Here is a 144,179-nt window from a genome sequence, read left to right on the forward strand (position 1 = left end):
ACTGTGCTGGTTTATTGCAACTCCATGGCTACCTGAGACCTTTTTTTTTTCCCTCTAACTGTTGTAACAAAACATTGTATTGAAGTGTTGAGTTTGAGGGAAACTAAGAATGGAGCTGAACCAAACTGAACCCAACTGAACAGTATAATGACCTGAGCAGCTGGATCCCTGTATTTAAAGCAGTTTAAACTGGGCTCTTTGTTCTCATGAAGAATTCTGTCTGGCAAAACGGATGGGAGGAGTCCTTTTAGTGTTCTTCCAGACACAAATTTAAATGGTTAACTCCCTCAAATACATGGACACTCACTCATATATGCACACACCTGCACATATGGAAATCTGCTGGAGGCTGGTAACAGAACTGCAGGCTGGTAGTTCTCAATCTTCTACGAAAACTCAAATCATATGAAATTGAGATATGTGCATGTTCATGGGGGCAGATTTTAATTATGAGCTTGAAAATCAAAGTAGGCTTTCCAAGGTTTGTAGTAGTTCTGGTCTGGAACAAAGTCTATACTGAATGTGTTTGAGTAGGTTTTATTCTAGAGAGTTTGAACAGAATGATTGTTGCAGTCACAATGGCTGAAACACAAAGAAAATAATTGCCTCAAGCTCTAGCAAAACCAGATAATTTTTCACAGCTCTAATTATTTCACCCTTAGAGTCCCTTTTCCAACCCCTGGTACAATAGTTTTTCACTCTTTTATTCCAGTAGAGCACTAAGGACAGAATGACTAATTTACCACAATACTGTTACACCTTCCCTACACTAAAAGGCTGCAAATATATATGTGTCTGGAGACCTCGGGGGGGGAACAGCTGTGACCCAAAAAAAAAAAAAAAGGCAGGTTACCCACTTATTGGAGGATAACAGTCAGCCAAGCTGAAAAAGGCAGAATAGTATTTAAAGCTTACAGCCATTAACTGTGATATTTTGCAATGAGATTTCATGACCTGTGCTAGTGCAGTTTTTCATGTTCTCTGAAAGCAAAGCGTTAAGAGCACTCACATTAGTCAGAAAAAAGGTCCAGCAAGGCTGGTGTTTCTGACTATGAAAGAACAGAAGGAATGGGGTAAATAGCAAATAATAGCTTCATTTTCCTCCCCACAATTATCCATAACTCCATAACTAAATGGAACCAGTGCTCCTATGCTTCCTCAGTTAAGTTTATATCTGGGCTATTGCAATTAATAGACCTGATAGCAACCTAAAAATCAAAGCAAGCTTTCTAAATTTTGTGAAACCTCCTGAATGGACTTGTTTCTATATTGATAACCCAGGGTATTAGTCTTAGCTTTCAGTGTCTTGCTCTCCCAATAAACCCATTTAATTAACTTTTAAACCATTTATAGCATTAACTTAGATGAGAAAGTCATCAAATGATTTATTTGTTTTGGTGTGTAGTGTTCCTTCTTTTTGCTAAGCAAATAGTTTCAGCTGTTCCAGAAACTTGAATTTCATTGCTTAAGGGATGACAGAGATGTTTACGGAAAGGTCTTAAAAGACCCTCCCTTCTGGTAAGGGTGAGAACAGATGGAATTAGTTGATTTGGATGTGTTATAAGTGGTATAACCAGCTATTCTTATAGATCAGGTTGCCCAGTGTGTCTTACACATAAGGTGTTTTTAATTTTATTTTATTTTGTGGTTTGGTGGATTTTTTCCTTCCCATTCCCCCAAAATCAGCCCAAATTTGACCCTTGGTAAATTTCTGTCTTCATGTATTTGGTAGCTCTAGTAAGTCTTTATCAGACTTGTATGAGCTATGCCTTCCTCCACAAGCTTAAAATGTGGTTTTAACCAGATTAATGCAAAAAAGTATTCCCTGATAACAAATAGAATAGGGAGCATTTTCTAAGTGTGAAGTCCCTGTCCTACAACTTGTATATGAATTTGTGAAAATGAAAGTTGTTACACCTGTGACAAAGTGAGAACAATGTGGTGGGTTTTTTTCCCTTGCTCTTTTCAGAAACTTTAGTTAAAACATGTCCAAAAACATCAGTGTGAGTACCATGGAAAACTTAATCTCTGATAGGTAACTTGGCAAAGTTGTCAGGAAAATGACCTTTTATAATGGAAAAAACTATTGGTTAGTTTTTAATGGAGAGGCTTCCTGGCCCACCTAATGTTATATGCAAACTGAGAAAGAAGGGACCCTACTTGCCACAGAAAACAAATGGAGGACTTTAGCAATTTGACGTAGTGTGTGCATTTTAGTGAAATGTCTGGTATACCCATAATATCAGTGAGCCTCGTGATCTTTGATGTATTTTTCCTTGAGATAACCTCCTGAGGCAAGAGAAGGGGTTCTCCCTGTGTAGGCTGGGAGCTGAAGTGTAGAGAAGCTAAGAGAGTTGCTGCGGCTTGCATGTGGTGGAAACAGTTTCTTCTTAGTAGCAGTCTGCTGTTCCTCTCCTAGGATTATCGCTTTTCCTATTTTTACATGGTGATAAAGATTCTCCTGAGCAGTGGTGAACTGATGATTTCTATGACAATGTATCACGGAACAAAAGTGTTTAAGAAACTTCCTAAGAATTCGGGGATTTTATAATCATTTACATGGAAATTACTTGTACAGATGGAACTTTTATTTTGGAAGTTTCTATAATAAATCACTGAGGCGACACAATCTGATTGAAGAGTTAGAGAGAGCCGAATAATATTAAACCTGTCTTATCTTTAAATGCCTTTAAGTGGATTGTAGTAAGCTTTGCCTGATACTACAAGAGAAGAGAGTATTTGAAAAGCTGATGAAAATTTTGGACAGCTCAATACAAGCAAGATGTCAGAGCAGTTAAACTGATGGATGGATTTTGAGAATAGTTTCATGTGATATTATATACGTAAATGCATGTAGGATGAGTATTACGTATTCCCCAGCATTCTGGTGAACTTGACAGTCTGAGTCCTACTTACCCAATTCTGCAGCAACTGAACTCATCTGTGTCTAGCAATTAAGTGGTCGCTTAATCCTTATTTCTCATCTAATTCTCCAGGCTGGAGGGTATGTTCCAGTGTCTGAAAGCATTCAGATATTTCTGTTCCCTTTGTCTCTGCAATAGTTTGTGAGTAATCTTCTTGTCAGGTGGTTTGTAAAAGCAGTAAGGCCTGCATTCAACGCACCTAGGATCAGTGGTTTCATTATTAAACCAGTTTTAGTCCACACCTAGAGACCTGGAAATCTAACTGTGCCTCTCCCAATTTACCTTCATGGGTAGGACTTCCCTGTTTGCAAACATTTGGATTGTATATAAACAGTTAAACTTTTTTTGTGTGTATTTACACACAATATTTTTCAGAATCCTGGCTTACTCCCTTCACAAACAATGAGAAGAACATCCCATGGGTGAGATCATCTCCCATCCAGCTCCTGAGTGATTAGCCAGAGACAGCTTCTCCTTAGTCTGACTACAGTCTCAGGGAGATGCTTATCTTGCAGTCCAGCCTGGTGGAACAAAACAGATTTTGCAGTCCAGCCTGGTGGAACAAACCAGATTTTGATCACATGTGGGCAAGGTGTTCTTGGCCCCGGCCATCTCCAAACCTCTGCTTTCCCTTCTGATGTGCAGGCTTGTGTCTGTTGTCGTGTCACAGGAACATGTACCTCTATGCCAAGCCCTGGGATGAATTCTTCCTGTGCACATCAGGTCATTTGAAAGGATTGGATCTGCGCAAGGGAACTCAGTTGGGGATTGGGCTTCCTAGAGGGTTCCAGGAGGGATGCTAAGTTGCGGTGCAGCACAATAGATTTTATCCTTCCTATCATCTCATCTGCCAGGTGTGTGATGAGCTGACCAGCCGCGGTTGTTCATGTGAGTTTACAAATGAGCGGGAAAGCACTTGCATTGCTGTGAAGGAGACACAACAATAAGGAAGCCGAAGATGGGAGTTGAATGAATCTAACAGATGAGATTTGACAGGTCTGCGTCTCTGATGGTAAAATTCCCCTCAAAAAAGGTTGCTGCTGTTGAGAAATGTCATCACTATAAAGAAGTAACTTAATTCCTTTTTGTGGGAAATCATGTTTCACCTGCATTCAAGCTGCGTACAGAAAATGTGATTTTTCAGGTGACGCTGGAAGAATTGTGCATGAGTAAACCTTGCATAGGAGGCTTAACTGTGGTTTGGCTTTTCATGAACATAATGGAGTGCATGTTGGGATAACCTTTTGTACCGATGCATGTGAAACTAAAAAATGTGTTCCCTAAGGTTTTCTGTAGTGCCCATAGCCCATTGCAGTGGTGGCACACTCGAATCCTATTGTAGCATGAAAAAAGTAAAAATATATCACCACCACTCTACGTGCACACCAGTCCTGCAAGTTTTTTTCTATTTATTTTTGCAGCTGGTTGAATTTCAGTATCTTCGTGCTCTCTGTCTTTTGGTGTCCTGCTAGCGTCATTGAACTGTATAGTGGAGAGAGAACATCCACTCTTTTGCCACAGATTAGTGGTCGTTATTGTAGTATAATTAAACTTTATCTGTTTACTAGTTTACCATATCTACTGGGTAACGTAGCCAAAATGTATCAAAGTTAGCTTATCATGTCTTGGTCATAAAATTCAATGATCTAAAGGTTGATCCTTTTAATAGGAAAGTACATTTCAACCTGCACCCCTTTTCTCTTCCCCCTGCTATGCACCCAAGAGAGTGCCCAAGCTCTAAATTAATTCAAGGAAAGCTTAAACTTTTGTTGTTGTTTTTTAATGGAGTGGTGTTCCCCGCTTGAACACCACATGTTTCCTCATGGCAGGAAACTTTACTGAGGGTGTTATATGCAAACAGCTCTGCATCCTGTGGTCTCTCTGTGACTGTTTGAATTCATACTGTGTTTGACCTATGGACTGGCACAACTGCACTGCCGAGCTGCACGATCAAACGGGCTGCTAAACAATACTGAATTCAATTAGAAAGTCCCTCCATCTGCCATTCTGTATTGGTTTGGAATGTACAATGCTTCCATTTTTAAGGGACTATTCGGTATTGCTACAGGCAGTTTATTTATAGATTTAAAAGGTGAAGGAGTGGAGGGAGAAAGGCTGTGAATCTAAATATATTTGCTAAAAAGTAATTTAGAGCTTCTAGGGCTCACCATTTAAAAGGGGAAGGAACTGCCCTTTCACTATTTCAGTAAAATCTTGCAGTTTTCTTAGTAATGGATTAAAGTACTAAAGACAATGTTGTCTTCAGGTATTATTTTTAGTAAGTATTTGATGCTGAATTACCCCTACAGAGAGAGTACAGGTTGATGAAAGGGATCAGACTAGCCTCTGTTGTTGTTGGGGTTGGTCTGTAGCTTTTTGGGTTAAGTTTGAAGCAGTTGAGAAGTAAAACGTTCAATAATCTGTTACCAAGTACAATCCCCTCAGAATGGAGGAGAGTATTTTATCCTTTTGATATGCTTTTAATAGCCTGAGGTGTGTTCTTTACGAGGCTATGCTTTTCAGAAGATCATGTGTGGCAAAGACAAAGCTATGTTATTTATGTTGTTAGCGTCTGGTTATATTTTCTGCTTTCAAACAGCAGTTTGAAACTGTAATGTAGGTTATTAGCTGCATTTTACTGCTTTGTCTTGTGAATGTTATTAGGGCTGTATGATGCACTCTAACTTTACTAACTTTATTTTTTTTTGGTTTTGTTTTTACATCTTTTTTTAAAAGCTTATATAAAAAAAGGTTATAGAAATATGTATTCCTTAATATCTTCCAAGAAGATGTCCTCTCCCAGCTGGGAAGGCCATTTTGCTTCTGGGACTGACTTTCATAGCGTCTCTTGCTATCCTTTTGTTGGAAATGATTAGTTTTACAATAGTGCTGCTGCTTTTAAACAAATGTTGCAGAGAACAGTTTCAGATTTCCAGTTGATTTTAGATGTTCTGTTGAATTTGAATATAGAAACGTAATCACGCTGCTTATAACTGGTTTTCCAGTTTATCAGTTTACCTGTGTCACTATCACTTTATAGTAAATAGAATCATTGCTCTACAGTTCTGCAATGGTGTGTGTATGTGTGCATATGTGTGTATATATAGATATGTAATGGATAAATGTGAGGGTTTTCCCACAAAAAAAAGAGGGTTTGTGGCTTTTTGGAGGGCATAGGGAAGCCTTTGCAAGGAAGGAAGAGGATGAGTGACGGATTCTTGTTCTCTATAACAAGGTGAAGTATTTTATACCGCGGGGCCTGACACCCAAAGGTATTGGGAGTCCCTAAGTTTCTTTAAAGTCATATGGGATTATGGATGCTCAATATACTTGAAAAATCAGGCTGTCTGTAACTGGAGTGTCCAGCCATCAAGACACAATAGATTACCAAACTGTTTCCCTTCCTGTCCTGTCATTAATTTAAAGGATTTTACTTTTCTATCTAAAACTTAAGATAATACATCAAAAATGCTATATAGATCGGTGTTTGTAAGGTACTTGGATACATGTGTACAAGTACGATAGAAAAACACGAGTCTTCTGTTAATTCTGTATTCAGGAGTGAGAAAATGTGCCACAAATGAGGCATGGGCTATATACTGAATAGTGTAACTAGGAAGAAATTTTGGGCAGCTGCCATGCCGTTATCTTTCCTACGGCTTGAATGGAACAGGAGTCCTATGGAAAATAATATTTGTGGTTGTGTATTTTTAAAACTTGCTCATATTGCGAAGTGAGCAGAATAAAACTTTTACATGTTTTTAAGGTGTTGAACAGTTGAAAGTCTGATGTAGTACCAAAGGCTGTGCCTAAAGCTTCATGGCTTAGGATTTTTTGTTTTGTTTTTTAAAGAACTCCAGGAATAGCATTCACAATATAGCAACAATTGCCTAGGGGTTTTGTGCACGCACACAAGCTTAACTGCTGAGGGTTGGAATAGATGGATATTCACAAGTGGAGTTATTATAGAATATTAACTCGGGATGATCAGAAAGTATTTTTGTCAAGACCTCTTTTTTTGTTTGCATTTATTTACTCTGGTTTCTGGAAACATCACTTTAGGGGCTTTAAATAAAAGGAAAAGATGTGTATTTAAGCATGCTGATTTGCAATAATGGTAAAGGAAAGAATAAAGATGTAGATAGAGTCAAAATCATGTATATTTTTAAAATTGGGGAGGCTTGTTCTTCTGTCATAAAATGACAAACTTCCAGTCCTGACAGGTTCTTTCTCTGCAGTCTCTGATGGGACCCAAATGGTTATTGGTACCCAATAGTCTACACGTGGTGTTGCGGATGGGAGTGATGGAGGGTGCACTTCACTTGTAAGAGAGAAGCAACAGTACACTTTATTGATATAAAACAGTGAGGTAAAGTTTGATAGTAAATGCGACAGTGATTTAACATGATTCAATGGCAAGGTACCCTTGGATTATTTACTGCATAGACGACAGGGTCAGACAAAACTGTCAGGGAGACCCTCCCGTTGAGTCATGAGATTCAGAAAGGACCCCTTTGCATTCTAAACTCCTTCTCAGAGAGGAGTCTAGGTGCAGCTAGATCCAGACTTAGTCCCAGACTTGGTCAACAGTTTACGTCTAAAGGATTATATATGTGCAATTCAATCCTTTATATCACTTAACTAAGGTTTCAAAGTTTCAACATACTATTAGTCACTTACTGAGAATCTGTTGAGGCAAGGAATCTCTCAACCTTGAGGAGTAACCTTGGGAGGCATCCCTACTCAAGGGAAGATCCTGGTGTGCAGCCCGCTGCCATGCAGGAGAGCTCAAAGGGCTCTTGGGCTACTCGTTGTTTATGGGGGTAAGATGATTGACTCATAGTCATATTTACATACTGACCACAGGTTTTAGTTTCTTTCAAGTTTGGCTTGAGTTGGACATCAACCAGCACTGTGGTGAGATGGCTATTGTGTTGTTATCTGTCTCTCCCTTACGCACTCTGAGCCAGAGACAGCCATCACAACCAGGCGCATCCATTATGACCACCACTGGTGGTTATTGCTTTAGCCGGGTTACAGGAGATAAAGGTCACGTTGGGGGCGAAGGGAGCACACCATCACACATGGAAACGTGGGGCAGTATTTGCTGGTGAGTGGTGTTTCAATACCAATGGATTGGGAAGATCACTTGATATAATATTGGAATAAGTCACAGAAAAATTTCTGTCCTTTTCCTCAGCCATCTGTGTTTATCATGTAGGGAGGCATTTTTTCCAGATTTTCTTGGAAGATAAGCTAGTCTGCCCCAGACAAGGTGCATGCATTAATCCTTTTGACAGTGCCTTCTAGGCTGAAGAGCATGAACTGCATGCAACAAGCTCATATATTAATAAATGTGGGGAAAATAACAAAACCTACCCCATATCTCTGTACTCTGAGTGAGTCAGTGATTGAATAGATAAATCTTATTAACCTTTCAATAGTCCCAAGCTAAAACTGTCCTTATCACTCCTATATACTCCCTGAGGGCATCTATTAAACTATAGTTGCTGCACATGACATGTAAGGAGAAGTGCTCAGCTGTGGAACATGGGCATCCAGCATTTTATCACTGGAAAAAATGTAACTCTATTCACACTAATAAATTATTAACCAGGCTTCCATAAATGTATCCTTAGCTTCTAAAACCTGTATTGGTAAATGAGAAACTTGGCTTTACAGGTCAGATTGTGATGGGCTGATTGCTGGAGGTCAGCAAAAGGCAGCAGCAGTGGCAAAAGATACTACTATTAGCATCTCCTGACTATGTCCCCATCATCTTGGAGAGATGTGCTCTCCAGGTGAGGACATGGAGCCACCATCCCTTTCATGCTGGTAAACTTTGGCTGCCTACTCTGTGTACACTGGAACATCTCAGAGATGACTTGTCCCTCTCTGAAAGATCTTTCATAGATTTCCTACTGGAAGTGTGCATCAACTATGCTTTCCATCTCAAACCCACACCAGTGAGTAGTTTGACCCTCACATAGTGATACATTTTGGTATTGTTTCAAGTGGCATAAGCTGTCTGTATTGCAAATGCAATCAAAAGGCCAAAACACTTACTATGCAGATTGCTGGAGTAAATCTTGGCCAAAAGGAGGCAGAAAGCTGCTACAGAAAGGTCAAATTATAATTAATATCCTGTGAGTGCAGCTCTATACAGTCTTTTTCCTGAATAATTTCTCTTTTGCCATTTCACCTAAAAGCTAGTGTCCCAGTAATGTGTTGCCTGTGCCCACTACCTGTTCTTACCAAAGCTTGGAAGAGTAGCTCTAAGACAGGTAGAAAGTCTGGAAGCCCACCTCCAGGTTCTTGATTTCTTGCTTCTAGTGCCACTGGAATTACACATCTAGCTGGAAAGAGTGAGAGAGTTATCAAGTATGGTAACAAAGGGAATCTGAAGTGAAGAGAAATGATTAAGGGTTTGGCTGTGTCAGAGTAGGAGCTGCTGCTTGAGGGCTTCTGTGTCTTCCTGCTGTTTGTACAGCACCCACTAGTATTATATTATGGAATTGCCTTGACAGCTCATGGACAGAAGGATAGACGAGAAAGCTTGTGATCCTTTTCTTATAGTTAGCATAAAGTATCATAATATAGTGTACATTAGGTAGCCTTTACATCTCAAAAATTCAGATTGCTAACAAAGACTGGTCAAGGCCTCAGGTATCAAGGTATTTCTTCAGTGGAAATCTATACCTTCTTTCGTGTCCTATAAAGTCATCTTCAGCAGTTAGATCTGCTTCCTTCTAGTTTGGAGCACTTCCCACACAGTGATCCACTGCGCAGCTTTGAACTTCATTCCTCCAGCACTGTGCCTGGCTGCTGCTTGCTAGCCACTGTTGAAGACTGTGCTGCCAAATCTCTGCTGTTGCTTTTTGCACAGACGAGACTGAAGCCAGACCAGTCTGTTCAGCACTGGCAACTTCAGCTGCATGCCCTTTTCTCAGGAGAGGTACAACTGAGGAACTGGATGGGCTGTGCTGAGAGGGCAAAGCTTTTTAAAATGGCAAAGAAAACCATCCCAGACATTCCCTTCATTTGATGAACAGTATTTTTGGAGGAATCTGTCACTTGTTATACAGTGTATGACAAAAGATGCTGATCCTGTGTATGCTGCTGTTGGGCAGTCTATATAGGCTTTTGCTAAAGTTGCTCATTGGATTCACTGGGGTCCTAGAAGATCAGATAGCAGCGTGTAGTTTTTCTCACTGATCTAAGCTCTGGTCCTCAGTCATAGATGGTATGTGTGGCTGCTCCCCGCAGACCTAGTGCTATTACTTTGAGCTGTCTTGGATAGGCATTTATGTTACAAATCCCACCTTGGGAAGCAAAAGAAAACCTCCACATATTCAACCACCTTTCCTGCCTCGCCAAAAGTGATCTTCAGGACTCCAACAGTTGATGCACAACCCAGTCTTCAGGCTGACAGCAGTGTAACCTGTGAAAGTGAGATTACATTTTCTAGCTAGATTTTTGCAGGGTTTTTTTTCTGCCTGTCACAAGAATTTTGGAAACTGATATGCTTATAAATGTGGACTTCCCAGCCATACTCATTTTGAGGTAGACACACTGGGACAATGTACTGATGCATTTCATGGCAAGATTTAAGTGACCTGTTAGCTTTATTTGCTGTTTGTAGAGAAAAACATTGTAGCATTGTGTTTAATGAAAAACAAAACAAGGCAACACTCCAAGCTCATCCCACTTTCTGATTAAGCTGTTTATATCCTCTGGTAGGTTTCTGGACAAGTGTCCTTGTGAACAGCTCATTTTATACTGCAAATGAGAAGCAGGATGCATTTTCTCACATGTTTTGTATGCCTGCATTTGAGGTAGTCATGCTACATCCCCTTCCCAGTCAGTGAAGAGAAATGCATGTTACTAGACAAGGATTTCTCTGACCTTTTTAAAATCTTCTTCTGAAGATGAGGTGAGTCATGGCCTAGAAATGCCTATTTCTCTCTGTTGCTTATAGAGTGGGGCTAGGATGGCTAGATCGGAATAAATGAGAGAGATCATAGACTACAATCATAGGATGGTTTGAGTTGGAAAGGACCTTTAAAGATCATCTAGTCCAACATCCACCACCCCCCCACACACACACCTTGTGCAGATGAATCCCCTAAAGATTTTTCACACCTCTATAGAGGTAAGTCATATAATGTATGATTATATACCTTTGGTGTGCATGAAAACAAATTTATTTCTTTTCATTAAAACCTGAATCCAGTTGCTTTGCTAAATCAAATAGAAAGTTATTATCATTCATAGTGGATAACAAGTGTTACTACACCATACCGTTGTTGCAGAAAGCACTTAGCATCTAACAGGCTGAAATAATGGAGGACTGAATTTCTCATCTCCTACACGCACACACACACATGCCACACGCACATTTCCTCGTTCAAAGCACTCGCATGCAAGGTCTGGGCTCCCTTCTCCCCAAACCCAGAGAGAGTTTCCCTGTCTTGCTGGATGCTTTTCCAAATGGCTGCTCTTCTAAATGTGAGTTCCCTCTTCTCTGACTCTGCATTCTGGCTGAAGGTCCTCAACAACCTTCCTGCAGCCCTCTTGCAAAGCTCAGAGATCATTTAATTTTTCTTCATTCGTGAAGAAAGCAAAGTCAGGGACAGAATTTTATCAAGTGGACTAAACCTCAGATTGATAGTCATGAGTTTTTCTGAAAACTGAAATGTTTGATAAAGTCAAGGCTCCTTCTTTGGAGTACTCTGAATTCAACAAATTGGTGAAAACATTTGAATTTGAAGACTTACAGACAAATTTCTATTGACATTTTTGAAGAATCCTCATCCATTTCTGTGGAACATACCTGCTGGTGTTTTCTGATGAGAAACTTCTATTGGGGGAAAAAAATCAAGTGAACCTACTGATATTTCAGTCAATCATTTGCTGCAGCTAAAAGAAACAGGTATTTTTTTTCGTGAGAACATCTTGTTAAGTAATGAAAATAATCCTCTTGTTTTACCATGCATTTTCTACTTCATGTCGGATGAAGTCTTCCTGTAATAGTGCTGCGGTACAGACCACTGCCCCAGGGATCTTGCACACAGTTACACACGATAGTTGCTGCCCAGAGCAGCCTGAAGTCCCATTGAGCAAGAGAGAGAGCATTTAAAGAGGATGGGGATAGGTCATGACTAGATCACAGAGCAGCAGCTGCTGACCAGTAACAGAGATGATAGTGGCTTTCAGGTGTCCTGGGTATGCTAGTTCATTCCTGTGCATCCTGGTGTCAAATGCAATCATGTCATAACATAATACGTATTAATTTAACTTCTCCTAAACTCACTGTGTTGATAGTTTTAAGAAATGCTTGTGGTTAGAAAGAAGGGTTAGGAAACTTACTGGCATTGTACTTGCTTTCTATTTCTAAGAGAACTCAATATCAAGAAGTGATTTCCTGCCCCCAAATGCCATGCCTATTTTAATGTGGAGAAAGTGTGCTACAAATTTTTAAAAGTAAACAGTTGATAAACTTGCTTCAACTTGTCTTAGTTAAATTTCATAATTGCGAGTCTTTGTTAAATTAATGATTTATCCAGCTATCAAACAAAACATATGTAAGGTGCATACTAGAACTTGGTTTACAACTGTGTGTAAATCTGTTGTATTCTAGACCTCAGTTCACTGCTTTTCTTTCCATTTCATTACAGAAAGTATAGAGACACAGGGAATAATGTAAACATATTAAGGTAAAGTTCAGTACTGAATGAACACTGCCTTTATACATGCTGTGACTAAGCAATAAGATTGAGATGACTCAAGCCCTAAGTCATATTTTCATGGATGATTTAACATTGCGCAGATGTTTTTGCTTAACAACAGCAAAAATATTTTTCCTTCCTTCATTCTTTGGTTCGGATCTGTTTGGTTTGTTTAATTTTGCAAGCTGATGCATTGAATTTTATTTCCATTCTTACCCTGGGAGGTATCATCTTTTTTGGTTAAATGCTCAGCCAGGAAAGTGAACCACGTTTACTCAATGATGAGCAAAACAAAAGAAAAAGGTTGCCACCCTGTTGCGTCATTCTTCCCGCTCCTTTACTCCTGCTTGTAAGTGTATTAGCTAAAGCAGTGTAATATAGATAAGATTATTAGATATTTGTTTATTCCAAAGCATCACCTAAAGGGTTAAATTCTCTCATTTCATTGTTTTGTAGGATCTGTGGGGAGTGTGGGCTTCTGTTCACAAGCAAATGCCGTCTGGTGTATTCTCTACCTCTGGTCTGTTCTGCACTTGCTCCTCTGCTTGCATGCACGCTGCCTTTCTCCCAGCATAATGCACTTGAAAAATAACACAAGGTTGTTGGGGCAGCAACCAAGCATTGCACTCTGTAGGGAGCTTTTACTCGGCAGTGGTGTTCCCTGTTGCATGCCCTATGTAACCTGGGCAGCTGTGTGAGCCTAAAATTCTACAGCAAGGAAACAGAAAACAATTTTTTTAAAAATGCTTTTTCGTGTTACTTGAAGATTTTTTATAAGAGCTGAAAAACAAGCAGAGAGAGACCTGTATGAGCATGGTTTGATGAATGCTCAGACTGCAGTGCTGAGCTTAGTCTTAGCTCTCTTACTATACAAGTCAGGCATGTTAATTTACTGCTTTCTTACACGGTAAGGTGGTGTACCTCGTAGACTTAATGAGCTTTAACATTATTGCTTTGGTCTTTAAATACTTATGATTTTGGTTTTGAAATGTTATCACACCGGTGCGAAAAACTAGATACAGCGCGAAGGCATTGACTGTGGTTGGAAAGAGATCTGCAGTCCTGTATGCATATGACAGCTTTAGCAGAAAGGTTGGAATTGTGCCTGGCCTAAAAAATGAACTGCTTCTGAATCCATTGGTTTTGTTTAATGAATCTGAGTTTCTTACTACTATGAAGTCAAACACACCTACACTACATAACTTACAGAGGGTTAGACTTAAAAAATTACTTTCAGCCTTTCTCTCAGCTAATATTAATTCCAGTGCACTGATACAAATTTGTATGATTGTGTTCTGTGCTTTTAATGTCTTTTCAAACTCTCTCTGCCGCTCGTATGTGACCCTTTCTTTAACGCAAGATATGACTTGTCAGTTCATAGATCTTCCAGCTCTTGTATCTAAAGATCTTTGAAGTTTGTTTTTAGGCAAAGAATCTGTTTGCTTACTACTTGCGTTGTAGTACTGGCTAGAGCTCTCAGTCAGTCTAATCCAAGTGTCGTTAACTGAAATCACATTCAACAAATTTGGTTTGGTTTTCTTTTCTTGCCACTTGACTTCAATGTCTTGAGTCACTCTTCCTTGCCTTGCAAATGTATTGATTTTGTGCAGTAAGCATTTCCTGGTGCTTCAGTACCTGCTGGCGCTTAGTTTGCTTACTTGGGCGTGTGCACTCTGCAAACACATCATTGAGAAGTGAAGCTGGTTTTTCTTGCTCCTGTATATGGCATTCTGCAAGTGGTGTGCTTTAGTTAAAATAGGAAGAGACGAGTTGGCCGTTACACTCTCAACATGGTAAGCTTTGTATTTGTTAAAGGTTCTTGGTACGACAAGAACCGTTTTATGTGTCTACCATTTTATGAGACTTAATGGTGGCAGTCCTTCCCTCCCTTCCCCCATCATAGGGCTGTATACAGCTGTGGGCCTTGGAAAGATAAAAGACAACACGGAGCATGTTTTGGTGGCTACCTAGTGATGCTATCTTGGTTTTGAATTTTATTTTCGACTGCCACATGAGTGAACTCAGGACACATAGTACTGGTGTGTTTTAAGCATTGCATATGTGAAATGTGTCTCTCTTCATTTGAGCGTCAAAGCAGGGTGCATTGGATCCAGATTCGGCATGCTGTGATACATAGTGCCAGCACTGAGCTGGAAGGTGGGACCTGTGGCCTCCTGAAGCATGGGTCAGAGGCAGCAGTGCCATTGGTCCTGCTCCTGCTGAGTTTCAAACATTGCCATGTGCTTCATGCAACTGTGGTTTGGGCAGTGGTTGGTGCCTTTTTGAGAGATGACATATCTCAGCTTCTCACGTGGCAAAAGTCAACTGCAGTCCGCAATACCATGCTGCGTTCGGCTACTGTTGGTAGGAATACCTTTGCCAGTATAGAAATACTATTTGTGCCTGTCCCAGATGCACCCGTGCCAGTAAATATGTGTAGTGCAGACCACATTTCTCTTCTGGCAAAGAATTTCCCACCAGCAGTAGGTGAAGGCTCTGCCACTCACGCAACGTGAGGTGATGCCATGGTTCCCGTACCACTGCAGTCAATGCACGTGGAAAATGCTGCCTCTGTCGCTGAGTCACTAAATCATTCCATATACCGGCTTTTGGCTAAGTAAACATAATGGCTTGGTGGTGGGAGTAGTTTCTTGCATCAAGCAATTTGATAATAGAGCCGCTGGAGAAAAGAGGGTAATTCCTCTCACTCCTTTTCAGCTCTGCCTCTGTCTCTTGGGGTCAGGATGCCTCTCCTCCTTCCTGAGGAGATGGGGGAGAGATGAGGGGAAAGCATTTTGGAGTGCAGATGAAGCTGTGATTTGCTGGGTTCGGGAGGATACGCACAGCAGTGACAGTAGTGGTCACGGCACCTGTGGTAACTACAAATGTAGCTGATGGCAGTGGATTCACTGTGCTTCCTGTAGCTCTTAAGTAACATCCCTCATGAAGAATCAGTTTTGGGGGTGCTGTATGTCTGACTGTCACAAGCAGCTGTGCTAGCAGTTAGCAAAAAAAAAAAAAAGGAATGTTCTTCCCCACTGTAATGCTTTTTCTCCTTTTTTTTTTTCTTTTTTTTTTAATGAGTCTTAAGTAATTCTTTTGTCTTGGAAGGGTGAGCAAATGCTCTCTGGATAGACGTGGTACCTACATACAGCGGATGAAGGTATACTGCAGGATAAACTGCACCTTATTCAGTTCTGATTTTGCGAGAGCTGTCATGTGCTAACGAGTCTGTTATTTCTAATGTGTCTTCCCTCAACAGTAGCTTCAGAGAGGAAGACCCCCTTCTAGAAATCCCTTTCCACGGGGATAAGAGAAGTGGGAAAAGCATGCAGATAGTCCTGATCAGCAGTTCTTCCTACCCCCTTTCATGAGGCAAGGGAAAACAACCACATACTTGAGAGGCTCACATACTGTCTTGCCATTGTGTTACTTCATTCCTCCTCCTTCGCTAGTTCCTCTGCAGGTCCGATGTTAGATCACTGTATTGCTCTGACTTAAGAATGCTCTATCTACAAATGGAGTGTAGCTTAGAGCCAACCCCATCCTATTAGGGGGCTTTGTATTTTTCCATGTGTCCTAATCTGCATTTTAGTGTTCCCGAAATGCTCTGTTGTGTGAAATCTTCACTCAGTTTAAGATAAAAACAACTAAATTTCCTAACCAGCCACAGGGCTGCTTAATAAAACATCAAAAGTCTGTTAAAAGGATCACTGTCACTTTCTAAAAGCTGGCTGGCTTCTTTTGTTTTTAATCCCTAAATTGGTTCATAGTTCAGCTTTTGTCAGCTCATTTACTCTGGACTATTTAGAAAGAGAGCAAAAAGTAGTGCAGGAAGGGAGAAGTGCAAATTTCCCTATTAAATCTTAATGTGAAATACAGGCCTGGTCTCTAATTATGTGTTGCCTAAAGCAGGGAAGTCTTAAGTGGTAGTTTGTTAAAAACAGTATCTCGTTACTTAGTAGTCTCCTTTTCCATAGAGCAAGTGTTCCTGCTGGTTTTGCTGTCACCGTTGTTTTTGTTTAACAACTACGTGTATAACAGAAATGCCCACCACTTACCACAAAAGGTATGGGCGCTAAACCAGATGGTCTCCTGCTGTGAGGCAGGGGATGTTTTGGTACCTTTTGTACTAGCACACGGCAGAATGAAGGCAGTGTTTATCAGAGTTTCAACACCGAATTTGTCTAATCGGGCAGGAGCTAAGTAGGATGCAGGGACAAGGGATTTTTGACTAGATCTGCTTCATGTAGGGTAAAGATACCCACACTATCTTCAGTCCTAAAAGATAGCCTTGCAAGAGTAACATTATCTAAGAACTGGGAAAACTTGGCTTATGCAAAGTTAACTGCTGCTAGTACTTCCTGGGGTAGAGAACATCACCTAGGCAGAGGTCCTGAGTGTAATGTATTTAGATAGAATCCTGTCTGAAGAAATACGAGCGTCTCTTGAAATATTTGCTGAAGTTTCAGCAGCTAGGCAGTGTCTGGTTAGGAAGTCTATTATTTTTGAGTAGCAATTTCATAATGCACAAGGAAGTCTGGAAGGTGAGGTGGGTCTGAATCTTAATGTCAATTAGCTGGTTGGTACATGTATGTTGTATAGCTGACAGACAGAAAAACTGGGCTATTTCAGCATCAGATATGTTACTGCAGCTCTGAGCACAAAGGCTGTATTGCTGACGTGCTCGGTGTTGTGCTGGAGACTGTGTTCCCCCACCACAGCAATAAGGGAAATTTGAGGATGCTGGCTTTTAAGACTGTCATTGGTGGGTTTTATGTCTTGCTAATACTGAGATCATTAAACAGGCTGCCATCCTGGCTCTTTAGGAGAATATTTTTGCTAATTCACAAGATATTTTAACCTACATAGAGTTGGTGGAACACATAAGCAGGTACAATTGTATTTTCTGACAGTTGCTAAATCCCCATTACATGATAAAGACAGTTAAAACCCACAAGATTTTTCTCATAAATGGGACTGAAGGATCTATTCCCAGGTATGTTCAGTAAAAAATAGAAAGAAAGCAACAAAACCCTTTGTGAATAGAATAAAACTTTAGTTGATTATAGTCTTTCTATAAGAATAGATTTTACTACAAACATCCTTCTGTTAATGTGGGTAACATGAATGTAATTTGGGTCTACCTGTCTATTTGGTAAATATTGTAATACTCTGCATTATTCTCTACATTGCAAACTCTAACATGGTTTCTGTTGTCTTTACAAACAAGACTATAATAATTTCTATTCAAGATTCACATAGTTCACCTAAAAGGTCAGCTGTCAGCACGAGATACCAGAATTTTGTTGACTAGACCACTGTCCAGTGAGTCTGCTCTGGTGTTTCTAAGTCAGCTTCATCTGGCACGGAAGGCAGTGGTAACTCAGAGATCAGTTGCAATGTCAGGTTGTGCCTGTGGGCAGTAAGAATCATAGAATAATTTAGGTTGGAAAAGACCTTTAAGATCATCAAGTGCAACCATTAACCTAGCACTCCCAAGTCCACCACTAAACCATGTCCCTAAGCGCCTCATCCATGTGTCTTTTAAATACCTCCAGTGATGGTGACTCCACCACTTCCCTGGGCAGCCTGTTCCAGTGTTTCACCACTCTCTCAGTAAAGAAATTTTTCCTAATATCCAGCCTAAATCTCCCCTGGCGCAACTTGAGGCCATTTCCTCTTGTTCTGTCACTTGTCACTTGGGAGAAGAGACCAACACCCACCTCTCTGCAACCCCCTTTCAGGTAGTTGTAGAGAGCGATAAGGTCTCCCCTCAGCCTCCTCTTCTCCAGGCTGAACAACCCCAGTTCCCTCAGCCGCTCCTCATAAGACTTGTGCTCCAGACCCCTCACCAGCTCCGTTGCCCTTCTCTGGACACGCTCCAGCACCTCAATGTCCTTCTTGTAGTGAGGGGCCCAACACTGAACACAGTATTCGAGGTGCGGCCTCACCAGCGCCGAGTACAGGGGCACGATCACCTCCCTACTCCTGCTGGCCACACTATTTCTGATACAGGCCAGGATGCTGTTGGCCTTCTTGGCCACCTGGGCACACTGCTGGCTCATCTTCAGCCGGCTGTCGATCAACACCCCCAGGTCCATTTCTGCAGAGCAGCTTTCCAGCCACTCGTCCCCAAGCCTGTGGCGTTGCATGGGGTTGTTGTGACCCAAGTGCAGGACCCGGCACTTGGCCTTGTTGAACCTCATACGATTGGCCTCGGCCCATCGATCCAGCCTGTCCAGATCCCTCTGAAGAACCTTCCTACCCTGAAGCAGAACAACACTCCTGCTCAACTTGGTGTCATCTGCAAGAATAATTCTTCCATTCTCTCCTTCATTAACCTCTTCTTGCATGCTTCAAACCTCTTACACCACCTCTGGTGCTGGCCCCTAAATCCAACCTCTTCCCCACCTATTCCTGAGCATAGCCACAGGTTGCTGTGACTGCCTGTTGATCTGTGGCTCAGAAGGACCTCCATTCATGTGGGATTTAGATCCTACCTGCTTTCTACCTGCAAGTGCTGCCTCTGCTGCCAATGGTGCACGTTTCCTCACTGGTGAAAGCTGTAAGAAACTTAATGGAATGATCTTTCAGCTGATTTACATCTGGCACAGGAGAGTGTAGCACTCTCTTAAAATTTAAGTCCATCTAACCTGACAGTTTGTGATCTCATCACCCTTACCAGTGCTTAGTTCTGCTCTGGAGTCTGCATATTTGATGTTATGCCCTAAGTGGCAAACAAAATAACTGTATTCCCAATTATGGCATGTCATCTTAGTAATTTTGGATTTTATATGTGCCTCCCTGTATTGGAGAAATATCTTCCAGGACATTCAAGGATAGGCAATATGCTTAGCCAAAGGGATTTTTTGTGGCTTTCAGATACCCTGATAGGAGTACTAACCTCTTTAGAGTTAAAAGAAAAAAAACTCAGAAAATACAGCCAGATGTCAAGTTAATCTTTTGAAGTGTTTTTTTCTCTTCCCTGAATTCCCAATACCAGAATACATCTTACAAGGTAGAGTGTTCTTGTCATCCTGCTTGTCGTACCACTGCACTGTTTTTCTGCAAGAACCCTGGTTACCTGTAGTGCATCATCAAGACAATGGTGCTGTCAGAGACCATTTTTAATAGTTGTTGTCCTAAATTTCTAATTGTATTGCTCATTCTTTCTCCTTAACCTCTTGGTTTTCCATTTTTCAGTAAAACTTGGGGGTTTTTTCTCAGTTAAAAAAAATAAATGCCTGTCAGAATAATGCTGTGTGTCACCTACGCTACCCCTGCAAGGAAAACTTGCCAACAGAAATTCAGACCACCTTGACCAGCCAAGCAACTTAGCTTATTCTCTGACTGCTGAACTTGGCTCTGTGAGTTTTATGCCAGTGCCCCATGCTCGCTAGCCCACTGATGTTAAGATCCGGTTGGGATGAAAGTATTGTTTTCACCAGGGATTTTGCTAGGCAGTTCAAGAAAGAAGCTAGCCTTCTTGATAGTAGCAAAGTATAATTCACATGTTGGATTTCTTCCTTTTGCTTTCAAGTAACTTGGCCTCATGGTATAAATAGAAACACCGTTTTCAAGATTTTAAGAATAAACGTAATGGTTCAGTGTTTTATTTTTTGTATTAAAATAAATGCAGAGAATTGAAGTACATTTTTTCCATGTGTGCGTTTATTACTTGGCTTTTGTATGTTTAAGATAGCAATCTAGCCAGAAGTAGTAGTCTGTGGTTTGTTTTTTTCCCCAATTTTCAGCAATAGTAAGCTCATAATTGGCAATCCTGACTTGTATTTCTGCCTGGCATTGACCTGTGTGCTTGTGTATGACCTTTCTGTCCCATTTTCTTACCTAATGAAAGTGACACTGATAGTTGGATCCATATTGCAGAAACAGTAAGAGCTACATTACTGTTTTCTTAAGGAAAAAAAAAAAGAAAAAATAGGTTAAAATACTTATATGCCAGTTGTGTATATGTTATGATTTTTTTATTAATTTGAAAATTTTAAAGATTAATTGAAACAGCTTACAAAATATCAGAAGAAATTTCCATGCTCATGTAAGACTAATATGAGGAAAAATCTCCTTTGAACTTTAAATTGTGATATTTGTATCCTTTACTAATAAATAGTCAGATAACTGGGGGAATGGGGTATTTCAAAACTCATATTCTGAAGTAGCTGGTGAAAAGCAACACAAGAATGTAATTTGCTGCCATTGGCAACTGGTTGCTTCTTCAGTGGTGGTTAGGAAGGGAAACAGAAGGATATCTTGTCTTATACCCATAGTGTCTTAGACTGTGAACACTACTCCTTCAATTCTCTGTGCTATCTATCTTTGTCAAAACCGTTCCAAACTGTTGAAAGCTAGGGAAGCAAGGGCTGCTTTAAAAAAAAGTAAATTTCTTAAAAGCTGGTTTAGTTCTTCCAGAATGCATAATATAAAATAAATCTGCCTTATCTTATAGCATATGTGCACCTATGTATGCACACATATCTATTTGCACTTATGTATGATGATGTGGATGCATTTTTTGTGTATAAATGGGTTTATAACTGTATACTGTATATAATGTGTGTATGCTTCAAAGTACAATGTGCACCTGTTAACACAGTTTAATTTTTTTTGAAGGAAAAGTGTCTTGGAGGTCATGCCTTGTTTCGATGTGAAACTCGCTATGTTTATTTATGAGACCGTGAGTCTCATGTTCCAACCAGTTAACTAGATGTTTTAGATATTTTCTAAGTAGTTTTCTGGTGACTCTTTCCAAATAGGGCCAAGTTCAGAGCTCCAGTATGGACTAGGGTGTCTCTTCTGGTTCTGTTTGAAAGTTGTTTTCTGCTTAGAAATGACAAAAAAAAAAAAAAAAAAGTGTGAAATTTGTCTTACTTCTGGGTGGCTACATGTTACTAAGTCACTCTAAGTTCTTGCTATATTTACTGGAAGGGAATGGGCATTTCTAGAACATGTCATCTTAAATCAAATGTCTGCAGTAAGTGGATAAATCACTCCTTCAAAGTTCTTGTTTCTCTGAATTGGCTGTGAAGTGAGTGTAATGGATGACTTGCCAAGATGCAGGTGTATACTTGTTTTGAGGCGAGTCTTGCCTTTAGTGCTGTCCTCTGAAGCCCTTCCACTTTTTAGTTTTTACTTTTCCCTTAAAATAATATCAGGGAAATTAGTAGAATCATTCGACCCTCCCCCTGCCCCCATGCTTATGACTGTTAGCATGGAAGTATTACAAGGTGAGTATAGTCGTTTAAATGTATTGCAGTAGGAGGATAATTGCAGAGCCCTCATGGGAGCGTAGTAATCAAACATTAGTGAGTAAATAAACAACAACATAGAAAATATGATGTATAAGTAGCCCTGAGATAACCTGATAGTCTGCAAGCTGTTCTTTGGTGGCTTTCAAACCATTGCTAGACGAAACCTTTCTCAAATCAGACTGTGATGGTAATGTCAAAATCATGTATGCTTGTTTGTTTTGACTTTCAGGTAGTTTGAAATAAATATACCCGGCTATTTTGTGTCTCCAAACTACAATTATGCCAGGAATTTGATTCTGCAGCGGCTTGTGAATGCAGACTGAAGGCCTGCAGTGTGCCAGTGAGCGTCGGCCAGGACACGAGGGCATTCAGTAACCAGGAAAATGACTGGCTTTCTTGAGGAAGAAACAAAGAAGAAACCTTTATTTCTTGCATAGTTGGAAGGCAAAGCAATACTTGACACATGGTTAACGTAAAGAAGCATTTTTTGAAATACCTCTTGACTGTGTGGATCTTGTAACTCTGACACAAACGTGCCTTTGGACTTGTGCAAATAAATCTTTGGAAGAGTTGACTGGGCAAAGTAGTCATTGAAAGAGTGGCTGTTGAAGAATCATGACGAAGCACTTGGAGATTATCAATTTGTCGTTTTTGTTGGAACATGAAAGGGAAACAATATTGGGAGTATTGAAGAGAGATGAGTATCTGAAAAAAGTTGAAGATAAAAGGATAAGGTAACCCTTTTTATTATTGTTCTTAAAAATATGGTCCATAGTATGGATATTTTTGTGGCACCCAGTGAAGATTTTCTAGGTGCCTCAGGAGAAGGATGAGTGTTGGGAGGTGGCACAGTTAATTATAAGTCAAAGTAAAGTGTGTTAAAAAGAAAATTTCTTGCTAGTGTGGCCCTCTGTAAACAAAAGATTATGTCCCTTGCTTCAAGGCAAAAGAGTGAGAAAGATAACAAGTGCAAAAATACACTGCAGTGGTTTTTTAAATTTCAGATTCTGTAGATTTTGCCCAGTTTGCGTAAATTTCCCCCCTGTGACTGGAAGGCTTTAGTAAGGCTCTTGAACTTTCTTCCTCTGAGAGGAGCTGTATGCTTTGTGCCTTCAGAGCTGACTGCGGGAGGGGAAGTTTGGAAGGTGTCACAGGGAGAGAAAGTAGGTGTCTGCCTCTGTACAGGAGTCCATACAACGTGGGGCAAATGTGCAATAGTGACCTTTTTCTTTCTGTTGCAGTACTTACAGAATAGGGAGGAGGAGGGACGCTTCATTTTTCAAATGACTTAGATCTACTAATAAATAAAACTGAAAATCTCAGGTATGGATCTCAGAAGTCACTGATGGGAGAAGTAGATACTCAGGGTATTGATAGAGTTCATGTGTTCTTTTCTGACAAAAAGATAAGAATCAAAGTTCAGAGAACAATGTGTGGAGGCAGGCTGAGAGTCAGCTATTTTAGATGACTCAAATTCAGTTAGTTCAGCTAAGTATCAGTTCTGCAAAGGTTCATATGCTTTTCCATATGTTGTTGCTGCTTCCTCTTGCTTCTCTCTGCTGCCCTTTTGAACTTCTATACAGTGCTGGTTCTGAGAAACAGGCTTAGAGTGGATGTATGCAGCGCTTGGTGTTGGTGAGGCTGCTGAATGTAGTGGATGACGAAGGGAAGATTTCCAGCCTTTGCTGGTTTCTGTCCGTGTATTCCAAGGCCAGGCTGCATTGTTCTTCCCTTTGACTTGCTAAAAAGCCTTTTAGACATTGTGCATTGCAGACATGTACTTCAGCACCTGCTGAGGCTTCTTTTGTATAAAACTATTACTTGGAAATCCATGCAGAGTTAGCCACCAGTTATGGAAGTCTTTCTACCTTGAGAGAACCAAGTCTAAGTGCAATGCCCCTATTGGTGTGCAGCCCATTTAACTGGGGAAACATAGGGGCTCACCTAAATGTAGTGGGCTAAAACTGGTTGCTGCTTCTGCTGCAAGACTGGAAGGAAAGGTGTTTATGGTGGTGTGGGCAAATTAATCATTTCAACTCCTTCGTGATTTGTCAGATGAGGAAGAAAACAGAACACAAGAAAACAGATGGAGCACTGCTTGTTCCAGACATTGTGCTCTATTTTGTAATAGAACAAGTATTTCAAAGTAAGTATTTCAGTTTTCTGAGGTGGTGGCCTTGGAAATGTCTGACGTGCCAGCAGTCATCAATAAAAGGCATCAGTATGAAGTGCAGCAGTGTATCAGATCACTAGCTTCCCAAACCCCCAGAAAGCTTTCTTTTCTACTACTGTCGTTTCCCAGCCTCAGGTGGAAAGTGGAAACTTCTGAGGTTTTGTAGGATTTTTTTTGTTGGTTTGGTTTGGTTTTTTTTTTTGTTTTGTAGGGGGGGTTTTTTTGGTTGTTTTTTTTTTATTACAATGTCTTAAAACCCCTAATTTTCGGCTTTTTTTTGGCACTACTGGAAGTCACTCTGCCAAACCTACTGAGTTTGAGAACCCAAGGCACCTCTGGAGGATGCGGTTCAGTAAAGCGACAGGTGGTATTGGCTTATCTGTACAAGTGGAAAGAGCACCCTAAGAAAAGGCTGAAAATGAGGTTAATCTGAAATATAATGCAATTAGGGTAACTAACGATGCAATGTGATGCTTATGCATACTTCTAGCACCTGTGTATGAACCAATTGGTTTCAGATTCAGAGTATATTTGGAGAATTGTCGCTAGACTGTGCCTGATAATGGTGGAATGTAGTCTATAAAAGACTTCCAAGATATACAAACTATAAAGAACTGGGTGGCTGACTGCTTCCTAAGAGATTTCATATTTTTTCTTTCTGAATACAACTTGGCAAGGATATCTTTTAATTATGGCTTATAAGTATACTTCAGAGGAACATTTGTTGTCTTTGGAATTCCATTTGGTGCAATCTGTTACATATTTTATTGAAGTACTTTGCAGAAGAACAAGTCCCCTTGTATTTATTGTCAAGGCATTTTTCATTCTGGCAAGATGCTTACTTGTACATTGTACTGAATAATTTTTATTAGTTTGTTCCATTCTTTCTGAATCTATCTTGATAATTGAAGACTAATAGGAACAGAAAAAACAAAAGACATCGTAACTTGAAAGGGTCTTTCTATTCAACATGAAAGCAATAGTAAGTGTATGAGGATGTCCTAATAATGAAAATGTTAAGAGTTATTTTCACTATCACTGCTCATACTTGTGTTCTGGAGTGCAGGTGGCTGTTCTTCTATATTTATTTGATGTACAAACATTTCACCTACATGCAAGATAAATGCAGAAGGCAGCAAGTACTCTTTCTGTGGTCTAGTTTTAATAATACAAATAAGCAACCTGCTTAATAATAGGGTTTATGTTCTTAAGTATGCATCTTCTGTGACTGGAAATTTTCTTTGAATATTGATTTAATTCTGTGAGTAGATTACTTGTGCAAGTAACCTACAGTGTTCTAAACATTGCTCTACGATGCTTTTGACATCAGTTGAATGAATGACTATCATGATTGTTGTCAAATGCTAAGATTATTCAGGTGAAATCATTAAATTACATAGAACTAAAATAGCTAAAAAGAGTGAACTTGACCATACTGAGGGTTAAAAAGTAGGGTGTTTTTAAACATGTGAGTTGCTGGGAGAAACTTGTGTCCAGATAATGTCAGTCAAGACATCCTGAATTGAATGTTTTGGACTGAATCATGTACCTTTTTCCTTATTTCCCCATCCTTTTACTATTTTTAAATAGTTTTGGTTTTTTAAGACCCTTTTTGTGACACTACGCATTAAATGTGATATGGGTTTTCATAAGTCAAGAAATCAATACTAAATTGAAAGTATGTATTTGCTGAAAGGGGGCAGGGTGTACCATGTGCTAGGTGTGTTTCATCTAACTGTTGTTGGTTTATGTTCCAACAGCAGCCCTTCTGCATCCTCCCCAGCTGTGGTGTTCCACAGGGAACTGGGTCTGATGGTCACACACAGCATTTTGCATTTGGAGCTAGCTTTTCATCTCAATACTATTATGCGACCACAGAGCAAACACGCATGACACACTTACTGCTAATGTACATTACTGTCTTACCTTGACTATTTTCCTAGACAGTGTTTGAAATACAACAGTTCTTTTCATTCTTTACGAAGCAAAGCTGTGAATACCATACTTTTAGAAGAGGAGATACCAGCGTAATAATTGATGAACTGAGAAAAGAAATTTCTCATGCCAATTTCTTCCAAGGATAAGGCTTTATTGGGTTACTACTTGAATCATTCCCTCAGCATTTAGGTTGCGAGAAGTTGTGTAAGAATTGCACCAGCCCCGAGTCTGTATTGACAAGGAAAGTTGGCATTCCTGCCTTTTAAGTTAACTAAAATGGCATCTCCTTATCAGTTGGAAGAGATCCAAAGAAGCAAGTTAGGGTATTAACTTCATTAGTTAGAAGAAACTGTTAGCATGGATACCACCATGTGGTAACTACAGGCAAGTACTTTAGGGGGAAAAAAAAAGTTTGTACAGGCAAATACTTTAGGGGGGGAAAAAAAGTTTGAGTAACAGGAACGGGAATTGACTTATCTGCTGAGTATACATTTGGACTTGTTCATAAGCACAAAATGATTGCAAGATAGTACGTAGTATGGTATATCGCCTGTGTTTTTGCAAAACTGCCTATAAATATTTGAAGAAAGGAGTCCTTATGTTAAAGGATATTGCTCACCCATACATGTATAGGAAGTTAGGAGGGTGCTTGTCTGGCAGCTGCCTCATTTGTCAAGTGAATTTAACACATCGTTATTCTTTGAACCAGAGATTTTTCCATGAAAAGTAGTTACTGTTGCCAGTACTCAAAGGGTAGAGATGCCTGTTTTGCTCTCCAATGTTCTTTGAGAATGAAGATCCTCCACTGGTGAAAGAATTTCTGATGGTGATTAATTCTCATACTCTGGGTACAGTTTATTTTATCAAAGACTACTGAGAAACCAACAAGCAATTTGCATTTTAATTTATTTTTTTAAAATCTTTGTAACAGTTTTTAGTTGAAAGGAGGAGGGAGTTACTCAGAAAAATGTTCACCTGTGGAAGTTTGTCCCCATTACAGTATCCAATATCATTTCAGTTCCCATGCTTCCTTTCCTTCTGTTCACTGGGCTCCGTTCTGCCATTCATGCTCTGGTTCTCTTTTCCTTTGCAAATTAATTCTTTGCCTTTCCCTGTTTCCTTTTGTTGTCACCAATATACCTCCGTAGATATTCTTAAGACAGTTTTTATCATACAGATCTGTTACATGAGCACAGATTTTCACATTTTGCTTATAAAATAAGAACCTAAAAAATACTTCAGGTACTCAAATGCCTAGATTTGACAATGCAAGGAGATCTCAGTGGAAATTGGTAATAGCCCAGCCTTTTGTGAATTGTCAATAGTATTTACTGTTACTTTCTACATATTGTGTCAGACAGTGGAGGGAATGTAGTTGAATTTGGAGGACGTACTGGGAATCAGTATGGGAAGGAAATTTCATTTCTCCCTCAGTCTCCAGAAGTATGTTGATACCAGTTCCTGCACAGAAAAAAATCTCTAGTATCTAAGTTAACAGCTGCACAGCTTCAGAAGGAGGATGTGTCAACTCATCTGTGGAGGAAACAGAACTTTCTTAAGAACAAGTGCAAGACTGGAGCAATTTCATATATTTAAACTTTTTTCTTGCTGAAGTCTTTAATTATAGTTGGTTGAGGACAGGTTTTTTTTACTGTAACATTTTGACTCTTTGAGCTCTGGAAAGTTAGAATGGCAAAATAAGAACACTTGGATTCTGCTGCTCTACATCTTAAGATGAAAAAGGTTTTTCAAATGGGGAGAAGGAAGATGAGGGAGAAATTCAAAAATCAAACTGAAGAATCATATATACCATTGCATTCGGCAGTGGTTTTTCAAAAAAGGGAGAGGAGATGAGGTAGAAATTTTTTTCAAAATAAAAAGTTTTCCAAAACCCTACTGAATTTAAAAAAAACATCAGTTTGGTATTTAAAAAAAAAAAAGTTACCTGACTCAAAGCAAGTGGATCATGCTTACAGAGTTAGAGGAAATGGTGGCATTCATTTAAGCGAATGGCTTGAGCAGTGAGTGTCTTGCCTCTTGCAGCAGTATAGCTATTCTGCTTTCCTGTATTTGGGGAATAAATGTTCTCTAGGATAAAGCATACTATTAAGAGAAAATGGATCTGTTAAGGCTTCTCACTGCTTCTTCCTCTTTGCAGGATTATAAGAGTTTGGGAATATTCCATCTCTGGAGGCTGCATTTGTGAGGGAACAAGCACTGTTGACTGCCTCGTGACTTTTATCATCAGTAGGGAAGAGTCAGACTCTTCTGAGGGTCTCTTTTGTGCCTCTTGCAGGCGGTGGGCAACTGTGCCAAGAGCTACAGCTGCTTGCTGCTCCTTGGTTTGGGTTTTCTAGATTTGCAGTCCTTGCTGCCTGCATTTTTTTCCTCATCTTTTCAAGGCATCACATTTACATGTTAGATGGACTTAATCTAGGGTCTGAACTTAATCTAGGGTCTGAACTTAATCTAGGGTCTGAACAATTTCTCAAATTTGGTGTTGGCTAAGTATTTTTGTTTTGTTGTTTCCTGCTTTGATATTTTATATGGGCCTTTTAGGCCCCATTTGGAAAGGCTTATATTAAATCATTCAGTGTTACCTGGAATACTAGTTACAACAGAACTCTTCTCCAATGCACTTAACATATTTTCTCAGACAGTAGAGGGACCTTAATATAAATTCACAGTTAGAGGAATGGCTAAACAGTCTGCTAACCTTGGCAGTTACAAATTTCTTTTTAATAGCTGTCTTCTGTCAAACAGCTGTTGTAATAGATGGTTTAGAAACTTCAGTGTATGATAGGATTCTTTTTCTCCAGCAGCTTATTAAATTGGTTTCTTCTGAGTTTATTTTCTCTTTCCTATTACTAGCAGAGGATTGATAAAGATTAATTCTTGTTTAATATTTGAGATTTAAAATATCTAACTGCATGGTTAATTAGATTCCTTTAAAATTAAGGAGAGCTCAAATGCTAGAATGGCAAAAGGAAATTGGGTGTTCATAATACAGCTGGTTCCTGTCTTGGGGGATAAAGAATAGCAATAAGTCAGTCCAGCTACATGCTGCACTTGTTATCCCTTTTCAATATTGTGTAACTAGTGCAGCTAGGCTGTGGTTGTTTAGAGGCTGTTATGATGATAGATTTTTTCAGATGACTCACCCACCTCCTACTAATCTTCCTGGCCCTTGAGATGTTTCATTCTTTATTTTCTTAAGATTTGAACATATTTGTTACAGTCAATCAGTAGTTCAATTCAACAAATAGTATAGGGAATCCCAAAAGAAAGTTCATATCCAGTATATCTGTCCATACATCGCTTGCTTGCTTTTTAAATTTTTCTATTTTATTTGTTTGATTAAGTGAGTGGAGAAGCTGTGGGTTGATTTATTTTATCTCAGTTCCCTGAAAGTCCCTAAAGGCAGCTCTGTATTAAAAAACAAGAAAACAAACACTTTTCAGAATTCATGCTGTTGGCAGATCAACTATCATCTGATAAGAATTCAAAATTTCTCGAAAAACTGTTGCAATCACCACTACTGGATAGTAGGAATAATGTGTTTTTAATGTCAAAGCAATATTGGTCAGTTTTTCAACATGTTGATCTCTAAACAAGCTTTTGTTTAAAAATGCACAGTTTATTGGTTTGGCCTGATAGACATTTCCTTATTTTAAATTCGAACTATTTAAAACACAGACTTTGTGCTCAATGACTTTTCTAATTAAGCACAAAAGGGCCTGAAAGTTGCAGGGGGGAGGGAAAAGGCTGGAATGGAAGGAGTTCAGGGAAGGTTTTGTTTCAACATTAGGCACCTGGATGCAGTCTATACAACACACTGATAATTACCAAAAAGATGGCATCATACTGCCTATGGAGTTCCTGAAATACAATGGGTCACTGTTGATTTTATTTTTTTTAACTCAAGGTGAGAAATGAGCCACTGGAAGTAAATCTGGTATGAAAAATGAGCCTTTGCTAGTGCTTAATGTTTTAACGTTTTCGAGATTTGAGGATTAACAATATTCATCTTCTGAGTTACCCTGACACTTGGGCAAGGTTCAGGTTGTTCTTTTGCATGCAGATGTTTAAGTCCCAAAAGAAACCGGAACTGAATTTTATGTCCCCCTTTAGATCTTTGGTATTTGATTGACCAAATCTTTGCAAAACTGAATAAAAGTGAAAATACAATTGCCTCTCAAAGACTACCTCAATTGAACATTGGCTGCCAGTTCTACTGTCTAAAAACTCACAATGTCAACAGGAGACCATGAAAAGGATGAGGTAGAGAGAGAATGACCAATGATCAAGTAAAGAAGTGGTGGTTCAGGTTGACAAGAAAATGGGGTGGAAGGGGGCCCGTGCCAAGCATATCCACATAAATTTGCCAACAAGGAGGAATAGGTTAGAGATGTGAAGGTTGGTACAGACTTGCTGCAGTCACCACGGAGTGGAGCTCAAGATTCTGAGTGGATGGAAGAAAGCAAAAATGATCACAACTCTGGACTTTAGGAGAGCAGATTTTGGGTTTTTCAGGGACTTGCTGGGAAGACTCTTGTAAGAGACTGTACTGGGGAGAAAAGAGGTCCAAGAGGTTGGGATGGGTTTTTTTGGTTTCAGATTTTTTTCTTGGGGAGGGTGGGTGTTGTTCGTTTTGAAGGATCATCTCTTCCAAGCTCAGGAATGGTCCATCATGACAAGCAGGAAAGCAAGTAAAGGTGGCAGGAGACCTGCATGGATGAACAAGGAGCTCCTGACAAAACATAGACACAAGAAGGAGACATACAGGAGGTGAAAGTAGGAACAAGTGACCTGGGAGTCTAAGCATCCAAGTGTAGGATTAGGGAAGCCGAAATCCACCTGAAGTTAAATCTGTCAAGCTAAGTGAAGAGCAACAAGAAACATTTTACAAGTACATCAGCAGCAAAAGGAAGGCTAGGAAAAGTGTGGGCCTGCTGCTGAATGGAACAGAGGACCTAATGACAAACATGTGGAAAAGGCCAAGGTGCACAATGCTTTCTTTGCTTCAGTCTTTACTGGTAAGACAGGTCTTCAGGAATCCCAGCCCCCTGAGATCATTGAGAAAGTCCAGGGCAAGGTAAATTTGCCCTCAGTGGCAAAGAATCAGGTTAGGGAACATTTAAACAGGACGGACTGGACTGGTCCATGAGCCATGATGGGATGTACCTATGAGTGCTAAGGGAATTGGCCGATGTCATTGCAAGGCTACTGTCAATAATCTTTGAATGATCCTGGTGATTGGGGGAGGTGTCTGAGGACTGGAGGAAAGCAAATGTCATTCCTATTTTCAAAAAGGGCAAGAAGGAGAACCCAGGGAACTACAGGCTGGTCAGCCTCACCTCAGTCCCTGGGAAAGTGATGCAGCAAGTAACCCTGGAAACGACTTCCAGGCACATGAAGGACAAGGAGGTCTGCAGGAATGCTCAGCATGGATTCACCAAGGGGAAGTCATGCTTGACCAGCCTGATAAACTGCGATGAAATGACTGGCTTGATAGATGAGGGGAGGGCAGTGGATGTTGTTTATTTTGACTTTAACAAGGCTTTTGACACCACCAGTTTGTCAGTGAGGATGTTATCGGAGATGAAGTACAGACTATGTAAATAGACAGTGAGGCAGACTGAACTGGTTGAACTTCTGGGCTGAGAGGGTTATGACCAGTGACAAAGTCTAGCTGGAGGACAGACAGAAGCAGTGTACCCTGGGGGTCAATACTGGGGCCAATACTGTTTATGATCTTCATTAATGACTTGGATGATGGGACAGAGTGCATCCTCAGCAAGTTCATAGATGATACAAAGCTGGGAAGAGTGGTTGGTACACCATGTGACTGTGCTGACATTTGGAGAGACCTTGACAGGCTGGAGAAAAGGACTTGCAGGAATCTTATGGAGTTCAACAAAGGGAAACATCAAGTCCTGCACCTGGGGAGGAATAACCCCATGCACCAGTACAGGTTTGGTGCTGACTGCCTGGAAAGCAGCTTGGCAGAAGAGGCCCTGGGAGTCCTGGTAGACAACAAGTTGTCTAAGAGACAGCAATGTGCCCTTGTAGCAAAGATGACCAACAGCATCCTGGGCTGCATTAGATAGAGTGTTGCCAGCAGGTCAAGGGAGGTGATCCTTTCCCTCTGCTCAGCCCTGGTGAGACACATCTGGAGTCCTGGGTCCAGTTCTGGGCTCCCCAGTGCAAGAGAGATATGGACAGTCTCACCTTGATCCCTGGGAAAGTGATGGAGCAGCTAATCCTGGACACCATTTCTAGGCACGTTAAAGACAAGAAAATCATTGGGAGTAGTCAGCATGGCTTCACCAAGGGGAAGTCATGCTTGACAAACTTGATAAACTTCTATGGTGAAATGACTGGCCTGGTAGATGAGGGGAGGGCATTGTATTGTCTGCTTAGACTGCAGGGAAGTCGTCCATAAGATCCTCACAGATAAGCTGTTGCTGGGCTCCTTCGTATAAGAGACACATGGGTATACTGGAGAGAGTCCAATGAAGGGCCATGAAGATGACTAAGGGACTCGAGCATCTCTCATATGAGAAAAGGCTGGGAGAGCTAGATCTGTTTAGCCTAGAGAAGAGAAGGCTTAGGGGGATCTTGTCAATATATAAAAATACCTGAAAAGAGGGTGCAAAGAGAATAGAGCCAGGCTCTCTTCAGTGGTTCCCAGTGACAGGACCAGAGACAATGTGCACAAACTGGAACACAGGATATTCCATCTGAACATCAGGAAACACTTTTTCACTGTGAAAGTAACTGAGCGCTGGCATAGGTTGCCCTGGGATTTTGTGGAGTGTCCATCATTGGAGACAATCAAAAGCTGCCTGGACATGGCCCTGTGCAATTGGCTCTTGGTGGCCCTGCTTGAGCAGGGGGCTTGGACCAGAGGACCTCCAGAGGTCTTTTCCAACCTCAACCATTCTGTGATTCTGTGACATACTGGAGCAAGTCCAGTGAAGGGAGACAAAGATGATTAAGGGATTGGAGCACCTTATTGGGAGAGACTGAGACATCTGGGACTGTTCAGCCTAGAGAAGAGAAGGCTGAGGGGGATCTTAGCAATGTGTATAAATGCCTAACGGGTGTTAAAGGAGATGGAGCCCAACTCTCCTGAGCAGTATCCAGTGAATGGACAAGAGTCAGTGGGCACAAACTGAAGTACAGGAAATTGCATCTGAAGAGAAGAAAAAATGTTTTTATTGTGAGGGTGGTTGAACACCGGATGAGCCTGGCCAGAGAAGTTGTGGAATCTCCATCTTTGGAAATAGTTGAAACAATCCAGGGCAACCTGATATAGCTTACTGTGCTTTGAGCAGGAGGGTTGGACTAGAGTGGTCTCAAGAGATCCCTTCCAACCCTTCCTCAGCTCTTCTGTGATTTTCTGTTGTGGACTTCAGGATTGGGAAGATGAAGCTTGTGTAGGGAAGGAGCTTGTGCTTCAAGCAGTTTGGCAAGTTATAGCAGTTCTTTTCCTCTGTGTATTTTAAAATAAGACTTTACTTGAGTAGGGCTTTGTTGAATGCTGGTTTTAGGATGAACAGTGTAACAGTGCGTGCATTTAATTGTAGTAAAACTTCCAAAGACCTTAGCAACATTTGGGACAGTACATTGTAAAAGTTGTTCTTCTGGATGCTCTTCATCCCCTAATGCTGTGACTTATCCTAAGAATTTTCTGTATTAATAACTTAAACACATTCTTATTTAGAACCAGCTATTTTATTGAAACAATACAGATTTATGATGAGAAATAATATTTATCTGAGAAATTAAGTGAGCCCAGGTGTATTTATTTGGCTGCACTTCTCTGATTTTTGTGCCGCAGAAATGTTTCCGCTCTCCTTGTGTTTCAGGGTAGATTCCCTGAAACAGAAGGACCTATAGCATTCAGTTCAAGCTTATCTTGAACTCTTCTGCTTGCAATTTCTCCCTTATGACTGGATAACCAATACTCTGCGTTCATAGAAATGTCTCAGTGAGACATGTCAGTAGCCCTCAGACTTTGTTGTGTTTTTCTTAGCCCACAGCATCTGAGTTCTCTTTCATTGTGAATGAGTGGAGGGAAGAGGAAAACCTGTCCCTTGTGGTTTCAAAGAGAACCTTGAACATACCCAAGGAACCAAATACGATTTTTTTAATTTTAAGTATCATTTTAGTGTTGAATCAGTCATATGACTCTGAGGGGAGAGAATTTTGAAGGGATTCAAAAATTCCAAGATTTTCAAATGCCTAAGTTGCCATTATTGTGGATTGGTGACCAGAAGAAACTCTGCTAAGAGGTGGGTAAACAATGCAAGAACATTTTGTGCACAGAATGTTTAAGGCTGATTTGCCCTCTTCTTCTCCAGAGACTCGGTTGTCTCCCCAGTACTCGTAAGCTGGTTTTGCTGCTGAAGGAGACTCAGAACAAACAAGCAGACAGGAAGGGGGAGAGCAAGCTGTGGTGGGTTGACCTTGGCTCGCTGCCAGACACCCGCTAAGCTGCTCTCTTGCTCTCTCCCTGTTGGGGGGGGGATAAGGTGAAACACTCACGGATTGAGATAACAACAGGGATATTGCTTACCACAGGCAAAACAGACTTGACTGGGGGAAAATTAATTTCATTTATTGCCAATTAAAAAAAAAAGTAGGATACAGAGAAACAAGGACAAAACTGAAAACATCTTCCCCTCAACCCCCCACCCCTTCTTCCCAAGCTCAACTTCATTCCTTTGTTCCCGACTCTTCTATCTCCTCCCCTGCCCCAAGTCATGCAGCAGGATGGGGAATGAGGGTTGCGGTCAGTTCATTACACTTTTTCTCTGCCACTCCTTCCTCCTCACACTCTTCCCCTGTTCCAGCATAGGTCCTTTCCACAGGGGCATAGTCCTTCAGGAACAGACTCTTCCTGTGTGGGTCCCCCATGGGATGCAGTTCTTGCCAGGAGCCTGCTCCATCCTCCATCAGGAGTTCTCCATGGGCTGGACTGCAGCTTTCTTAAGGGCATGCTCACCTACTCCAGCATGGGGTCCTCCGTAGGCTGCAAGGTGGATATCTGCTCCAGCACGGTCCTCCATGGGCTGCAGGGAGACAACCTTCTTCACCATGGTCTTCTCCAAAGGCTGCAGGGGAATCTCTGCTCTGGCAGCTGGAGCACCTCCTCTTCCTCCTTCTTCACTGACTTGGTGTCTGCAGGGCTGTTTCACATTTTCCTCACTCGTCTCTCTCACAGCTTCAGTGCAGCATTTTCACCCTTTCTTAAATATGTTATCACAGAAGTGCCACCAGTATTACTGATGGGCTCAGCTTGGCCAGTGGTGGATCTCTTTTGGAGCCAGCTGGAACTGTATCTGCCTGCAAAGGCACAGCCCTTGATTTCATCTCACAGAGGCCACCCTTGAAGATCCCCAGCTGCCAAAACCTTGCCATGTAAACCCAGTACAGATACAGAGAGCATTTTGTGTGGGGAAGCTGAGTAAAGCTGAATCTGTTAGTGTTTTCTTGTTGTACTTAGACAAAACCATAGCTGTCACCTCTGTACCAGTAAGTTAGACCAACTGTTTGAGCTGACCTGTGAGAAGTGAGTAGGAAGAGTGGAGTGACTGAGATGCCGAAGAAGCCACATGGAAGCAAGGAGCAGTTCCAGGGCTCCAGTTGGACAGTGTGTCCTTGTCTGCTGTCAGCTCACAGGGGAAAGGTAGAACAGAAATTGGTGGGTACAGCTGAAGGTGGTGATCCAGGTGGCAGGTGCAAACTGGATCTGCCCTTCCTCTTCTTTTTCTTGGGTCTGCATTTTCCATGCTTGAAAGTCTCCTGACAGAGTGATCCCCATTGCAGCTCTGAGCCCTGTTCACTGGGTGGACCCAGCGCAGAGGCAAGTGGATGACTTCAGCAAGCTCCAGGAGGACAAAAAGTAGATGAGAGGGACAGAAGTACCAAGTATTGGCCAGATTAAAAATTCCTGGTGAAAAGGACGCTCAGCTGTGACAGGGAGGGCTTTGGAGGTGAACGTGGAAAGTGCTGAAATACCTTTTAATGTGTAAAAGCACAATCCAATCTTAACAAATTTCCCTGAGATCAGTTGGTACTAAAAGTGGCTGTACTAAAATAAAAAGGCCGTGTAGCACAGTACTTTTTCTCTGACAAATTCACACTGCTGAGAGGGGAGACAGTAACTCATCAAGCATTTTGTGAATGGTGAATGTTGTTTGATATTTAGTGAAACATAAATGATCATAACCTCAGTGGTAATTAGATGTCTTCACAAGCACTGAAAGGTGTATTTGTTATTCAGGTGGATAGATGTGGTATCTCTTTTAAAAAGGTGTGGTCGAGAGCATTCTAGTAGTGGTGGGGAGGTGCCTTTAGTTCTCAGTCCAGAATTGATTTTTACTGTTTGAAGGCAGGCTTGTTTAGGAGGTAGATCCGGAGCAGATGTCAAAAGTGGTGATCATTTGCCTTCCCTGTGCACCGTGGCAGTGTTGCAGTGCAGTTGGCAGTTGCTGTAGTGTAGGTCGCCCGTCTGCATTTGGAACCGTCTGATTGACAGAAGAAGAAAATGGACATGGACCTGTTACTAAGTGTATCTCTGCAGGAGGTAGGTAGATATAAGATAAAATCGATAAACTGCAAGAACAGTTAGCCAAGTACCAAGAAAGCTCGTGAAGCCTGGACAGACTTTTGAAGGCTATGGCATGAGAGAAGGGCTGTTTGGATTGAATGTGGGAGAAGAAGGGTCCAAAACAGAATGAAGAAATCACTTTTGGATAGAGGCCAGCAGAGAAAGATGCTTGACAGGATTTGTAGTCACTGCCTGGAGGGGTTGGACATGCCCTTTGTAAAAGCTGTCAGATGTTGAGCATCCTCAGGCCAGGTGGCTGCAGAGCAGCTGTTGTTCATGGGATCCCAGTGGGAAGCAAAATGCTAGCCAACCTTTTAGCAAGGCAGTTTATCTACAAATAACCTAATTCTGTCATAGCTTAGTCCCTGGTGGCCTAAGCAATGTTCCTGGCCTCCTTCACTGGGCTACAACCTGTAATCTTTCATTGGTTTTATCTTCCCAAAGTGTTTTTTCTTCCTGACGCCTTTTTACTGATCTTTGGGTGAAGCCGGTAGCCAGGTTTTTTAAATTCCCCTTAAAGCATCTCTGTGTATGCAGAGATTGTGATTTCAGTGAGCTGGAGCGCTTTGTGATAGAGGGACTCTGGAGGCTCTTGGCTGATGGCAGTGCATGAAAGAGAGCATAGGGAAGGGTGAGGGAATGGGGACACAGCAACACCCAGGCATGTAAAACTGACAGAATTTAGCAGCTGCTGAGCTGGGGCCCTGGGGAGGAGGTATTTTGAGGTAGAGTGGAGTGCAGGAAGGATTTGAAAGGATGGAGGAGCTTAAGATAGGAGGGGTTGGGGGTGGGGAGTCAGGAAAGAGCCTGGAGGGAGCAGGGAACCTGTAGGTTGTTTATTGAAAAGGTTGAGATGGATGAGAGGATAGGAGGAGCCTGTAGGTTGAGTGGATGAAGCTTCAGGTGAGAAGTGTTGAGAGGACATAACAATTCTGACCACATACGAGACTACATGAGCAGTTAAGGCTAGTGATTATCCCTTCCATTCAGCAATTGTGAGACCACATCTGGAATACAGTTTCTAGTTTGGGGCTCCCCAGAACAGGAGGGGCATTGACATACTGGAACATGTTCAATGGAGGGCCATCAAGATGATTAGAGGGCTGGAGCACATGACGTGGAAGGAGAGGCGGAGAGAACTGGGTTTGCTTAGCCTTCAGAAGAGAAGGCAAAGGTGAGATGTGATTGCTGTCTTCAAGTCTTTAGTGTGATGGTATAGAAAAAAATGGAGTCAGATTCCTGTCAGAGGTACATCACAGTGAAAGGAGAAGAGGCAATGGGAACAAGCTGGAATCTGGGAGATTCTGGTTGGCTATTAGGAAGGTGCTTTTTTTTTTTTTTTTCCTTAGAAAAACATAAAGTTAGTCAGATTCTGGAACAGGTGCCCAGAGACATTGTAGACTCTTTACTCAAGATTCAGTTGGACAAAGCCTTGATCAACCCAGTCTGGTTGGCCCTGCTTTGGCTGCGAGTTTAGACTAGGTGACCTCCAATATTCCCTTCCAACCTAGATGGTTCTGTGGATCAGGGTGAGAGGAGTAAGAGCTAAAGGCTGTGGTGTGGGAGGGAAAGCTCTGGAGTTGAGCTCAGGAATCAAGGTACAAGGAGTGAGAGGTTTGGGTTTTGATGGGATCCTGCTTGAGTCCCTGGTTTGGGAAGATAGGCATGGAAAACTGCATCTCCTATCATCCTTCCTGACTCTTTCTCTTCAAATTCTTTTTTTTTTATGTTGGAAATATAGTAGTTACATCTCACTTACGGTTATTTTCTCATTAAGGACCAAACTTGTGCACCATTGAAATTGCAGCCTTCAAAATTAGGTCTTAAATGCAAATATTTTTATCCTGCAGAGTCTGTGGCAGAACTGGTAATCTGCAAGTCGTGTTATTTAAACTGACATTCTTTTTTTTTTTTAATTGTGGTATCACAGCATAACATCACTATCTATTTAGGTGTTTTGGTTTGTTTTTTTTTTTTTAGGCTTTGCCCAGGGAGGTGGTAGAGTCACCCTCCCTGGAGGTATTCAAGGAGCGTGTGGATGTGGCATTGTGGGATGTAGCTTGATGGACATGGTGCTGTGTGGTGTTGGGTGGGTTGTGGCTTGTTATTGTTGTTGTGTGGCGTGGGTTTTGTGGTTTTTTTTTTTTTTGTGGGTTTTTTGATGTTGTGTGTTTTTTATTTCTTTTTTTTTTTTTTTTTTTTTTCCCCCAGGTTGGACTCGATGATCTTACAGGTCTTTTCCAACCGTACTGATTCTGTGATTCTGTGAATAGCTGGTGCAGAATTGCATTCTACCCTGTCATAGTATTAAATGCACGCTAATTTCAGGAAAGGTTTTCTTCTTTTCCTTCTGTGGATGCACAGGATAGTCCCAGTTTTGAGCTGCTGTCAACTTGGGCTCAGCATGACTTGAATTATTGATGAGGGATAAGCAAAGATGGTTTACCAGTTGTTCAGAACTGCTTAGCTGTCTGCAGTTACTTATGCTGATCTACCACAAGATTTTCCTCTGGACTGCATGTCTGAGAGGTGTAGGGTAGATTTTTTCTTTGTCCTATGTGTGTCAAAAACACAACAAATACAAAAAAACATTTGTATTGTACTTATTTGTGTCTTGTAGGTTTTTGCGCTAAATCTTAATCTGTTAAAAAGTTCTTGCAGATCATTGAGTTGTATCTCTAAGTTAAAAGATTTTATTTTCTTACTTCTAGGAAACTGAAAAATGAGCTTCTGGAAGTGAGAAGGAAAGGTGGAAACCGTCATTGTCAACAGGACAACAGCAGGGTCTGTGTTCGCTGTCAAAAAAGCCTGGGCTTAATCTTTGACAGAGGAGACGTGTGCCAAACCTGCAAACTTCGAGTTTGCACTAAGTGTCGTGTCGTGGGAACTGATGGGCAGTGGAAGTGCTCAGTGTGTGCCAAAATTGCGTAAGTTGTGCAGCTTTCGTAAATACGTTTAGAGATTACCGCTGTGTAAGTAATTTTGTGCTGGTGTTACCGTTTTACATCCCCTTAGCACAAAAGCATATGCATAGCAAGTACACAAGGGAAAAGGCTTATCTGGTGGTTTTATTTGCTGCACTATTTTGCAGTATCTTTTTTTTCCAGTTTCAGGCCAGTTTCAACTAGCTTGCTTTCTAAAGAAAGCTGCAAGCATCACAGCTTAGTATCTGTGATTATGAAGATGTAAATGTAAGAATCAAGTAATTCAAAATTAACAAAACAGAATTAAGAACAAGTGAGGTCTGTATGTTCTGACTGACATGGTAGGTGGATTTGTAAGGAAAGAGATGTAAAAACTGCGAGTCCAAGCACTTCAATCCATGTTTCTATCCTTGCTTTTTTCTGTGTGTATATTAACTGAACATCTGCGTGAAGAGAGAGGGCTGTATTTATAACGTCTCTGTTAGTGAGCGTTCTAAAGTAAATTGTGCTATGGTGGGAGGTAAAGCAAAAGGGGATATCACATTTCTCACAGTTGGAATATTGAGCATGGGGAATGGAGGAGGAGGGTAGTCAATCACATTGCTGAAAAGCAGAGAATCAATATTCTAACACAGGATATCAAGTGAATAAACAAAAAGAGATGTTATGTGTTCAAAGTGTACTTGATGTATACTTGGAAGAATAATTCACTTGATCGGTATTGTAATATGGGCATCTGTAGCTTGACTCAGTAAGATAACCATGAAGGAAAGGAGAAATGTATTGGGCAACAAAACTCAGTTATGTATCCTGATGTAAGAACCAGATGGTGTAAGAAAAAGACATGATAAAATAATCATGTTAAAGGGGAAAAGAATCAGAGTAATTTCAGAGGGTTTTTCTTTTTACAGACCATCAAACTAATAAGATCAGGAGGATAAGGCTTTTTGTAAATTGTATCACAGAGTGAACCCAAAGTGCTAGGTATGTCAGACTTTGGCTACCTAGACAGTTAGTGAAAAATTAATACAGCAGGACATGGAGTTTAGGGTTTGTGTCTTCTAAGTTTAGCTTTAGAAGGTTAACATCTGTTTTTAGCTAGCTGTCTAAACCTTCTCTGCAGCCAGTGGGGCACATCCAGAGGACAATGTCTTACCTCTTAAAATGAAACATGTTCAAGTGCTTGATTTTGTGAAATGTTTTTACATTGGTAGGGGCCTGGCTGAGCTCCTTATAGTTTGCTTCAGTCAGTTCCTGACATGATTCTCAGTGCTCTGACTTTCAGAAATGATGGGGTGAAGGTGAGATGACAGGGTGGAGAATGGCAAAAACAATACTAGTCTTTAAAAATGAAGAAAGGAAGAACAAGGGTTTTGTTGACCCTGTCAAGTTACCTTTAATTTCTCTAAAAATACTGAAACAAACGATTGCTGTGCTGTTTGAAAGCTGAGAGGAGATGACAGGACGATGAGTAAGAGCTGGCTCAAGAACAAATAATGTCAAAACCAATTTAATTTCCTCCTTTGATAGTGTGACAGACCTCGTGAATAGAGGAGGATCTGTTGATGTCTTATAACTTGACTTAAGTGAACCTTTTGATACTTTCTCTCGTGCCTTTCTAATAAGCTGATAAATAAGGGGAGCTACGCCCTGGAATAAATTCTGTCAGTGTGATTGCAGACCTGCCTGGAAAATTATAAAGCTCCATTCTCAGAGTAGTTATGGACATTTTGCTGTCAAAAAAAAAAAAAAAAAAAAAAAAGGCAGTAGTATAGAGCGGAATATCTCCTGGCTTTTTACTGTTAAGTATTTTAGTCAAGGACTTTGACAATGCAGCAGATGAGTTTGTCAGTTACATCTGCAGGTGACATAAAACTGAGAAGTGCTGCAGGCATGCTGAAGGACAGGATTAGGATTCATAGTGATGCTTACAATTTAAGAGAAGTGGTTTGAAGGAAAAGCAAGTGGTGGCTCCCTACAGGCATGTGGAAGTACTACATTTGGGTAAAAATGCAGCTGCAGAAACATAGAATGAGGATAAAAACAGCTTATGCAGCTGTTCCTTAGGAAAGGATCTGGGTATTGTTCTGAATTAAAAGCTGAATGTGAATCAACAGTATTTTCCACTGTAGAAAAATCCAGCATCACACAGGGGTGTACAAGCAGAATTATGGCCTATAAAATACATGTCTCAATCCTGTTTTATGTAGAGTACCTGCCCAGTTTTGTGTAGCACACTTCTTGTTGGCCAACGGGAGAAAGTTCAGCAGAAAATGATGATCGCAAGCCTAGCACACGGTATGTCCAGAGTCATGAAAGGAGTCAGAAGTGTTTGGCCTAGGCAAGAGGAAACTGAAAATAACTGCGTTCTAAATCTACAAAAGGCAGCTGCATTGAGCAGGCATACAGGCTGTTCTACGTACTCACTTTGGATGAGAAAAGTAATATGATACTTAAATTGCAGTGAACAGATTTCGGTTGGGTGGCATGAATATTGATATAACTTGGAGAGGTTGCAGAATCTTGCTTTTAAAACAGGTTGGATAAGCCTCTCTCAGGAATAATGACATCAGTAAAGATGGTCCTGTTTTGGGGCTGAAAGATGGATGAGGTAACTTCTCAAAACATATGCCACCTCTACCTGTGATTGTGCTGCAATTCTGTATGCAAAGGAGTGGTCTTAGCAGTCATTTTGAAGATTAATTCTGGTTGAAGCCTGCCTTTAAGTTATTACAAACCATGATGTAATTTGCTCGCAAAGTGCTGAACTTTGCAAGTGCTAACGTTTTGTTGTTGTTGGGTATCTTTATTAAATTGAAATATCTCTCTGTCCTTTTTTTTTTTTGTTCATATGCAGTGTTTTTGCAAGACTATAGTGACAGTTAATGATCTGTAAAATGCCTTTTACACTGCTGGGAGTACACAAAGAGATTATCTTCTGTGTGGGCAGTGTAGAGATGAAAGTTTGGGATAGGTGTTTCAGTTAAATCATTGTGCATAGTTCTAGTTTAAATTCTTTCAGTTCTGCTTTCCTCTCCCTCACTTAAGTGAGAAATGCAGGGAAAAAATCAGGATTTTAGGCTTTTTGAATTACATTTGAAGGAGGAGCTGATTAAGTTAGTGCAAATAGGGCCTTTGGCAAGATTAAAAGGCAGAAGGCAAGGAAAAGAAAATAGGAACCCAGTCTTAAGAGACAGTTATGCTGTGTGAGTAGCAAACAAAAGGCAGGAGGAGGGGAAAAACTTCTAGCTCTGTAGCATTGATTTGCATACAGTATTAGTGTCTGTCAAATTGAATTGTTTCACCATGCTAGTGGCTTTGCAAAAAGTGTTAGGAAACTTTTTTTCTTTTTGCCCCTGTCTTTTTCTTTCAGCAACCTTGATGAATGAGACTGGGGTAATGTCGATACCTGTATAGACTCTAGCACCTGCTGTGCTCTTCTGTTAGCAGAGCCAGGTTATACTGTTGTTATAATGTATATGTATGTTGCCATACATACTGTGAGACTGTTAAAAGGCAGGGAGAAGGATTCGTGAACTCTTTCCAGTTTTGGTGCTACACTAGTTCTTTGCTGTTCTGCCAAAATTGTCATCAAGAATGTCTATTAAATGCTGCTTAAGGTGATGGTGATAGTAGTAACCTATACAAGTCCTGTTACATAGTCGTCAGTTATACCTGCAGGAATATGTTCAGAAGCAAGTTTTTGAGAACTGTTGGAAAGCCTCCTCTATTACATCTGGTGTCAGTGAAGAAGGTATGATACTGGGTGTTGAGTGTGTTCGTTCAAAGAGAGGGTGACAATTACTATAGAAATTACTGCAGAAATCCCTTGCATTACACAGATAATCCAAAATGGTTGCTGAACAAAGAATGTCTTGTGGCAATAAAAGAAAATGTAGGTAATATCAGCCAGCTTCTGCTTGTTGCTTCATTTAATACATTTTGACTTTTCCTTCCTTCTGAGCTTCTTGAGTCCTGCCTATTCACTTATAGCACAGGAGTTTGGGATACCTGTAGTACAGCAAAAGGACATTCTGTCACATAGCCTGGGATCAAACGTTATCATTGCTTTAACGTTTATGATGGGCTTACGTCCAGCTGTGAAAAAAATAAAACAAAAGATGGTGGCAAACTGCAAGTATGCTGACTTTGACTTGAGGATCAGGTAGTTTCAAGATGCTCATTTTTTTAAGGATATGGTAAAACACAGTATTATTTTCTGAACAAATTTAAAAAAATTACATAGTAGCATGATGGTAGCTGTAGGGGTGAGATACCAGTTTGTTTAATAATACAATCTCTCTGTTCATCTGTCAACCAGAACATCTTCCTCTGGCAACAAGTGAATCTGACTTCTCTCCTCCAAAATAATCTTTAAAGCGTTTCATCTGCCATTTCTCCAAAGTCAGACTTGCCTGAAAAACAGCTTATGGTGATGAGGAAGCTCATTACAACACATTAACTACATTCTAAAAAACTTTCACAAAGAGATTTAGTGGATTTGAGGAAAGACATTTGAATGTGAACAGTGAGAGATGTCTGTCAGTATTTTTAAGTATAAAAACCTGAGGTTTATATATAAATTGTCTTACAATTTACAGTTAGTGAAAAAGGATATTCCCCCTGAATGTCCATGAAGAGAAAATTACTGTTTTTTTTCACCCCATGGGAGTTATTACCAGCTGGAATATAAAGTTGCAAGATAAAGCATTTGAAGGTCAAGAAGGGTGAGAGCTAAGTCTTCTGCCAAATTTTTAGTTCTGCAGTTACTGAGGGCAGAGAACAAGGTGTCTTTATTTATGTGACTGTCTGTTTGATGGTCACATTGTTGTAGTATTTAGTGAGATAAATCAAGCCTGTATGTAGCGATGCACTTGAGGAAAGACGAAGCTTTCTGCTCCGTTCCCTGCATACAAGGAACTGAGGTCATCAGGAGTTTTCAAAGATAGGTGCTAAAAGAGAAACTTTCTATTAAGGTCACTTTTTCCCTGCATCTTCTTAAAATGTGATCAGTTTGTGTTATAAATTTGGCATCTAAAATGATCAATAGGTGGAAGGAAATCAAGTTCTTCAAGCAGTCTGCTGGCAAGCTGATTTTGCATCCTGATGCTATCTGTATTTCTCATTACGAATGTGTCTAGATATCTGCGAACAATGCCTTTATTTTGATTGACTTCTTCAGCAAGATAAAATGCCTAAGTGGCCCAAGTTATTACAGCAGAACAAAGCAGTAATGGGAAATTTATCTTCATCTTTGAAATAATTATGTTTTCTTAAAGTGTCATGAAAATTCATCAGTATCTTAGTAACATTTATTCCCATGAGGAGCCTAAAAATAGAGGCATTTCAAATGTTTTAATATGCAAATGCTTTTCAGATTTCTTATAATTTCTTTTTTTTTAGCCACTTCTAAGCAAGTTTGCCTTCTTTTAATAGGGTCAAAAATTTCAATTTAATAGCCTCACAGCATATTAAGAATTACTCTGGAATTACTCTGGAAAATACTTTGTGGAATTGAACACATACAAAGATGAGTGTGTATTTTGGTATGTTCATGTATAGGCTGCATTTTATCCAGCCATTGGTCTTGCCATTTTTTCCAGATTTTACTCCCAAGGAGGAAGTCAAATAACTTGAGGAACAGGAGAGGAAAAGGAAGCCAGACTAAATCTCTCTGCCTACTGTGGATGTGGGTTAGACTGGATGATCAAATGGATAGTGAAACTGTTTTACCAATGTGGGGTTTTTTTTGCCCAAAGAAATTAAATTATTAAAAGTAACAACTGGGACTTTCCATCTTTAAATTGAATTTTTATAATTGGGCATTTAACCAGGAAGTATCTTGCAAAAATAAGAGTGGAAAATAACAAGCTGAGGTTTTGGCAGGGATAAGCCACAGGTTATGTTCCATTTTTAAACTAAGCAATGCGTTAGTGAAGTTAATCCATTTAGTAGAAGATCGTAGAGGGAGAAGAAGCATGGAACCGTAGCATACTCCCTCTCACATGATGATGTGAGTAGGTAGATCAGTAATTAATGTATAAGGACTTTAGCAGATACCTAAAATATTTGGTACTAAACCAAGCTACTTGGATGTTGATTTTTCTTTAAAATTTTCCTAGCCATTTTGAGTATAGGAAAATGTAATCATGCAAAAATTGCTGCTATTACAATTTATAACACTGTTTTCCTTCTTTAAAGCTACTGACTTCAGCATCTGTTGCACACCTTGGAAGGCCAGTCTAAACACTGTTTTGGTAGAACACATACATATTTTTCACTTTGTATGCTACGTGCTAACTGAGAAATGAAAGTAAAGAAGATGCGTGCACATACCATGATTCACAGTCAGTATGGACCTTGGACCGATTTTAAAAACAACAAAAATCAAACCTGCAAGCACTGATTTGATGTACCATTGAGTAAATGCCCTTGTTTCTTTTCCCACTGAAACAATTATTTAGATGGGAAGGGTTCGTTTAAGTCCTGTATCAGAAATAGAAGAAAGATGCACTATCTCAGTAGGAAAGACAGTCTCCCTTTGTCATAATTATAAATGCATGAAAATAAAATTATTATAAGACTGTTTAGGTCTCGCTCCTCAATTTTTGATTCAGATTGTCAAATGCAATTATGAAATTCAAACTTCAAGTCAGAGACTTAGGAAATCATTTAATCTGAATTAATTTCTATTTATGTGTAGAACAAAAATTGTTTTAATAGGTACTCCTGACATGTATGAATGATTAAGATAACAAGAACACTAGTCTCTCTGTGAATTGTTCAGTATATGCAAAAAATATATCCAGTATCCAATATTAGTGCACTAGAAATTCAAAGCTGCAAAGCTCTTAAGGTTTTTCCCTTTATTTCATTAGAATGTGATGTTTTCGTAGAGGTGATCTGTTGGATAAGGACATTTTTGCAAAAGAGGACTGCCAGCTGAAGTCAGGATCCCAAGACTGACAGTAACATTGATGATAATAAGGATGAAAGTCTGAAGTGGAGGTTGAGGCTTCTAGACTTGTTTCATGCAACGCTCGCAATGGCTGGCTATTGATTGCTTTTGGTTTTTCCATTTCGCTGTGGATAACAGGATTGGCTAGAGAGATGAAGCACTTGACTAAAGCAAGGCAGTACTCCCTTTATTTGCTGTGTTTCTTGCCTCAGTTGAGGGAGTTGTCTGTGTTTTACTTCAGATCTGGTTCTCTTGGTGAAGTCAGAGCAGAAGGGGTGTGGACCTCCTCAAAGTAGCCCTGCCAAGGAGATGGCACCTCAATTTAAAATGTGGATATCACTACTGCTTGATAAGATCAGCCCGATGAAGAAGATGGGCAATTCAGTTTACCATCGTTAGCTGAACTGGCACACAGTTCAGCTCCATCGGTGTAGCGGCTGTCACACACCCTTGCCCACTCAGGCAAGAAAAAGAGATTGTTTGCACCCTCCTCTTTCCTTGGGGGCCCAGTTTGTGTTTGCCAGAGCATGCAGTGATGACCCCGAACTTCCTTGGCTAAGCAAGAGGGCACCAGCTACGTAATTAGGGGCTATTTAATGGTGGCAAGTTACAGCCTGCAGAGAGAGATTAGTAAGAGAAGTAGATTTCTTATTTATCCTTTGCGAGAAGATACAGGGATCAGCTGTTGTTGCCCAAGTAGACTAACCTATCTCTTCCCTGCACAGCTTTATGCAGCTGTGAGGAAGATGAATGTGGGGTCAGTAGTCACTATTACAAGGGGATGGCAAGCGGAAGAGAAAGTCCTGCTCCACAGTACTCCTTCCTCGCTCTCAGCCTGGTGCCAGCCCTTCCCATCTTGCTGGTTGCTTTGCTCCCAGAGGGAGGAGCAGGAGAGGTTGTTCAGAGGGCATAGGATGGAGTGGGGACGGAGAGAGGAAGACGGATGGTGAGCTCTAGGGGTGTGGGTGACCCATACCACAGTGGAGTGGAGGAGAAGAGGAAGGCCCTCTCCCAGGGATGGATGCTGGGAGACGACCTGCTCCCTCCACCAACAGCACCGCCACTGATCTTTCCTTGCACAGTCCAGCAGCCCTCCATCCTCTTCCTTCCCAGCCTCCTCCCACGGCTGTCCAACCATCCTTCCCTTGGCTGCAGCTCCTTTGATCTCTCCAGCCCCCATCACCCTCCTCGAGCCCTTCGTCACGCTGCTGCAGCGTTGAATCTCCATACCAGATTGTAAGACTAATACACGGTAAAACAAGCAGACACGCTGGTCTTAGCCACCATTCCACCCAGGCTGAGGTCTCCTGGGTGCTTGTGAGGCAGGAGGTTTTCTTTCCCTCATCAGTGTTCACATCTGGCCAGAAAATGTAGAAGATGGCTCTCCGGAGACCCTGTGGCAGAGGGCTGCCCCTCCGTGAACCACAGCAGCCCAGGCAGGTGGCACTATTCGGCATTGGGTGTGGGAATAATTACAAGTTTTTGCTTGTAAAAGCCTGTAGCTTTGTGTGGGGCAGCCTCCCACGCTGCTGAAACCCTGGGCGTAGGTCACGCTTTCTCCTTCAGATTGCCCCGAGCTTGGAGAAGGGTGAAGGTGCTTCTCTGGATAATGGGGTGGGGAGTGCCCTGTCTGACCTTGATCAAGTTAAGCATTGCTGGTAAGATATTAGGGATGAATAAAATCTCTATCCAAGGAGAAAATGGCACTTGTGGAGTTTTATGGTCAAACCTGGGAGTAACTGAGGAAAAAACATGAATGAACCATGTAATTCATACTGCAATGTGATATGTCATTTATATTGCAATGGAATATGATGGCATAGTCAAAGGTTTGAAAGGTTTATGGTTTGATATAAAGCATTAAACTTGCTGTAAATCTTGGTATGAAAATAACTGCACAGAGAAGTGTGTGCTGTAAAAAAATTGTGAAAATACACATTCAGAGAAAAGCTGTTTTTCATAGTAGCCAGACCATGCATTGTTTCTAATGCAATTAATTCTTCCCAGTGTTTGTGTCTAACAAAAGTTATTTAAAAATTCTGAGTGGAAATGTAGAGATTTTATTTAATGCCTTGCATAATGGCTGACTGATTATGATAATGAATTATAGGGGGTTTTGTCACTAGGAGTCTGCAACAACAAGATAAGGCAATAATCTTCTATTTCTATGCTTGTGGGCACATTTTGGAGTCTGATTTTTTTCTTTTTTTTTTAATGACTCATGCAAAGGTGCATGATTCATTAATAGGTTAGGAAAAACTGATGATGTTAGGGTCTCTTTACCCAATGGCAGGATCCTGTTCTGTAATTTTTAGTATTTTCCCAAGTAAGACTCTCGATTCAGGCATGACTCAAAAGTAATTTAATAGCAAAGATATTGATCAGTGCTCTAAATCCATTTGTAGTAATTTTCATGCCCAAGAGACTAGATGATTTCTTTTCTCGTATAGGTTTGAAAGTAAGTTTTCTTACTGACCATAAAGCAAGCAGGAACACATCTGGAGCTAAATCAGTTTTTAGTATTTTTTTTTAGTTTATTTGCTTCTTATTTGAGTATTCATGATTCGTAGCTTTTTGCCATCAAGTGTATGCAGTGAGGCAGTAGAAATGGTAATGCTTTACCATAATGAAACTAATTCAGGCAAAGGCTAACAATCAGCATAAAAATATACCTATGGAAAACAGCAATGCCAGTACAGGATTTCTTTGTTGCTAGTATAGGAAAGAGAATCTGAAACCAGAAAAAGTAGAACAGTAGCAAAGAAAAAAGTTCATTGCTCTGAACCTACAACACATAGTTAATTCATAACAGCACCGTCATGTCAAGAAACTACATGTAGTGGCAGCATATGAAACTTAGAGATGCAAAATATACAGGTTGCTGCAAGCCTATATATATAACCAGGTCCATGAACTGCTGACTTGGCTGGCAAGAGCTTTTAGTGGGTTTTTTTTCTCCCACCATCCACTGTTGTTGTTTCTACATCTCTTGTCATTTTGGAGGTACTGAAAACTGTGAGGCTGAGTAGTTCACTATTTAAAGGACTAGGGAGATAGTATGTTACATGTTTTCTACGGAAAGCTGGTAAAAGTGGTTGAAACACTTTTTTGCCAAGTAAATTTCCATGTACTGAAAACTACTTTTCATTCACGAAGCAAGATGATGCTGTTTTGCGACTACACGTCCTACTATCCCAAGCTTTGCAATCAATCTTTTTATTTTGATCTGTGCAAATATTGTCCAGAGTTTGTGAGCATGACGGTTGAATGATGACCTAAAGGCTTAAGCAGTAGCTTTGGTTGGCCAAGTTTGTTAATGTACATGTGTCTGTGGCTTTTTTCATTTCTCCCATATAGACAGCTACGGATAGTGACAGGAGAATGGTTTTTTGAAGAAAGAGCAAAGCGTTTCAAACAATCAAATCTTCTTGGAACTGATGTTGTGAGACAGTCTATCCTACGTAAATTCCCAGGTAGGGGCCGCCAGATAGAGATTTGCTTGTGCTTAAGACGTTTAGACCTTGTTTCCAGAGTGTTTGACTTGTCTTGTATTTTATTCTTCACTGTTGAAGGTGTAAGTATAATCAGTATTTTAATCTTAATTTCCTATTTGGGTATTACTATGCAGTGATTTGTAAATTATTAACTTACAGGAAAGGTAAGGTATAGACAAATGAAGAAGTATCTCTATGGAGGTAGAGAGCTGCTCAAAATCTCACTGTCCGAATAGGCAGACGGTATTATTCAGCTGCAAAGCCAGCACAGAGGCTCTAAAAGTTCATTCTCAGTTCCTGCCGGGAAATTTGGCTGCATGCAGAGATCTAAACCAAGCCATTTTTTTTTTTTACTTTGGCTCTCTTATTTGTGATGGCAGCGTGTAAAAAATATTCCGTTTTTCTTTTCCAACTCTGAATAAGAAAGATAAATGTTAACTCCTGTGCTGTATGCTGGAGCATGGGCTACCTCCAGACTACTTGGTACTTCTCAGTTCTCACTTGACTTTCCTTTTGCCCAGATATCTCCAATAAATTGCACCTGCACTTTTAGGTACAGTAAACAGTCTGGCCCTCTTGACCAAGCACAGCAAGCGTACCATGTCTGTGAACTGCTGTGGTACCTTGCATGGTACCACAGGACCACTGGTTTAAGAAACAGGAGTTTTTCCTGAACGCTGATGCTTCTGTCATCATGTGACTACTTCACTCTGCACACAGAAGCTGTTATGTAGGTAGTCTGATTTCAGATGTAGCTTTTATCACTTTCAGTAGGAAGGTGATGGGTATGGGCAGTTTGTAGGGAGAGGGACTGGTTTACTGCCTTTGGAAAAATGCCTGGTGCAAATATACTGCTTGACAAAATGCTGGTCTTTCCAATGTCACTGTGCTTCAGAAGCTGTCAAACTGGCTAGTATCTAACATTCTTTGGGTTTTGATATCATGCAGCCTGTCAAATTGTGTATTTTGTGATTTGTTACTTTGTTATTTGATAGATATATTAAAAATACATTTAAGCCATTTTTCCCACACCTTGCTCCTGGTCGAACAAACGTTTTAATTAGGAAAACATTCTTTCATTTAACACAGAAAATACTGTACATTGCAAAATTATATTTCAGGTCCTTTGGTTATTAAATGTTGTCAGTGATAAATTCAGAAGCATAGTTCAAGACGAGTTGATAATTAGAAACATTTCAAGCTACTTAAAGTTTTATTTTCTTTTATTAAAAGGAAAAGCCAAAGAACTCCCTAAGGTTTTTTTGCATGATATTTTATCATATGGTTTTATTTAATATTTAAAAATGAGAACTCTATTTTTGTAGTTTGTTTGACATGTGCTGCCTTTTTTGTGCAAACATTCACTTTTTTTTTTTCTTTCCCCCTCCGCTGAAGATGTGGTTTCCAGTAAGGATGAAGGAAGACCGTTTAAAGATCAACCCCAAGAGAATGAAGAAAAAAGGCCAGATGTATCGGTCTCCTCCACAACTGGGCATAAATCAGTCTTCAGTGGACCTAGAAAGATAGGGTAAAGCCTTTTATTTTGGAAACTGATAAAACAAATAACATCTGCATATGGTTAGATGGTTTTTCTTCAGCATTCCACATCAGCCTCAAACTTCCCAGGGTTAGAAACAGCCTTCGTTTAAAAGCATAGTTACTATAATTAGACTGCAGTTTCCTAGGAAATGCAGCAGTAATTACTCTTCAGCTATAAAGCTAGCAGAAAAAAAGGCAATTTTTACTCCTGGATCTTTTTTTTTTATTTATACTCGGAAGTAACAGAGTGTCCCTAAAGGCACGTTTGCTGAAGAAACAAATGCAAAAAATAGTATTTGGAGGGCCTGCTTTTTATCTATACTGGTTGGTTCTGCTTGCAAGTCAAGTTTTTCTTTAGCTTCCAGCTGTGCAAATGCAGTCTAACAGTCAAGCAGTGCACCTTTTGTGTGTGTGTGACAGTGAATAAACAGTTTTTTTTTTTTGCTGGTCATCATGCAGTCTCAGTGATGTGTGTAACCCCAATTGGGCTATGCCCTTAGATGAGCGCTCGCTTACTCTCAGGGCACATGGACAGATGCATTGACTATACAGTTGCACGAGTGGTGTCTGGATGGAACTTGAGGCTATTGGGTGAATGGGAAGAAAAATCAGATGAACGTTCATATCATGGCTGGAGCTCCATGGGCTGGTAGTTGGAAAACTTTGGTTTTGTTGGAAGAAAGAACACATTTTACTATGGATCCTAAATACAGGGTAGGTAGACAGCTTTTTTACTTCTGAGGAGAGCTGAGTATGGAATTACTTGTTCCAGTGATTCCAGAAATTAACATGAGTGAATTATTTCTCTTTAATTTTGGGAAAAGGAGCATCAGAATACCTCTGGCTTCTCAAATTAAGGTGAATAAAGAACGAGCTTATGGAATCTGCTATAATAGGACCTAGACGTTGCTCTAAATCGTGCTAATTGGTAGCTATAGTAAGAGTGCATTAAAGTTTACTTTTCTAATCCCCTTTTCATTTAAATCCTTTATGCGAGTCTATTAGTCATATTCTCCTATGAGAAACAATTATTTTTTATAATTGTCTGTTGTTTATTTTAGTGGTGTTCAGCTTTTTTCAGTTTGTAGCCTGAAAAGTTTTCTGGTGGTGACAGTCCCCATGAAGGAAATTCAATCCTACAGGAATTAGGCTTGCTTTTCCTAGTATATTTTGTGGCCTCTCTAAGAAGTAGTTCATTATTCCTCCTCTATTCCTTTCTCCTTCTTCCTCCCTCAGGTTCTACACTCATATTTCTCATGAGTGGATTTGTTATAGCAAAGCCATTTTGGGGCCAAGTCCTACTGACACTTAGTGTCATGGGGTAACTTCACAGTCTATTGTTGTTTATAAGTCTATGAAGAATAATATTACTTTTCAAAACTTTATGTAATTTCTTTCATTTCTGTCTTATTAGGCCACATGTTGCAGGGTAAGGGGATGATATGTTTTCAGAAAATAGCATGTTTGGGGCATTGATGCATATAATTGCAGAAATTGCAAATAAATCTTCAGGAGAAAATACATATAGTGTATTTTTCTAGGGGAAAATACACATACTTGGTCAAAAATACTTTGCTGTGTATAAATTGTGAAAAAATAGAGAGAGGGATTTTCACAAAAGACACATCTAGTTCAAACCTTGAAGTGGCCATGCTGAGTTGGAGGGGTGTTTTTATGTTTTGTGTCTTAAAAAGCAGTTTATAGCAACTATGATGCTTTTTTTTGTTCATAGGAATCAGTTTGATAACCAGATTTGGTGCTCTATTGACCCTTACATCTGGAGTTGTCCGTGGTCAGACAGATGAAATTAATAGACACGCACCTCACAGTATTCCAGTCAGGCTGCTGTTGCTTGGGAAAAACCTTACAACTTTTAAAATCTTTTATTCCCTGTTTTCATCAGGAAAGTAATTAGGGCGGTTACCAAAGGAGAAATTGCAAATGCAAAAGATGAAGGTGAAAGGAACACAGGTTCAGAAGCTGAAACCCAAAGTCTGCGCAGTGGCAAGTCAACGCCTTGCTCTGAGAGGTGAGCAGCAGAAATCTGGTACAGTTTATGCCAGGATTGACCTAGGGGTGTGTGCCAGTCCTCTGTGTTGCATTGTGTCTTTGAATGCTCAGCATTAATACTATCTGAGAAGCAGAACTTATGTTTAAAAAAAAAAAAAGAAAGAAAAAACGTAAAAATTATCTCCATACAGCTTCCTTTTCTCTCCTTGTGTTCGGCTGGTGATTGCTGTCAGTATGTTGCTTTTTATTTTCTGGCTTTTAATTGATGATCTGTGTTCATGTTACGGAACTGAGGCCCTTTGTTGTAAAGTTTTTCTTTGGTAATGACATGTTAATTGATTATAATTTATATTTTCTTCTTCAAAGGCTCTGATTGCACTTCTCTTTCCATGATTATTGTCCCAGTTATTTCTAATAGAATTCCATTTATCATTCTTTGGGCATAAGAGATGTCTGTTATTGCCTCTGTTGATAGCATTATAAAATGCCAGGTGCAACATTCCTCTCATGACCCATCACCAAAATGAAGCCAAAAAATAGTTCATTATCTTCTTGTTCAGTTGGATAGTCTATACTGGATGTAGACCCACATTCTTTGCTCAGGTGCACATACCTAGAAATTTTACAATCTGGATTGAAAAATAATAATAATTTGCTGTAAGATCCAATAGAAATTTCTAGCTCTAAAACAGTGTTCCTGGGAGACTCCAAATAGCTATGCAGGAACACATGCTATCAGGTAAAAGGAACATAATGAAATTTAATTCACCCATAGATGAGCCTTCTTGTTTAAGCAAGAACAAGCTTCCCTTTGTTACCTACAATTCAAAAACCCAATTGCTGGATGTTCTGCAACATGCCTGAAGTTGATGGTGACAATCTTCTTGAAAGCTCATAATCTGATTATTTTTTTTCACTGGATGCATGCAGCACTTACTAGCCAAATCAGCTTTAAAGCTAGTTTTCTTCTTTAATCCATACACAGTTCATTAAACTGATTAGGCCTTCTGTATCTAACCAGATGCATACCTGGCTTGTATGGGACCAGAAGTAGTATTTTTGCTGGTTTTCTGGATTTGTTTTGCTTTTCATTGAATAGAGTAGAGGTGAGTGAAGGATCTAAGAGACAAAAACTCAGGAATCTGGTGTCTGTGCTGCTTAACGCTGAGGTTATGCAATATTAAGTAACTTTAAGAGTTTACCAGAATAAGGACAAAAGGATGCTTGTGAGAGATCTGTGCAGCAGTTTTGATGTGCCAGACTGCAAGAAAGTTATCAAGTAGGTAACCATAAATGCAGCAAAATAATTTTGTTTGGGGTGGTAGAATTCAGCACCTGATAAGCTCTGTGTACAGACTTAGAAGGATAGAGTGAAGTACTCTATAAAAATAGCCTTTATGTTTGATTGCCTTGCTTGACTTTCACATAAAGCATCAATTTCTAGCTTTCACCCAGAGCCAGGGTGCAGGATTTATTAAATCAGGGGTATTATGGCAACCTCCTTCTCTACCCATCATCTCATCCTCACCTGGCAAAATCGGTGTCCTTTGTCAAAGTACATAGTAATCCAGCTGTGTTGCCAGGACATGCTTTTGGGTAGGGGGGCTGAATTCTTTTGCTGTCTATGGAAGTTGTGGCACTTTCTCAATGTTAGTTTGTGGAAGAATTGAGGAGCAGCTCATATTTCTCAGTAGAGGGATGAAAATTCCTGTCTTGTACATGCATGGCTAGATACTTTAGATATTTGAGGATGCTTGCTTTAGTTCATCTATTGTTAATTTATAGAACTGAGTAGTAATTACTAAAAATACCCAACGGTTCCCAGGCTACCCTCTGTAACTGGTTTGAGTTTCAAATTAAAAGAATATAACATCATGTGACGCTGTAGCTGTCCTAGATTTTCCTGCATATTTCTGATTTTTGTAATTGCCCTCTTCTTTCTAGCTGCATTGCCAAAATTGGCAGTATTTCACCTACCAGCAGGGAAACGGAGAGATAATTTTTATTCTTTCTTACCGTTTTGGTTTAAGAGAAGATGTACTGAGCTAGGAGCAGGGAGTCCCAGGCCATGAGTTCATTTCTTCAACTGGTTTATTTCTACTCCAGCAAAATTGTTTACTGATTTTGCAGCTGAATGAACTGGGAGGCTGCATCGGGATACTTCTAGGAGAAATAGTATAGGAATTTTGGGCTTATCTACTCAGGCACACTACCTCATCATACTGAGGTCTTGTCTACCACGTGGAAATGCCTGGCATAGTCAACTTATAACATCATTTTTTCTTTTGTTGTCTACTTAATATGTGTATAAAATGTGTTGAACCTCTCTCTAATAGCAGACTGAAATAAGGGCAAAGTACGGGAGAGGTCTGTTTAGCAGGTTTGATGTGCAGGGGTGTTCAGCCTGACTGATGACTCCTTCAGAACTCCTTGTAACATTTTCAAATCTTTTATCCCAGCCCACTATTACTTCTGAACACTTCTTTTGATTTACGTTAGTTTACACAGTGAGGAAAAAAAATCTGTAACAACAATTTTTGTAACAGAAAGGCACAACAGTCCATCAAAAGTGGTGTGACATGCAGAGGTTTTCAACATGTTGGCTACTTGCCACACGCTGGCAGGTTTAGAAATTAAGGTGTATGCATCTAAGTCCAACAGCTTTGATAAAATACAGATGACAGCCAGTAACCTTGATTTTTCTGACTTTGCAGCACCAAAGATGCACCTTTATGTGAACAGATAGGACTAAAATTCAACCCAAGGATATTTAGTAGGATTTGTTGATCACTAGCTCATCAAATTAAAAAGTAGCAGTGCATGTATATGAAGCGCACATGCCTAAGGGCATGTTTCTTATGCGTTATCTACGGTTGTCAATATATGAAATTGGATAGTAATTGTTTAAAAGGTCACCATATGCTCACTAAAAGACAAAAACATGGTTGCACAACGTTTGTAGATAGTCCTGGTGTTTGGGATATTCTTCTGTATTCCTTCTTTTCAGTCACTCCACCAATGTGGATTCAGAGCCCGCGCTCACTGCTTAATATATTGGTGAGACAGGAGCTGTTGTGTTCCAGAGTATTTTTCCTCAGTTCAGCAGTACTTCTAATAAAAATTTCCATTGTGGTACAGAAGATTTTTTTTTTATGCAGTTGCTGTAAACATGGTATGACAGGCTAAACCAAGTGAAGATGAAATTCAGATGTTGTCCTGCACAATGAAGATGCCTGCAGATCTGAAATATTTCTTAAGCAAGCTTATTTTGGCTGAAAATGTACTGAAAGTTCAAAAAATTTTCTCCGGTAAATTTGCACTACTATTGTCCTCTGATGCTGTATTTTCCATATGGAAAAGGCTGCAATTCCTGCATCAATTCCTATTTACCAGTAATTTTTCTAAAGCATTAAGTAGGAGTGTATGCAGCACTGTTACTGTCCTGCAAGACTTTTTGAGATTTCTCTAAATTGTGAAGAAAAATGAAAAAGTTTGAGCTGGTGTTTGTGGAGAAAGAAGAGTAGATCAGCCAAGAACTTGTATTTTTACTGCAAATCAAATTTCAAATGAAAATAAAACTTTATTGGAAATGTGTTGAAATACATTTTAAAACAACTTTCATTGTTTCAGGTGGTCAAAAAAGTGCAACAGCTTACCCTTACTAACCCTCAATGTTCACATGAACTAGTCGATATTTTCTAATAGGAAATGTCCCATGGAAAAATTTCTGCTTGTTGTGGTATTAGACAGCAATTGGGTTCTGGTGTGCTGATCACAGATTTTTTTTTTTTTTGTTTGTCACTTTTACTAACACAAAACTTGGGAAAAAGACTTGTCTAGCTTTCCAAGCTGGTTGAAAGAATCGACCAGTTTGGGTCAAGAGTCATTGCAATATAAATAGGACAGTGAGCAAGTTGCTGTTTTTTTGGAGAGGACAGAGATCAGATAGCCAAGGATTTTAGACTTTCTGGAGATAGTGCTGGCATTAACATCACCTGCAGAAGTGGCCAGAACTGTCACGTCACCATAGTTTTCCTTTAAACCAAGGAGCAGCCTGGTAGGAAGTGTTACATGAGTTGTCGTGCCTGCTGTTGGGATGTGAATGCAGCGCGCAATGAACATGGACGAGTGCAGCTTCTACAGCCTGGACGAGAGCTGCGCATTTGGGCTATTCGCAGTTCTGGTAGAAGTGCTGAAAACAGGTTTATGTATAAAGTAATTGTAATTCACCCTTGTCTGTGTTTTTTCTTTCCAGGTGACCATTTCCTTGCAGTGGATCACACAGTCCATCCAGGGCGATGTTATTCTAGTAAATTGTTACCATGGCAGTTTTCTTGGAATGGTTTGCTAAATGGGTTGCCTTGGTTTGCTCGGAGCAATAACGCTTTAATGCTCTTCTCTCCATCCCAGAGGGAGCACTCTTTCACTGAACAGCAGCAATGCAGAGGCCACTGCAGGCCATCTGAAAGGGGCTGTGGGTCCTGTGAACAGAAGCAATGTTTCCATGCCTTCCCTCCCCAGGTCTCTGGCACTGAGCACGCGCAGCATGACCACAGATTATAGCAGGGTAAGTACAGTGATGTAGAGCTGACACTAAATACAGCTGACTCCAAACGAGATGACTTGGCTGGTTATCAGCCCTGTTAGATCCATTTGTAGCCCAGAAAGGACAAGCCTGACAGAGAAGACTTTCTTTCTTCCTTAATTCTGCTGGGACCAGTAAATATCTCTGCTAGAACAGGATTTGTCATGCTCTGTCAGTGATGTTTTTGGGTTGGCAGACATTTTTCTTATGTCTAATCGCTGTCAATGTCCAGCATTACATAATGAGTTACCGAGTCTGAAGTGGGAAGCACAAGGGATGGGAGTTTTGGCACTTCAGGGTCTTGAGTAAATGCTGTGAACTAAGCACGTGCCTTTCCAGCATACAGAGTTCAGCATGCTCCCACTAACTTCTAAGGGAAATGTTGCAAGCTCAGCACTTGCAGAAAATCAGGCCATACTGATTTTAGTTTTTTCTGCATTTGGATACTGGACTCTGCATGAATTATGGCATAACATAAAATGTGTGCTAGACACTTTATCCAAATGAAAGGTGGGATTCCTCTTACCTGCTGTTAGTCCTCTCAGGATGTAGGTGGCCACGTCTGAGCTAGCCACCTTGGCTGTTCTGTAATAAGCAGAAGGATGTGGCTCATCTGGCCAGAAGCAGACACTCTCTTCGTTCCCAGACAGCCTGCCTGTTTGTCAGGCATCTCCTCCTGGCTGCGCACTGAGATGCCCATCCTGAATTTGTTTCAGTCACCCCTCTTAAGAAATCAGGATTGTACTAGCAAGTTATTCTAAGTTGCCATGACTTAAGTGCACAAGGAAAGTGAAATTTATAGTCAGAGCTAATGCCTTTTACCAATAATGTTTGGAAAAAAATAGGTGAGCATTCGAGATCAGAGGCCTATGGAAAGCATCAGGTTTTTTCTAACTTCCAAATACTTGGTCTAATATATTGTCTGTCCTAATAAAAAAATAAGTTAGTATATATGAAGGGAAGTTTTGGGAACTGTAAATAAATTAATAGTTGTTTTATTATATTCTTGTTAGAACACAGACTGCCTTGATTTCAAGTGCATTAGATCTGGTTGAAAAAGGCCAATCCGTTTAATTTAGATGGAGTTACATCGTTAGCGGTTCCTTTACAGGAAGGCAAAAAGCCATAATGAAATCAAGCATATTGGCTTTATTTGAGGGGTTATACTGGCATAATTTAATTAGTTTTACCCTGACTGAAATCATTATGCTGGTATGAAAACAATAGATTTTTATCTTTTCTTTCTTTCTTTTTTTTTTAAATTTCCAAGCTAAGTGACCTTTTAATAGATTTGGGTGTTTCACTTCCCTCCTCTCACTCCTGATGCGTTGCTCTGATTCTTCATCTGTGAACTCAGAATGTATGCATGAATCGCATCTTTGTGCAATTTTTTTTGCATGATGGGTGCTAAGCAAAGCAGATTAGATTGTAATCTAAATATATTCAGTAATAGACTGGATGCTAAAGGAGCTTTGGAGTTCTGGGAGCTAATAGAAATGATGCTTTTGTAGACTGATAGTGAATAAGCTTGCTTTTTGTGTTTATGGGATGTGCATTTTTCTTATTGAGCAGGACACTGGCTTAGAAAATGGCATGATTATTCCAGCAAGTGAAAGTGTACCTGAAGATTTAGTAAAGAAGCACTGGAGGAAAGCATCTGGAACACCTTCCATTGCAGTTTCTAGGGTATCGTTGTCATCAGGCAAGTATCAAGTCTTTTCCTTCTTTCTGCCAGCCTTTATCATCAGAGAATTATTCCTATTCTTGTGACTCTGCTCCTTTTGCTTTTAAAGCACGTTGAAAGATCAGATGTAAGTTTCATAAAATTGTTCATATTCATTCTGAAAATTCTTCCCTTTTACTAACCAAGTTTATACCACTTCACAAGTTTTAGATTTGAAAAAATGGTAATCCTAACCCCAGTAATGTTGGCACAATGTTAATATTAGGTAAATCACATGCTCTTAGAATTGTTACAAGATTTCATTCATAGTTGCAGATTGTTAAATCATTCTCTGTGTGGTCAACTGTATAAAATACTACCTATCTGCAATCTGTATAAAATAGTACCGTGCTGCTGCTGTTACATGTCACACCCACTTTGCCCAGAAGCAAATGTGGGAAACAAAGAGCTGTCAGAGAACAAATCCCTTACAGACTTCCTGTCATTTCATTTTTATAGGTCATGCACTGATTCAGCTGTAATTTACCTCATTTCATTGGAGGCTGTTAGGTAAATGAGGCTTGCGCAGGAAGGTGCTGTCAGAGCTGCTTTGCAACAGTGGGTGGAGATCCTCCTTCTTCTATCCGAAATAGGAGGGAGGCAGGAGCGCCCTGCACTCTTCTGCTTCTCCCAGGCACTCAGTCGGCTTCTCACAGGGCTAACAGAGTGGGTTCAGATTTACAGGTTTCTCTCTGAAACACAGCAGGGCTCACTTCATTTCAGCTGAATTTAGCCCAAAGCCGAAACCTAGTGGCATATCCCACAGAGCTAATCAAAGGACATAATGTTCTTCACCTTAGATTTTTCAACTTGAAAGCATCAGAATTTCTTTGAGAATATTGTACAGTGCAACTCCAGGCAGAGATGTTACAGACTGCTACTTCTTTATGAAGTGAAAATTCTCCTGTTTCTGCTACCTTATAAAATAAAGGTTTTTCTAGCAGTAAAGAACGGGCCTCATGCTACCAAAGCAGATGGATGCTGAGCAAAATTGCAGGCAACCTGGGAACGGGCCTCAGGCTCTTCATTGTCTCCTTGTTGGAGGATCTCAAAGGACATTAAGCTCAGGAGAGTGACTTTTCTTGTCACATCAGCTATAGCCCAAGTAGAAGGTGAACAGTTAAAAACTTTCCAGAATCCTACCTGCAAGACCTAAAAGTGTTATCTTCCCCCTCTTTCTTTCTCAATATATCAAACAGTCTCATGAAAGATTCATATGGGGAGGACTAGGCAAATCTTTCTCCAAGACATCTAACATGTCTCATGCCCATAGAGTGGGTGAGACACCTGTAGGACTGAAAGAAACTTGTGCAGGTCTGGAGACTTGTTCATTTTCTCCTCCTTTCTGCACAGGAACACCAGTAATGGCAGAAGTAGTTTCTATGTCCATCTGTATCCCTTCTTGCTTAATTCTGAAGCAGACGCTGCAGGGAGTTTGGTGGTGGTGGGAGATGTGATAATCACTGTGAACACTTGGACTGCAAGTTTTGCAATATTCCAGGCTGGTAGGCCTACCAGAGAAAGTCAAAAGCTTGATCTATACTATCATCCACCGGAGACAATTACAGCAGATAAATACTGCAGAGGGAAAAGTATTGGCCAGAAGGCTGAACAACAGCATCAGAAAGCATATTTTTCCATTTATTGTATTGATGTTCCATTGTTGTAGAGTTTGTGACAGATACCTAAAAAACTGTTTTGATGTTTTTTCTTCAAAAACAATTGGGTTTGAGACAACACTTATTAAAGTGTGGAAGATGAAATGGAATAATTTTTGTACGAAATACAGCAAACATTTTAATTGTTTTTATTTTCCAGATCGTAGCCGATCTGAGATAGATTTGAGTGAATCTTTCTCTGAAGGAAATGAGGATACTCTGAGCATAAGAAGCAAATCTGTACCTAGTGCCTTAGATCAGGAACTGGTGAGTTAATGTTTATCTGGTAGAAATCCTCTTTGTTCAGACTTATGAAATCAGCACTGTATATGTATCTATATAAAATATAAGTAATACAGAATATTGTTTCAGGGATATTTAATAACAGCTTCATCTTCTGAGTATGTTGGCTATAGAATGTTTTCAATGAATAGTCATGCTTACAGTTTGTTACTGATATGCTGTTTTTTGAGTTTACAGGTAGAAGAAATCTGGCCTGAAAATAAATTTCAGGCATTATATTGCACGTGCTCCAAAGTTCTGTTAATTCATACTTTCTTAGATTTTCATTTTGATGCTGAGAAATACTATACTTTAAAGACTTTAACCTTTGTCTAGTTTTGATTTTCCCCTTATATATTTTTTAGCAAATGAAGCCCCAATTTTCTGTTCTGCCACTGTTGCTTGCCTCTTCTTCCTGTTCACTGTTTTCTCCCATAAATCTCCATGCCTTTTTCTGTGTCTTCTATAGGCTGCTTTTCCTGAAGTGATTCACAGCTTCTCTCTCCTTTTATGCACATATCCAAGATACGCAAGTTGCAGATGTGCATCAATGCCATAAAAGAATTTCCAAGTTTGTTAAATATGCATGAGGAGGGGAAAAAAAAAAGGAGAGTTATTTAAATAGTTCTTCATCTAATCATAGTTTGTTCTGAAGTTTCCAAATGTGTGCTTGCAGCTTAAAAAAAACTATAACCCTCTGCGTTATGGTTTATGCATTTTGTCTATTGTCATAGTCCTTCCCTACCATCTGCTCTTCTCAGAAAAGCATTGGCCATGGGACATGTCTCCCCTTCTTGTATTATTTGATACTTGTGGCTTGGTGGAAAACAGCATGTTGGGATTCCCATCCGTTTCTTGGATTGTAAGCACTCAGAGACTTTGCCTGCAGCATTGCTTTGTTTGGGTTAATCTTTAAGGAAATAAAACAAGTCCTTCCTGTGTGTCAGATTTCTGTGGAAGAAAAACTTCAAGAATAAGTGGTTTATTTTTTAATTGTAGCAAAGAAAAAGGATGTGTTATTGATTACGAAGTTGGAAAAGATTGCAGAAGAAAAGCATAAAACAAGAAAATACAAGCTTTAAATATCTTTATATTAGTTTCCTGCTCTAGTTGTACATGGTGCAGTAGTTATCACCTAGAAATTTCTCTGGGGCAGGTGCCAGAGATGCCAAGTCCAGAGTGGTTTTCTGTTCTTTGATTTTTTTTTTTTTTTTTTTTGCCTTCCTCATATTCAGAGCTTTTTTTCCTTTTTTTTTCCTCCTCCTTTTCTTGCTGACTCTGAATGACATTTTAGATTGCACCTCAGTAGCTCTCTAGCTTCTTTGCTAACATAGGGGACCTCCCTTGTGGCATAACCTTGATTTAGTTGCTCTGGGGTCTTTGAGAGTGCTAATTCCCCTTTAAACTTCATTCATAACAGGGTTCATAGATCTCTGATTCTACCCATGTCCTCACTTGCTCCGTCTTATGAAATCAATTGACTGCATCCATCAGCTTTAGTGTTACTGTGTTTTTTAGGATAGTCTGACTCAGAGGAGTCCCTCAGAGTCTTGCCCTGTATTCATTATGTATGCAGTCTTTTGAGATGAAGGTTGTATTCCTGCTGGAGGTTAGCTTCTTTGGTGCTCCATATAAGAGGCAAAAAGAAAGATAACTGATGAAAATAACAGCAGCTTCTGCAGCCTGCTAAAAGTTATACCTTCTTTTCTCTTGGCCAGCTGGTGGAGCCAGCTGAGGTCCTTCATTCTCTTATTTCTGGGTGATGAGAGCTGACCGCAGTGGTGTGGGAAAGGGTAGAAAAAGGCTTTTAGCCACTTTGCTCCCAGTTTTATCAGGAAAGCCCATTACACATACAGAGACATCAGCTGGAAAATTGAACGGGTATTTCGCTTCTCTAACTTAACGTTGCTCTTGATAGTGAAAAGGGACAACCCCAGAATGCCGCACACTGTAGTATGTATTTATCAAGGAGTATAGGGAACCAGTTAAATTTGGTGTTGTGTTCAAGTGTGAGCACCTTATCTAGAGAGGTGTGTGTTGAATTCCTGACCAAGTAGTGTTCATTACATGCTCTGCTGCTTTATTAGAAGTAATTGGATAATGTGCATTTTATAACCCCCACTGGAGACCGGGAGATTAATGTCCTACTAGCTCTAACTTGAATAAGCTAATAACACTAACCAATTATGTAGTTGCAGTTCTGTAACGCCTCCTGAGAAACATAATCATTGTGTTGCAAAATGAATTAGGACCATAGGTTAAATGTTAACCATTTTTTTAGTTTTAGATATCTGCTTGCAGACAAAAATTGGTAGTCAGCTAGCTGTTGTTAGGACTCTGAAGCACTGTTAATTTTTGAGTGTCTAGACCTGAAACACCTCAGTCTGAAGATGGTGCCTTACTTTTTTTTGTCCTGTATTTAATTATTCAGCAATAGAAATGTAGCATTGTTTATTTTAAAGTCCATAGGTACGTATACAACAGTGTAAAGGAAAGAGTTTTGCGTGTGTTACCAGACTTGCTTCTTCCTGTTGTATGGGCAAGAAAGAAAATTGTGTATTATTGTGCCAAGTTTTAAACTTCAGTACATCACCCGAATTCTGAAGTCAATGAGGAGAATAGAAGTGCAGGGTGGGTTTTTTTGTTTTTATTTTAGGGGGTTTTTTGGTTTTTACTTTTGAAGGATTCAGCCCACTATCTGTCTCCCTGAAATAGTTTGCTCTGTTGTGCCTGGGTCTCTGTGGACTTTTTCCTTAGAGTATAAAATACCTATGACTTCTTTTTTTCTGTGGGGTGGTTAACAGTGCCCTGGATAGGTTAGAAAGAGAAGAGACCAGCAGAGGAAGCTCATTGTAAGAACATGAAGCTAAGAGGAATGTTTGCTTCAGTATGCAAATTTTGGTCCCAAATAGAGTGATGGCTTGTCCTGATTTCCCTCTGCTCAATATTAAATATTCAGCTACAATTGGAAAGTAGTAATAGGAAAATTTTGTATCCCTTTCAGCTGATTTTATTTCAGTTCAGTCACTGGAGCAAAGAAGAGATGTAACAGCTAGTTTTATGCATACTAATGACAAATGCTCTGCAGATCTTTGACAGTTCAACTCCACAGCAGCATTTCTTCTCTGCTCTGTGTTTGCTGATTAGCACAGAAGGCTTTGAGACTCCTGAGTTTGAACACAGTACTTCTCTGTTTAGTTTAAGAGAGTAAGAGCGTGAGAGTGAGGTAGGTCACCACGTGAGATTTTTATAGCTGCAAAGCAGATATAAGGAAGTTGAATGTTTGACTTGCATTAAAACTAAAAGCAGAGTCTTTCAAAATACCTGCCATAAGGTTTAAGGAACCTCTTGAAATTTCCAAGCTACTCTTAATAGGATGATAGCTGCCTGTTGGGGTTTTTTCCAGTAACTTTTACTTAAAGTTAACTGTCCTATTAGGACCATCAACCAGACTTTAAGTTTCCTTTTAGACTTTATTGCTGTGTTTAAAAAAATTATATTTTGTCCTGTATATAAGCTAAAGATGTTACAGTTCAGTCTTGCTTATTAAAACTCAAGCATATATATAAAGCTGTGCGATTACTGAATTTTTCCTCCATTTTTAAAATTATTAAAATAATACAGGAAAGTAATTATTTTTAAAACATGCACATCAACTTGGTTTTTTGTTTACCCCTCAAATATATTCAGTGTGTATGATGGCAGGACAAGTTTCCTCCCATGTGGTTTGGCAATAATCCGGGGCTTTTGGCACTGCCTGTTAGAAAGTGGGTCTGTGTTAATGATCCCGTTCACGAAATTGTCGCCTGCCACCAAAGACAGTGTGAAAGGGTGCAAGTGTAATGCAAATTGTGTGCTTTTCCATTTGTGTGAGTGTGACTGATATAAATGTGGATAGTAATTGGAAAACTTGATTGCTAGATTGTAAAAAATATGTCCCATAAAAACATGGAACCTGGACTGTGGCCAAGAAATCAATCATCTAATGGCTTCTGGCTACAAATGTCTTCAGGTAAACCAGTATCAGTGATCCCCTGGTATCAGACCTTAGTTCACTCATTTCTTTTGTTAAGATTTGAAAAATTCTCACCATGTCTGTCTAAGATTTCCAAACCTGAATTCCTGAATGCAAACAGTAGTAAGTAGAATAAGGTAATTCACATGGGATTGTTAGTAGGCATGGAAATGTGTTTTGTTTATGTGCATAGTTGTTGGCCATGCAAAGGTACATGCCTCCAGAATAAGATATGAAGCACGTGTGTCAAGTTTTTCCGTTCTTAAGCAATTCAACCCAGAAACGGTAACAGTGTCTTTTCCCCTTATGCTATGTACCTGTGCAAAGATGTGGAAAATGTAAATCAAAATTCCTCTAGAGATTAGAATTTTGAATGCATCCTGCACCATCTTCTTAAAGTGGAAAATATATGAAACAAAACTAAGCGACAGAGGCTGACCAAATACAGAGCAGAGCACGACGACTAAAATGCCTATTTGTCATTTAGGATTATCTGGATGAAACAGAAGAAGATATTGATGACTTAGTGTCCTCGCGTTATTCAAGGAAACATGGACATTTGACAACTGGATTATCAACAGTAAGATCTTGAGTAGAAAACATATGCTTTTTCCTTCCACAAAAGACCATTGTTCCTCCAAAAAGGAGTTTAACTTCATAACACTTAGCAGCAGATCATCTCTCATCCTGCACTTGAGAAATATCCTTTAACATTTAGATAGATTTTCTATTATATTTTTAATGCTGTTCAAAGCTAAAATGCTGTTCTCTGCAGTGCATGGAAAGAGAAAACCATTTTGCATACTCATCAGCAGATTTCCTCACATGCTCAGGTTACTACCAAGCTGACATGTGGAGAAGGCAAGCCATAGGTGTTTGCAGTACATGACTGCTCAACTTTGCAGAGGAGCACTTAATTTACTTGAAATGAAGAGAACAAGGCTGCGGTGGGATCTTCCATCTCAAACCACTTTCTGGTTGTTCAAGTTCTTGTCTGTGTGTTTGCATACATACCATTTCTGTGGCATCATTGTCCATCCTGCAACCCAACTTCTCCCATTCTTCATGACGTGATTGCTACGCTACCCACATCTGAAAAGTATTTCTCTTCACAGTGAGGAGGGAGATACTTGGGGAGTTTGGCTGGTGACAACTTTTCTGCCTTCTGCAATAACTGTAGTATTTTTCTGTTATATCCTTGTGTTTCTTGTCACACCCACAAACTATATACTGTAAATCAGATGTCTGAGTCTTGCGGTTGTCTAACTGTTGCAACTTAACGTTGGTTTTAAAAGGATAGCTGCATTTTCAGGTTGTAACAGGTGCTAGTATAACAAGCTTTATGCAGTTCATTATGCAGTCTGTCATTCACTGGGAAAGAAAATGGATGATAAAAGTAGCCTTTAACATGTCTAGTTTATGACTACCTGCTGTGTACCTCATTTTTGGGATCTGACACTTAGGATGTGGGCAACTGATAGCATCTTCAGAAAAGTCACAGAGCCCTCTCTAGCCACTCTTCTCCATGACTTGTGCCTAAGAATAGCTCTGGTCAGCATATAGAGTATCAGAAGACTGCAACAAATTCCAGGTAGAAGATGAGAGAGTTGAAGAGGATGAAGAGAGATGAGGAGTCTGTATGCTAAAAAGGAAGAGAAAATTTGGTCCATGACAGTAATCAATGAACTGTCCTTTCTAGACTGCATCCCCATTAGTCCCCATGCAAGCAGGGCCCAGGGAATGCCCACGTAAGTTCTTGATCCCAGAGAGATGGAGTTGGCTGAATCCCAGTTTGGCTTACCTGGGGAGGAGAAGGGGCTGAGAAAATTGCCTTCACAGAGCATTTTGGTATCTTAGATCTGGCCATGTCCAGACCCTTTTACCGTATGATTTGTGTAGTTCACAGAAACAGACACAACAGAGACGTGTGGCACCTCACACCAAATCAGACTTGAGCAAATGTAGCCGGTTGACACCGGTCTAGTTAGACCCACTTCCCCGAGGTTGGCTATGACTCATTGTCTCCAATGCTTGCTGGTCCCATGGATTTTATAGACAGAATTATTTTTATTTCCTCTGAATGTTGATATGACAGTTGCAGGTACTTAAGTGCTTTCTCCATTTAGGCCACTAATTGAGGAACTGCATTTAGAGAGCCTTCTCTCTGTGTGCTGTAGGCAGCATTCTGCCGGTGCACTGGGTTTTGTCCTTTGCTGTAGATTTCCCTTTGACCTTTTTCTTAAGCAGACTGTGGCTTTTCCAGTGCTGTAGGTTTGCGATAAACTTGCATCTCAATGCTCTCGTTTCTGTATATTCACCATGACGTGATTTTTAATGTCACTGCATGCTACGTTAATGACAAAGTTGCGAATGGCAAGCTGCTTCTCCCTGCAAGAGCAGGTCAAATTTACGGGTTCTTTTTTTTATTCCACTTAAGTGTTTGTTACTAGTTACTAACAGTCCCCCTCTCTCTTATTTTTGCCTTTACTCTGCTTGTTGTAAGCCTTTGAGCCTTCTGCACTGTATGGATTTTTTTCACGTACTTGTCTGTCAAATGGCTGTGTGCTATTAAGTCACGTTGAAATAATGTTATTAATGAACAGTAGGCTCTAAATGCATGTTTTTTCTTTGTTTTTCTTTCTTTTTTCAAATATGAGAATTTAAAGTACAGTATGGGTACTCTGACAATGAGCATTTGAGGTAAAGGAAGAAGTATCTCAAAGGGTAAATATGCTTAAAATCTGCCTGTAACATGAGCGAGCAAAAATGGAAATGGAAAGTGACAACGAACAGGAACTGTATCTCAGCATTAGGCTGTTTTTCTTTGTATTTTCCCAAAGCTAATACATGAACTGTGTATTTAGTTTTCTCTGCATCCTTCACCGATTCCTCTCCTAAACATATTAATGTGTTGTAGTCAAGACCCATCACATCAGTAAGACTGAATTGTTCCAGTGCCTTACTGCAGCGATAAGATATGATGCAAAACAAATATAATTCTTAATGAGGTACTAAAATGAGGCTCCGTGTCCTCCATATGTGATCATTGTTTACTACTTATGAAACTGGAAAATGAGTAGCTTTCTTAAGGACATTACCTTTAGCATATGTAATGTCCAGTGTAAACGCCTCAGAACGGAGTCCGTGAGGAAAAGTGAAGTATATAAAATACTTCTACAAAATTTGTGTTATTTTGTTTGTGGTTTGTAAGCAATTCAGAAATTGTGTTTGAGTAAATTCTAGGGTCAGAGGTCATCTATTTGTTTAGGACTTTCCATGGGTTTTTTTTTCCCAGTCATTTATCCCTCACTGCCCACTTACCTAAAGATCAAGAAAACGAGTCTTTGGATTCAGTAGAGAGCCTCCTCATGTTGGTATAACCTTGTTTGTTTTCTGAAATGGGCACACAAATCGTTACTTTTCTGTTACAGGGATAGTTCAGGCATTTTGTAGCACATACTGGGACTGTTAAGTTCACTAACGGTGATCAAGGCTACCCATTTTCATGTGGAAATGCATAAATGGTAAAGGCTGGAATTTAGCTCGAGGCATGTTAGGAATAGGAGGAATTTGTCAGTGTGTGTTGCTAATTCTCCACTAATTTTAACTGGTCCTGTTCATGGAACTTCAGCCAATTGTACAAAGAAATAAAAGGACAAGCATTTTTCTTTTTTTTTTTTAAATGAAGGATAAAGCAGGCCAGCAGAAATACAAAAAACCCACCCTTTTTTACCGTTTATTATTCCTACATGATGTATAAAATTAACTTTATGGATCATGATTGCTTGTTCTAGTTTTTCACCTCTGTTGTTGTTTCCCATATTGACACAGGCCTGCTTATCACTCCAGCTTTGTTTGCTGCAGGGCCCTTAGGCAAAGTGCTTAGAGAGTTGAGTTTTGCCACAGAGCAATTCTTTTTGTGTGGTTCTTCCCTTTGACTGTGTTCTTCCTTCCTGCAGCTGATAAGGAAGGAGGTAGATCAAGATGTAGTTTCCCTTGAGCTTGTTGGTGAGATTTGCAGATACTGCTCTAGCAAGCAGAGACAGGAAAATGTTTCCCCCAATATTCTGTTACTGTATTTTTTTTCCCAGAGAGTGCAATGTTTAAACATTTGTGTGTATTTTTATCTATTCTTACAAACACCACAGAGAAATTGCAATGTCTTACAAAGGCGCCAATCCTGCAAATACATGAATGCTTAGCTTTTAACTAGCTTAAGTGAGAATTGACTTCATGTAGACATAAATGAGAACAAATCCAAATACAATCCAATACAAATCCAAATCTGCTGAGTTGGTGTTCTAAAATGTAATTTGTTTATTTTGATACAGCAGATACCTCATTTCTATTTAACTACCTTGAGCCATGTGTCCTTCAATACTTGAAGTATGTGGAAAACACTTAGCTTTTCTCTGATTTGGTGATACCTTTTTCTTTCTTTCTTGCTATGGCTTTGCGATACAAACTTACTTTACCTGTCTATATAGGTAAAGATTTATCACTGCACCTATTCTTTCTTATTGCAGCTATCTAATGCTCTTTTCTCTTGACCTTTTTCCCTGCCTTCTTTAAAGAACTCCCCAGAAGGCTCTGACAGAAAATGGACGTATTTAAACGTGCCTGAAACAGATGGTGATACTGTGAGTTCTCCTGAATCCTCTGCTTAGCTTGCTTTTAAGGTTTCTCTCTCTTTCCTCCCTTTGTGTTGAAGACTATAAATGTGTGTCTTGCAAGGTTCTTATGTGTTAGGATTTAGATGGTTGTATATGTTTTTGAGCAGTCTTGCTCAATGACTCAAAAGAAAACGTACACCAGACTTTTCGAATGTCTTTGGTTCTTGCAGTGCGCATATTGCTCTGGTTTTCTTTAAAAATATTTAGTTCTTTCCTAACTGTAATCTTCTGGAAGAAATCCTCATAGCAATACTCTGTATGGTATGAGTGAAAAAAAGAGGTTGGAGGTTGATACATTACACTGCAGTGGAAAATTTTGTGGGATTTTTGCTAAACTTTTTTGGCTTTAGGAAAATTGCTGAAATGGTGGGTATGGAATTTTGCTTATTCTTTCAGAATTACTAATAATGAGACGTGGGTGTCGCTTTGAACAAACATGCTTTTATATGATCTCCATTGTGGGAAGCATCCTTAACTTTTTCTAATGGTTCTGTCAGCAGTTGTCTCATGAGACTCAGTAAAACTAGGTGGTCAGTTGAGCCAGAAAGGTGATTTTTTTTTTTTTTATTATTCCGTCCGTGTCTGTCCGCCTCCCCCCCCCCCCCGCCCCCCCGCTTGGAACTTACATGAGCTTGCAGTTTAGGTAGCCTGTCTGCTCTTCAGTTCATGCATTAATTAAATAGTGGTAATTTAGAGTTAGTCATGTTTATAAATAGGTTTGAATCCTGCATGGAAAAACATCAACTGTCCAGACATTTAAGCTATTATTAATTATAGTTCTTATTCCCTTTCACATCAAATAGAAGCAAGTGGTATTTCTGTTCTATGATACATCTGTTTTCATAGCAAGTCCTAACAATTGTGACAATATTGAAGGCTGTGACTGTATGAAAAAAGCAAATTCTGGAAATGAGTAATTTGTTTAAGCCTCTAAGTCCTTTTTCTCTCCCCATCCAGACTAGCATTAACAGCATGCTGAGTGTATATAGTGAAACTGGTGACTATGGCAACGTGAAGGTCAGTGGCGAAATCCTTCTCAACATCAACTACAGCTACAAAACAGGTGCCCTCAACATCCTGGTAAAAAGCTGCAGAAACCTGGCCATTGCAGATGAGAAGAAGCAAAGGACCGATCCGTAAGCACAGAGAGGAATTTCCTTTTAGGCTCTGCTGGGGGTGTCCTCCACCACGTCACGCGCAGTGACGTAGCCTGGGGTTGTGATATGAGCCTGAGAACTCATAGGATTCAGTTGCTACAAGCCAGTGTTTTGATGATGGCTCGTTTTGGATTCCCTGTGGGAAATGCATTTTCAATATGTTTCTTAGGGCAACATGTGCCTGTTCTGGGGAAACAATAAGATTACTTAAATTATCAACCTGTTTGATAGCAATCTCTGCAAAGGGGCAAAACATATGAAAGAATAGGGAGGCTGAATTTCTTAATTCTAGAATCAAAACTAAAGTATATGAGAGGAATGATGTTTTGGAGGGAGGGATAGAGATAACTTTGGTTTCATGCATCCATAGACTCGTTTTGCAAGGACTATGTTTTTTGAGTTTCGCGTTATAGTTTTCAGTACAATATGTAAGTTCTCTCATCAGGAAGTAATAATGAGTGTCTCTAATCATGTGTAACCCTATCATATGCAGGGTATGAAGTTTTTAATTCTCTTGTATTTTCAGTGTATGTGTTTTCATATGTAACCAGTCAGTAATCATATACTACAAAAGGGAAAGTGTTAGGAAAGCTTCCTTCATTTCTGAGGATGAGTAAATTAATTTAGCTCTGCCTTTTGTTATTCTGATCCTATCTGAATAACATTGTTATGTTTGTAGATAAAGACCATGCCTTTCCATGTTCCACATATGCTGTTACATGTGTACACTGTTTAGACTGCAAAAATTAATTGCCTCATATGTGTTGTTGATGCAGCAATGTCAGGTCCTTGCTCAAATTGGTCACTTTTATTCCTTGCTAATAATTTACTGCTTGACCTGCAGATATGTTAAAGCATACCTTCTGCCTGATAAGTCCCGCCAAAGTAAACGCAAGACCAAAATTAAAAGTAACAGCATCAATCCAGAATTTAATGAAACGCTGAAGGTGAGAACACTGTCTCTCTCTCTCTCTCAGGCTGTGATGAATGTTCCGCTTGTGCCCACAAGCATTTTCTCTAAGTGTTCCAGTATGGGGATTAGAATTTGGAAGAGATGCCTCAAAAGGAATGTATTTAAGCAAAACCGTCTAGTAATCCTATGAGTTGTAATTTCTGGCTTTCAGCATTGAGGAAGTGTTTTTGTTTGGTTCTCCTCTTTATAGGTAAAACTTCTATTAGTTTCCATTGATCTGTTTCAAAACTGCTGATGTTCCTGTCTAACCTAAGCTCAGAGATGTTAAAAGTACCTTAAAGACTTTGTAAGCCCTAAGTTAGCAACTGATGCTGAAATAGAGCTAGATTAAAACTTCGCATCTAAGTGATTTTGAAGAGAAAATAACCTTTTGCAGTAAAATCTGAATTTCTCTGTAGGCTTTAATTTATTTTTAAAGCAGAACTGACTTCGTTATGAAAATGCCAACAACAGCTTCACTACCTACCTTCCTAGAAAGCTGTAGTGAAGTTCATTTTCTGTTGCAAAAGACAACAACAGATTACTTCCTTGAGGGCTGGTGGAGCAGAGCACCCAGGCTCTTCCTTCCTTGCCTTTTACCCACATCCACTACAGAGGCTGAATGATTCTGAGCTCCTCACCAGCTGCTTATTCACCTCCTTGGCTCTGTGGTGCAGGGTGGGAATGGTAGAGTTTCTGCCCAGTTCATTGCCTGTCTGGCACCTGGACCACAAGGCTCCTGGTGATTCCCCTTCCTCGTCAACTAACGAGACAGCCAGCTGTCACAAGGCCAGAAACTCTTTTTAGTTTCTCCTGAAATACATATTTTTTTTTGTAATTTCAGTGATGTTTTAAATAAGTTTCTTATAATAGAGGATAATAGATGTTCCCTGGCCAGTATAGTTGGCTTAACCTGGCTACAAAACCATTTTGCAGACTTACACACACTTGGTCTGGCCAGACTGCTTGCCAAGGGAGAGTCTCTTGTATAGCCTCATTTTTAAATGGTTTATAATAAAGTTAAGACTTGACTGAACTGGAAAAAAAAGGTGTTAGACTCTATTTAGCAAGGAACATAGCACTAAACATGTTTGCTAGTAGGGAACTTGGTGAGGATAGGACCTAGCAGCTTGCTAAAAATGCGAATTGTAACAAAGAGGGCTTACTTGGATGGTGGGTAGGTAAGCAAGAGCTACGTCCGTTTGTCCCAACTGTTACTACTGTTAGAAAAGAAAAATAGTTAAATCTTCCTGCATCTTCCCCATTTGACTTTTATTCCATTGTTGCTAAAGATGACATCTCTCACAGTGGAACTGCTGGCATCTAGGATTAAGCATTGTAGACATACCTATGCATGAATAGCCTACTTGTGTGGCTCGCCAACTGAGTTGACTGTTTCAGCTTTTGAATAATATATGTCTGTGTCCAGACGTTGTTCTTGACGCAAGAAAGAAGACATCTGGGTCTCCTCAGCTAACACTAGGAGAAGGGTGAATTTCAAGGAATTAATGGGCCTTTTGCTAATGCAGAGTGTGCAGAGCTAGAATTCCAGATGTTTATAATTTGCTGGGTATTTGCTGGAATAGTCCAGAGGAGTATTTTAATATCTTTCAAAACCAACAGTGGTTACTAAGACTGAGACACTTAGTGAATGCTTTGCAGATGCAGTTTTACTTGTTTTCAGAACAATTTTCCTTAAGTTACAAAGATGCAATTGAAAGAGAGGAGGACACTATTTCTAGAAAGCAGTATACAGCAGACTCTCTTTAGGGATGAAAGAAGCAGTGGGGTTTCTTCTTACAAATGAAACTTTGATGTAGATCTGCTTCTTTTACATAAACTTACGAGGAATTAACAGGATCATATTTTTAAACATCGTAATTTACTTTATAGTCATAAATACGCAGTAAATACAGAAAAAACCACAATCATGATAGTAACATTAATTACCATTGGATGCATACTGCAAAGAAAAGAGTTAGGTTTAAGATTAGCATTATGAGCTTTTTAGCTAGATCAATCTTGTTTGCAAAGAAAACAAATCTCTCTTTCATGCTTCATTTGTTAGCTGCTGTGGGCTTCGTGAAATTGAGCTAGAACTGTAAAAGGCTCCATGGAAACTATTATTTATGCTTATTCTGAGAGTTTCTTTTTCTCTTTTTCTGTTGGTAGTATGTCATCAGTCACACACAGCTAGAAACCAGGACCCTGCAGCTTTCTGTCTGGCACTATGACAGGTTTGGACACAACAGCTTCCTTGGGGAGGTGGAAATTCCATTCGATTCCTGGAACTTTGAAAATCAGGGAGATGAGTGGTTTGTGCTCCAGCCCAAGGTAAGGATTTCCAGGGGCTGGTGAAAATGTTGTGAAGCAAATTAAACAAGGCTTAGTTATTTTTCCTTTGGAACATGTTTATAAAACGGTGACTTTGAGTGTCTAATATGGTAATATAAATTATATCTTTCTTCTTTATTCAATCAAAAATACTGGTTTAAAAGTCTTAATGAAAACTTTACATGTCATTGGCTACTTAAAAACAAACAAAAGACCTCCACCTTTTAAATAAGCTGTAAGATCATCTTGTAATAAACTGCAGTGGAGAAATGACCTAGTAAAGAAATTTATTATTTTTTAAAAGTAGCATGTAAACCAAAGCTACCCAACCCTTAACAGTTTATTAAAGAAATAGATCTTTTTTGTTTCAGTTCAAAGTGCTTCACACTTTTCAGCTGTGACAAAATGACTTATTAATCTCTTCTTCACCCTAACTAGGAAGGTACAAGATGAGGCTTCTCAGCAGGCAGATCAATTGGTCTGTGAAACAGGACTTGCATTGTACTTAGCTAAGGATAGTATGACTTCTGTCTCTAGGGCACCCCCCTGCTTTGGCAAAGGTGTTTATTTTCAGAAGAGATTAAAAGAGCTATTGTAAACTGGAGGATTAAAGGCTCCTGCCTTGCTTGCTCTTGCAGCAGCCAGAATCCCCAGAAATTCTAGTGGTTTAGATTGCCATTTCAGAAAGTGTATTTCTCTTGCTGCAGAAAAATCCAAGGTTTTACTGCAAGTGATGTGGAGATATGACTCAGATGACTTGTTTGCTCTGTGTTCATTTTTAAGGAAATAGTGTTACATTCGGGGTTTTAGGAGCGAGTGTTTGATTTGTGCCTTTCTGTCACGTAGGAGATGGATCTGATTGCTGTAAAATTAATTTCTAGGTATAGCCCTTTGTGAGGCTTACATCTAAACTGTCACAAATTTATATTTTAGTAAATAATTTCCCAGAAGATACATAAGGAAATTGGTCTCTTCTTTGAACACTTACACACCTCACACTTCATAAGTGGCAAGGAAGATCATTCCCAGTTTCCTAGTTCAGCTTTTGTTAATAAGGGTGACCACCAACTCTTCCTTCATGGTCCAGACAAGGGGAGACCAGGAAGAGAAAGTGGCTAATGATGGCAAACAAGTTTCAGTCAGCACTGTGTCTAGGCCAGGATTATACCGTCCTCCTTACAAGCCTGCTTCATGTAAGTTACATTCGTTGGGTGTGCTCTTGAAGTAGAAGAAATGTCTACTACATCTCTGTCATAGCTCTGGCTGGTGTCGGGTGTTGCTCGCATTTAGTACCCGCCAGTCTACAACAATAAGATACACATCTAGTACTTGTTTTGCTTGCAGTTTGTATGCAGTGTTGGTCTGAAATTGAGCCTCTTATCGTACAGTAGTCTCTTGTCATCTCATTTCAATCTTTGGGGATTTGAGTGTGTGTATGTGGGGTTTATTTTAAACCTAACAGGGGAAAAAAAAACCAAAAAAAACAGTCATGAAGCTCTCCTGCTCAGGAAAAAAGTAATGAGGCGCTAAGCATTTCAGCCATTCCAGCTGGAAGGTGTTGTCTGACTATTTCCAAACCTGTTAAAAGGATTTTTAGATGAGTTCTTTTTTACCAAAGAAAGCAAACACAGGATTGGTCTTGTCTGCCTCCTAAGTTGTTTTAAATAATGTTTCTAAACTTAAAATGCTGCTAAGATTTTTGATCAGGAAAGATAATATTTTTTTAAAATATCAATTATTGCATTTCAAATTTAGAAAAAAGCACAGGTTAATACATATGCAAATTACATGCTGTTCTCCCATATGATCTGCCTGATAGAGGCAGGAATGACAGTGAAATATTTCCTGGGTTTTATTACAGCGCTTTATTTGATCTGTCATGAATCATTTAGCTGCTTTAGTGAAAAGGTTGGAGACTTTAAGACCTGTTTCTTCTATGAGCATTGAATGTCTGTTTTCAAGAAGAGTGTGGTTAAATCAGAAAAAGAAAAGAAAATAGTTCTGTGGTTAAAGAGGAGGCAGAGCCTAGAGCCATGTTATATGTGGGTTTGGGGGGGAGGTTGGTAAATTGTTCCTGACGTAAGAACTTATACCATCACTTGTCCACCAGTAGAACAGAAAAAACAATCCTTGCTGCCTTTATGGAAAACTTGATCCTAAACTTGCATAGTTTAGACCATAAGTGAGCTGCCACACTGGCAAGATTTAGATGTTGTTCAAATTACTCCACAGCCATTTACTACAGGTTTTCTTTTGTCCTCTGTTGTAGCAACTGGCATGAGACAGTGGTGGAGACAGGACTGTTTTTCTCAGAGTCAGTGCAGGAATTCCTGTGTTGCTGTAAAAGTGCTTCAAAGTCTCCAAAGGGCCATGTTGTTATCACTAAAATTGCTTTGTTCTCTGTCCCATCCTTGTGTACAGACTTAGCCCCACTAAACATGGTTAGTGCCTTAGCCTAGAGCCTATGATATGAAGGCAGTGCTGACTCTGTGCATATCACTGTATGTATTTCTGGTGGGGTTTTTTGGTTCTGTTTTCTCTTGATAATAGAATTTTGACCTTTCTGGGGAATCAGGAAACAAGCTGAATGCATTTCAGAGAAATACTGTTACTGATCAGACATTTGTCTATCAGGAGTTCTTTAAAGGCTTGTGTGGTACCTTGGTGTGTGTCTCTCAGTACTCGAGGGTCCTCTCTCTTTGTACATGTGCTTTGTTCGTGTTGAGAGATCAGGAAGATTTGCTGATTTCTACCCAAACCTAAGCACTGAAGCATGTACAGAAATGTGAGCATCTTAGTTGCCCCACTTCCACTAGTGGACATCATTGAGCAAGGTTAGCATACACCTGAGTGTTTCATAGACCTGAACTCTAATGTAAATGTACAAGACTTCTTTTTTCACTGCACTTTATTTTTCTATAAGTCAGTTTGAACTGGCATAACATGTTCTCTCTGTGTTGTATCTATTGTTTTTAAAATGTAGTTTCCAACATCTTACAATGCAAATGGAAGTTCAGCATACATCAGTGAAGGCCTAATGTTCTTTTAACAAGGATGCTCTGAAGAGCACTGAATGCATTCTTTCTGGACAAGATTCAAACATTTATAAAACAAAAAGATGCAGAAATAGTAGCTGTGTCGAAAAGGACACTGGGAATAACAGTTGTCAAAAAGTTTTTCTATTTCAGAGCTGGACTCTGCTCTCTTCCCTCACCTTGGTTCCCCACACCTCCATTCCAAGAGTGACTCAGGAATAACTCCTCTAAAGTACATGAAACCAATTATGGTTTAAAATCCTCATTGGGGCAAATAAGGGCTGAATGTCAGCTTAAATTTGCTACAGTTTATATGTCCAGAACTAAGTTTGAGGGGTTTTTTTCCTGTTTGTTTGCTTCACTTATTCATGCTAGATATCTCTCTCTTCTGTATGTTCACTGAACAGTGTCTAATGCCGCCTGGCTTTATTCTTCTGAGAGCTTGCATTCCCTAGCTCATAAAGTTTTCTAAATGTGATTGCATTCAATCTGGAATGTCTCATTTTCTGAAAGTGGGCTGGTATGTCTTGACATGTTTAGGAAGTGTTTCAAACACTATATTGGTACAACAAAATTAAAATCAAAAAGAGAAGGTGAATGATTAACGTTAGCTGGATTTCTGTTTTGTTTGGTTGTTTTTTTTCTTCTCAGGTGGAGGTTGCAGCAGATGTCGGGCTTCAATACAAAGGAGAACTGACAGTTGTTCTACGTTACATTCCCCCAGACAGAAACCTGATGCTTCCTCTTGGGCAGTTTCAAGGTAAAGCAGACATTAATGGCAATGTATGATAGCATCCCTCTGAGTATTAAAAATCCTCACCTAGGGTGAAGTAATGGTATCGGTGGAGATTGAAATCATACTTAAATGTACTAGTTGTCTTTATCTGTGGAAATTTTGAACTGTGAGTATGTGTCTCCTGCTCCATCATCTTCTCTTACATTGAACTTAAGGAGAGAGAAGGGTGTGGACAGGGCATTGCGGGACATGGTGTAGTGGGCATGGTGGTGTTGGGTTGATGGTTGGACTTGGTGATCTTACAGGTCTTTTCCAACCTTAGTGATCCTGTGATTCTGTGAAGAGGAGTGTGCAGTCAAGTGTTGATGCATGGCTGTGACCTGATTAAAAAAATTCAGACATTAGATAACATGATCGAGGAGAGCCACATAGAAATAAACTGTCTACATCATAGTCTGTGGGTTCTTTGTTCAGCTAGTTATATACAGTGTATAGCTGATTAAAGTAATAGACTTCACTTAGTTCTGCATGCTTAATTATCCTTAGGCTTACCTGTCTCCTAATTTTCACTTTTTTTTCACACTGCTTTACCTCTGCTCAGTTTTACCGTATTACTGATGTAATTCAGTCCTGTAAAATATTATTTAAATTCTTTAGGGTAAGCCATTATTTTCATCAACAATGAACAGGGGGAAATACTTGCTAACTCTTTGCATTGTAGTAGCGTAAGGAACAGCAATCATCTGAAGTGAAAGCAATCACTGGGTAGCACCTGAGTGTACATGGATATACCAAACACAGGTATATCACTGTCTTAGTGACAGTATTGCTTGTTAGCATTAGGATTTAATAGCTGTATTAGACTTTTTTCTTTCCCTTTTTTGACAGATTACATTCCCTCTGCTAGCAGTAATTCCAAGGTTTTCTCTCTTAAAAGCTAATTGTTGTTTGTCAAGTCCGGATATATGCTATCCGCATTTTTTAAAATTAGTACATTTTAACATCACTCCTGATCTTTTCTTCTGATGTTTTCAGCCTGAATCGGTGTGTACGATCCCTGCTGATAAGCCTCTTAGAATCCACAGCAGCAGCAAGTACACATGTACTCATGCTGCTGTTCAAAAGCAGTAGCGTGTCACTGAGCACCGTGTCCTTTGTCACAGTCTCCGAGGAGCACTGCATCCTTGCACGTGGAATACATGCAGTGTATTTCTGCATTTTAAGCTTTGCATTTATACCTTGCTTGTGGCGTAAGGCTGCCTTAACATCAGTGGTGGAAGTGGATTCTGAAAAGAGGGTAGGACTTACAGGACATGAAGTTCTTTGTGTTCAGCATAGTAATCCACAAATACTTGTATTCGGACAGGACTTCAGATAGGGCACTCTGTTGTGTCCAGCAAGGACTAGCTAGTTTATGTGGTCAAGTTCTTTATCAAATATGGAGTGATTTTTCTGTCTCTGCCTTACTAGTTTCTCTACCCACAGAGAATCGGAATCTCCTCATAAGCAATACTTTAATCCCATTGCAGTAAATGATTAAAAAAAAATCTAGCCAAGACAATTTACATTTCCAAATCAGTCTTGCAGTGTATATATAATTTCTGATGATGATGTTGCAACTCTGTTCCATGTATAGGAAAGAAGAGCTTTAAAAAAGGAAAAAAGGGAGATGCTCACATGCCATCTGGAGGTATATTAGAAGTCCTCATCAAAGAAGCAAAGAATTTAACAGCAGTGAAATCAGGAGGCACATCTGACACTTTTGTGAAAGGGTCTGTGGTTTTTTTCTCCCCATTTTTTTAATGGCTGCACTGAATCATATTTTGGCTGACCCAGTTTTTTTCAATATATCTGTATATATGTGTATGGAGTGTCAGTCCTGAAAAGCAACTGGCACCTCAAAATGGTATGCTGAGGAGAAGGATGCTGTGGAATAACAGCAGAGAGGTATGAGTTGTCCCAGTGGTTAAATACAATTGTATTTAAATACCACTCAGTCCAAGTGGCACAGAACCATTCATACAGAAGTATCTGGTGTGCTAATGCGCACACTGTTACAGAATATAACGTTTGGTAAAAGAAAACACTTCCACTGAGTCAGCAGAGAGAGGTAGGTGAATATGCATCACTCCTGGAGGCAAGAAGTTGTAAATTAGAGCTCTCACACTGGAGATGATACCTGATCTGATGGTGACATTTACGTTTTCAGGAAATTGAAACAGTACATATTTTTTAGTAAGAGGAATAGCCAGAATACGTCCTGAATAAGAAACGTGTTTTCAGGAAGATACAAGTCTTTTTGCTTTCCTTGTAAAACTGCAAATAACACCTCTAAAAGCTGGCATGCTCCATCAAGCTGAGGTTCTTTCTAACGGATGTCACCTGAAACATGCAGAAAGAGAAAATTCATTATCTTCGCGAGGAAATTCTGGTTTGATTCAAGTAAACATACTAAATGAGAAAAGATTTTTCTCTCTTATACTATAAGAATTTGGGGTTTTTTCTAGTGCTTAATTGGTAAAGCTCTTTGGCATGTAGTACAGTGTCAAGGAGCACATTTGAACCTTGAGGGTTCCCAGGAAGTCTATCACTGACTTTAAACGTAGTGTTTTAATTCTAATTGTGTCTTGTTCTCAACATTTAATATTCTTTGACAGAAGATGTTTAAAAATTCTGCTCTGATGACTTTTGGGTTGGATTTTAAAGATGCGCCATTTTGAAAAATTTAAGGTCTGTGTCACTTGTATGCCTGTATGCATGTGCGTACATAAAGATATATATAGTGTGACATATACGCATCTTTTTGTTAGATAAGCAGCATTTTGTGTTGGACAGTCAAAATCCAAACTATATAGAAAATGCTACATGTAGGATACACTTGTGTTTGAATAAAATGAACATAATCCTGCATGCCTGACTGTATTGGATTTTTCATAAATGTAATTTATGCATTTGAAATGTTACATTTAGGAAATAACGGATAGCTTAAAACATTTTTCTTTGACAGTTTTTGCTCTCAATGCTGGCTTTCAGAATTGCTGATTTTTACATATGTTGTAGTTCATTAGTAGCAGTGTGAGTGCTGTTACTAAATAGTGAGCATCCTGCCTTTAATTCCCTGGTGGAGCTGAGAATTTCTTGATCTGGTAGTGTGCTTCAAACTATCACTAAGCTCATACACTTCATTTAGAAGTTTGAGCTATTCTTTCTATGTATTTGTTCTCCCATGCCATCTTTCTTTGCCTGCTATATGTAAAGGTATTTTCTTTGATTGAAAATAGACTGTCTGATCCCACTACAGCTTGTTCTCACCTGGAGCTTGGAACAGGCTTGAGGGAGAAAATGTTGTCAAAGCCTTTTCACATTAGCAGTAGCAATGTGTGGCCAATAATTCTCTGGACTATCTTTAGTTAGTGGTGTTTGCTGTTGCTGACATGGATTATTCAGTACAGCAGAACAGAAGTCTGTTTTCCTTGGACTATTGGCCTGTCATGTGTCATGGCCATATGGACAATCAAGTTGCCATGAACAAGTTGAGGTGCTGCAACAGTCTGATCTGAACTGTTAGCTTGAGACTAGCTTGAGATAATTTGACATAGCTTAGCCCACTAATAGCCCCCCACGGTAAACGAGCTCATATTTGTTGCCAAGTAAAAACCTGCACAGGAGTCCTGATCAAGGTCTAGCAGTTTGTATGTGTGACCCTTTAGTATTTATATGCAACCACACAGTTATTCCATTAACTTTGCTGAAGGAGGTGAAGGTACAGACTGAAAACTTGTACAGACCTCTGATTTTCAGCTAAAGTATTAAGTTCCTTTAGTTTCACTAAAGGAATTAGCCACTGAAAGTGAAATGTGAAAAGCTTGTCAGACTTTACAGTATTAGTGTTTCTGCACTCAGTAGGGTGTGAGGCAATTCAAAGTACTGGTGCTAAACTGCTGAAGTTCCTTCCTTACCAGTAATTTCTGTTTCTTTGTGGAGGACCTTCTGTCCTGCTTTGGGAGGGAGACTGGACTGGGCAACTCCAGAGGCCCCTTCTAGCCAGCTTTTTTATGATCCTGTCTATATTTAGTCTTAGTGAAATAAAAAGTTTGTGGTTAAGACCCAAGCCATGGGGCAAGGAGACCTAATTTCAGTTTTTGCTGGTGATAACTGACACTGGCTGTAAGAACAAATGGACCACAAATGCTAAATATGCACTTCAGGTATATGCTTAATTTAATAACAGTGGGGAATAGGGTCCTGATCTCATTTGAGTCTCTACATTATTGTAATTCTTTGTGACTATGATGTGACATCCTGTTTACATATTCAATTTTCCTTTTTTATATGTCCCAGATACCTTCTCCCAGATGACAGCAAAGCTACAAAACACAAAACTCCCATAATAAAAAAGAGTGTGAACCCCCAGTGGAATCATACCTTTGCTTTCTGTGGCTTGAATTCAAGGGATATACGTAACGTCTGCCTAGAACTGACTGTGTGGGACAAGGAGTCACTATCCAGTAATATTTTTTTGGGAGGTGTCCGTTTGAGCACTGGAAATGGTAAGGTCCCACCTGCCTGGTGATTGCATTTCTTATTCTGCTCTCCTTCCTCCCCACCCCACGTGATTTATGTATATGAGGGACAGAAATGTTACTGAATGTATGGAAAGTATGTGGGAACTTGGGGAAATTGAGAAGGGAGAGAAGGCAACAAGTAATCTGTAGATGATTTAGTTCTTTCCTTCATTGATTGAGACACAAAAATTTGTGCTCAGTTGTACTTCTGTGCAGTCTAGAAGAACTGGGAACACCTTGGAGGTGTTTCCTAGCATCCCGGGTAGAAGGATACTACTTGGGTTCAGCAGCAGCCTTTCTGCTGACAATGGTGTGATCTGGAAGAAGCGTGGGTCCATTCCTCCTCTCTTAGGAGAAAGTTGCTTGTGATGCAGAGTGGGGAGGTTTATGTGCCTCTGCCCACAGGCCAAAAAGGAGTGTAATTACAAACTGGTGCTCTCCAGGAGCTGCCTGTTTTCAGGAAAACTCCCTGTACAGGTGGTTGTGTAAATTGCTTGTCATCTTTCTTACATGCTGTTGGACCAAATGAGCAAGCATATTAAGTAACTGCTTACTAATATGCCAAAATGTCTCATGTTTTTGTAATTGCCAGGTGTAAGTAATGGCAAGGAGGTTGACTGGATGGACTCTCAAGGGGAAGAGCAGCACCTCTGGCAGAAGATGATTGACAGTCCTGGAGCCCCTGTGGAGGGGATACTAATGCTGAGATCCAGTATGGGAAAACGCAGACTCTGAAAGACTTTTAACTACTGAGGGGTACCACCGGTACTCCTGACTTCAGTGGTGTTCAGGCTCTTGTCACTTTGCCCATTTGAAAGTGGGGAAGGGTTGTGCTCTTTGCCTTGGATATTAAGGCTCTGAGTGAGATTTTAATGCATTCTGCACTTTCATGCACACGTTTTTAACCCAGGCTTCTTGTATGGATTAAGTTTCTCCTGAAGCCAGTGAGAATTTGACCTTGTACAGAGATCGGACTGGCTTTCTCTGTCCCTTCTGGTGACCGGTGCGCAGCTCATGAACACCTCTGCCCTTGAGGGGCGCGGAGTGAGCAAATTCTCTAGTTAGTCATTTAGTAACTAATGCCTAGTTTACCTATCTCCTTCTGGGTCAAAGATGGCCTAGAAGACAGCAGTGATATAGTACAAGCAGATTCAGAGTGAGTCTGTGCTTTGGTATGTGAAAGATAAGAAGCCATAATGTTATGAAGGAGAACAAACAACATTTCTTTATCATGTTTGCTTGTTGGGCTGTGCAGTGTGCAGGATGGCAGGCTTGGGACCAAGCAGTCCACCAAGGAAGGACGATGCACTGTGTTGCACACTAGAAATAGGCAGCAGGTGAGCTGGCGTACAGTGCTGGTGTCCTGGCATTCTCTGGGTTATTTTAATGCACTGTATAAAAGGCAGACTTGGTTCAGCATAATCAAAGAACCTCTAATGAAAATAAATCGTAACAAATCCCCAAACGGTTTCCAGAACTACATGGTATTACTGTGTTTTTCATTCACTTGGCAGCTCTAGCCAAGATCTTCTGATGTCATTGAACAGAGGGAATATGTTCACATGCCTCTCCCCACCTGATGAGTTGCTGAGATGAGACACATACTGGGTTTGGACATAGTTAGCTAAGGCCTTGATTCAACAGATCATGTAGTGAAGTGACACGCTTAAAGCACATGCCAGAAGGATTTGCACAACTGTGGAATTTTCTCTGAATGGGCTTGGATCCCATTCAGGCGTGCCCACGCATGCTAGTTATTAACCAGAGTAGGACTTTTTTTTCCTGAACGTCCGTCCCTGCCCCCCTCCCCGCCCCATGACTAAACAGTGGATTTAATGATAAGAGTGGGGTTTGGCCAGTTCAATCATTAATCTTATTAACCGTGACAGTTGTTCAACAGTAATTTTGCCATGTGGTTTCCTAAAGTGATTTTATACCTACTTAGATCCCCCATCCTTTGGGGACTTACGCAGGTCATATGTGAAGAGCATGCTGTTTTGAATAGTTGTTGTGGGCTACTCCTACCATAATGAGATAAATAGGATTATAATCTTTTTTCAAGGATAGCACATGTCTGCTTGCAAGATTGGATAATAATATAATTGCATGGCATGTGATTGCTGAGGGTATAAGACAAAGGAAGATCAGTAAACTGAGTGAACAACATTTCTTCTGAATTTTCCAGTATTAGAACACAGCTTCCTATTTGAACTGGTAAATTCGTCTATAGCTATTCTTACCTTTTTTCCCTGAAATGTTTTATTTTTGGAAGCAATGTAGTATTAGCACTAAGAAAACAATTGAAATATATGGAAACATAAACTTTACCTAAATTACTGGGAAAAAAACAAACTTTCAAAGAATGTATCATTCTCTGTAGATCAAAACACCAGTATTGAAAGATTTCAGTGAAGAATAAAGACCATAAATTTTAACTTGTTTGAGAGATACAAATGTTGTTCTTCACAATCCAGAAACTGCAAGAAATCTGGATTGAATCAGAGAGTATGAACTGATAGCTAAGTAACTACATCTGGAAATTTTGACATCTGTAGCTGTCCTAGCGTACAATTATGTATATGTAATTAGAGCTGAATCCAAAACCTTAACATTTAATGTTCGTTCCTGGTTTTTGGGGTTTTTTTTGAAGACATTTTATACTGTTTTTGGTTTGAGTGGCTTGAAACTGCGGGGAAGTTTACAAGCAGTCTTTTAAAATCCTAATATTATTAGATTAAAAAACCTATTTCTTTTTGTTAAAAATAGTAACTTAGTTTTAATAAAAAAATTTGATTTGTTATGAATATTTTCTATTAAAATTCTGGTATGACTTTAAGAAGTCATGGGAGGTACTGCTTGCCGAGTTTGAGACCCACAATTTTCAGAAATTACCGAGTCACCTTTGAAAATAAAATTCCCTTAAAGAATCTCAGTTTGGGAACCAAAAGTCAGTAGGTGCTCAAGAAAACTGACTTCATTTTCCTTCTTTATATATTCTTCATTTTCTTCTGAAGTCCTGCTCAAATTGGGCAGTGAAGCAAGCCTAGTCTAGTTTTAGCTAGCTTTTCATTTTATGCCGCAGATGCTGTGAGCTGATAAATTAGAGCACAAATATCAATATATGACCTTTTTCAAATCATGCTGGTCTGTCTTTAAGTATTAGATTTTCTTTTTTTTTTTTTTTTTTTTTTTTTTTGCATCAGCATCCCCCAAAGTGAAATCAAACCTAACTTCTGGCACCTAAACGACTTCTTTCTTTAACAGAATCGGTCTGAGTTATCCTGGTTGTTTGTACTGCAAACCTGCATTTATTTTGGGAATAATATTATATTGATATGGAGGCACAAGCTTGATTTTTCACATGCTGGAAGGTGATTCATAAAGATAAAGCTTGTTAAATCTAAAGAAAATGATTCTTCAGGGTAAAATTCCAGCTAGCGTTGTAGAGGAACACGGGGCAGTCGGATGGTTTGGTTTTGTTTCATGTTGATGGTGAAAATGGGAAAAATAATAAGAACACAAAAAATCCTCCAAGTTGGACCCCTTTTTCTCTTGGCAAATTGAAAACCTTAAAATAATTTTGAACAGAACTAAACCTTTTACTTTTATATGGAGTACAAGGGATTGTCTAATTTTTTAATGGTATTTTCTAACCTTCTAAGCATTAACATTTTAGCTAAATCAAGTCTTGCTTTGAAAGGAAAAAGCCTGTGCTTTACTACTTCAGCTTCTGCCCATTTTGGTCCTATGGTAAAGTTTGCAATGAATGGACTAATCTGGGAAGAGTCACCCAGCTCATATGCAGGCTGTCAGTTCTGCCTTTTCCTTCCAAAGGGCCAAAATTTCAGTCTTGAGTCCACACCTGAAATTATAGACTGGGCTATGAGTAGACTGTAGGTGTCAACTGCAGTTCAGCATATGAAAGGAACAATTTCACCTGGAAAGTAATTTCAACCAAGGCAGTGGTGTTTGCCATTGATGGGATTTGGAGTAGTGCAGTGAAATTACCTCCTAAGTTAGCAGTGACAATTCTGCATTATGGTAGCATATAATAGGTATCACACTCTGCCTCAAATGACCCTTGGAGAGATGATGAGCATCATATAAACACTAGAGCAATTTGGAAGGCTTTGCTGTTCTATGATGTTATCGGCACATTTGTAGAAAGCGTTTGATTTGTGGAAAATGTCACATTTAATTATATCTCTCCTATCTTTCGTCTCTTCCTTTACAAAAATGATTTATGGTTTGGAAAAAGCACAAGATGATTAACTGCAGATGTGATTTCTTGTTTCCCAGATATTTGAATTAATTGCCTATAATTGCGCGTCATCACGTACTGTGTGTTACCAGGCTGAACAAAAAGACAGAAACCCAAGAATTAGGCTAAAGCCTTCCTTTTATATGTATGTTTATGGTATTGAAGGGACATGAATGTTTTATTCAAGGCTAAATTTTAGGAGAAAATAGCCACAATTTTAACATTGATTCATAAACTCCTGACCTGAGTAAACAGACACAGCAGAGCTGATATTTCTAAAGTATTTTTCCACACAGACTTGAATAACTAAAGATGCGTTAGTGGAGAAGAAACCTTCGCTACAGTGGTTTTTGAAAATGCATTGCACAATGCGTTTTACTCTGGTACATATTTTTCTAGCAAGGTAACTACAGGGCTTTCATCACTGTCTTTTCCCTCTTGTGATTAGATTTCGAGGCTTTGACCCATTAAAGAAGAGTAAGAGTGCAACTTTCGCAGTAAAACATGAAGTGGAACCAGTAAATACATCTTTAGGCAGTGTGGTTATTAGCAGTAGCCGTCAAAAAGAGCGGATGCTGAGGGCTCTCCAAGCCCTGCCATCAGACTTTGGTATCCAGGCCTGTTCTCTGGATGTTTCTCTGCTCCGTTTATCAGCTATGTGGGGACTTCAGGCTTCTAAATGTTGATGCTCTTGCTTGCATGCTTAGATGCCAGAAGCAGGCTAAGATAGCTTTGAAATGGCCTCCCCATCTCCTCCACCTCCATCATGTTACATTTGAGCAAGGGTGGGAGGAAAGCTGCAAAGACTCTGTGGGACACTGTTGCCATCTTCCTGTGCTAATCCAAGTGCCATTGCCTTCCTTGAATGCCTTATAGATGCCACATTTTGATCTTTCTTTCTCAGCTGGATGCTTTAGCAGGTGGTTTAAGAGAGAAGGCACTGGGATGGTGAGTGTGTTTTGATCATGGTGCATTAGACTGGAAGCTTATTCTTCTGTGCCTCTTCCAATACGGATTATGCTAAGGTAGCATGAAAGAAGCATTTTTATGTATTAATTTTTTATTTTTCTTTTCCTGCATGGTTAGGCCCTGCCACATGCAATTATTCTAAGTTGTATTCTGCAAAATACCAACTAAACTATAACAGCAGAGCAGCCATTGAGCATCCACGGGTACTAATTGATAAGGAGAGGTAACAGGAGAGTTGCATTTAGACTGGCCTAATTTTGTCGTCTTGAGGGCTATGCACATTGCCCACCTTCAGGCATGTGATAAAGTTTGCAGTTTGCTCTGTAAAGTCAATGAAGAGAGAGGCTGCTTGGATCTCCTACACCTTTGAAAAAGAGCTGAGAGTCCTATTTCCACAGCTGTCTAGTTTATGGATTCACACAAGATAGTAAGGGTTGTACCTGAATCTTTGCAAGGGTGTCTCTTCCCTTCATCCCTCCCTTCAGTTCAGCAACCCTCACCAGAACGTTCCACCTGAACATTAATCTCCAGTATCTGGAAGGAGACCGCATGCAGCAGTTAAGCGATAGCCCCACTTATTTTCATCCATATGAGATAAAAACTGAAATTTTACTTCCCTAACATACAGTATTGATTTTCAGCACTTTGCAACAATGACAGAAATAACCATCTCCTGAGAGCTGGTCTGTGCACTTTGTAAGTTTTTTTTTTTAATAGTTTTTAAAAAATTATTTTTATTTATTTATTTTTACACACAGAAAAGTAAACATTTGAGAACCCTGGAGAAATGGTGGTAGAACATGTGATGAATTCCAAAATAGGACACAGATTTTTATTTGCAGGGATGTCTTTTACCATAACTCAGCAGGAGATGCTGAGAAGCACGCTAGCAGAACCTTACCACTGTTTCCCATGAATTTCCTGCCTGGTGATTTCATGTTTGCAAATGCTGTTTGATAAGTGGTAATAATACAGTGTTAATTATACTGTGTATATTGACACTGACACTGGAAAGTGAATCTCAACTTGCTTTTTAGGTGTGTTTTAGGTTGCTTTTGAAACTCACCCTTGCTGCATCTTGGCCTTTTATCTAGATTAGTTATTTCAACAATTCTGCTTTGTGGCAATAACATATATATAGCTGTGTGCTACTGCTCCTGACAGCTCAGTGTATATTTTTGAGGATAGTTCTAACTGTTGAGGTTTGCCTAAAGTGAAGTGTAGTCATTTGTTGCAGCAATTAGAGAATGTCACGTATTCCCGTTCTGCCTTTGTTCTGCTTAAAATCTGTTGCTAGCTATTTGTTTAATTATTGTGCTGGACGTGAACAGTAGTAGCAGTAAATGGCACTGCAGTATGTTAAGTTCTGCCCAAATTTAGACAAAACAAAATGTTTCCTGCCCAGAACATTTTTGTACTGTGCACTGTACATTCAGTTTTGTGGACAAAGGTGGCTGGTAATACATTTGCAGCTGTTGTCAAGATTACTGTTCTGTCTTTTAAATTAAAATACTGAAACGTTGCTGTGTCCTTGTCTCTCCTAAAATGCATTACAGCCAACTATAAGCACGTGTCCCAGAAATATCCCGTATTATCTCATTGAGGTAAAGACATAACTTCACGTATACGTGATGAATAACGCAAGAGGCCTGGCCTGTCTTCAGAGGTGGGACTCCATTGACAGTGTCTGTCTGCTTTTTTTGTTTGTCTTCATTTCTACACTTTAAGTGTTTTTAAGATACTTTTATTTCATAAGCATTAAACCTGTTTTCTTTTTAACATGCGATTCTAAGAATACGGAAAATGCAGTGTTCTCTTCCCCCTTGCTAGAGAATTACTTCACATGTGCCTTAACCCTGCATGTTCAGCAGGTCCTCCCCTCCGTCGCTGAATCTCCTACCTCTTCCTAGTTCAAGGTCCTGCCCACTTGAAAATCCAGGTATGTTCAAAATGCAGCTTTTCTGTAATTACTGGTCCTGATTTTTTTTTTTTTTTAAGAAAAAACAAAAAGCATTCAATCACTCAATCTACACTTCCAGCTGAGTCGTGTTCACTTCAACTCACTTCTGAGAGCTGAGGGCTCTCTTGCATCTTCTTTTGGTTCTCCAGTCCCCAGGTTTTTGTGTCTTGCTGTCCCTTCCCGACTGAGAAACCAGGAGGCAAATCATGCGCCTGGGCTCTGGGTCTCTGCTTGCCTCTGCTCACTTTGCAGTAGTCTGAAAGCCTGGCTTGGTGTGTTGGGTTCCTGCACCCAGGTTAAGGGGAGACCACCTCAGCGGGGTTCGCTGGCTTCTCGGTGTGATTTGGGCACAGGCAGCTGGCTCTTTTGCCCTCACACCTCTCCTGTCTAGCTTGTCCCTGTGCTGGTTCTGGCCTTTATGGGGGTGGGAGGTCAAACACCCATAAACTGGAAGGCAGCTGCAAGTGGGGAAGAGCCCTCTGGCCATTTCTCTGCTCCTTGTACCTTTGCTTGGGACTGTACTTCAGGATTTGCTTGGGGTTCTGGAAGACATCTCTAACTTCTGTACCGCTGAAATGCAGTCTCTCCTCCCCTTCTCTTTAAGGTGATCGATGCCGAGTTCTCCTTGTAAATTTGAAGTATGGGCCAACCTAATTACTGAAATTCAGGTCTTGGTTACTTTCTGGGTGCATGGGTGGCAATGGGAGATATCGTGGTAACTAGATACGCACTAGCACATTCTGCATGGACACTGGCTTTCCTATCTGTTGCCCTTGCATTTTACAGAGCGTGCAGCAGCTGGATCACCGCTTGAAGAGGCCGGAGAAATGCATGTGCTGTCCACAACTGCCGACGTCCTCACTGGCTCCTCTAGCCCAGGCAGCCTTGCTGCTCTCTGCCTTCCAGTATCTGCAAATGCTTTCCCACTCTTCCCTTCACTGAGCTGCCATAAAAACATCCTCCAGCCACAGACAGGGAGAGAACTGGGCAGCAGCTACAATGCCAAGAGGAGCTGTTCCCTCTCCTGATGGTGTGAAGCACTCACTCCCTTTTCTCTGTGGATGTACAGCACTAACAAGAGACTGAGGTGAGTGGCTGGCAGTGATCTAGCGCCGAGATTGCACAGCGCACCATTATTTCACCACCTCAATTTAAAAAGTGGGTTGCGATCGTAAGAGTATTTAAATGTACTTCAGGTTACTTTTTAGCCTCTGCGTTTTCATTAACTATGTGATGCAGTCTGACTCATGCACTTACGCAAGTACTGAGCTGTAACAAAGCTGCATGTTGTAGTCATTTAGTGCAGAGCTGTAAGGGTCGTTGGTGTTTCAGTGAAAACACAACGCTTTCTGTCCCAGAGGGGATGGTTTGAACTTGAAGGATAGCGATGTGCAACTTTCAATTTTGTCTCTCCTCTGCAGGCATAGAGGAGGTATGTGATGGCAGGGGTTGTTGTCATCAAATTAGGTGGATTCTTGGGTAGGATCTGCGGAAAATCAGGCTGTTTACAAAATTGTTTTGTGCTCATGAGAAATTGCTGCCTCCCACAATTTATCCCAGTAGTTTTCTTTGCAAAAGGCATTGCATGACAGAAACGTAAATTCTTTTCTGGTATAAAATGACTGAAGTCTTTTTCGTTCATATTCAAAATTGAAAAGTATCTCCAGATTGATGTAGGAACCTCCAGTCCCTGGCTGTATCCGCACACTGTGATCTGTCACTTCTCTTGCAATGAATAGCCTGGAGGTGGGAGTGAAAAGGACAAGACTCATGGCAGGTCTTGCTTCTTGGAAACAGCCTTTAATCCTCCCAACTAAAATTCCTGCTTTAAACAGGATTTGCATTTTGACAGCAGTGGTAGGATTAGCAGCTATGGCAAGAAGAGACACGTTGGTAGTACAACAAAGACTCCAGCCTGTATGATTTTGAGGGAGATGAATTTTCCGTAAAGGTTTAAAAAAAAAAAAGTGCACTAGTTTAGATACTGCACCTTGTTTACGCAGTTATTTTTCTGGGACCAAAAGTCTACAGGATGAATTACTGGAATATATTTGAATATTTGCAGTTTATTTGAATATATATGAATGCTGGGCTAAAGCCAGAAATACTAAAGTCCCCTGTTCAAACACTCCTTTCCCAAAATTTTGGCCAATCTACCACATCCCTGCATACCGTACATGCAGGCTGATTTGACTCCAAAACAGAGATGGCATATGATGTTTTTCACTGTTCTGTTCCTCCCCACAAAAATGTACAACAGAAAATGCCAGAAACCTTACATTACTAATCAAGAACAGTTTTTCTTAATCACAAGATTTTAATAGATGTTCTGTGTAGAACTGTAATCCAATCACGCATGCACTCTCCTCCACTTAATTCAATTTCCTTTAACAGCCTAGTGATTGCAATCACTTTCCTGATTGTAGCAATCATAAAGCCCCACTCCTGTTCACCCAGTCATGAAAGATGACTGGATGCACTGATTCTGCACCTAAATCAAAATGGAGCAGCAGCGGATTGGAATTGCAGCAATACAGCAGAAAAATCAGACCCATTAGAGATTTTATTATTACTGTTATTTTAAATCACTGGAAATCAGTTGGTGTGCTTTTTGAATTAGGAAAGTGAGGGGGAAAAACCTGTCTGCCTGTGCATTCATGCTGTAAGCATATGCATACTGAAGAACCTGAGCCAGAGAACTGCGGCCACAGCAGTATGTGTATGGACGTGTCCTCAGGCTGTCTCTGTTCCACGTGCGACACTTAAGGCACAAAGCGATTCGGTGTGCCTGGCCATGTCTAGTTTTCTTAACGACTGGTGTTAGGCAGCAGAGGAAAGGCAACTTGGGTACAGCTGTGTCCATCAGTACGCTGGCTCTTATCCTCCTTGCTCCTTTATAGTGGGTCCAGGACTTTTTGGTTTGGTCACGTCTGGAACAGAAATGCTATTTATGTGATTTTTGTCACCAATCCTATCCTTGTGTCTTGTTCCTAACGGCAACACTCGGAAAGCTCAGTCAGGGCTTCCTTGCTCTCCAGTTGCTCATCCTTGCAAACCTAGCCCCACCATCTGCAGAGTTCAAGGTGTATCCAGATCTTTGCCTTTGGCATCAGCTCTGCAGGGAGTCATTACCGGGCCGTGCCATGCTTTCCTACCTACTCTTGGGAGTTTAGTAACAGCCTCCCAACACTCTCGGAAGCAGACCATCCTGTTCAGAAGACACGGCCTACCACCACCCACCCCCTCCTTGGTGCTGTTGCGCTCAGTCCACAAATTAGCTTTTGTTAGCTAGTGTCAGGGCTGACTTCGCTCTCTTCACATTCATTCCCTCATTAATTCACTTGCAGGAGCAAGCTTTTTAAAAGAGATTTTCTAATTTCAGGGGCTGTGAGAGACCAAGTTCTTGTAAAGATTGCTTTAAAGACGCTGACAAACTTCCTCTGCTGACACCAGAGTGTAAAATCACACAAAGACAAACAGTCAAAGACAAACAAGCATTCAGCTGAGAAAATAGGGCTGTGTTCTTGAGTGGCAAGAATGAACAGCACAGACACTGGAGTGCTGCTTTTCAGGCATGTCAAATTATGCGTCATATCCTGTGAACAGGTATCCAAAGCTGTATCTCACAATTTTCACTCCTTTGATGCTTGTATTCTTCATGCACGATGTATATTCTTTGCAGTAGATTGGCAAGACTGGGGGCTATAATAAAACAATAGAAAACGCTTTCCTTTTTTGATTGCCTCCTAACACTTTTTATTAAGTAGGGAACTTTTTTGTTAATTTGTAAGTAAGCAAGCAAGCAAGTGATGACTTGCAAACAAATATTTTTCACAGACGGGGAAATGACAAATCCTTGATGAAGTTTCCCTGGGGTTAATGTTTCCCTGCCATCAAATCAACAGCCTGGTCTGTCTCCAAGATGAAGAGGGGAAAGAAATCTGCTACTCCAAGTCTGTTGGACATGAAAAGCCAGAAGCATACCAGGTAAGAGCATATTTTTCTATCAAGCATTGCTGTATGTATTAATTACTGCCCATCTTCTACACTGCTCACTGTTCCTTTATTGGGTTCCTTCGGACAATGAATTCTCCTGCTATCAGCTATTTTCTCCTCACTGCTGCTGTACTTGCATTGCCTTATGCTTTGTGTCTGTGATGACCATTATAATGAGTGGAACTGAAAGACACTGCTGAGTTGCTTGTACACTTTCAATCTGAGGCTAATGTCTCTGTTACAATGGTTTGCAGAGAGGTATATTGATCCAACTTTTGAATTAATCGATCAACTTTTATCTCCAAGAGGAATTTTAGACAACTATCTGTTTGCAAAACAATATTTTATTAATAAAAAGACTTAAAAACAGTAAGAAAGAAACCCAAATTTTACACTGAATGAAAAATCCAAAATAAACTCCCAGAAACGTGCCTCAGTTCTTCACTCTCTGTACAAGATATTCCATTGGGTAGTAATCCTACGTACACATTTATCTAAATATGGCTGAAAGTACCGAAAAGCATCATGCATACTTCTATGCAGAGTAGCTACACAGCCGGACAGACTTAACAATACACACAAAAAATCTGTACATCAGTGATTAAAAAAAAGCTATGCTTTGTGTAGCACCAAGGGGAGAATTAAGTGGATTAAAAAAAATTCAGAGACAACTGCAAGCCCTGCAATCCTGAATTAGGGACATGACTGACCAATTTCTGCTTGCAGTTTCATCTCTTCTTTTCTCAAGGGAAAATTGTCAATAAGTGCAAAGAGCTCGGCTGGTGTTGCTGGGAAAGGATAGCGTTCCTTGTCCATTCCGTGCTTGTCCATCACCACGATGTTGAAATTGTAATGGGGGATCCTCAGCAGCAGCCTGCAAAATAAGGAACTTGTTTTGTTAAACCCCCTTCTAGGGGTCAAGATAACTGCACCCAGCCCTGTTTCCTTCTCAGATCTCTGACTGTTAGTATAGCACATGCCATTACCTATTGCTATCACAAGAGAAAAAAAAAAAAGGCAAAAAAACTACTACATACATTGCCTAAAGAAAACAATTGTGATGGAGCTAGAGTTACAAGTAGACTACTCCCTTTCTTGGCTGCCACATGGTATAAAACAACAATGAGAAAAAGCAGGACAACAAAATTATTGGAGTCAGTTTTCATGGCTTCCTAATAATAACCATCATCTACCTCATGGTAACTCCAATTTAGGAGAACAAAAGCTGCTGCTAATCATGGCAGAGTCCTTTCCATCTAAATGGTAAAAGGGGTGATTTCAGCTCCTCTGGAGGTGTGACAGTACCAAAAGTATATCCTTGGTGCTCTTTTCATCTTTTGCTTGAAGGAGTAATGAACTACAAGATCCTTAGACATGCAGTCAGTCAACATCATTGGTGTGGGGAAAATAAATTCAGGCAGCTGTGAGGGAATGGTATCAGGACAGGAAAGCTGCCATGAAGAATGCTAACCTTCTGAGGTTTCTGAAGTTTTAACTAGGTTACCTGTGCTCATTAGTTCACTGAATGCCAATTCTGGACAGCATCTTTATTCAAGATGTTTAAGGGTGCATTTCATTACAATTTAAGTGCCTTCCAGAACTGGAATGCTATTAATTCACACACTGCAGTAACAACAGAGAAAAATATCACATGGAAAACTAACTTTCACTGAGTGCACGGCAGGTCATACCATGCCAATTTCTGAAATGTAGCTCCATTAAAGGTTGTACGGGGGGTGGGGGGGTGGGGTGGGGGGGGGTGGCAGGGAATGGGGTGTTACCAGAGCTTATTATTTTCTAGAGAGCCACAAGAAAACCATTTCAACTTTAGTAAAAGTACTTTTACTTTTTTGAATAAAAGAGAAGCTCTTTGTGCTCTCTTTTTCCTCTTATAGAGAACAAATGGTTTTATTTTTTGCAATCCAAAGCAACCTCTCTGACTTGTCAGCACTTTTTATTGTCCCCAATTAAAACTCGCTCCATTTCCTCAGGGATATCACGGAAGATGTTGCCTAAAATGCTCCTGGACTTTTTTCCTAAATAACTACTACTTTCCCTGCCACTGAGGCCTTCACTTTTGGCTCTTGTAGTCCTCTTGTCCCTAGGAAATACTGGCACTTGAAGTCTCCCTTTCAAGTGAAAACCAACCACCTGCCAGTCTAAAACCAAGTCAAAACAGTTTAGGCACCTCAGTAAAACTGCTGCCTCTTGTAGTCAGGCCGAGGAGGCTGAGATAATTTCCCCTCTGAAATACTGCCTATATAATTTCTACATGTGGGACTTCAAAGAGCAACCCTTGCCTCCCCTTTGGCCTGGCCCCAACCACCAGCAGCGCTGCAGAGATGACCTGTCCCTGCCCTTTGGGGCTGCACTGGCAGCTGCTCCAAGGCTGCCCCTGCAAAGCGATTGCGGCCTGTCATAACTGCATCAGTCCAACTCCAGCACAAATATAGACATACTTCAAGTGTTTTCAGTGGCAGGTCTATAACATGATCAAAGGGACACAGAGGGAGTTCACATGAATTCACTCAGTTTGAGCAAAGGGGAAAGGAAGACATGGCACTTGAAAGAGTGGCATAGACTTCAGCTTGTTTCACATTTAAATGGGCTGTGACTCATTTAAAATGTGAAACAAGCTGAAGTCTATGCTCTTAATTTCATAAATACCAAATGCCCCTGAATTTGCAGTAGTCATTACACAGATAGAGAGCAAATGAATGCTAAAACCTGCTCATCAACATCTGCCTTCCTGTGTCTAGCTATGTACATTAGAGTAGAATATGTCTATTTAGAGAGTAAGAAGCAGGGAATCAAAAGCAATACATCGTATGTGCTAAGGTGCAAACACAACAGTAGTGACAGCTTACTTTACCTGAGTTGCAGGGCAAGTGATGGTGGCAGCAGCTTTACACCTATTCTTCCTATCTGTGCTGGGAAGACACCAACCAATTCAACTACGGTAACATGCCGGAGGTCTAAACCACACTGTGCTGGCTGGAAGGGTTAAAAGAAGAAAGAGGTGTCTTAGTTATCAGTGAGAGAACAGGGGGTTGTTTTGAGCATGCAGCAAGTGTTCATAAAGAGTCTGTTCTTATGTTAGTGAGATGGTTTAAACTTAAATGAGAGCATACTTTGAAATGTCTCTAATTCTCACTGCGAAGAACTAGAGCCTCATGACTCCGGGGGATGTTAAATGATGGATTCTTAACTACTCTAATAAAACTTACCTTTGTAATGACATGAAAAGATGCCAGGGTATTAAGCATTGTGCTAGTAATCTAATTTGGCAATCAAAGCAAGGTATGTGAAATGGAAGTTGACTGCAGAAAGTTTTCTTTCATGCCAACTTGTTTGACCACTGTCAAGCAGTAGGAAAAATACTATAGCCATTAAATTTAGTATTTTAAACTATTTCATTTTAATCAATATATTGGATTTTCTTGCCAAGTTAATCTAATGGGGGAAAATAAAAACTTTTTTAATACAACTGTAACTTAAGCCAGCAGTTAAAAACATCATCATGTTCATATCCCAATGACTATTTATACCGAATTTTGTTACAGCTGTGAGAAAAGAAACAAGATAGAAACACTTGCCCCTGTGAATGAATACAGGACTGGCTCCTTTCCCTGAGGACACAGACACATTTCTGAGATACATCCCTAAGTCTAGCAAGAACCTTACAAGAACATCACAGTCACAACACATAAGAAGGACAATTACCAGAAGTTTTCTTTTTTTTTTTTTTTTTTTTGGAACAAAATACCCCAGTGTTATCTCCAGCACTCTGGATGATTTCTGTGCTGAGTCTCCAGTCCTTTGTTTGCTAGTGCACTGATTATTTCTGAAGCTATTCACACTTCCTTGCATTGTAGTTACAAAGTCTGTAAGCCTGGTTTGCATGAACTGCAACCACTGAAGTGCTGGATGGTTTGGGTTTTTTCAGCTTCTTTAGGAGCTGAATTAGGGAATGATTATTGAACATAAGTTTATTATTAAATTCATTTGGGGAGGATGGAAGAGGGCCAGAACTGCCTGGGATTCAGCAACTGGTCAGTCAAGAGGCAACACAATCCACAACGGAGCTGAATTAGAGACTGGGGAGATGTTTCAACTCAAACCCCTGTAAAAAGGATTAATCCAGAACGACTACTGCTTCAGCCAGATCCTCCAGTGGCTGCAACATAACAGATGAAGTTTGCAGATTTATATCAAACAGTGGGGCTTGTCCTCTTGTGTCTTTCTTTAAAGAAAAAAAAAAATAGTTGCACACACCCCACCCCAAAATCTGTTTTACCTGCAGCATTCCCAACTGCATCCTGTAGAAGAAGTTGGCTGCAGTAGGAGTTGAAATAATTAGCAGTCTCCGCTTCTCATAAAACTGATCCAGAAGTGCAGCTGCAGTCCTCACATTCACATTAATATTCATGGCTAGAATTAAATTTAAAACAAAAGTTATAAAGCATACTGAAAACAGATCTATTTCTAAAAGCACAAACTGTTAGATAGCAGAAGCACAAGAACAAGAAATAATAACACAGAAGATACGGGTGAAATACTGGCCTCATTGAAGCCAACAATTTTAGCTTAAGCTGTTCTGGCTTGCAAGATGGATTGACTCCAGAATGTTAAGTTTTGTAGAGCGCTTTGACCTAAAACACACTATCAGTTGTGAGATACCATCATCACCCTAGGAAAGAGCAGCCAAAGGTGGCAAAGGCTTCAGCTCTAAGTGCAAACTGGCAGAGGAGAAAAAGGGCATTAAAATTTGCAGTTGTATTCCACCCCACACCTCCTCCTTCCCAAATTCTCACTGCCATGAGAACCATTGCTCTGGCAGCCCTTCTGTTAAAGTGGTGAAATACTCACTTACGTGCACAGGTTGGCTCCACTCCTGACCACCCCAAATTGTACTGGCATACTCTAGCTGGGCTTCCTTGAAGCTCGTAGCCACCAATGCAGGAGAACTCACATGTAGCACCATAGTTATTTCCATCACCTGAGCACTTGATGTAGCCATTATCTGGGGCATTTAATTTCACACAGCGCCTGACTTTAAGCAAGAGGTAAAAAAAAAAACAACCATAAAGCCAAGCATGAATCCCTCTGTTTGTTACTAGGGTAGCATGGCCAGTGGAATACCAATATTGAATACATTTTTCTGTTTGCTTTCTATATTATTAGTACTTAAAAACCCCAAACAAACAAACAAAAACCCCCTATTAACTCATATGTAAACTAAAATGATACAGATGTATAGATATATGCATGTGATTGTGGTATGATGGTGATAAAAGGTCATGGAGCACAAAGAGAGTTGAAGCTGAAACCTACAGCTGTCAAGATCTGGACCTGTGAGAGGGTAGCCCTGCTTGACAGATGTGAGTCACAGCCAAAAAAAAGCTCCTTCACGTACTTGTTTCAGCAGCTCACAAGCTAAATATCAGGGAGAAGCCAGCAGCAGGGAAGGGGTGCGGAGCTGGAGGCAGGACTGATCAATGAAGCTCTTCCCCAACGTGCAGAGTGCTGGCCGCCCACCCCGCTGCAGGCCTGGCCCCCAGGTCTTGAGTAAGACTGTGTTCTCCCTTTCAGCATCAACAAACAGTTCATATACATACATAGGAAGGCAAATATAGAAATGAGGACATTTCTCAAACAGCTGACTAAGCCAGATGCAAATCAGTGACTGCATTTATAGGATAAAACATCATTCTTACCTCTGACTTTAACAAGAAATTTGCAAGTGCCTTTGTTTTCAGCTCTGTCATACACAGTATACTGGATTTTGTGGTCACCTTCCGGAAAATGTGACCCTGGTGGCAGGCCTTTCAAAATAACACTAAAACAGGAGATAAAACAGGACAGACATTCATAAATTCACCAGCATTTTCCTACTGACAACGCTGTAAAAGCCCGAAGAGTGACATCTGTGGCATTCTAAGATTGTCTGGCTGCACTGCATGACTGAAGACTGAGAGTAAGCAAAGGAAGAAGCTGGGCAGCTGCAACCAGAGTATTTAAACTTGCTACCAACAGCCCATGCTGGGTACAAAAGGGTCCCACCCTACTGAGACAAGGGAGGCAGAGCAGGCAGGGCCTGCTCGCTTCCTATAAGACAATCCATAGCGTATCCAAGCATCACACCACGCCCAAAGGAACTCGAGCTTCCTTTTCCTTACATAAGGAAAAGTCGAGATTGATCCTCCCTCATTCTGTATCATGAACAATCCACAGTCAGGACTGCAGCATAACCCAGAGCTGGAGGAGTGCAAGAAAACTTCCAGCCTTTTACAATGAGGACGTACCCCGTCTGGCTGCTCTACAGTGCTCCTGTGATTATACTAATGTACAAAAATGGAACAGAAAATGAGATTTATTGTCACAGCAGAAGGGTGGGGTGATCCACAGCAGCGTTTTCACCTGGAACTTGTTCCTAGCCTGCAAACAGGTCAGGAGAATTCCAACACGTTAAACAGTACTGAAGCAGTGAGGTTGAGCGGAGTTCCATGTAATGGGAAAGCTTACATACTCACGGGACTGCAGGACCCACTGTATTTAAGGAAAGCACTGTATACTCTACAAAACATCACAGTTTAGCAAGATTTTATAAAAATAGATTTATGGAAAAGCTTCCACAGATTCAACAGCTAGCCTCTTCAGAGCTGGGGAAGTTACTTGTGTGACAAAGTCTACATGGGATATTCCCAAATTTTTTTGCCTGCCAGACATTATTTCATCAAAAAGACTTTGGAATTTCTTTATTGTGACACTTTTCAAAGTCTTTATTTTATCAATCAGGCTTAATTTTTTTTGATGCTGTTAAATTGCCATAGAATTATCACATTAGACCTTAACAGCAATGTTAGTTTTAATCATATAATGAATTCTTCTTTCTGATATTATTTAAACTGTAACAATAAAAAAAAGCAATGTCACTGTGTCTTTCAACAGCTTTTTTGTATTCACATAAAACTGTAAACATCTTTAAGCTTTTACAACTTTGAGATTTTAAGCTTAACCAGTCCACAACAGAGAGTTAAAAGATGTAACTTGCTTAATGAAAAAAGCAGATTTTCTATACTCTTTCTATTACAATAATCTAGATAGACTGCCATAAATCCTGCATGATAAAGATGGGAAAATCAGAGACAGTGGTACCATCACAAGTGCACCTTGCTCTTCTGGAAAATGTGACTGTGAAACCATAAAAATTGACAAGGAAATTTTGAAGAAAGTGTTAAGTTTAAATCCAATGTTTAAAGCTCCCTAAGTTTCAAATGAGAGGCATTACCTTTACAAGTAACTGCAGAATGCTGTGACATCAGTACTCAGCACTACTTCAGGAAGAAGCCTGAAGATGATTGCAGATACTGTTTTGTGACACAATTGACCTTGGTTTTTTTAAGACAGTCAAAATTGCCTCTGCTGCTACCTCCAATGCACTATTATCTTTTCATTGTTATGTATAAAAGGTAACTTGCTGTAAGAAAACTTGTTGTGTATGAGAAGAGACCCACAAAGAAAGAAGCTCTGGAAAATTTCACAGGTGCAAGTCAAAATGCTATTGTCCTTTATTCCATCAGTTCTAAAATAACCACAACAATCCGCTACCCCCTCTACATGCCAGATCCTGAACGAGTCAAGTTGTCAAATTTTAATTTTTCAATTAAACATGTCATTCTTTACAGGCCATTGACATGTGACAGCTATAAATAAGCACCCTGGATGAATTAAGGGGAAAGGGTACCTGGCCACCCTCATCAGCTGAATTACTAACCAAGGACCCCAGGAATAAAAAGCAGAAATGCAAACATTTACAGATGTGCACCTACTCTGTCAGAATCCCGTCAGCAGTGTCCCGTCCCTCTGGGGTGTCCCAGAACACTCTGGCCGTCAACTTGTTGGGCTCCGCGGTTTTCTCCTTCACGCTCGGGCACTGGATTCTCGGAGGTTCTGTATCTGTTGAAATAAATGTCACAGAAGTGGGCATGTGTGCATGTGTTATAGCTACGCGTTTTCTTCACAGCTCTTGCCCTGTTGTCAGAGTCATTTGGGACCACCTTCAGCTGGCCTCCTCAACACTGGAGTCCTCCCAGACAAGGCAGGTAGAGCCTGTACTTCTCACCTTTTTGTAAGAAGAGTAGGAGATGACAATGATCACTCCCCCCTAAAGTAAAAAACTAATTAAAAAGTAGTTATCATAACTTCTTTATCTAGTCCCAAGTTAAAATGCAATGTCTACAAATCAACTGTATTTAGCTTTGAACTCTAAGGAGGGATACCCAAGATTTTACCAAGGAGCCTGACCCTTCTGTTTATCTGCTCTGCCACTCTTTGTTCATCTGTGCCATGGATATTGTGATTAAGAACATTTGTAAGGCACACTGAACATAAATCTCTCTCCATATGATAACTCTGCATGTTACTGTTAAATTCTTGGTTATTTTTCCTGCAGCAATGGCAAAAAGAAACAATGGAAGATTGACAAAATTGTCATTTTGCAGGGAATTGCTGCTGCATTTGGTTTTTTCAAGTAATTCTTATAATAATGCCTTACAGGTAATACAAAATAAAAAGTAGACCGGGTAAGTTTTGAGAGCTTGTTTAACTGCTACCAGAACACGGTGACTATTACTCAGGAGTAAGGAAACAGTGGCGATGATAAAAGACCCCGATGGAGGACAAAGGTGATGCACAGCTACTCATCTTCAGCTGCTTCTCTTGCCAATCCTGCCAGCGCAGCAGAAATACATGGGCGAACCAAGTCCAAACACCATCACAATCATTAATTTAAAAAAGAATTAAATAAAAAAATCTATCTTTAATAGCTTAGTCTCAGGTTGTTTTTACCATTGCTTGGGTTATACCCAAAATGAAGTCTAAATCCATGGAGTCATGTACCAACTTTAAAAATGAACACAGAGACAGGACTGCTCTCTACCCACGAATAAAAAACAATCCCTGAAGTGCCGCTTAAACCTAAAGGGTGGCAGGCCTTGTCTTTTCATTTGCAGGGCAGACACAAAAAGTACAATCTGGATTTCTTTCAAAAAATAGCAATGAAAAAAGGTTTAGGCCTTTATAAAGCATCAAATATACAAAATAATTTCAAAGAAAGACCCTCATATTCTACAAGCAACACACAATGTTTTCTACCAGTTTAACTAGGGCAAGTGCAGCCCTGCTATAGCTCCTTCAAACTTTTAACAGTATTCCAAGAACCGGGGACTCTTGAAAACTCTGTTATCTCTATTTCTACTTTAAGAGTTTTCCTCCAACCCCAAACATCGCAGCTTTGTGGGGCACTTCCACAGGAAGAGCTCCTGTCTTAATTTTGCACAGGAGGGAGCGGGGGAGGCACAGGCAAGTAAGTGTCTTACCAAAGTTATCCAGAAAACGTCAGGAATATTGCAAAATGCCTTACACAAATGCTTATTTTTGTGGGGGTTTTTTTTTGTAAATAAACAAATCCTACTTTGTAGACCCTACTAGAAGGTGAAGCTAGCAAGACTGGGTTCCCACTGCAGGGAGTCGAGCAATCACAAATGAACAGCAGAATCCTCTGAACAGCTTTTGAAGCTTCCTGTACTTTATATGAACACCCTTCACTAAAGATACATAAAAGGCACTTTTAGTTCTTCTTTACGGCTTCTTTAACTTTTTCACTTTTTTGAGTTCTTTCACTCCTCCTTCCCTCATCTGCTGCAGTACACAAGTGAGCAGGATTTTCAAGCATCCACTCTGGCTACAGGAAGCACTTTGTCTCTTTTCCTCATGTTTCTTATTCACTCCCTTATTTTTAGAGTACCCTCCCATTATGTGTGGAAACGTGCTGACATCACAGCCAGTGACAGCTCTGCCCTCCTCCACAAAACTACATTGCTCTCAATACCCCCCCAGTGTAGCTGAATTAGGGTAGGAAATAACCCGGTCTCACCAAGGCTGCTTCTGGCTCTAGTTAGCTTACTGTGGCAACAGCTCACCGCTGTGCTATGGACAGTATACATCTATGCCAGCATTACGTTTATTTAAAGATGGAATGGCATCTAAGGACCCAACGTTTTAAGCACTTAATTAATCAGAAAGCTCGTTATGCTCCTCAGCACAGAGAAGACTGGTTGGTATGAACCGGCTTGGACTTCCACATCGTAAAGACAAACAATACAGTTACTGTGGCAACCAACTCACGAAGCACCCAGGGGCCAGCCACCCTTTTTAGCTGGACTTAAAAATTCCTGGAAAGGATATTTTCTTTGGTCATTTCAGCTGCCTCTTAGCATTCAACAGGCACTAAATGAACCCCACCAGAATAACTCTGCTTTGAAACGGACCAAGAGAAAGCAGCTGTCTACCAGATGCTCTGTAACTGCAGTGGCCACTGGGACGTGTTAAACCAAACAGCGCTTAGGTCTTTTTCCTCATGCCCTTGTACAGCGTTGCAGCCAATCTACAGCCTATCAAGCAGCCTGGCAGAAGGAAGACAGGTCTAAAAAAACCCAATCCATTTAAATGCAGAGAAGGTGACCAGAGAACATCCAGGCAAATGCACAAGAGACAAAACTGAAACACAAACCCCCTAAAAACCTTCAATAAAACATATGATGTGAGCAAGGTGCCCACCTGCAGGTTCTAAACCAAACCCCAGCGGAGGAACCCACAAGACTGCTGACTGCTGGAGAGGTTTTATCAGAGGGAAAAATCATCCTGTAAGCACCGGACCATCAGACTCTCTCGCTTAGTAAGTACTCCTGGCCAAAGCTGGAGCCAGGACACGCTGCAAGCTGTCTGACCCTGTACAGCTGGTCTTATGCTTTTATTACAGTGTCACTGCTGAAAGACTGATGACAAGCCAAGCAGATTTATCTACGCTGTTTAGCGGGGCTAGGTATCAAATGGGTGAATCTCACCTGCAAGGTTTACATCATGGGCAGGTAAACTGAGTTTTCATAAAAAATCTGGTGCTGTTCACCCACTGCTTCTCTTACATTCTTGCAAGTTGGTGCCCTTCCTGGCTACTTGGCAGCAGCAACTGGTACTCTGGCTCCAAGCTGGGAAGTGGCATTGCACACATCGCATCAGGAGGTCAGCAGTGGAATACTGAATTTTAAAGCTGTCTTTTGAACTTTCCGGAGAAAAATGCTAAGTTTTCGAATAGGTTTTAGATTTTGTTTTTAAAAAACATACTTCTAGGACTGGCCATATTAACAATATCAACAAAAGAGCTTGTTAACTGCCTTTCTCATAGTCTGTTAAAGGCTTACATTTATTTCCTTGTGAATTTGGGATAACAAGAGGAAAGAAACAGAGGGATGGTACTGAATGCCCACTGCTTGCTTATTCAGTCTAAATGGGACAGGTAAACGGTCTGCTGCTACATAAACATGCTGTTATTACTGATTGCTGATGACATTAAACGATGGCTGAAAGTTAATTCAAAACATTAGCCTGTGTCTAAAGCATAAAGAGATTAAGAGACTGGAAATCATAAAAGGGGGAATGAAAAACATTGTTCTGCTCTCCTCACGCCCCTCCACAAGGCATTGCTCTGTATTTCAAAACATCCATTATCAGGGCTTGTATAATTAATGACTCAGAATGCAGAGCTTGTTTCAGACATAGGTAGTCGGAAGCTGTTAGTTAACTATCTATCAATACAGTCTTAGGATGTGACAAAAGGATGACTTAGCACGGTGACAGCCATTTACCACAACTTCTGTTATACAATCAGCAGGAAAATGAAACCTTTATAGAAGAAAAGAAGGTGACATTTTTCAATCTTCTAAAGGAAAATACCTATTTCAATCTATGTTACAGTGCATTAAGGGTATAATAGAAACATTATTCAAGTGAGTACTGGCATTTTTAGCTAACTGATAACCAGAAGCAGCCATATGTTGATCTTAATTAATCAAAGTTATTTCAGCAACATAAAGGATGTCCTTCCTCTTACAGGAGGGGGACAAGGGACAGACAGTCTGCTTTGTTAGCACAGAATACTCACTGTCTGTAAGGGCTTCCGTAAGTGACTGCTAAAACATACCTAATTTTCTTTAATTTAAAAAAAAAAAAATTCCCCCTTTTAATGAATACCTGTTTCAGCAATAATGCCTTTCCTACATGGATCTTCACCACTGCCTTGTGAACCCCACACAGTTTTGTGCAAAAATGCTAAGCAGTGCAACTCCAGTAAGAAAAGAGCAGAGGAAAGCCCCTTGTTTTCAAGAGGATTATAAATTCAGGTCTGCAGTAATTTTGCCGTACTTGATGCTAATAGCTGTGGCGTTCCCAGGTCATTTCTCTAACTATTTGCAACAACATGAACTTTACCAGCCCATGCCTACAATCACACGTAACATGCCTACTGTGCACAGTGCAACTAATCACTCATACACTAAAGTAACAAATAAAACAGCTTCTTTGCCTTTGTATTTCATCACTCCCCTCACCTTACTTTTACTCCTCAGCTGGAAGTGAGGAAGAACATGCATTCAGCCAGTTCTCTCCTGGCCATTGGTAAGCTTTTGTAGGCTGCAGTTCAATGATGACTTTTCTTCAATTACTGAGTTACAGTAAGGGATGTGTATTCAATTGCTAACTGCATTACACTGTTAGGGTCATGTCTAGTCACAAAAAAATCTCTATCCTACCTATCCCGAGGTCAAAAGATAACCCTATTAAACCGTTTGCTAACTGCGTAACTCAAAATTTGCATATAGGAACTGTATGCACACAAGGCTTGAAGGGGTCTTTTCCACACTATGTGGTATTACCAGAACTTAAATAACAGTATTGCTTTTACTGGGTTACTTGGGACTTGCAGTAATACCCTATGCAACAACTATCCTGAACTTTTGGAATCAAAAAGAAGTGTTAGTACTAACTTAGCCTCTCTTTTTTTAAGATGTACGTGCTTACCCTAATCTGCAAGACAGCATCCTCTGTAATAAACACCCCATTGCTGCAAACAGATGAGATTCTGAAAGTGCCAGGAAATACAGAGGACATTTTATCATTCCCAAACTTAAAAGGGTTTGTTTTTCTTCCTCCGCCCACACCACTGAGAAGGACAAGGCTCATTTTTGTAAATAAAAACAAGAGACACCACAGTCTAGACCTAAGCAGCAGGCTCATTTATACATTTGTATAACACCAAGTAACAGGAAACCTGAACAAAATTCTACGAATGTCAGGCCACAGTGGAGAGACTCCAAAGCCATTTGCTAACCTAGACTGAGCCACAGGCATTCTGAGGAAAACCAAGTCATCACACACAATAAAACACTGAGCACAATACTCTACCACCCACAAGCTTAAATTACTGGTAGCCAATTCAAATGGCCAAAAAAATACTTTCCTTTGTGGACAGCTGCTGAACCTTATATCAGAGACTTCCCAGAAACAAGAGCAGCAGCTGAGGCCTCACTATCTGCTGAAATCTCATTAGTAGGAAGGAAAGTTAAATCTCAGTGTTTGTTTATCTCTCTTTTGATTTATGTATATAAAAACAATTATTCCAGCTGAGGTTCCTGAGAGACTGCTGACTATGTAATGAAAATTGCTGGCATAGCTAATGTAAACTAAGCTGAAATTTAGACTAGCTCACTGCAACCATGCTGGTAACTACAGTCCATTCACACTCCCTGGTTATATTTGGAGACTGTGATCCCAAGAAACAAAAGCAACAGAGGTGGTCAGACAAAGGGTTTAGTTTCAAACCTGTTTTATCATTAAGTTGCAAAAAGCAGGACAGACTCCAGCACAGCGAACATGCTAGAAGAGCAGCACAGTAATTAGAGACTACCGAGTCACCCAGGAGATCAGCAAAGGCTGTTACAAGCATTGTAAAGCACTGACCACTTACACCAGTCTCATCTTTATTAAAGCAGTAACGCTTGGAGGTGATAGCGCGGGTCTAAGGGAGATGGTCACTTGGTACTGAAAGTATGAAGTGACAGAGAGTGCACTGTACCCCGTAGACAAGTGTTCTCTGCTTCCCAAAAAGGGACGGTTGTTTTTTTCCCCCAAGGAACTGGATAAAAGAGCATTTTGGAATTCATGTGGAAGACTCGGGCACTAGCAGGTACTTCAAGATGTGGACTTTCCGGGATGCAGAACAACCATCCTACTTACCAACGCAGGACGCTGGCCGGCCACTCCAAACTTTGTTGTCCATGCACGTTACTATACGGTCGCCTTTCAGCTGGTATCCCGGTGAACAGTAGTACTCGCACCTTGAGCCAAAGTAGGCACCATCTAAGCACTTGAAGCCCCCGTTGGTTGGCATGGACAGGGTGGGGCAGCGCTTTTCTGTAATAAAAAACAAAGACTTCTGGAAACCTATTACCCTCCCTTTAGAGTAATGTGAATGTGGGGTATTACACAGAAAGAAAGACACAGCTAGCAAACAAGAAGTGGGAGAAAGTCACGTTCCACATGAGGTTTTTCACACTGTTCTTATTAGCCGCGTTTCAAATTTAACTTTACATACACAGTTGCCTAATGCAACATTTATATGAGAAAAAGACAAGTACCTATTCCTCTCTTCTCAGACGATGTTTTATTGCAAGAGCCCATTTAGATACTTGATACAAGTCGTGTCAGCTTACAAAATCCAAAATGGGCAATATTTTAAAGCAGCTTTATGGCTCTGTCATAAAACTATTCCCACAGATCAAAATCCCACACTTAAAAACATTCGCTATCTGCCAAGATTATTTGTACCACTCATGATACTTATGCCACGTACCACTGTAAGAACCTCAGCAACAAGCCAATCTACATATCCAAGTATATTGTCAATGTTTAAAATACAAATAACAATTCGAAAATCACTGTTTCAAAGGCAAGTGGAGTTTATCGTCTGCTAAATCTGCGGCGCAAGCTGCACGCACAGATTTCATAGCTACTTACGTTTGCACAGCACTTTCCCAGACCAGCGCTTGCTTGACTGACAAATTAGCTGCTGAGGGCCATGCAGTTCATAGCCTTTTTGACAGCGAATATCACATCTTGTCCCCAATACATTCTTGTAATATTCCCCTTGAGGTGTCCTGCAGTTTGCATAACCATGTTTCACCTTAATGGGGGAGCACCACGGAGTTTCTAGCACAGAGAACAAGAAAACCACACATAGTACTTCACAAAATGTAAAAGGTCAGACACAAATACAAAATCACTTTCTTTATTCAAGGTGACAAAGAAGAAATGGAAAAAAGTCTTACTTAAAAAGCCACCAAAGCGGAGAATTAACAGTGCAGCAAGGTGCACTAAGCCTTATACATCAGAAGGTCAGCCCTTCAAAGACCGGTAGCTCTTTTTTATTACAAACAATAAATACTGTAGCCATTAGATTGAGGGGGGGCAGTGGTGGTCTATGGTTTTTTGTCCATGGAATAAGTGTGCCACCATGTGGACAGTTTGATGACAACCGGACCTTTTTTCCCCTCTTGTTTTTAAATGGATGCATCCAGCTTCTCTTTGGTAACACAAGTTTGCATTAGGAACACCTTTGGTCTAGCTGTAATTGTAGTCTTTACAACATTTAGCTCTCTCACTGCTCATTTAAAATAGAAAAAATCCTCCATAACAACTTGTGCAGTAAAGGATATTGCCTTGGCTGAACTCTCTGGTAGTTCAAGCTCTCCCAGAGTTAGAAAGGATGTGACTTACATAAATCATATTCCCAATATGTTAAGCCTGTGTGTACACATCCTCCACGTGCCAGAACATCCACTCAGGGTTTAAGTACGGCTCCAGTTTTGCAAAGTTACTTTCCAAGTTAGCATCCAGGATTAAGGCTGAACTGGAACTTGTGAAGTGTGCAAGAACAGCAGCTCCCTCACTGTTCTCAGCAGTTCTGTGGTGCCACACTGAAACATTCAAACACTTTTTACATCGCCAACAAAATAGCTTCTACCAGCAAACAGGCACAATACCATTGCTGTGATTAAATCTGAAGGAAAGCATCCAATCCAACAGACTAAGTGAAGAGCTTTCGAGAAAGATCTGACCTTATTCCTTTCTTTTTGGTAGTAACTTGCAGCTTCCAAGTGCAACATGCATTCAGGCACAACACATGTATTTGACAAACAAACCCCTGCACTTCCTACTGTCAAATCTTTCAGAGGGTGTCGATGTTCATTCACAAGCATAGAATACAGCACATATTCAGAAAAGGGAATCCAAGCTGCAGAAATTTAAATCCAGTTCTAAATCTTCTCAAAGGCCTGGACTTCATGTCTTGTACTCTTCACCTCAAAAGATGGGGGGGAAAAGAGTACCATGGAAATGTAGCCTGAAGTATGAGAAGCACCTTCTAGTTGCTCCTGGATCCAGGACAGTGACATGGATGGATCTGCCAAGTCAGAGGAAAGCTGGAATTTGGCTGGGACTTCATGGCTAATGCTCCTACCGAACTCATGGGAAAAAGGGAAACACATGTACATAAAACTGAATCTTTAATTATTGGTCAGGGCTACACTTTAAAATACTCAGGATATGGGTACTGTCTTCTTGTGAGGATTTAACACCATACTGTGATACTGATGGGTATCAAATAGAGATTTCCCCTTCCCAGCCAAAGCTTCAAAAATCTTTGTTTAGCTTTGACAAGAGGGTTCACCAAGAAAGCCATGCTTTTTCTGCAGCAGGCAGCTCCTCAGTAGGACTTTCCTAGACAAGCAGTGACTACCTGCCCCTTCTCAGCTCCAAGATTTGAAAAGGACATATCGAGAGGGAGGGAGGGAGGAAGGGACTGCAAGCTAAAAAGAGAAGGAAGACAGGTCCTGAAATACTGTGTGACAATGTGTGACATGTGGGAGGTACATGACAAAACTTTTGAGGTCTGCAAGAAAGATGGAAAAAAACCCAACCAAACAAAACACAAAGAGTTGTAGCCTTCATCCTTACAAAGTCACAGGAGACATTTAAAAATAATTTCTAGGCCATCTTTGGCAGATGTTCACTTCTAGCTCTTAATTCCTATAGTTATTATGTACATTTTTCTACACGATTTGGACCTGCTTCACACATAAATAAACAAAAATCAACACAGCCTGTTTTATTTCTCATACATGGGATATTTATATTCAGTGTACAATGTCTCTACGACATATTTACACTTTTCCAATAGAAACTACATTTTGCACCTACATTTTGCTGTGCTGGTCCTGAATCAACACAAATAGCATCTGAGGACTAAAATTAGAGACTAACTGTCAAACTTTTGACTAGACCAAGAGCACCTTCCTCTAGACTCGTCTGTTTCTGAAGCAGTCACATTGTACTGTGGCATGCTTATTTTTGTATTTCACCAATACATGTGAAAACCCTTTACAAAGATGTGTAAGTGGCATTATTCCCAGTGTCATCAAATGTGCAGTAACTGAGGCACGGGAAGCGAGCAGACCAGTCTAACAGCACACAGCAGGTTAGGGACAGAGTACAGTTCATCTTTTTGGCTCAGCCACACAATCATGTCAAATACATCCTCCGCCTCACAATTATGAAAAAGTAGTTTGGTGGAGAGTGGTTTTGGGGTTTTTTTTAGAACTATTTCCTGTCCTTCACCCCAGTCTATACCCAATAGTTACCAAAAGACATTAAAAAAACCCCCATCAACTTACTTGGGCCACTTTGTTGAGGGGCTGTATCACAGTGGCTCGCATTTGTCTGGCTTGCTACGAACCACATTAAAACTGGGAGAGCCAGTGAGGAGTGTGAGCTAACAGGAATAGAAGTCAATCCGCTACTGCTGAATTAATGAGTGATGACAGCACCCATCTCCCGTACCCCACTGCCACTGGTGCAGTCTCAAGCATCACCTCCAACCCCTCTCTGGGGGAAGCCACGCATGTTGGATTCACAGAGGCAGCCTCTGTCTCATTCACCTCCTGGAGAAATCCTCCTCCTCCTGAGCTAACAACAGCTTTTCCATAATCTCCCCTTCAGTGGTCTCATCCCAAAATATTTCCAACTTTTCTGTCCCACTTGTTCTTCTCATGGCCTGAGACCCTAAACTTCAATTATTTTTTTTTAATTAAAAAAAAAAAACAAAAGCTTTTCCCACTTGCTGTAGGACCTCCTTAACTAAGGAGGCCTCAGTTTTTCTGCATAAGGGTTTAAACCTGACGTTACTAAAACACTGACTGAAGGGGCACAACAGGGGGGATGAAGACTCAGGTAGGCTGGGCTTTTGCCCCAACCAGCTAGGTAATCCTTCAGCAAATCAGTTCAAGACATTCATGCCTCAGGTTTTCCATATATATAAGGTGCAAAAGCACATGGATGATTTCCTTTGTAAAGGGTGTTAAGACAAGTACACTTTGCAACATGGTCAAGAGGCTAATAAAAAAAAAAGGCAAAGCAGCTGTTTCAGGTATTGCAAATTGCCCGAGTTTTTCTGCAAATTTTTGTGGCTTTACAAACATGCTTCCCTTGACTAAAGAGCTGCATATATATTTAAAAAAAAAGTGGCTAACAGCTAACAAATGCAGTTTAATGCACAAACAGAATACTGAAAAAGACAAGACCCTTCCTGTAGTGTTATTGCAGCTCCGGTGGTCTACAGAGAGAAACAAAGCAAGGCTCCTAGGGAGGGGTAATACATCTTTTACTGGACCAAATGATACTGTCAGAAAGAAAAACAAAAACAAGACATGCTTTTGAATGCAGATAACTTGAAGAGCTTAGCAGGAACATCTGTTTGATCTGAAACATTATTATGCTTATTCCAGAACTGAATGTGATTAGAAGAAAGGGGGTGAGGCATGGTTTATAAGGGGACAAGTATCTGGGTTTAGACCAACTGATATCACTGAAAAAAACCCCAGCTAACTTGAAAAGCTTATGTGCCTGAAAGCACATCAAACGATACAACAAAGTTTTAGATCAAAGTTTGTTTATTTTTAAGTGAAGGCACATACTGGTTTTCAAAGGCTAAGCAGCTACATGGAGTATTCATGGAATATTAGGGCTGGATGGGCCCCCAAGAGGTCACACAAGCTGTTCCCTGCCTTAAGACAAGATCAGCCGTGTTTCTGAAGGCTTTGGGAATAAGAAAAGCTACAGGTTTCCCAGGCACCTCTTCTGGAGCTTCACCATCTATACGGGGCTCTGTTCACCTAACTGAAATTTGAGTTTTAAGATACAAGGACCTATGTAGTGCTTTTCTGTTTAAGAGAAAGTTTGCACCATTCCTCAGTGATACAATAGCCTGCATTATCACTTAGTAGTAAAACATTTCAGAGACTCAATCCTGTGTTTGAAACCAGTGGAAAACAGGCAGCACGCAGAAATGGTTGAAGCCGCAGTGCTGCCTCTACAGCTAGGGCTACTGTTTGATCATTACAGTATTTGAGAAAACATGTTAGGAATGAGGATCATCAGAGCAGTGGCACTAGAGCTGTGATGAACACAGGAACTGCTGCATTTGGGAAGCCCTTCCTCATCAAATATGATGCAAGACAGCCACACCAAGTGGCAGGAAGGAAAGCATTTTCTAGAGCTTCATTTCCCCCAACCTCTCAGTCCTGTTTAAACACCAGCCTCAGCTGAGCATTTCCTTCACAAGCAGCATGCAAAGTGACCGGCTGTACTGCTGCTTGCTGGTACACCAGCCAACCAAGCCGAGGGTTCACCAGGGAGGAAGGGAAAAACTCTTTTAAAATGCTGTGGGCACAGAAAATCTCAGCGATGTTTCTTTGGAAAACTCAGCAAGTTGAAAAACATCCTGACGAAGACAAAAGGGTTTGGTAGGAGGTCTATTCTGCCCCCCTTCCCCCAATAAACTGCAATGGTTTGTTTGCAGATGCCAAAGAGGATGAATTTGCGTGCTCGCTTGCACTGTTTAGTGAGTATGTGTGCAAAGAAAAAACAATGCTGCTTACGTATGTTTACATCAGTTAAGAAAATAATTTAATTATTTGTTACTGGGAAGTTTTATTTGCCAACCAATAGGCCATACCCAAAATGCTGGACTGCACATATAAAGAGAAGCTCTGAACATAGCTACTCGACCCATTTTTCCTTGCTTTGCCTTTCTCCACTCCCTTCCCCCCAATACCAACTTAAATAAGTATGCTAATGAAGAGTGAGCCTTTTCTACTCCAACGCTTTATACTCTTAGATTCACATTGTCTGATCTTCAACATTTGGCAGTAGCACTTCCAAACTCAGGGCAGTTTTTAATATCTGCGTGAATGAGTCATTATGTTTCACTTACCCTGGTGACATTTTGGCTGACATGAGTATAATCCATTTTGGATCACCATATAAAAGGAATTTATACAGAATCTGCATTTTAACTACTTGCCCGCCCTGGCATGAATTGGCATTGATTTATCTTCATGATCTCTGGAATTCTTTTTCTATGTGTCTGCAGAGGGTTACATGTTAAAAGGCAAAGAAAAATGAGTTTACCTAAATAAAGCTTTAGAGAAATATTTCTGCATGTGTTTGAAAGTAAATTTTATACTGAAGTATTTGACATAAGACAGCAACATAGCCATAGCATCTCAACTTTCCTCTTTGTTGTTCATAAATGTCTGAATTATTTGATGACTTACCTCTTATAAGGCCCATTGATTCTTTGCAGAGAATCAATAATGTACAACAAGACACCAATGCCCAGTATTTTCAAGTAATCAAAATTATTACATTACAATTCTGACATGTCCACAGATTAGTTTACTAAAAAGAAACACAGTTACCATTTAAAGTGACAAATTAAGTGCTAAGTTTCTTCACTGTCTAGGCTTCTGAGGGATTTTGGCAGAGGAGAGGGGTATTGAGACTGAAGCAGACTTTTAAAGAAAATGGACATAGTAAATGGAAGATTACTGGTAGAGGCAAAACACTTCTCAATCTTGCTGAATGGCAAAATCTTCTAGATTAGGGAAGAAAACCTGAATTTGCTCTATAAACATGCCAGCCCATTCACTCATTCATCCAGCTACATAATTTGTTTTTGGAATGTACACTTTCATCCATTAAGCACACTTCACTTGCCATTTCAGGTAGCAGGTTAACCTGAAATGAGAACAATTTTATGGGGGAAAAAAAAGCCATGAAAATCAAGTTCTCTTGCAGGTACTTCTATACATTACCATCAGTAGGCCCAAGTTTTGAGTCAGCTTATCATTGATGGTTTTGTTAGGATGTATGAAGAAGAAAGAGAAGCTCCTCCTAGATTTTCATGATTTAACAACCTGAACTTCCAAGAGCAAAGGCAGTGCAAAAGTTACTTACTCAGGTGCATGAAAGAGTGGTGATCTGTACTTGGTCTAATTTCCATTGTTAAAAAAAGTAGAAATTAAATCTTGATCTAAAAATCCATGAGAAAAAACCATGGAGCTGGATCACCAAGATTTTATAATCCATGAAAAGAAAAAGAACGAAGCTTTCTCTCAGCATTCAGCTGATCCTCTTTAGCACATAAGCAAAGCATTCACCTTTATATCTACTGCGTGCATACACATCTTCATCATCTTCAAGGGGTGAATATCCCGATCCTACAATACAAAATAGAGAAAAAAAACTGCAGCAAGAAAGGAAATGTAAATTAAAAATAAAAGAAAGCTTTGCGAAAAGACATGCAAGATTAGGATGCAATAATCTATGCAATGCCATCAGCACGGGCTTCTCTGAAGCTCAGATTCATAGCAGACCCAGTTTATAGTGAATTTGGAAGGGGCAAATTCATTTGACAATCAAGTGAAATAGTAAATCCCTCTCACTGCTCCTAGAGCAATGTTGTGCAATGCCATGTTGCACATATCAAGTCACAGCTCCTCTGTTACAGAAAGCCCACCTACCATGAAGTTGATCTATTAAGCAGGGAGAACAGAGGTACAGGTGTAAGGGGACATCAAAGGTTTCACTATAAAGTGGTTCCATAGTGTCAGCGGCTGTTAACAGCCATCAGGCCAAACAGCAGAAGTAAAATGTGCGTAACTCAAGAACAACCCTCTTTTACAACCTATATGATCTTCATACCAAGAGCAAAACGTTGAGGTACACTACCTGCATACACAAGTTACACTCAAATCAAAAACACAGTTTGGTATCAAGCAGTGTTCTGGGGTTGTTGAAAATAAACAGATAGTATAGTTCTGTACTTTTAAAAACCTGTGCAACAGTTAAAAGCTTAAAATAAAGGTAGAAACTGCTTTATAAAAATCGGAAACCATTTGGAGCACCACCATTCAATTAATTCATCAATAAAACATGGCAGTCAGCAAGAAGACCTTCGAAATATCCTTAAGCGACATTTATTTAAAATCAGCAGCTTCAGAGCATGAAGTCTAGTCTAAATTCTAGGTAAGTCTTCTCCAAGAAGAAGGGCTCATACAAATTTCCCCTCTGAGAAATCCTTCTAAAAACCTTGCATGCAATAGGCAGGTACTAAGGAGGCTCAGCACTACGCTACAGGGGCTTCTCACACATGGCATCTCAAATTACAGGTATGGGGATATTTCATCACCATTTGTTGAGGTCTGAGAACATGGTCTGCTTAAAGTTAGGCTAAATTAAATAATTCAGGCTTCTCAATAAGCTACTAATTTCAGGTGCAAAGCACACACATTTTCTGCACAAATCAAACCCAAGAGATGTTTATGGGTAGGATCATTTAGCGTAAGGATAAAAGAGCTACCAAAACAACGTTTTTCTCCCCAAAATTACTGACAGCATCTGTCAACAGATTCCACTTCTTATAAAAAAGAAAATAAACTGCCCAGAAACCAGTGAAACTTTACTTCTTACTCTACCAGCCTCAGGAAAACCCAGGAGAGAAACCCAGCCCACGTATCTGCAGCTGCTCCACAGGAGCAGCTTTAGTAGATAGGGTCCATCTACAGAAGGGCAGTGCTTTCCACAGCATCAGCCACACCACTGCTCGCAAGGGTTCGGACCACCTGAAGAAAAGACTCTTTGCATCTCCCGTGACCCTTCTCGCAGGGTCACTTGCCCATCGGGCGCTGGCGCCCAGGAACCGCAACCAGCCCGCAGCACTCAGCAGCGCCTTCTGGGAGCCGCAGGCCAAGTGGGAGAAGCGTGCGCTCCACGTCAGACCAAAATCTTGCACCAATACTGCAGCGTTGTGAACCATTTAGGCTCCTGCATGTGAAAAAAATCAAGAGTTGTGTACCATAGAAGTAGCAAAACCCCACAATTCGCCTTGGGCCCGATTCAAAGCTTGCTGTTATCAGGGGGAATCCTTCCACCAATTTTCAGAAGGCTTCCAGCTGGGACCTTACGAAGTGAACTTCCGAACAGCTTCTCCCCTGAAATCGAGGGCTTTACATAGTGCAGGCTTCCTATCACTTGGGAGCCATTTCTCTGCATTTTTGTATTTTCGTTGTTGTGGTTGAATTTTTGATGCCTAAAGACTGACATCTGAAAAAATTCTCAACATAAAAACGTTAAACTTTGATGCACTTGAATTCTGTCTGTACAACATGAAGAGCAAGCTGTGATCCCTGAGGGCTTCGTGGAGACCTTGATATGTAAATGTACACCTCTCTAAGCATCAATTATTGTGTCAGAAATTGGGATACTCTTAGTTATCTACTCCGTTCGAGGCGTATAAAACTGTGATGTCAGTGTTTTCATTCTTAATTATCCAAGTTTTACTGTGCAGTGACTTTAGTATTTAAATATCAGTAAACATTAGAGCTATGCAAACTCTTACATATTTACCTTTCCTTAGACAAGAAATCATTAAATGCTTTTGAAAGCCTTCTAACAAAAATTGGCCCCAAAGAGTTATTCGCTGCTCCTGCTCTGAAATGAGGCTCGGTTCGTGGAGTTTGACATCTCCCATTTCCAGCTCATTTTCTAGCTCGCAATGAGAAGCGAGTCAGGTTTGTCTCCTAACAAGCAATGTTTCGTTACTGCTAATAACCACAAAAGCCCTGGCTTGAGGAACCACGGGAGAGGTGGTCTTCGTGCCACCCTGGGAGGGTCTCGCTCCCACTTTTCCACAGCCTCTTCTCACAGAGAGCCCAACGGCCGACGTCGGGCTGCAGCGGGGCCGGCAGAGCCCGCACAAGCTGGGGGCACCAGGGGCAGCCTGGGCATTGCACACCGGCCCGGGGCCACGCCATGGAGAACCGACCTAATCCAGAGGGCTGTCACCAAAGAGCTGGGCTGGCTCTGGGCAGACATATCTACACCACCGCACTATCGCCCCAGGGCACTGCAGCACCACCTCACACAGAGGTGCTGGATTTTCTCCTATCTCCACATGCCCTTCTTCACACATGCCTGGACCTGGTACTCTCCCGTACCTCTCCCCATATTCACGCACCCATGTTGCGCTGACGGACCTGTCCTTACCGTGAGAGGTACGTACAGCCATGTTACGCAGCAGCCCACCAGCAAAGCTGTCCTGCTTCACCAGATGGCTTCTGTCCCGGTGGCCATGAGGCCTGACCTGGCACCTCACTCCCCACCCCGTGCCGCCCCGCAAGTGATCCTGAGCAAACCACCATTTCACCTTCATTTTCTCAGCCACAAAAGGTTTTTGTGCTTCACCTAAGTTCAAAACTAACTACCAAGCCCCGTAAGGACAAAGCACTGTTCTGCATTCAAAGTGCTAAAATTATCACAGTACAAAAACTGGGTATTTGAGGAAGAATGACATGAACAACAAGCTGCTTTACAGATGTCCCAAGTCATGGTTCATGTTACAGCAGGTCCCTGCAAAAATTGGCTGTGGATTTTGTTCCAGCAGACAAGAAGCAAAACCCACGAAATAACACTTTCATTTTAAGATTAACCTATTAAAAGATTCATCTACGGACTTAGACGATTCTGTTTATTTTAGGGAAAAAAGATCTCTTCATTCACAAAACAATCACTACATTTTTTATAACCGGCGATGCACAGGAAAGCTTTCTCTTTACATACATTTTATTAGGGCTTAGAGTTTTAATGAAACTACATGCAACCTGGTAGAAAACATGTGGCAGTGTCTGTCACCACGAACCCAGTAGTCTGTGCCATATCCAGGGGTATGACTGCCAGACAGGTCAGGAGGAGCTGTGACAGTAAGCTGGTAAGCCTTCTGATGAAGTAAAAAACCTCATTCAAGAATAATTCATTATTAAGAGAACACATGTACTTTTAGTGTTCAAACTGGCAAGCTAATGGGACACTCAGACACACAACAGTTACCCATTTGCGCAAAACCTAAATCAGACCATTTCAGGATCCGTTTTGCCTGTGCTTTGTGGTTGCCAAATCCACTCCAAGTGCCCTGATGCCAGCCTTCAGGGCTCTGCTTCACCAGTTCTCACTCAGCAGAACATTTAAGTATCTCCTGAAGTGGTCTCACCAGCCTCTAGGAGACCACTTGTTTAACCCTAAACCCACTCAAAATTGATTACAGATGTTTACATTCAATGTCAAGCATCTGATGAAGTACTCCACTGCTTTAGTACCACAATCTACACCCAGTGAAGGCAGCTATTCTCAGTTTCTCCTGACGGCTCCATTTCCACACTTACAGCCCAGCATTTGCTCTCCTGGCTGGGGGCCTTGGTCTGCTGAAAAAGAAGTGGAGGGAAGCAGCCATATAGTTGCATTCATGAATTAGCACAGTGACACATTCACATATGCACACAATACAAGATACATGAATTAAATACACACAGCCAAACGTGCGTTGAACAAGATACTTCCTGTATTTCTAGGATCTGATCATCCTCCCCTTTGCCTATTTGTTAGTAAGTCTGCAAAAGCTTTGAGAAGAGAGTACTTCGATTGCTACACAAGAGCGACAATCAACTTGTCAGTGTTTGCTGAGCCAGACGAGGAAGACAAATGCTATCAGACTGGAGAGGAAGCTTTAAGAGGACTTCTGCTGTCCCTCAGTTTTGCTCAAAACCTGACTTTCTTAAGTACATTACTCCTTTGTGCACTGCAGATCTCTGACCAGATAGAAAAACAAGATCCCAAACTTCACCACACTTGTCAGGCACACTAATTCAGGCCATGGAGGCAAAACCTCCCTAATGCGTAGGTAACCTCCACAATAAAACATTTCAGGTATTACATGGCATTAACCTTTAATTGGAAAGCAATCTTTCCATTCTGCCTTACCATCTCAAAGGTCTCCAGAACTGGAAGAGCTATCAATAATTGCTTAGCCATCTTGATTCTACAAACAACAAAAACCTTTGCACCTTCTCCAACCTGAAACCAGACATTTTCTCACTGGATCATTTAATTCTGACAAGCAGCAGCAAGGCAAGGTTTAAAATAATAATAAAAATGCACAAAAGAACAATCAATACCAGTGGAAGACTGAAAGGTTTCTTTAAAAAGAAGTTAAAAGGAAAAACAAAGCACCAGTAAGTGAGAAACACATCATTAAAGCCTGCAACCACATATAAACCTTAGTAGAGTTATTCACTGTAAGATCTTCACCAGGGTTGCTAGGATTACCCGCATGGGCAAAGGGAATGAGGACTCTGGTGCTCCGCTGTTCGATGTCGCTGGTTATGCGAGTGAGTGCACATAGGCAAATTGAGGGTCACGCACACAGGACTCCTCTCCCCATTGCAAAGGTTCACCCATGCGGGTCTGCCGGCAGAATCAGGGCACAAGAACATAATGCCAAGGCAGGCACTGCCTACACAGGTGTGTACATGAACAACTTTTAACATGCTATTGTGTTATAAATCCTTTATAATTGAGAAAAAGAAGGACTGTGGGCTGTAAGAGGCAGAATAGCTATGCAAACTTGTTTTTCTCATGACTGACACATGAATTTCTTAACTCTTCTTGAGTTGGATCAACTGAAAATACACTATAGACAACAACGGTATAGTTCATGAAACCATTCAGAAGCTTTTTACAGTTTACTGCCCTGAGACAGGACAAGTTCAGGCACTGAAGTACAAGAGGCTTCAGCACTTAGCCTGCGATAAGGGCTTTTCTTCTGAATAGCAGTGCTCCCCTCCCTAATTAGCACCAGGCAGACTGAAGAGTTTTATATGTACTGTACTTACAGTCCTGAAGAATACATTAATAAAAGCTTGGATTTTTTAGGCAATACTATTTTGTCCATTTACACCACTGATTTCTTAAGCCTTTTTTTCTTTTTCACACTCTTTAGGCTCAGGGTTTATAAGGATTACCTAAAATTGAGGTACATACTGTAAAAACCAGCAGCAAAAGGCAATGTTCATGTTTATGCTCTACTGAAGCTTTAAGTTATAAATATAGCACCAATTTACTTCAATACGTATTTCAGAAAAGATCACTGCATTTCCAATTTTTTGAACATTGCTGGGAAATGGAGAACAGAAAAAACCAACCCTAAAAATACAGTGATAATTTCCAATTTCAGCTGCATGGCAAATTTCATACAATAACCAAAAGGAAAACAATGTGGAAAAAAACCAAACCAAAAAACAGTTGTAATGACACTGTGCGTTGCACACAGGGAAACAACGTGAGTTAAATGAGCTGAGATGGCATCTTCTCTGGTCTGCAGGCACTGGCTACTCTCCATAATGGGAGGAAAGAAAAGGCTCATCCCACATGCAAGCTATCCTTCAAAACAGAGGAGAGCGCTTGAGAATTCCTTCCATATTCAAACAGCTGATCAGTTTAAGCATGTGTAAGAAGAGGATGACCAGCTTCCACCAATAACTCTGTTAACATCTGCATTTAGTTCCTCTAATGTTTTGCCTCAGAGTTTTACATTCCACACTACCTGAAGACATATCAAATATATGAAGTAAAAAACTTAGCTTTGCGTGCAGCAGACTGTAGCGCTTCTTGCAGTATGGGAGGGCTTGGTCACACTAAGACCTCAGAAGTCTGGAAGATGTACATGAGGAGGCAGAAAAGGCACCAAAAATGGTCAGGACCTTCATGTTAGAGGGCTTTATTTTGTGTGTAAAAATAGTTGCACTCATTTTATGATGGTAGTAAAAATGGAAAGCCAGTTTTTTCATCTTCTTTACTGGTTGAACATTACGTCCTAGTTCTCCGAAGCTCATGCTTAAATGCCATTGGCTTTGATGGGATTTCAGTATTTGTTTAAAAGCTGCCTGCACACTCAGGTGTTTTTGTTGCATCTGGTCTGTAAGGCTTAAAAAATAAATAACAAATATAAAATGTATTTTGTTACAGAAATCATAGCAGAACAAATAGCTGAGAAAGTGCCAGCAAAATCAATTAATAAATAGCCAGAGATACTGATTTGCCTTGAACCTTCCTACAGGTGGGCTGATATAGAAATGCAACTGTTATTAACGAACGTCTTTAAATGTAGAGAATCTAATGGCAACTGCTCCTATTAAGCAGTCTTCAACATGCATAGTAATTCAAAAGATATCATCTGCCCTCCTCTTTCCACAAAGGATGTTCCCACTGGCCACACCACTTTTTGGTCTCCTGCCTGACTCAATCAGTAGCCCCAACTGTCTTTGCATCGCACACGAAAAAGCAAGTTTAAGCACAGAAACCCAACAATCTTGTATTCAGCAAGAGTTGTGCTGAACTGAGAAGTAGAGAATATCAAAACAGTCATGGCATGTTCCTGAATCCAAGCACAGCTCACTTATCCAGACCAAGTTAATAATCCTACGTGCAGTTTAGTAGCCCAAATGATTAACTTCCAGAGATGTCTAGAAATTTCCCTGTCTGTATTTATGGAAATACACATGTGGATAGCACAGATTTCAGCTTCATGGCATGTTCCTGAATCCAAGCACAGCTCACTTATCCAGACCAAGTTAATAATCCTATGTGCAGTTTAGTAGCCCAAATGATTAACTTCCAGAGATGTCTAGAAATTTCCCTGTCTGTATTTATGGAAATACACATGTGGATAGCACAGATTTCAGCTTCCATGCACACCCGCAAGCTCCACACTATTGTTGTGCTTCTATTCCTTGCAGGTGTAAGGTCTTTCAGGCACAGAAAGTAATCCCACACCAAGAAGATCCCCTCAGGGCTACACACAGATTAATTCACTGTGTCTCAGTATTGATTAAGATGCAAACACCATGTTTTAAAGCACAGGTTTTAACTTGCTTCAAGAGAGATGCCTCATACAAGATTCCATCAAAGAACAGTTCTTTCAAAGTCGTCATAATCAAAGCACAACTGAAATGCAAAGCAGAAAGCTTCAGAATTAGCAAGTTCAAAGGAGGTCAGAGATGTCTGAAGTCTGCATGCCAGCAGTAGCTTATGCTTTGTGAAATAAAACCGTCCAGTAACACAGAAATCACGAATCTGATTAGCAAAATGCAGGCATAGGTTCTTTTCCCAAAAGGTAATCTCTTCCCTCCTCCCTTGCCAACCCAATGTGGCTATGAAGAAACTCTGCAGCTAACACCAAGCCATGAACATGTTTCAAAACAGATTAATTACACATGTGGAGAAAACTATCACTTCACATCGAAATTAGCTAACAAAATAAAACTCATTTCATGTGCTGCAAATACTGTGTGACAAAGAAAACACTAGTCCTGGCATAAAGTGTCTCATTCATTTCAATGAAGTCACATATCCAGAAGTCAGCAGCAATGCCCATGCAGTTTACTCTCACAAAAATCAGCAGTGGAATGGAAACTGCATGGACACAGAAGTTAGTGTTAGTCCAGAAAAGCTTTGTAAAGCATAATTCAACCCTGCTTCCTTTTGTGTACAAATGTAGATGTCCTAGATACAGCAAATCCAAAGCAAAACACTTTCTACCACTGGTTTTGGTTTATTTTTCCCTCTCCAGACTGGCAATAAAAGTGGAAGTTGTGCAAGTGGCTCTGACTCAACCCAGGCAGAAATCTTGTAACACAGCAGCAGTCGAGGGAAAAGCTGGCAGACTTAACAAGAGGCTACAACCACCTTTGCCAACACACGCATACGGTCCAGGAACCTTAGTGCAGTCGCAGGCTGCTCCCAGATATCTTGCTCCATTGCAAATGCATTTGCTTTTACTATAGTCGTGTGTTTAGTGTTAGGATGAGCAGTGTAGTCAAATACTGCTTGCAGTATACACACACGAAATGACCAAAGGCCTTGGGTAATTGTTTTTTAAATACTATTCACTTGAAGCTGTAAAAAACCAATAACCTTCATTAAAATTGTGTCCTTATATTAAATGAAAACAAACAAGGTATTTCCAGAATCCTAATTCTGGAAATTCTGGTTTGCTCTGCCTTGCTCCTGTGATGTGACATCTTGAGCAATTCAAAGGGAAGCGAGGATTCAATCAAATCTTGCTTAAAATGCAATTTCAGACTTGTAAAATATATATACATACCTATTGCTGGCTTTCAACAGGAAATTCATTTAAAGAAAATCTAGACAAAAAGGTGAAACATGCGGATGAAAGGCCTCTGCTACCAAAATAAAGCATTGATTTCTGTGGAAAAAAAAGCAGCTCAACAGGCTAATAAAGATATACTTGGGAGCTGACATTAGTACATCTTCAAGAGATGTATCAGTCATCTCCTGTGTTGTTCCTCATTTCCCACAGAGGCTACGTTCCCTTGATTGCTGAACAGTACAACCCACAAGGTACCACACTGATTCATCAAGTAGATGGGCTATGGGGGTCAAGCTGGGAGCTTGGCTCAAAGGGAAAAATCTGAACATTACGTACATGAACAGTGCTCTCATGAAATGCTGATCTTCAGCATGACCAGTGAGGGGATTTTTTATTTGGACTCATTGCCAAATCGAACATTTAAATAACTAGGTGCAAAGAAAGAAGAAGTTAGCTTCATGATTTTTTAAGCTGGCAAGAGGGGGCCCAAGAGCATCTGTCCTCCCTTTTAAAGGGCTCCACCTGATAAGGATCTTGCAATAAACTGAAATCCAGCAAAACAAAATAAAAACCCCCAAAAGACAGGCAAACGAAAGAAGTCCCTGAATATTTGGAATGGCAGCTAGTTATGCCAGCAGAAGACCAACAGGGAGCAGGTTGAAGAAAAATGTTTTGAGGAACTCAAAGTTTGGGTTTTGCTTAAGGAACTCTTCAGTAAATAATGCTAAAAAAACCCTAATGGCAGCATCTCTCTTTACGATCAGGAACAGCTACAGTACCACAGACTGTTACCAAAGGAAGTGTCATGAACACTAAAACGTACATCAGTTCAGCTGAACAAAATTTACATTCTTTAATCAATAGGTTTAAGGAGGGTAAACACACTGCATTGTGTCTACATAAAACACAGCTACCAGAGCTGCATACTGCATAATAATGTATTTACTATTCTGAGGACATACATGGTCTAAGCCAGAGGTTAAGCATATGAGGAAAGCAAAGCCTTCATTATTTACAGCAGCTATGGGGTTGTGCATGGAAAATATAGACTGCTCTTGATATAGAAAAATTTGCACTCTGTGTCTGACAAACTACAAGAGGCTCTGCAATCGCTGTTCACATGTCGCCTGTGGTCTGGACATATGTAAGTGTTGCTGGTTTCTTTGCTGCTCTCGCACAGCATCATCCATCAGTAATACTGGCTTACAGCTAAACCCAAACTGTGTCCCATCCTGGCAGACACCAGCTCATCTCAATTATTCACAGCTTTGTCACCTGTCAAATGGACTACAATAGCCTAATTACCTAAGCAGCAAGTTCCAGGCAATTAAGGAAATTCCAGCTATTTTATAACCCTGAAGCACATCTCCACCTGCCCTCTGTTTTCTAGGATGGCTTCTCACAGTACTTTTACTGCTGACCTGTATTTGAGCCTTTTCTCCACAGTGGTTTAGCAGCCTGATCTGAGAATTGCCCACCTGCATCCTGCTAGTAACCCCTCCTCTTCTGCCAGGACTTTGGAGACTGCATGACCCCCTAGAGATATGTGTGCCCAGAGGCACTCTATTTCCAAAGCTGCTTTGCTGATGTATCTTACTTACACATCCTAAAAATCAAACTAACGTGTGAATTTGGAGTCATGAGGAAATGATGGGCTGGTAGGGACCTTGAGAGCTTTCACCTCACTGAAAGAAAGCAACACAGGTCTGCTGACAGCATCGTTCTGCTATGCATACCTGGTCTCATCAGAGTTTCCCGGAGAGCTGGGATGGCTGGAGTCCTCCAGGAAACCAGATAAGCTGCGTACTGGTGAGGTCAACAGCCACCCTCAGGCAAGAGCCGCACTGACTAGCCTGCCTCCACACTACCTGACAGGGTGAAAGACTACCTCAGGCGTTGGGATGAAACCCTGTTCAGATGAACACGCTTTGATGCCGCAGTGGTCTCCATCCCTGATGGCAGGGCACACCTCCATCAGGACAGTGGATCCTGAGGACCAGCCCCTACCTGTGGCACGAACTCTTCAGGCACAAAGGGCTCTCGCAGGCCATTGCTACCTTCTACACTAAGCAGAAGCAATTGGGTTTGGTTTTTTTTAGACTTTTCTCATGAAATTTATAAAACTGAGTTTATAACAAATCAAGCCTGAATTACACATAAAGCCCTACACAAACAAGATGCTTCAGCAGCTTCTTCAATGGGGAAAAGGATGGGAGGACACAGTACGTTGCAGACAGGCGCACCATTAGACGCACTAGAAGGCTGCAAGATGGAAAAGCAAACTGGGACTCTGAAGAGGCAAACAAATGCTACCACGTATAGGTAAGACTCTTATCTTTTAAGATCCAGAGAAATAATTCCTGTGAACATACTTCAATATGCTTTTCCTCCTTTATGTTAAGATATTATAGGGTCTTTAATGTAGGCCTACATTTTATGAACAGATCTGAAAAGGCAGAAAAACAGGAAGCCACCTGTAGAAGGCCAATAAGGGACTGAAAAGAGGTATTACTGCTGGTAACTAAAAAGAGGTAGAACTACTAGTAACTTGTTAATTAAGTAAAGAACATTTAAGCTGAAAGTCTCCTTAATGACAAGTTCCAGTGGACTTTGGAATAACTTTCCAAAGGAAGAGATTGAAAACTAATCCTGATCTATTCTCAATTGGTGACAGATGGAAGAATCTTTTTTTTTTTTTTTAATGCTGACAGTGGAAACTGGCACATCTCAGTATCTAACTTTTAATACTACAGCACCAGATATACTGCTTTCCTCTCTTCTCTTTATCCTTGAGTTATGTGTTATTTCTGAAGTTCTGCCATTTAAAAAATATTTTTCAGATTTTATGAGGAGACTAAAAGAAAGACTCCCTAGGAATAAAACCTCAGCTTTAAGTACCAGGCACTACACCAACACTTGAAACCTAGTATCAGGAGCTGCCTGTAATCCATAGGAAACTCTCCAACAAGTTCCTAGAAAACAGAAGGGGAGCAGAAAAATGTAAAGTCACTGACTGTGATCTCCTCTTGCTCTTCAGTAAGTGGAGTTACACAGTGTCAGAAATGACACAGAACTACTGTAAACTCTATACTGGCAGCGAGCTCCCTTGAGGACTTCTCCTGTGAGGACTTCTCCCCCATGCAACTTTTCCTTACCTTCTCTGCTTAAGTCACCACTTTAAAAAAAAAAAATACGTATCTTCTCTTGTGGCTCATTATCCTCAACTGGCTCAAGTAGGACTTCTCCCCAAGTTAGCTTCAACTTGTCAGCTTGCTTTTTCTCACTAGTTATCTTCTTATGAATAAATGACTGCAGTCCAGAAATCTGTCACAGCATACTTTACATCTCAAGTCCATGTGAGCAGCTTCCTTTTAGAGAAACTAGAAGCATAAACATTGGTTTCCAAAGTCCCTGCTCTAGAAAATTTGTTATTTTATCCATGCAAACACCCTGCAAACAGACAAAAGCATTAAGGCTGTTGGTATTAATACTGAAGACCCTTCTTGGAAGAAAAATAGGACTACTCATGCTTTAATAGTGCTTTGCAAGGGTAGCATGAAGGAGAAAAAGCAGGCATTACACTGGGGAGGAAGAGCTGAAGGAACTCAGAGCCATGTAGGGCAGTCAGCAGGTCAACAACTGAGCAAAGATGACAGAAAAACAGGTGGAACTTAAAAAAAAAGGTGCAGAGGAACTTAAAACATAATAGCAAACTAATCAATTGAAGGAAAAAGTAAACAACTGCTGTCAAGACTCAGGAGGTAGGAAATTAATTTATATCTGAAGACTAGTATTAGAAACAGCCTCAAAGCAAACAGTATTTAATATGCAGTTCACAGCCAAAAGCACAGAAGTTATATAAACCAACTGATGAGAACTAGCTTGCTCATTTTGTTTAAAATAATAAATATTAATCATATCCTAAGGCAGATTCAAAAGCTCTTTGCTACAGCCAGCATAAAATAATACTGATTAGATTTTAAAGGAACATTTGAAATACTCCCTCCAAACCCTTGCTCATTTTCCATTAATATTGTCAGTGGCAATTCCCAATCGAAAGGATATTCTCCAAGTTCTCGCTTCCATTGACAACAAGAGGGTAAATAAGTTTCCTTCTGAACGAGTGGTTACCAAGGTCATTTGTAAGGACATTGGCTTAGATACCCCACTTTCACTAATGATACATGTGTATCACAAGAGTATTACAAAAAAATATAGTGTATCGACGGCTTCTGATAAAAGAGACTTTGATCTTTTGGTGAGTCTCTTAAATTAGGTCTGCTGAAATTGCACAATTCATGAGAAGCATTAGCTTTACATTAATATACATATATATAGCCATACTGCCATAGACAAAGCTCAGAAACTTCAAATTTCCCAAACTAGAAAGTAAATAAAAATAAATCAATGTAAATTTAAATTTTGTCAGCCTTTGGAACCCTAAGTACTGGTTTAAGGTAAAGAGAAACTTGGCAATACCAATATAATAACAAACAAAATTAATGACCCCAATGCACTGAAGCAAGCCACATTTCCAGAATCCTGGAGGAGAGGGAAAAGGGCAGGGAAAATCCACTGCCACTACTAGAAAACAGCAGAGGTGACTGGCGCACCTAAAGTGGGACCCTAAAAGATAACTTTTTGGAGAGAAGAGGAACGTGTACGTGGCCAACCTGTACGTTCTTCAAAAGGTATGAGCTTGAAGACAGAATGGAAACATGATTTTTCCTACTCCCTGCAGTAAATGCTGCGGGCTTCTCCTTCTCCCTTGGCAAGCTGGTCCCAGCTTCAGAGCCCCCTGTGCTGTTCAGCCAGGCGGCGAGTGACCTGGGGAAGTCGAAACCAGAAGCGCATCCCCAGCTAGTGCAGGGCAACAGAGGCGGTGACCATACATGCCTACCTCCCTCCTCCTCCTGCCTGTATCACACTATTACCAAATATCCAGTAGCACCCCTTTCCTTCACCACATCCCTCTCATCCTGCGAGGCCAAGAGCAGATACTGAGAGGCTGTGGCCAGCATCATGGTCCCCAGCAAGAAGGGCGATGCCCCATCTCCTGCAGCTCCTGGAAAGCAGCAGCAGGTCCAGCCCCAGCCTCCTGACATCAGGACAGAGAGAGCTGGGAAGGAGCAGGGCGAAGCAGGGAAATACGAAGTCATGCTGTATTTGGTGCAGCTACGTTACCTAAGGATGGCCATGCTCTAGGTCCCTTTCGTTAAGGGGAGGCTGATGACTAGCATTGACGAACAACATCTGGTAGGAATGACCAGCTCCAGCTAGCAAGCTGGCAGACAGCTTTGAATTACTGAAGCCAGGGTTCACTTAACATAATTAGGATATAATCCTTTAATAGCCAGCTCTATGCATCTTAATTGTCGACAAAGGCAGTTTAGCACCGAAAAATTGCGCAAGTTTCATAAATACCCTGAAGACAATAACTAAATGCTCTCAGAAAGAACAAGCCAAACTCGTAGCAGAACAGACATTTTTAAATAACAGATTTATGGGTTCATTTGCATTCTTGTCACACCAAGTTTCTTCTGAGTGTCAAAATATGCTATTCAAAGAAACTGGGGACATACAGCAAAGATCAGTTGTTTTATCTCATAAAGACAGGATAGGGATGCCATCATAATTCTGTCTCCTCCTCACAGAAGCATCAAAGTCTGAAAAACTGACTGATGAGATTTCAGGGCTTGCCATTAAAGGCCAACTGACAAGCTGAAAGTTTGTCATACAGACCAGAGATATGGATATAAAAAGGGAGCATGTTGAACACACTGGGAAACAAAAAAATTAATACTCCACACAGAAAGTACTAAGCTAGTAATAATTCTCACAGAAAAATGAAACCATTTCCTAAATTGTTACTGAGAATTAATTAATACACTGTAAATAATGTGGAATTTAACCCCAAATCCATCTGGAGGTCAAACATGTGAGACGTATCACTCCCCGTAACACTGATACCAGCTCCAACCCTGCCAGCCCCTCACCCATCGGGGCCCCTGGCTCGGCCTTGGAGCCGCCCTGTCCCTACAGCGGAGTCAGTCCCCATCCCAGCTCCACTCGCTGCCTCGGCCAGGTGGGACGGGGCTGCTGCGGGAGGTCCCTGTTCCACTGCCAGCCCTTGCAGTGCCAAGACAGCCCTAACCCTGAAGTCTTCTATGTAGAAACAAGAAATTTGAAAGCCCCCCCCCCCTTTTTTTTTTTTTAAATAATTGAAAATTATTGACTCCACAGTTTTCTATGCCTCTCAACCAAACATGATGTTTCACAGAAAGAAAAATAAGTATTTTCAGCTGGACAGCCTGCATAGCTTCTGGAAAAAGCCTTAATGATTAGGACCACCCAGACAAAAAATAAAATCAAGTGCCCAGGTTCCTTTAGTTAGTGCTCTGGCCTTCCATTTGCAAATCCGACCCCGTGTTGTTAAAAACGGTGAAAGATTTCACACAGATTTCCACTGCAGACAGACCAGATAACAACCAATGGGTCCATCCATTTGCCTATCTACAAACATGCTTCTGAGTTCTGTTTATTTCTTTTCATGATTTAAAATTTCCCTTCTTTCCTATGAAATATTACTACAATATGCAAAATTGGAAACATACTGTAGAATCAGTTCCACAGCATGCTGTGTCTTGTGTGCAGAAGACAATCAGCATTACTCCCCCACTGTTTATATACAGTCCTGTGCCAGCCTTTTTACATCAAAGAAAACGGGATGTTACATTTAGCACAAATTCCTAGCAGAAGGCAAGGGGTTACACAAGCTGTACACGGCAGCCATCCTGTCATTTGCCTCTCACCGCTCTGCCCCTCTGCAGTGGACAGGCTCTTCAGCATCTCTTATTTGCAAAGGCACCAGTTCAACAGCAGCCTGAGACAAGTCAACATTTGCCAGTAAGAAATCAGGCCAAGGGCAACCTCCAACAAGATCTGACAATAAGCTCCATGGTTCCAACTCCCTCACCCAGCCAGCTCTGAAAACAGAAATCATTTTCTGGGAAAAAGCAGCTATACTACAGGTCATTTCAACCATTCCTCAACAACCTGCTGCCTCAGCAATAAGCTGTTAGCAGGACCAATCCATCAGCCAGCTCCCCGATGTAAATGATGCTCCAGCCTTCAAAAATTTTCAGGAGCTTGTTATGGGGCTGGAGCACTCTCGTCACAGGTGACCGAAAACTAGAAGCCCAAAAGAGATGCAATCCTGTACGAACTTGTAAACTGCTGTGTATCATGTAGCCTGCCAAGCCTTCCTCCTCCCCTGCTCACACACACACAGAGTGTAACTCACTGCGATGGCAGGGATTCCTCACAGCTCCTTCCACAGTGGAAACTAGAAGTCACTAAGAATTAAATAGGATGGTTTTAAACAACTGTTTGAGCAAATATAATCCCAACCATAAATTGCTGCATCAGCTCTCACAAGGGCTCAGGAGGGCAACGGGGAAAAGAGCCTGCAGTTTGTTGAACAGCACTGGTGCACAGGGCTTTCCAGTTGAAGTTTATTTAAACTGTGCAACAACCAATCTATGCAGCCACGAGGCCTTATTTATGTCCTCCCATTGCAGACTTCTGTTGCCATTTGTCAGTCCCACTTACCACGGTGTCTTCATCCAAGAAAGACCAAGAACATTTTGGAGGGCACGGCTTCCTGTGAACTGGAACCCTAAGAACCATCAGGCTCTACACCACAAAACCCATTAATAATATATTAAATTATTCTCATGTGTCATGTACTACAACATGATTTTTTTCTGTTCCCCACCCTGCCTTCTCATGGTCTTTGTGCAATAAAGAATAGCTTTGCTAAAGGCAGAAGAGTAATGAGAAACCAGGGCTATGCTTCAGAGACGATATTCACCCACTGCAAATAAATCAAACCCCATTTTCATGGTGAGGTGCTTACCAATATGGAAATATAAAATAACTCAAATTGAGGACTTATTTTCAATTCCTTTGTATTGATCTGTTTTGGCAAACTGGTTTACTCTTCTAACAGGGAAATCAGCTATAAATCAATCATATTATCTTTCTGATGATTTACAAGTTGTCTTTTATTGCACACAGAATATATGTGGTTTTTAACATATGTTATAGCTAAAATGTCTGAGTCATTTTATAAGTATGCCACATATTAAAGATTTCCCTACAAACTGGCAGACAAAAAAATTGCAAAAGGATGATTTTGGATAAGAATAAAACAAAAGAACTTCCAGGGCTACAGCACATGTCCTGTGCTGTTAGTGGTATCTAAGAGATCTGAAATGCGTTGGAGCCATCTAAAGATACAGTTTAATATTCTTGCTTTTGACATTCACTTGGAGAGAGGCATAGAATCCCCAGTCGGAAGCACTTCTGTTAAAAATAGAGCCAAAAAACAATTCAAGTGTTCATATTTTCTGAAAAGATGCCAAGTTGTCAGCCAGTTAACCACTGCAAGTTTCTAGTGTGCTGACGGAAAGGACAAAAAGGTATCAGTGATACCAACAGCACTGCTGGCATTTACACAAAAGTTGCCTTCCCTTATTACAGAAATACTCAGGATTTGATGCATTTGACTGGAAATTTCCTTAAATTTCCTCAAAGTCAAAGCAAGTTTACAATTATGGTTATCTTCCATTTCTCCCAGACAGGTATTTCCCATCTCTAAGTACATGCTAAGTACCAATGAAAAACTCAAAATGTGGTTCCTGATACCTACCAAAATGGAAACACAGCCAGAAGCTGTAAATGAAGCAGTAACGAGGGTAATGGAGGCACTAGCCAGAAGAGCGCACAGGTATGCACAGAGCCACAGCCAGGCACAGGTCACCCCTTTTCAGCTTTAAAGAGACCCAAGAGCAACCTGTAGCAGTTCCATAACTAAACACACCCACACAGTTTTCCTTAATATGATGCACTGTATATGCAACAGCAGTAAGAGCACTTGCTCCTTATATGAGTGGTTTAAGTCAAAGCTCTCCAGACAAACCATTTTACAAAGGGGACGCAGACACAGGCTAACCAGCTGCCTTAATGTCACAAAAAGACATCAGTAGCACAAAGTTGAAGCAAACTAGCTGTCAAATGCCTTCGCAAAAAACACCTTCAGCAAGTCAGCCCTTTTTTCCTTACTCAGTAATAAGAAAGATCCCCCTTTCAGCATTGAGTAGTCTTCTGGGGCACTCATATCCATTCCTTTCCCAGAAAAGTAACGTAGGGGAAAGATCTTTTTGTTATTTGTTGGGTTGTTTCTTTTATTTAAACATTTCACTGCCACTGTAACTCAGCACCAGGCGTATTGTTTCAGGTATCTGCCTCTGGGCAACTTAGAACAGTGAATGTCTGCAAGCCAATGTGTTTTTAATCTTCAAGAATAGCTGGGTAGAGGCATGTTAATTTGGCCCTGTTTTACTTACAAGTGACAGTATAGCTAGAGAGCCGGGCTCTCCACAATGGATGGACTCAAGACAGGCAGATTTGAATCAAGTAATTATTTTGAAGTGCATTGCCCTAAAGTTGACAACTCTAAAGAAAAGTGTAATTGGCATAGGCTTATAACTTAACTCTGAAGCAGGAGTTGGAAGCAGCAGCTCCCCCCATCTGGCCAGTCAGCATCAGGAAACCTGACAGAAGACTTCTGAGGGACACCAGGACGGACCACAGACCCTAGCAGGTTAAAACTCTCGCACTGCAGCCTAAAAGGAGACAGCCTTTGCTAAGTGACTCATGTTGCCAGCCCACACTGGTTAAGTGTAGGCTTTGGGTAAACCATGCAGCATGACAAGGCACTGCTGGAGAAGCCTGAATACATGACTACTTTCAAAGTGCAATGCTATTCTTAGTGGATATATGTACAACACATCTAAATCCAGTACCCTAAACGGCAATGGCATTTCCTGAAAAGAACAAGAAGAGAGCAAGAAATAGGGAAGAATAAAATCAGAAGTAGGGAAGAATAAAATCAGAAGTCTTCGATCACACTGCTCAAATGGTAAGAAAACTCTGAATAGGAGTTGTGACAAATTTTAAATTTTACATGACTGGGAAAAAAGGGTTTCCTTCCTTATAACACAAACTTCTAAATCATCCAAATTGCATATGTGGAGTATCCTCACACATGTATATTTTTACCCACTGCAAGATGTGGAGCAAAAGATAGCAGTAACATAAAATGTATTGTTATATATTTTCCTGCAAAGCTGCAGAAGTTTCTTCTGTGCTTCCCAGAAGGACAAAGCTGCATGTCACAATTCAAACACTATACAAATCAAAGACATATATACACGTATGTAGATATTTACTAACCAGTTTCAAACAAATGAATGCAAGAATCTTTATGATATGCACCTTGCATGTTTTGGTTGTGGGGGCTTTCTTCCCCCTTGAAAATAGCTCATAATGACCCGTCTCACAAGAACAACCCAGAACATGCATCGTTTCAAGCATTCTCATTTCTTTTTTGAGCTCTATGCACTAAGCAAAACTTGGTCTCTCAGAGCAGCAAACCTAAACCCCACTGATGTCATCTGTTCTCAGATCAAGACGCAGTTTCATTGAGTAAGCAAAAAGCGTGAATTTATGCAAAAACCTTTGCCAAAAATGCCCAACTGCCCCCAGCTTGAGTTGCACAGGCTGGAAGAGGCTCAGCACTCCGGCAGGGCTGGGGATGCTTCCCTCCCCTGGCCTGTAATTTGCCCTGCACGCTGCCGGGAGGGGACAGCGGCTCTCCCAACTACTGAGCTAACGTTCCACCGCCGCAACCAGGGCAGTAAAGACCCACAGAAGGCCAGCTGAAAGAGACAGCACCATCCAAAGCAATAAAATGGGTCCCACCTTCGTTGCTTATTTCACATCAAATAGCACGAGAGGGTAAAGGAAGACATCCTAGATAAATTTACGTGAGCCACGTCCCGATTTGGCCTCGCCAGCAAGCTTCCCCCTCCCCGCAGGTTCCCAGCAACCCGCACCGAGATCACAGGTGAAGCCACGGCGGCACTCACGCCCAGGGGCAGTCCAGCAAGATGGGCAGCCCGCCCCAAAGTCAAGAGCGAAGTTAAACAACGCAAGCAAGAGAGTAGAAGAGAGTTGAAAACTGCCGCCCGGGTGAGAGAAGAGGGGACGTTTCCAGCAATGCAAAACAGGAAGAAGAGTAGGTTTGGGAGAAAGCCATTTTGGAACTCTCTCCTGTACTGCAGACATGCCCGGGAGGCCTGGCCAGGGCCCGGACCTGGACCCTTCTGCGTTAACACCTGAACAAACAGGGATTGAGGTGAGGGATCCTGCCCGAGGTCGTACACGCCAGGAGTCAGGCAGCACGGATGGGTAGAAGGAAGCCCAGGACAGCCGGGGAGAGAAGGAGGAATCCACCCTGATGGGCAAAACCAGGCCACAGTTGTCTCATGTTTCCTGAAGGGAAAGCACAACTCCCAAAGTAACCAAAAAAAAAGAGGTGCTGTTGAGAACGATATGAAGGAACGCAAAGTAGCTGCTTTTGTAAGGTAGCATCTGCTAAGTGCTAGAGAAGAAAGCACAAAAATAGCACTAAAAATACAAATCCGGAGTTGGTGATGAAGGCTAGCCAGCCAAACCGGGAAACGGCAGCAGAGCCAGTCAGTAACTTCTGTTTAGGAAACAAGCAAAAAACCTATGAGCAACACCTTCTCCCTGGAAAAGCCTTTTAGCAGAAAAGTTTCATTTTAACAGTAGTCCAGCACCAAGGTATTTTGACACTCACTTCGGCATGCTGTTAGCGGGCTCTTAATGTGCTCCCAAGCTAAACACATTCTCCCTCCATCTTCACAGAAATGAAGAGGGGGATATAATTTTAGACGTTTCTCTCAGGAAAAATCCCTGCAGCTGCCAAGAAACATTAGTTAGAGATAATGGTGGGTGGGGGAAGGATTTCTTATCATCTTGATGTTGCACTTGACAGAGCTTTAGTCTCCATGTAACCTTCCACGTTTCTGTGTGTTATGTACATGGCAAAGACACCATTTACTTCCTCAAGCACAACAAAATCTTGTCAAGATTGTTAAGGCAAACCAAAGGAAGCTATCGGCAAAGCTGAGCTTCCCATATTTATTAACTTAGGGAAATTTAATTTATTTCCATAGGTCTCAAAAAATACAAAAATCCTTTCTCTCTTCATGTAAAGATATGCCAAATGACAAGTCAAAGTGGTTTCAAACTCTGGCAGAGCTGTTAAGTGACTATTTCAAGTTACAGGGAAGATCAGAATCGTTAAAGTTAACACCTGTAATTTGGAGCCACTTTCAAGGTACTGCAGCATAAATTTTCAGTTTGAACAACCTTAACAGGGCTCCTTAAAATATAATCAATACTTGGAAACAGTGGCAGAGAAGTGCTAGCCAGCCATATCCTGTATGCTGAGCAGTTCATTTACTGTGCTAAAAAAATTTAAGTGAATGCCTTGTGAAATGGACGATCCCCAGCACACCGTAATTTTTAACATATAATGTAACTTGAAACAGTGAATTAAATAGAAACAACCAAACACAGCCATTTCAGAAGCAAAAAAATTAGCGAAGTATTTAGACGCACATGCAATTTGTTACCCCAGTTGGGGAAAAAACATTTGTACTTTCAGAAGCTTCACAGAAGTACCATGAAAGACGCAAAGATTGACAATATTAAATTACAGTCTGTATTACAATACAGTATACATTACAATTTCATGAAGTATTAGATTACTGATACGCTTTTTGGACAAAGAAATTAGTAGTGTGATGGGGTGGAGATAGGGAGGAATAGGAATATTGATGTTTGCCTCTTTGTTGCTCTCCACTCCAAACGATCACACTAGTGGGCTGGGGATCCACCCCTTGGAAACAGTCTCTCCCAACAAAGATGCTCCTGGGACCCTTACACTACCTAATCTCACGTATGGCAGCACAGTACAGGGCTCAAGAGTTAAGACTATTGCATTAGTACCTAAAAATTTAAGTATATTTTTAAGCATCAGTAAATTTTTATTCATGATTCATCATTTGTCTCCAATGGGGAAAAGCAAGTAAGTCTAAGCAACTTGCCTACGGTTATATATCAAGTATGTAAAGAGACTGAATTTTCAACCCAGTGGCTTATTCAACTGAATGCCAATACAACAGTATGCCAAATCTTGTTCCTTGCACCTTCATCAGCCACAAATTTGAACCAATTCGTACCCATCCCATTCACACCTCTGAAGTGAGGGGGGAAAAAAAAAAGTTATTTCAGTAATGTTCCTCTCTATTTGCAACTAGTGGTTTCAGCTGTCTGAGAGATGAGGAGACTACAGTAAAATGCACCTCAACATTACTAAATTATTTTAAGAACTGGTGGTTTTGATATTCCAAGTTATATGCTCATTCATACTTTTCACAGACAAGAACCTCACCTGTAGTGATGGCAATCTCGATTGCAAGTTTTTATAAACACTGCATTTATACATTCTAGATGTATAAAGCCTATGTGACGTCTGCTAGCATTGCAGTGGACCAACAATAAAAGGGATAGAGCAGCTTGCCGGCATGCAGAATAACTGCTATTGATTGTTCTATTGCACCTCCTGGACCATCTCCAATCCTTCCCTAGACTTAACTACCGAAGCCGCTATATGCAGTTAGTGTGCCCGTGCTCTTTGGCAAGGTGTATTTCACTGCAAGAAAAGGGACAGCTGAGCAATTCATCAAAAGCACCTCTCAGAAAATTTTCTTAATTTCACTCTTTGTTTATGTGATCTCACCCCGGAGATTTCAGTCGCACCCAAGCCCCCAGGTGTTGCTGAAGAGTGAGCAGTCTGAGCAGGCCTAGCACGGAGGATGCGATGACCTGATTACTTAAGGACCACTCAGAAAGAAATTTAGTGCTTTGATAATGCTTAAAGCCGTGAAGAGTTTTCAGTAGGGAGTTACTACAGCTCATGAAGATGGTCCACTTCACATGAGAAAACATGAAAGCAGCGTCAAGGGATGAGTTAACATTATTGATTGATATGAACACGATGTATCCGTTGCATTTGAGGTCACCTGAGAATGTCTTTTCTATTAGGCTTCTCTGCTGCTGGAAGTCTTACTCATTCGTATGCAGCCATCCAGCTAACTGGAGCTTATTTAGAGGGAGCCAACCTATCCAAAGCTCAACTCTTCGGATAAAGCTGTGCCTCAGGACATACTTACCTGCTTGTATTCACGTGCTGGATTTTCTCTTGTACTTGGACTGCAAGTGATTCGAGGGCAGCCACTGCCTTTCCGTTCTGTGCTTTGCCAGCATGCACAGCACACAGGCCTGTGTCCACCACGAGCTCGCTACTCGTGCCCTCAGCTTCAGGGGACCAGCACACACAGAACTAAGCACACAGGTGGATCCTGCATGTACTTCTACACAAATTGTCACCTAAGATTAATAGGCAGACAGCAAACTGTATTAAAAAAAAACCACAACAAAAAAAACCTCAGCTGACACAACAGGCCCCACCCTTGGCAATGCCGAACACCAGCTGCTTAGGGGCCTGGAGACTGTTTCTTGACCATTTTGCAGCTTGGTCTGATGGATAGGAGATACGAGTGGGAATCAAGTTACTAATTGCAATACCAGATTTTTTTAAAGCCTGCCATATGACTCTAAGCAATCCTAAATATTTACTTCCTTCAGTTTTGCCCTCCTAGCCTTTGTCTATTTACAGTATGAACTCAACTGGGCAAGGACTGCCTCTCTTTGAACGTCTGCAGCACTGAGAAGTCTCAGCCACAGAGGTAGCCCTTGCTCTACAATGCAACTTTGAGAAGAGCTACCCTTTCCACAACCAGACTTCCATCTACTCATATTTAATCCAAATATATACATATGTTACAAGCATACCACACATATATATTGTTTTTCATTGAATTAAATGTCATACAGCTTTTGAAAATAGTTCTATAATATTATGTGGTCTTCCGAGCAATTTTAATGGCATTTCTCTCAAGGTTCACGGCCCCTTCACATCAATATCCTCTTCCAATGCACAGTTTCTTTTTTAATGCTGTATAACCACTTCCCATTAATTTTGTCATAGATTAGCTTTTCCTTTCATCCATCTACTAGAAGTGTAAAGACAAGAATACAACAGTCTTACACCACGCAGCGCCACTTGATTTCATCTCCATGTACCCAAAACACCAAACAAGTGATTTCTGTACGTATCTATGGGTGTATGTACAGCTGTACCCTCACCCAGCACTACTGGATATTCAGCTGTACTCTGCCTGAGCCCAACAGGGTAAGGATCTACACTGGTTTTTCACAGCTCAGAAAAACAGAAAAAAAGAGATGAGAGGAGTTCTGGGGAAGAGTAGAAGAACCTGACAAGAAAGAGTCACTAAAGAGCTCAAAGGTATTTTCTCTCTCTCCTTAGTCCTTAGGAAAAAGGTTTTAAGGTTGTTTTAACTTCTAAAATGTGCATCTCTGAAACATTCCTGAAGAGCAAACGGACCTTTCTCTGGGTGGTGCCATGAGAGATTTTGTCAGTGCATCGCAGGCTTTGAACGGAACAACATAAAAACACCACAGGCATCCTTTCAAGATTTGAAACTACAGTTACAGGTGATACAGCAGCTGCTTCAAATGCTTTTAAGAATTTTAAGTATTCAGGTATTTTTCAGTCACCTTCCTAATGCCAAAGAGATAATTAATCCAATGACATTTCACAGACAGAATACTGTATTGATTTTTACTGCCTACCATCAAATATTGACCACAGAACTCTGTTTACGGCATGTAAATTATTTCTATTTAGTGTGGAGTTCACTGTAGTATTTGGGTTATAAATGTTCTACACTAAAAACTTCAGTGTTACCAAATTATGAATTCAGGAGCTGATTAGACTATTTCTGATGTTTAGATAACAAGCTACTACTAAAAATAAACATTTTGTATTAATCCAAAATAGATTGTTTTGCTTTGTCTACAAAAGAGTCAAGCATCAACTTCCTGGGATACAGTTCATTAAAGTACATGCACATATAATCTGTATTCAGGAGGCCCACATACACACACATCCTATGGAGATTTTTTGAAGAAGTCTATTTTAGTTTACTTAATGGCATTCTGTACCTAATGTGCACAGAGATCAACACAGTACCACTAGAGAAAATACCTATTTACAGTTTCACTAGATTTCATATTGATAAGATTTGAAAGAATATCACATTTTCTCTATTAAAAAACAAACAAACAAGCAAAAGAAATGGTATGTGAAACCTTAACTTTATATTAGGGTTTACAAATACAGCTGCTGATGATTTAAGCTCTTTGGAGGCTTTGACACTAAGCATAAGAGGAAAATTGGACTTTCAAATGAGTGAAAGCTGAAACAAGCAGGCTATTGTGCAGCCAACTTGAAGATTACATGCAAAAATTGGATTTTTGAGATTGGAGAAGTTACATTTGGCCTTTTAGGAAGAAAGAGAAGGACAGGATATTAGCATCCTCTGCAAACTAATTGAAGACTAACATTCACATGAACCGCAAAGTTAAGCATTCAGTCATCTTCCTAAGAAAATAGAGTTTGGCAGTACAATAGTCCTCAGAGAAATGCCAGGACAAAAACTTCTGTTGTCTTTGTTGATTTAGCAACTGATGTGTCCAATTCCTTAGTGTTTCGTAAAGAAAGAACATAAATGTGTGGTTCAGGATCTTTTGTGTTGGAAGAAGCCACTTGAAGCACGCCAACGAAAATAAGAAAAGCTAACCAACTCACAAATACCATCATGAGGCCATTTTATGCCCCTCCATGGGCAGAACTATGGCTCTAGTAGGAATGGCTCCTAGATTCAAAAAAATAGGTGTTAGCAACAGAGGTTCTCCACATGCACAGCTGTGAATTGTATCAGCCACCTTTCTCACCTGTTCATTGCCTCTCTCCACTGTCAACCCACAGTAATGCACCCCAATTTGAAGCAGTACCCACTTCCTTTGAAGGCTCTGTTCTGACCACAAATTTTCATTGACTACACCTGTTAAACCACCACTGCATGCTAGTTCACGCTGGCTTTACCTGCAATGTCCGCCAAGTCAGACAAGATGCAGCTGCTTTAAAAGAACACACAGATCTACATGCTGATCTCCTTTTGCCATGGAAATGGGCCTAAATTTGGGCTTATTTCAACTTTTGCTAAAGCAAATGCAAACAATTAGAAGTGAAACAGCACAAGCATACACTTTTTTAATTACTAGAAGTGTAAGAACCCAGCCAGATTTACCCTTTCACTTTTCACACTGAAAATTGAGATTAGCTTTCTGCATGTGCGGTCACATACAGGCAACAAAAACTGGTGAAAGACTTGGAAGTGCCAGGGTCCTGGAGCCAGGGCTGGTAGATCAGACATATATACTCGCCCCCCCTTTACAGCTGAGGACAACACAGAGTCTCGATTGTACTTGAGCAACTTTCAGTGGGTGTCTCCTCTATTTTTCAGTCCTCTTTAAGTTTGCCACGATAACGGCACGGCGATGCAAATACGATGCCCAATGTGAAAAAGCGACGGGCCACCCCCAACCTGCACTCCGCATGTTTAAACCCAAAACAGATAAAAGTTTTAATCGCACTTAATAACCCGGGACTCCAAACCGAGGATGAGGCTTCATTTGAGCTGACGGCCGTCCCAGGACGAGCCAGGGGAAGGATACGACGGAGGACGAGACCAAGCGCTCCGGGCCCGGAGCGAGCAGCAAGCCCCCCCCCCCCCCCCCCGCGCCCTCAGGGCCCGCCGGCCGGACGCCCCTCGGACCTGCCGGGGGCACCATGGCGCTCCCCCGCCGCCCCCACCGGCGCCCCGGGCCGAGGCGCGGCCGCGGGCGGGCAGCGCCCCGCTGCCCGGCGGGAGGAGACGGCTCCGCCGCCGCCGCGCTCCCCGCCGCGCCTCCGGCTGCTGCCCCGCCGCGGGGGGCTCCCCGGCCCCCGCCGCCCCCTTCCTTCCCTTCCCTTCCCTACCCTCGTACGCCAGGCTGGGGCAGGCGCCCAGGGCGAGCAAGGCGGCGAGGCGCAGCCAGCAGCTCCCCATGCTGCGCGGCGGCGGCGGCCCTTCCCGGCTGAGGGCTGCGCGGCAAAGGGGCAGGCGGAGGAGGAGGAGTGGGACGGAGACATTCTCCGAGCGGACTCCCGGGCGCCGCCGGAGACTCCTCCTCCTCCCGCCGCCGCCGCCGGGGCAAGCCGACCGCCCCGCCCCACCTCGCCGCCCGCCGGGGCCGGCGGCGGCAGCGGGCGGGAAGGGGCTCGGGCGTTTGGGAGGGACGCGCTGACCCCCTTCCCCGGGGCTCCGGCGTCGGTTTGTCCCGCCGTTGACCCCCGAGGGGCTCCTCCCGCCCGCGGGCGGCGGCACAGCTTCCCTCCGACGTGGCCGGCACGAATGGCCCGGCAGTGCCCTGGCCCCGCGAGAGGTGTGGGGTCCCTCGCCCGGTGCCGTGTGCCCTGACCTGCAGCGCCGTCCCGACCTCAGCCGGGGCACCGAGCTGGCCGGGACAGCGTCGCCTGCAAGGCTGGGAGGGAGCCAGCCCCCGCCGCGCCCTCTCGCCTTTGCTGGCGTGGGGGCTCCCCTTGAGCGAGAGCGTGATGCGAGGAAGAGCCGTGCTCCCTCCGGTGCCTCCACTGGCTACGTGGGAGCACGCCGGGAAAGCACGCTGCTACCGGCTCGCATCCCGTCCGGGGTGGCAGGGGCCGCCGGCACAGGCCTGGAGAGTTCTGCGGGCAGCAGCGCAGGGAAACAGACTGCACTTTTCAAGACGAAGTGCTCCGGTTGCTCAGCGATTTGCGGATGGCCAGCCTTAAATATTCAAAAATCATGAGTCAGATCCTCAAGTCATGAGATCAAGGAAAAAAGTTGGAAGTCTTTGCATTTCCCATTAACTTTTTGAGCTGCTAGGGGGTTGCAGGATCACATTTTCAGGCTTTCTTCCATAACCACAAAGATTAGAGGCTTTTTTTTCCCCCTTCCAGATGAAAGCAAATTGCCCCATCACTCCTAGCCTACGGAAGCGAGGGCTTCAAGCAGAGCATCAGATGTTCAATACTTTTGATAGAAGTTTGAGATCTGCTGACCCTGCAGCTTGACTACAGCTAGACTTGGATATTAATTTTTTTTTCACTTTCCACCGTTAGAGGTAGCATCTGAGGTGCACTATAAACTGGTGAAGGTGCGGGAAAGCACTGGCCCCAGCTCATGTGCTGCCTGTGAAGAGTTTGCATGCTGGGGCAGTAAGGGGGAGAGATCCCAAGGGAGTTCCTAGGGTCCCACCTGCATGCTGCAGTATTTGCACAAATTGGGAAATACTATCTAGTAAGTAAAGGATTATTTCTTTAAAAATAAGAGACACCAATTTTCAGAGAAAGTATAGTCATCTCAAGGGGAAATGTTAGTTTGGAAACCGGGGAAGAAGAGGC

At 40.8% G+C, this 144,179-nt stretch overlaps 2 protein-coding genes across 2 annotated transcripts; one reads left to right on the forward strand and one right to left on the reverse strand.

Annotated features, from left to right (window-relative positions):
* The first annotated feature begins 22,536 nt into the window (after nucleotides 1–22,536).
* SYTL5 (synaptotagmin like 5) lies at nucleotides 22,537–84,028 on the forward strand. Its single transcript, XM_059822735.1, has 17 exons — nucleotides 22,537–22,655; nucleotides 39,365–39,580; nucleotides 49,893–50,008; nucleotides 51,425–51,557; nucleotides 53,472–53,597; nucleotides 57,989–58,145; nucleotides 59,736–59,865; nucleotides 61,705–61,811; nucleotides 66,329–66,421; nucleotides 70,416–70,481; nucleotides 71,472–71,650; nucleotides 72,516–72,618; nucleotides 74,796–74,957; nucleotides 78,644–78,752; nucleotides 80,365–80,500; nucleotides 83,070–83,278; nucleotides 83,886–84,028. Exons 1-17 carry the CDS (start codon nucleotides 22,537–22,539, stop codon nucleotides 84,026–84,028), a joined length of 2,304 nt encoding a protein of 767 aa, XP_059678718.1.
* A 10,839-nt stretch (nucleotides 84,029–94,867) lies between these two features.
* On the reverse strand, nucleotides 94,868–139,293 carry SRPX (sushi repeat containing protein X-linked). Its single transcript, XM_059820562.1, is given in 11 exon segments — nucleotides 94,868–95,353; nucleotides 97,352–97,473; nucleotides 98,777–98,910; nucleotides 99,353–99,532; nucleotides 100,197–100,318; nucleotides 102,312–102,438; nucleotides 108,610–108,786; nucleotides 109,390–109,581; nucleotides 115,929–115,988; nucleotides 138,460–138,461; nucleotides 139,214–139,293. Coding segments are annotated over 11 exon segments (1,377 nt in total). The 3' UTR covers nucleotides 94,868–95,172.
* Between the last annotated feature and the right edge of the window lie 4,886 nt (nucleotides 139,294–144,179).

This window comes from Gavia stellata, chromosome 1 (genome assembly GCF_030936135.1).
Source record: "Gavia stellata isolate bGavSte3 chromosome 1, bGavSte3.hap2, whole genome shotgun sequence".
NCBI classification, from domain to species: domain Eukaryota; kingdom Metazoa; phylum Chordata; class Aves; order Gaviiformes; family Gaviidae; genus Gavia; species Gavia stellata.

What these genes read in the sequence shown, in the direction of transcription:
- SYTL5 (XM_059822735.1), top strand. Translation starts at nt 22,537, where the DNA reads ATGACGAAGCACTTGGAGATTATCAATTTGTCGTTTTTGTTGGAACAT. An exon ending in GTGCCTTAGATCAGGAACTG is followed by an intron (nt 61,812 to 66,328) that starts GTGAGTTAATGT and finishes TTTGTCATTTAG; the next exon opens with GATTATCTGGATGAAACAGA. An exon ending in AATTTAATGAAACGCTGAAG is followed by an intron (nt 72,619 to 74,795) that starts GTGAGAACACTG and finishes TTCTGTTGGTAG; the next exon opens with TATGTCATCAGTCACACACA.